The following is a 134,232-nucleotide window of genomic DNA, read 5'->3' on the forward strand; positions in this document are numbered from 1 at the left end:
CAACTTCCGAGAGGAGATAAAAGCCAAGCGACGCCTCATACGAAGATGGCTACTGTCAAGTCGCCCTAAAAACTGCGAGTTTGTAGAACGGAAGGTGGACGAAAAGGGCCATGTCACCAAATCCCCAAAGCACAGAGAGGTTTCACTCTGTATATACAACTTACGACGATGTACACATTTTTGAGAGTCGGTAACCACGCAAATTTTAGAAAGGGAACAACTGTCTGCGCCATCTGAAGAGCACGAAAGTTGAGTGCGTTTGGCACATTGTTTTTAATGGTGGTCATGCAGGCATCGATCGTGATAGTTTGTTGTTATTTTTGTGTTATTTAATGCATCTTTGCATTTCTTTATATCGTATTTGTGTTTTGTATGCAGCATTTTATATTTGTCTGAGTTTCAATCTTTGTTTTTGAAATTGACTTGATTTAACCTTAATGCAGACTCGCATATTTGATACCGTTATCCTATTGTTTGTGATCGTTTTATTTTTTTGGTGTAATGCTTGCTTAATTTATGTTTGTTGATGTTGATTACCTGGGCTTGTCCCTGAAGTAACATAAATATACCTACATTTTGATTTTTCTTTAAATATGTGGAGATTATCGATTCGTTTGATGTATGTACTGACTTAAACATTTTCTCCGTGAATGAAGCAGTCACGGGGTTGGTTGGAGCTGCGACACATAATTCGAAACTGTCTTCGACATTCAACTGTAGGCTCGCGATACCCTGAAACCAGGGGCGAGTTGTCTATCTTGGGGGCAAGATTATGCTAATCAAAACTCTTCGGTTTAGAATCTATGTGTGATATATGCGTTGCGATTCGGTAGTTTCCACATATTTTTGCCGATAGTTGAATTTGCCTACATGTAATTTTTCATCTTGCTTTTAACAAAATAACTTTATTGCAGAGAGAGACACCTTTTGGCTTTGCATACATTAATGTACGTCAACTAAACTTCCCGGCTTTCACAATCTTAATAATGACGATTATTAAACCCACTTTTCACAGTTTCAGTTGTTTTATTTTAAATTTAAGCGGGATCTTGTTTATTTTTGGAGGGAATAGTCGTTCGGGTGGCCAGTTTTAAACGTTGCCGGGTTAACTTTATTTCCGTGTTCTTGTAGTGTGAAGTTAGCGTAGAACTTGGAGGTTAAGTACATTACAGTGTTTTTGAACACATCGTTATATCTAGAAACGCTACGGCCCCCCCCCTCTCTTTCCCTCACTAGCCAGCACACGAAGCTCTAAAGAGCAGCCTCCGTAGTCTTAATTTATAAGTTCGTGCTCGGTAGCCATACCAACCTTGTAAACAGCCCCATCTTCTAAAAATCGCGCGGTTGCCAGTTCTCAAAAATGTTCGCATCGTCGTAGGTTGTATATACAGGGTATTCCACATTTAAAACTATTGAGGTACTCCAGAACGACCAAAAATATAATCAGAACTACCAAAAATCTATCGTATTATTATTATTATTTAACATCCTTTTAGACTCTTTAAGATGCTTCAAATGCCCTTTAAGAATCGCCAGTGTCCTTTATAAGCTTTTCAAAGTCTCTCAAAGAGTTAGAGCTGTTGAATACCTTCAAGTGTTCCAAAGACTTTCCTATCGTGAGGTACGCGTCTGCTTGAACCGTATGCTGTCAGAATCTGTGTCTCGAATTTTGTGTTTTGCATTCAGAGATTGTTAGCTATGAGTTTTTTTGTCTTAAGTGACCAGTCTTGAGCGCAAAGCCTAAATTTTGAGTTCTGCTGGAGTCTGAAGGTTTTTTTAAAATATTTTTTATGATGTGACGTTTAACGGGCTGACGGTCACAGAGAATGAACATGCACAATAAACCCATACCTGAGTTGTATTCTAATTGGAAATACGAAGCCTTGACGGAATTCTCACGTAAGTGATAACTGATAAACAATAGGATATAATTGCGGAAGAACAAGGAAGACACGTTTTTACGCAGACTAAAAATAGAAGATGTGCGGATAATTGTACTTACCTGAGGTGAGAGCAATATAATATAATTATATTAATTGCGCCTTTGTTCAAGAACACGATCAAGACCAAAATGGTTACCTGGTGCCCAACGTGAAGGTGACATAGTAATTTTCTCCTTGGTGGTAGTTGACTTAGTGTTTTGAGGGGCCAAACGCATAGGTATCTCTTTCGCAGAAATGCTGACGGCGATTCAGAAGTTTTACGCCAATTCAACCATTTTGGTCACCGGCGCAACGGGATATCTAGGCACCTACTTCGTCGAGAAGTTGCTCAGATCGTGCCCCGACGTTAAGAAGGTCTACCTGCTGGTTCGAAAAAAACGCGGCAGGCCGAACGAGGATCGACTCGTCGAGTTTTTCGAAAGTCCGGTAATTTTACAAAGTTTGGTTAGGTACCTACGCCCTAACCTCGAGCGTCTAGGTTTACAACGCTCTGAAGCGGAGCAATCCTCGAGCTTTCCAAACGGTGGAAGTTCTGTCCGGCGATCTGGAGTTGGAGGAGTTGGGTTTGGGCGATGGCGATCAGGAAAAGGTGGCAAACGAGGTGAACAGCGTGTTCCACGTCGGCGCCACCATAAACATGGCGGAAACTCTTCGAATGTCAACCTTGGTAAATATCAGAGGAACTAGAGACCTTTTAAGCATTTGTGCCAGAGCGCAGCACCTGAAGGTTGTGTCGCTGATGGCGATTCGTCACTGAATATGAACTGTTACAGTCGTTTGTCTATGTCTCCACTGCCTACTCCCAGTTACAACTGCATGAAATTGATGAAATCATCCCCCCAAGCGCCGAAGATGCCGATAACTTGATAGCGATAGCAAGCTCTAGGGACCAACGACAATTACACAATGCTACGCTCAGGTAAACTGTTCTAGTAGATATACTAGATACCGAACCTGGCTCAGGTCAAGGTCACTCGCCCCCAGGTTAAGGTGACTTTGGAAATTAGGTCAAGATAAAGCTTAAAGGGCAAGCGTAGTGATTGTATATTTCATTTTTGGGGTGTCAAATTACATTTAAATGTTATACGAGGTCGTTGACCTCATAAATTGCAAGGTCATCAGAGGTCATTGGCCCCTTTTTTGTAGTATATTACATTCAATGTCATCGGTGGTCATTGAGCTCATTTTTGTAGTATATTACATTCAATGTCATCGGTGGTCATAAAATTTCAAAGTCATCCGAGGATATTGACCCCCATTTTTTGGGGTGTCAAAAATATCAGCAGAGATCATTGACCCCATAAATTGCAAGGTCATCCGTGGTCATTGAGCCCATTTTGTAGTATATTACATTCAATGTCATCGGTGGTCATAAAATTTCAGTCATCCGAGGATATTGACCCCCATTTTTTGGGGTGTCAAAAATATCAGCAGAGATCATTGACCCCATAAATTGCAAGGTCATCCGAGGTCATTGAGCTCATTTTTGTAGTATATTACATTCAATGTCATCGGTGGTCATAAAATTTCAAAGTCATCCGAGGATATTGACCCCCATTTTTTGGGGTGTCAAAAATATCAGCAGAGATCATTGACCCCATAAATTGCAAGGTCATCCGTGGTCATTGAGCCCATTTTGTAGTATATTACATTCAATGTCATCGGTGGTCATAAAATTTCAGTCATCCGAGGATATTGACCCCCATTTTTTGGGGTGTCAAAAATATCAGCAGAGATCATTGACCCCATAAATTGCAAGGTCATCCGAGGTCATTGAGCCCATTTTGTAGTATATTACATTCAATGTCATCGGTGGTAATAAAATTTCAGTCATCCGAGGATATTGACCCCCATTTTTTGGGGTGTCAAAAATATCAGCAGAGATCATTGACCCCATAAATTTCAAGGTCATCCGAGGACATTGTCTAGATTTAAACATATTTTGCAGAATGCTAGAGAAGTGGCCCAATACCTACACCTACACCAAGCACCTAGCCGAAAACGTCGTGGGCCGAAGTCAGTTACCGACCGCAATAGTGCGCCCTTCTCTAAGTAAATCGCCCCCTTTCCGACTGTCAATAGCTACTATTGAAAAACTTTAGTTATGCCACCCTACTTGGAACCAGAGTCCGATTGGTCGAGTACATTGGACTGGACCACCAAGCTCTTGGCTTCACTCAACCTGGGAATTATACATAGCGTCCACTGTAATTCCAAGGACGTTGTCGACGTAGTGCCGGTCGACTTTGTGGTTAACTGTACGCTCGCAGCCGGCTGGATGGTCGGAACCGAGTACGCTAACAGTGATCGTAGGGAAGAGGTGGAAGTGTTTAACTGTGTCAGCGGCCATCAGAACCCTCTCACTTGGGGTGAGTATCAATAGCAAAATCGAGGAGTACTTTACACACGTGTACACTCTAAGCTCGTCAGGAGGAACTTATGCGAGGCTACGACCGCACCATGCCCTCGATCAAAAAGGTCCTACACAGGTCTACGTTCCACAGCACCAACGGCACTCTAAACAGCCTAGTTGATTTGGCGTTTTTACCAGCCCTTTACTTATTTAACACCAAATTGCAACTGGTTGGGAAATCTACCACGTGACTACAACTGCACATCTTAATCATCCTGCTAACTTTTGACGTTTTAGGAGCGTCCAGTTGCATCAAGCCGCAAGAATGTTTATGAAGACAGCCGCGTTTTGCACGGGTAGAGAGTGGAAGTTTAGGGATTTTAACACGCAAAGACTTTGGGATCGATTAGAAGAGGACGATAGGCGAATTTTCAATTTCGATATTAAATCAATCGATTGGGATCACTTTTACGAGAAGTTGACGTATGGTTTACGTCGGTACACGTTGCAAGACGATTTCGAGACAATGGGCAAAGCGAAATTAAAGATGGCAGCTTTGAACGTACTTCACTACGCTTATTTCGGATGTTATTTGTTGCTATTCTTATTTTTCATCAATGTACTGTACTCTAAGAGTACCGTACGTTATATGGACGTACATCTGTAGCGAACATTATGCACATACTTGCAAAGCACGAATTAAACAAATCAATACAAAGTGTCCCGTAAACACGTTAAATGCACACACAACGTACCATGTATGATTTTGGATGTTTCTAATCAAATCGACCCAGACGACAAAAGTACGTTGTACGGCCATAGAACGTACTTTTTGTACACAGTACGTAGATAATACGTACAGTTATGTACCGCCTACGTACATAGTACGTTACTTTAGCACTGCATTGTATCGAAAATGTAATACGTACAGTGTACGTACAAAATATATGTGCAGGGTAAATATGACATCTAAAAGTAGTCAGGTAAGGTCGAACCTGGTTCTAAAACAAGTGCAAGGAAGTTATCTAGCTCTTCTCCTGACGAGTAAAGCCGTAAGAACGGCACCGTAAAATCTTACGTTAACGAAAATAATACGATTTATAGTTACCGTAGTGGCAAGTGATGAGCTTGCGCATTAGCGCGTAACGAATTCTGTCATTGTATGTCATCTGTCAGTAAGAGTAACGCGCATTTCAAAATAATAATAACCAACAAAGTGTCAATAATTATTGTAAATAAACGAAACGAACGTCAGGATAAACTCAACTGTTTAAATTATCCGAGTACGGCCGAAGACAAACGCGTTAGCACGATTTACCGTAAGAAATAAGATTTGTGCATTTCCTACGTACCGTAACCGTTCTAACGCAACGTTAACGCGAATTATAAATGTTCACGCGCAACAAGTAGGGTTTAATTCCAAACGTTACGGTACGGCGTTGCGGGTACGGAACTATAAATTCAGCTTTAGTTCAAAGGTTGCCCATCGTTCAAAGTCCACAGGTAGGTCGCCGTTCAAGACACCATTTTTAAGGTGCTATATTTTATTTTCGCGGTCGATTACTCATTTCTTGCGATGTTATAGGGTAATATGGTGTGGTGATGTAGTGATTTTGGAAATTAAGTTCGTGTAAAGTTCGAAGGTTGGTCGCATTTCAAATTCCAAAGTTTTCTCGCCGTTTAAAGTTCAAAGGTTGGTCGACGTTCAAAGTCCAAAGGTTAGTGTAAAGTTCAAAGGTTGCTCGCAATTCAAATTCCAAACGTTGGTCATCGTTCAAAGTCCAAAGTTTTCTCTAGCCTACAATCGGTTAAGGTTGTGCGCGTTAAGAGAGCATGCGTACTAAAACTAGTACTGCACATTGCCTACGCCCGAGTGTCACTGCAAACATGTTTGTATAAGGTTCCTACACTGTACGTATATGGTAACTTCCTAATAAATGCGTTATTGTCCGAACATAGCACGTACAGGCTTTGTACATAGACAAAGTTACGTAAAATGTACGAAAACTGTACTTAAGGTCTTAAGGTCTCTAAGGTCTCTATGGTCTCTATGGTTTCTAAGGTCTTAAAGTCGCTAATGTCTCTGAAGTTTTTCAAGTCTCTGATGTTTCTGAAGTGTCTGAAGTCAAGTCTCTGAAGTCAAGTCTCTGGTGTCAAGTCTCTAAAGTCAAGTCTCTGAACTCTCTAACGTCTGAAGTCAAGTCTCTGAAGTCAAGTCTCTGAAGTCAAGTCTCTGAAGTCAAGTCTCTGAAGTCAAGTCTCTGAAGTCAAGTCTCTGAAGTCAAGTCTCTGAAGGCAAGTCTCTGAAGTCAAGTCTCTGAAGTCAAGTCTCTGAAGTCAAGTCTCTGAAGTCAAGTCTCTGAAGTCAAGTCTCTGAAGTCAAGTCTCTGAAGTCAAGTCTCTGAAGTCAAGTCTCTGAAGTCAAGTCTCTGAAGTCAAGTCTCTGGTGTCAAGTCTCTGGTGTCAAGTCTCTGGTGTCAAGTCTCTGGTGTCAAGTCTCTTGTGTCAAGTCTCTGAAGTCAAGTCTCTGAAGTCAAGTCTCTGAAGTCAAGTCTCTGAAGCCAAGTCTCTGAAGTCAAGTCTCTGAAGTCAAGTCTCTGGTGTCAAGTCTCTGGTGTCAAGTCTCTGGTGTCAAGTCTCTGAAGTCAAGTCTCTGGTGTCAAGTCTCCGAAGTCAAGTCTCCGAAGTCAAGTCTCTGAACTCTCTAACGTCTCTAAGGTCTATGTCTCTAAGGTCTCTATGGTTTCTAAGGTCTCTATAGTCTCGATAGTCTCGATGGTCACTATGGTCTCTATCATCTCTATGGTCTCTCGGGTCTTTTGGGTCTCTAAAGTCTCTATTCTCCAAAATCTCCAAAGTCTCCAAAATCTCCATAGTCTCCAATGCCTCCAAAGTTTCCAAAGTCTCTCCAAAATCTCCAAAGCCTCCGAAGTCTCTAAAGTCTCCGAAGTCTCCGAAGTGTCTAAAGTGTCTAAAGTGTCTAAAGTGTCTAAAGTGTCTAAAGTGTGTAAAGTGTGTAAAGTGTCTAAAGTGTCTAAAGTGTCTAAAGTGTCTAAAGTGTCTAAAGTGTCTAAAGTGTCTAAAGTGTCTAAAGTGTCTAAAGTGTCTAAAGTGTCTAAGTGTCTAAAGTGTCTAAAGTGTCTAAAGTGTCTAAAGTGTCTAAAGTGTCTAAAGTGTCTAAAGTGTCTAAAGTGTCTAAAGTGTCTAAAGTGTCTAAAGTGTCTAATGTGTCTAAAGTGTCTAAAGTGTCTAAAGTGTCTAAAGTGTCTAAAGTGTCTAAAGTGTCTAAAGTGTCTAAAGTGTCTAAAGTGTCTAAAGTGTCTAAAGTGACTAAAGTGTCTAAAGTGTCTAAAGTGTCTAAAGTGTCTAAAGTGTCTAAAGTGTCTAAAGTGTCTAAAGTGTCTAAAGTGTCTAAAGTGTCTAAAGTGTCTAAGTGTCTAAAGTGTCTAAAGTGTCTAAAGTGTCTAAAGTGTCTAAAGTGTCTAAAGTGTCTAAAGTGTCTAAAGTGTCTAAAGTGTCTAAAGTGTCTAAAGTGTCTAAAGTGTCTAAAGTGTCTAAAGTGTCTAAAGTGTCTAAAGTGTCTAAAGTGTCTAAAGTGTCTAAAGTGTCTAAAGTGTCTAAAGTGTCTAAAGTGTCTAAAGTGTCTAAAGTGTCTAAAGTGTCTAAAGTGTCTAAAGTGTCTAAAGTGTCTAAAGTGTCTAAAGTGTCTAAAGTGTCTAATGTGTCTAAAGTGTCTAAAGTGTCTAAAGTGTCTAAAGTGTCTAAAGTGTCTAAAGTGTCTAAAGTGTCTAAAGTGTCTAAAGTGTCTAAAGTGTCTAAAGTGACTAAAGTGTCTAAAGTGTCTAAAGTGTCTAAAGTGTCTAAAGTGTCTAAAGTGTCTAAAGTGTCTAAAGTGTCTAAAGTGTCTAAAGTGTCTAAAGTGTCTAAAATGTCTAAAATGTCTAAAATGTCTAAAATGTCTAAAGTGTCTAAAGTATCTTGTAACGGTCCTGGCGATTACAGGCTACCCTTCGCCTCTTCGTAATCCAAGGCCCTCTAAAATTTCCCTTTTATATCCACCTCCTTTTCGCCAAGACAACCTGTGTATGGTTGGTTGCCTACGTTCAGGATCAAAGAGAGTTGTTCTGGGTAGCTCTAAAGCCGGAGATATACACTATACAGGTCACCACTATTTTAATTAACTAAATCTTGGTAGAATACAAGAAATATAATGATTAGAAATATACAGGGTGATTCCTATAGTACCTGCCACCGTTTGGGAGCGTATAGGGGGTGCCTAGGGGAGTATTTTGATATAGGACACTTGGGGTCGGAAATCTAAAATAAGGGCGCCAGAACCAAATTTATCTTCTGGAATTTCACGCCTGTATGTAGGCAACCCAACCGACCGACGTTTCGCGCGGAGCGATGCAGAGCGAGTTAGCGCGAGGAAGCGACATGGGAGGGAAGGAGGGAAAACGACAGTCAAAAGCAATAACGTTTACAAGTGTTCAACGTGGCCACCGTTGTTCTCAATGCACTTCCTACATCTAGCCAACTATTATTATACTATTGCCATAGTGTTTATTCACTTGATACGCGTCGTTGCAGACGGGATTTCGTGGGTTTAAACAAAATTCTGATCAAGTGTCAGCCACACATCGCCGCCTGAGATCGCTCCGTGTGCACCGCCGGCCGGTTGGGTTGCCTACCTACAGGCGCGAAATTCCAGAAGGTAAATTTGGCTCTGGCACCCTTATTTTAGATTTCCGACCCCAAGTGTCCTATATCAAAATACTCCCCTACGCACCACCTACACGCTCCCAAACGGTGGCAGGTACTATAGGAATCACCCTGTATGTACACAAATTAACTAAATATTTACACTATACAGAAAACTAAACAAAAATGGTTGAATGCGACCCAACTGGAATCGTCATAACCGGTCAGAACGGGTCCTTGACATTCCTTGTCTGTAATTTGACCTGGTTAGCATCCAGTATCAAAATCGGCAGGTAGTTTCAGTGACAATTTCTTTTATAATTAATTTTGAACGTGATCAGGTAAATTAGGTAAGTTTTACGTTATAACCCAACTAAAACATGACCCAGGGTATCTTACAGGAGTGTTTACGGCGAGCGCGAATGTACAGGGTGGCCAACTAAGAATGCGAGGTACTGTATCTGAGAATCTATCCATCGTAGAGGCTTGCTTTATTACTAAAACGGCCACGAGCAAAACCTAGAAAATATTTTTAAGTTTCTGAAATGACCGCTAGGGGGCGTAACTGCAATCTGGAATCTAAAAAACTGATGTTTCTGTGAATTCCGCTATATTAACCTAACAAAAAAATGTCCGGTCTTTGAAGTTGACGATAATCTGAAGAATTTTTGTTGGACAATTTTTCCTGTATCTCTAAAAATGAAGTGGTGGGGAGTATTCAAAGGTTTCCGTAAAGAACACCCTGTATCTTCGAAACGGCTGAGCCAATTTAAATAAACTCGGTTTAGTTCAAAAGAGCTATTCTTCAGCTATTTAAAGTTTTGATAGTTTCACATATCACCGCTTGAGGGCATTTTTCGACATTCCGACAGAAATGGTTAATTTTCGCAAAAAAATTAAATGCATTGGTGATGGCCAGCACTTCGAGCATTTACGGCGGCATTAAAAGCTTCCTTTTTTAAATCGATCCACCTCAGGGCCACAAATTATATAATAAAAATAATTCCGGAAAAATTAGCTTAAAAAAATAAAATTTTGAAGGTATAAAATTTTCTTTGGCCTAAATTTTAGGTTAGGAACAAGATATCGAGATGCGGTTTTCGCGTGCTTGTTTAGGCACCATTTAGCTACTTTTTCATGAAAAAAAATCAAACTAACGCATTTAATTTTTTTGAGAAAATTAACCAATTCTGTCGGAATGTCGAAAATAGCCCTCAAGCGGCGATATGTGAAACTAACAAAACTTCAACTATTATAATATTTGTAGCCGAAGAATAACTCTTTTCAATTAACCCGAGTTTGTTAAAATCGGCTCAGTCATTTTTTTGTTAGGTTAATATAACGGAATTCAAAGAAAAATCACTTTTTTAGGATCTAGATTGCAGTTACGCCTCCTAGCGGCCATTTCAGAAACTTAAAAATATTTTCCAGGTTTTTCTCGTTGCCGTTTTAGTAATAACTTTTTTTACCGCCAGCCTCTACGATGGACAGGTTTCCAGATACAGTACCTCACATTCTTATTTTGCCCCCCTGTACATTCGCAGCGTCTACCGAACTTTTAAAACAGGTAAGCTTAATTAAAAGCGTGGCTATACAGCCGTGCACCTTTAATTAACCGGAATGTATCTGGAGAGAGCGCGGTATTACAACCGGCACGTCTGACTTCAGTTTTCTCAACAGGTCTGTGTCAGAGCGCGGTTTACAATCGCTAACGTCTGACCACGTAACAGGAAGGGAGTGCTTAGGATCAAGAAATCAATTCTAAGACGAGTCCCCCTTCTGGTCTGGTTTCTGTCCAGATTCCTACAGGAGTCGAAATAAGAATTAATCTTAATAAATTTCACACCATTACAGTCTAAAGTGTCTGAAGTGTTTATATCGTCTAAAGTGTCTAAAATTTTGTTACATGATATAAATTGTGAGTGATAAATTGTAATTACTGTTATAAATTAATCCATTTTAACACTGTATCTGATTAACTTTGGTGTTGCATTTTATGAGTAAACTTCTGCATTTTAAAATCTATAGTAGCACTAAAAAAAAGGCCCTAGTCAAGTTAAGTCAAATTTTTATGAAATAAGTTAGGACCTACACCGATACTACATTGATATTGACTATAGGAGACTTATGGAGATTCTGCAAGAAGAAGAACGTGCGTAGAGCCATTTCATTAGCTATTGCCGTTTAGGTACAAAGAGGAATCTCACTAACGGCGGCAATTAATGTAATGGTATAAACTTTACAGACACATGAAATCAAGGTCGACCAACCGTAGATTCTTTATTACCACACGTTGTTGTAATTAAACCATTCCAGAGCCGTCACAAATTTTTGGAGCATCTTTAAGCGACCATTTTACAAGTAACAAAGCGCTTCCGAAAATCCGTTACGAATACGCACCTATAATAACAGTTTACCCATAGAAAATTGCTACCTAGATTAAGATGGACAAATTTTCAAAACTAATCCCCGCCCTTATCGGTAAACTGAACGGTCCCAAATGCATAATAACTACCTACTCTGAATAGGTGACCTGCAAATTCTGATCGATTATGGACGTGGAAAAAAAAGCGTATAGCGCTTCAAAAATAAAGAGCCGAAGAAAAAAGCCATACCTTCAAAATACCAGACCGTGAAAACGTTGTAATAACGATTTGTCGAACATTTTTACTAATAACCGGCTGCAAGGTAATATAACATAATGCTACTAATTTCTCGCGTCTAAATTTAAATAATTTTTTTCTGTCATTAAATAAAGACTAATTAGGGCATAAAAACGCATAAAATAAACGAAGGTAGCATGAAGAGAAATTTAATAAATGATGGCCGTATCACTTCAGTCATTCACTTTCTTTAAGAAACATTTGCTACTGCGTTTTTTTTAATACTTAATTAGTTGGTATTTATTTGTTGCGGTCTTTTACATTACACGTTACAGTTCCGTGCGCACGTTTTTATCTACAAATATGATTAATTTTCCATAGCCGCGTTTCATTAATTTTTAATTAAGGATGCGAGTGTAGAAAATGCGTTAAATTAAACATATAGAACTTCAATGACGCTTGATGGGTTTAATGATAGGTCGGCTTTAACCATACAAGCAATTAGTGCCAAACTATCACTTATGGCTATGACAACAATTTTCTGTTTGTTGACTATTAAATTAACATCAATCTCGATCCGTAAATGAATGAGATCAAATTTCACCGCACTTTCATATCATTGAAATAGTTTATGTATGAACAACCCTTCTGTCATCAAAGGTACCAAGATAACTTTTCTAAAAGAAAAACATGAACGATAATCCCAAATGTTTTGAGTGGAATCCACAATGATAAAGGTTTGCTTCCAAACTATATATACTTTAAATTTGTGGTCAGTGGCGTACTTCGGCATGGTTCATGGGGCATTTTTTAATGGTAACAACGCTCCTTTGAATATAGATATAGTAGCCTAAAAATTACTATATCACATATTCAAATTTAAGAGAAGTTTAGGTCGATAACGCGGACCATTGCGAAATGATCAGTAAAAAGGGATGTATAACATAGTCAAGTAAATGAGTACAATTAACTGTAGTATTTGTAAAAGTTGATTTCATGTTTTTCTCCCTAGTTTTCTCCGGTCATAGATAAGAAGTTTTCTTATCGCTGCAAAGCTAATTAGTTTCAAGATAAGGACTGGTTATCTTCAAAGGTGAATTTTTTTTGTAAAGGAAGGAGGGAGGAAGTAAATGGACAAGAGAAAGGTTTTAAATAAGCGAACCGGACGTAAATTGTGACTCTTGTTTGGTGAAAGACGTGAATCGAGTTTTTTGGACGTTGAAACGTAGCCGTATTTATACGTATTTGTTTCTAAAACAGTCAGTCTTGTCGTTATCGACGCTTTTTGAAAAGACAGTCAGTCTTGTTGAATTGTGAAGTTTACTAAGAAGTCAGTTGTAGGGCGATAGATTTAGAGATATAACTTTTTAGTGATCTCTCTAATACGTTCCAAGTCGAGTTAAGCGGAAGCGCGTTTTACGTGTACGAAGAAATTTCCCAGTACTCGTTAAAGGGAATTGTGTCCACCATCAAAGGGTCAATTCACTCATTGTAGTTACAACGAAGTCAGTGTCGTCTAAATCGAGATTTGGGGTGACAATTAAAATCAAGAAGTGAAGCTTCGAAGCAATATCACTTGATGCTTTGTGTTTGTGCGCCATTTATTATAAATTGCAGTTACGATCGGAGGAGATGTTGAATTATAGGAACTTGAAGGTAATTAATGTTTCTTCGTCGATTATCACACAAACAAACCCACATACTAAACAGCATAAAATTTAGTTAGAGGATCTCCCAGTCCCTCTTCTGGTATTGCTAAGACGTAAGAGCTGTAGTCAGCACGAGATGAGAAAAAACATATACATTGAAGAATCAAAACTGTATGAGGTGCTTTCTACACTGCATAAACGAGTATACAATCATACAGGGCAATGCACACTAGATAATCTCTTAATAATACATAAACAAATAATGAAATAATATGAAGGCATAACCACCTGTAGATCATAACAAAAAAAAAACAACCAGACAAAAGCTTGGAGCACGCCATGCTTAAACAAATCAGCATTTATTGAAAAATATAAACAATAACAAAAATGTGACAAGGAATTCAGACTGATGGTTAGTGCGAGAAGGAATAAAATGATTACTACGTGTAAATACCCTCATGAAAACAAAAACAGAAAATATAAATATTCAGAAACCGTTACAGATGCTGCACAGAACGGTCAAAATCGAAGAATTATCACGATTATTGCGAATTTTTCGCATAGGGGTATTATTTCAACTGTAAGATGTGGTTTCTAACGGTAACCACAATCTAAAAAAAACTAGTGCAAAATATTCTTCCTTATTGATTCTACAGATTCCAGAACTTATTCAGAGATTTTTAGGAATGATAGCGTTATCTCTAGAAGCTTTGTTTAGAGATTTATGAGCGATTTAAACAGAGATATGTCATTGGAAGGGCGTAGCTTGGTTTGTCGACGAGTTCGGTTTTGTAGAATATGTAAGGAAAAGAAATTCTCGTATTATTTTAATTCAGATTTTTCAAATATATCTTTAATAATAGTCAGAATTTTGTCAATAGAGGGCAGAAGCAGTTCGTATAAACATATGACTGCGCAGATAGCCCTGCCACTATCCTTACCCCACTAAATTGATACGATATATGAACACGAACCGCAGTCAAATTGGGGAGTAGATTTATTTATTTTATTTTTTATTTTATTTTGCCTTTATTTTTAAGTGGGCGGGGTTTCAGCCGAGGCTGCTCTACCAACCCAACCCACTATACATTTACAAATATCCATGCCCGAACCCGGATTCGAACCAGGGACCCTGTACCGCAGTCCTTCAGCTGTAGCTTCTATAACCAAACCTGAAATTTACAGCCGTTTTTCCGTATTCTTTCCGCAACCTCCAACCCCGTTTCAAATCAAGGGATTCAGTGTATGGTAGAGTATTCACCTTTGCTGCATTCTTCATATTCTTTTTAAGGTTTAAATCAGAGCTTAAAACTCAAACAGTTATCTTTGATATTGACAATTCGTTGAAATCGTTAGAAATTTAAATTTAAATTTTAATTTTGAAATTTGAAACTGTTCTACTATCGAAAATAACAGAAAACACCATAAAGAACAACAAATTCCATACTACATTTTGAAATATGCTTTGGACGGGAGTAAAATCTTATCTCATGCGTGATGCCACTATATTCTGTAGTCGTCAGGCGTAACGTTCTATAGCCTAAGACCAGTTGACACATTTAAAGCTATTTAATAGTTCGGAGTAAATAAAATGACTGTAAAGTATACGTATTAATTTATCGCTGTATGTAATATTAATAGCACGTGCGTAGCGCAGCAGCAAGGTTGTCGCCTATAGATTATGAAGACGCGGGTTCGAACCCCCTGAGAACGCCCATTTTTTTCTATGATGATATCACGGCAAAAAAAGGGAGCAAAGGATTATAAGAGAGAAACAAGTATTCCCTTCTGTTGGCACTGGCCAAGTACCACTTTCAATTTTTTTTAATTCGCCAAACTGCGTCAACTAAGATATACCACATTCAATTATCTTGATCAGGAGTCATTATTATAACGATCTCAAGGAAATTATTAATTGATGGGTATACGAGATAGTGAATCGTATATCAAAGGAACATTAAAGCATGTAAAAGGTGCGAATTTAATAGCAATTTATATGCAAACTTGAAATTATGGGTAGCTACATGAACGTGATTAATTTGTTGAGATGTTATAATTCATACAACGCACGTACGTAGATAATTACACCGTTCAATAATCGTTTGAATTAAGTAAACACCTACGTCATAATCTATATACAATCGATAAAGACAAAAAATATAACGTGGGTCAACTTGGAAAAAATTACTATCGGGATTTAATATACCAAAAAGTCATTATATTTATATTTCCTCCGATTGTCTCTTTTCTTTTTCTCTTCCTGACGATACCTCGTGTCTTCTGCCCGTTGTCTATTTTACCTCACTTTTTCTCTTTTTTGACCCACTTCAACCCTTCATCTTCGAACTTAAATATTCCCTAAGCCGTCCCTGCCGCCACGAAAGAATTCAAGATTGCGCTTTGTTCCGTTTCCGTGGAACACGTGTTTTTCTTCCCTTCCCTACATCCAAATGCACCATAATCTACAAGAAAAATGTCAAACATATCCCTATACGAGGGATGTTAATGATGCATATCGATCCACGATAGTAACAATTTTCGTCTAGGATTTGCTTAAAGGAGAAATTTGGGTAGACGTATGCGTGCTTTAGTGAAATACAGTCGTAATTTGGTTTTTTGAATAGTTACTGTAGCCCTTTTGACTCCCATTACTTAGGTGACGTATTCCTTATTTTATTTTTACGTCTATTGCATCCATCTAGCAATTATATGATCGTCTTAGATTATTTGCCAAATTAACGGCATTCCCGTACAGCATGGGTATTGTCATTTATAACTCATTCTAAATACAAATGGCCCTTTTATAATTATACTGATCATACTTTGAATTAAATCCAAGATTCCATTAGGTTTTCTACGTAAATATGTTGTATTTCAATTTACAGTAGGTATCCCTTTGTTCCTAATGCTGGTTTTACCTGCCAACTCGCAATAGGAATTTCTGACCGATTTACGTGTTTTTATTTATATTTAGATACAGTATGTTCTCTTAGGGATGATATTCAATACGAGTATGCCGAATCAAACGATGTAATAAATATAGCGGATGGTGTATTTGGAAACATCGATCCTAACAGTTAGTTTGGGAGGGAAAGTTTTGAATTTAAATCTTGAGTTGCGCAGTCTCTCGAGGTACGTCACAACCTTGTTAGTAAACGATCGTGTCATAGACAACCTGTTACAAATAACTACCGAAACATCTTTTTAGTAATTCGTCAAGGGCAGTCGTTGATGTGATGGGTATCCCATCCACAATACAGCCCTCTGTGTATGGCTGCCTACATACGGATCTCTTGTATTGATTGCATGATGCTATGTAAACATACTTAGTGATGACGTCATACTACACCAATGACGTAGGCGCAAACTATGAAAAATCCTACGATATATTACAGACTGCCACAACTGACTATATCTTCCCGATCTCCAATAGACAGTTGGGTTCAATTGCTTTACCTAGGGCTAGCGAACTTTTGCAGTATTCTAGTTTTTATGCTAATCCAAAATGAGAAGTCATGGTCGCCAACTATTTCAAATAGAGCCCTCATCGTATCCTCGATACTTAAAATCGTCTACTTATGCTCCTAATTATAATAAAAAAATTGAAAATTGAAGAGGTGCAAGTCATGCGAATAGCCAAGATAGATTGTGTCAGTATACCTAGCAAAGCCTAATTATTATTTTGGCAACAGCAAGCAACCTTTCGACTTTATTGAGGTACACGTATCTGCGAGTAGGTATATTGTTTCTAATTTACTCAAACGTACCTAATTAAAATTCTTCGTCAGTAGGTAAATAAATACAATGATCAAGCAAAAATTCTGGACGACGCCGAATATTATTCGAAATTAACCTAAATTATCGTGTTGTTGATGGGTACACAACATCGCTTATTAAAAAAAATATCTACACATTCGTATGATATTATTAATTTTACTTTCTAAGTGGAAGTATGCCACATATAATTTGTAGATCACAATTTAAATTGCGCTCGCTGCATTTTTTCAATCGTAAAGGATCTGACACTGATCACTTTCCAACGTGAAGACAAGGTAAATGTGCACCACATGAAATTTCGGGCACGAAATTCCTCATAATTAACCAATTCGTATGAACCGATTTAACTGACGTAGAAAACGTCCCCAATAAAAGGAGCAGTTGCGACGGTGAAAAGCTATTACGCGTAGGTATAGTTATGGGGTGTATGAAGAAAATTTATCATCTGTTATTACTATAATTTACGTCATATAAATTTTTCTTACGTTGGCATGGGTGTTGTGATATACGTACGAATATTTCAACCCTGATGATTAAATGATTTACGCCGGGTCATTATGTGCTCAAACAATTGGAGCGTAAAGGAGAAAATCAAAATAGACCAGTCAAATTCGGAAATAAATCTAAATCCGCTGTATTCAAAAACAGTTGTGGGCTGCTGGACATTTAGAAGACCAGAATCTGACGAAATGGTAGACAGGACTTAGCTATCCGAGGTTGTCTTTGATAACAACGGGATCGGGCTCAGTATTCGGTCCTATTCTTCACCGATGGCGTAGGATCTCCCTCAATCGTGTTACAGCTGCTGTGGCTCTTTTAATAGCTGCCCAAAAACAGAATCGGCTCAATTATCACCACGTCCCGTAACACCTCGGTCAGAAAGAAGAAATCGCTAAACCGTCACAGTGATGACACTTACATTAGAGCCCCCACCGCTTACTAGAGTGGATTTACGGCTGGCTACACAGACGCCCATGTCGAAGTTCCTGTAATCCCGGCGCTCAACGGCGGAATCCGCCACTCCAAAGCGTAAAATTCATTCAAGAAATATACGTTTTGACCCTCTATAAAGTTAAGGGTCGAGAGAGCTCGTGTCGAAGCTCAAGAAAAATTTCATATGAACCAGCGAAGTTCAGTCGACCAGTCATAGAAATCATTGGGGCGTTTTTGTACAAAATAATGTACCTATAGAAGCATTCATACCAAATTTCATGGTGGTATCATGTTTTGAAAGATACTTATCACTAATAATAGTTAACACGTGCCGCCATCTTGGAAAACGGAGTCCATATTAAATTTTGTAAGTTTCAATTTAAATAAGTATCAGCGGAATAATAATTACCATTAAAGTATCTAACTAATCGGTGTAGTAGTGGCAGTCGGCGGAACGAACGAACGGATAAACTCGAGGTCGGCTATAGCAGATGCGTCGGTCTCGGAAGCCTCGGGTGTAAACTGCCGGCTTTATGGTTCAATGGTAGAGCGTTGGACTATAAATCCGGAGGTCGGGTGTTCGAACCTGGGTTGAGGTGAATTTTTCATCTGTGGCAGAGATGGGAATTACCTTAGACCAGTTTCGAGCATTCTGCCGGCTACTCCGAATTAGGTTTTCATGCAGTTTTCCTAATTCGTAAGGTAAATACCAGAGTAGTATAGAATAAATAAATAAACTCTTCGGAGTAAGCGACAACTCCAGGAATCGGCAGGATTCAAAAGATGGCGGCGGTCAGTTCGGAAAAATTAAAACAAAATGACGGCGGGAATGAAGGGAACAGAATACAAATCGGCAGAAGCGGCAGAAAAGCAACGACGGGGAAGCGAACAGTATCCCCTCCTTATAATAAGTGAAACGGAACTTAACGAAGCGGTAGCAAAAGTTCGTTAAAATTTACGGAAAATATCTAAATTTAATACGATTGAAGACAAAAAGCAAAAATGACATAAATACGGCACGGTTGCAAAGGATAATTTAACAGCAAAGCTCAAAATTCGGTACTTACAAAACGTATCTGCGGAAGATGCAAAAGTAAAAGATCTAAATACGGTAGGTTGCGAAAAAGAGTTTACGAAAATGATAAAGATTTATATGGTACTTAGAAATATCATTGGAAAAAATGCAGAAGCAACAAGTTACAAAAGTAACACGCGCAGACCGACGGCCGGACAGACAGACAGACAGCAATACAAAATTATAAACGATTTCGAGGATCGTTAATAAACAAACAAGGTGTAAAATTATGGTACATGAAAGAAATTGATTTTTTACCACAACTTTTTCCATAAGCGAGCGGACAGACGGACGGACAAAGTGGCCACAATAGCGCTTTTTTTAATTTGTCAGGAAATGCACTAAAAAGATCCAAACTCATAGTGAACAATCTGCAATTCCTGTTTCGTACGCTTATACCTTCGATACGTTTAAACAAGTTAAACTGTTTTTAATTAGTCACTACTTTCCCCGACATCGAAAAAATATGGGAACGATGTCAAACTTCACGCTTTTTAAGAGCGCTTCTTTTGAGGTAACGCCCAGCTCAATCTAACGGATTTTCTGTAACTCGTTTGAATGTCAATCTTTAATTATACGTATCCAATTAGTCGGAATGATTTCCAGATTTCCAGAATCGGTGGTCCAATTAACACCCATCGTTAAATGGAATTCGAAAGTATCAACCGGGTCGGCGCTATCTGGTAACGGTCGGTTTCAATCCTGGATTTTCGTATACCATTAGAGAACTAAAATCGATTAATCGACAATTAACGGAACTAAAATTTAATAAGAAAAGAGGTGACGATAGATACCTTCATCCAATAAGGAACACAGGCCTAGAGAAAATTTTATATCTAAGCAATGTTTTGCCGTTGTTCTAAGAACTGTGAGGCTGGCATATTTTGCACCATTGCCTGTGTCAAATGAGCTGTTTTAATTCGCCATCAATATTAGCAGAAGCAAAGAATATTTAATAATTACTCTTTGGCAGAAGATAAAAGAGGAAGGAGACGATTATCATGGAGAGGAAATGTACGTACCTATATTCTTGAAGAAAATTTACTACAAATATCCACTTGTACTTCCGTTAAAAGTGAACATGTAATGAGTTTGAGGAAAAGTGACCGAAATCGTGAGTTTTCTGAAAATTTCTCCTTCTCCTTCAAGAACCCGTAGTTGGAAAACGATGCGTTTCTTTGGAAAAAAAGTATAGAAACCATTGAGTAATTAATCAGTTAACGATATAGAAACAAAGTGGTAGAAAATGTTATGAGCTTTCGATTTTGATAAGAAAATTTTGACATTTTGCTAAAAACTTATTGCACTTTGCACAGTACGTTCGAAATTAGTGAGGGACCAGGAGGCGTGTAAGGGTACAAGCGATGAGTGAACAAGCATTTTTCACTCAATGGTAAAAGGACGAGATATAGCCGGGAATAACGTTATTATTTTATTAATAAATTACTACATATGTATAGATAAAACATTACGCAAATACATAATAATATATGGTACAGGTACAGGCATAAATTCAATGCTACAGGAGACAAATCAACGGAAGGGTAGGCAACCCAAATGACGTCCAGCAACAGAAGTTTTTTGGAGTCGACACAAATTGTTCTTTTTAGCTCATTTCAAACAAGTTTTAAAGCTTGCGCTACTGTATCAGCTCTTGTTCCGTCCGTCCACCCGTCTGCCGAACTGTCTGTTCCCCTTAATTTCGTCTTATGGCGCTTGTACACTTCTAACACTGATCGGGACCGCACCCGGAAATCTTTACCCTAAATGTATAAAAATCGACAACGTTTAAGAACTTTTAAATTAAATAAAATTCGCTAACGTACTGCCGTTACACTGTCAACTGTGCTTCTATCTTTATTATAGAGTCTGTTGTTCAACTGCCTCATTTGCTACATAGGTCATATCGGTATCAAACGAAAGATATTAAAATGTCAAAAGGTAAACCTTTCAACCTTCTACGACCTAGAGCAACCTTTCAGGCGAGCCACGAAATAGCTAAAGAAGAAACATTCAACTAGTATCGAAATTTTATCCCAGATCAACATCCTTATTTGTCACAGATTTATTTGAAAAAAGACTAAACGCATTGGTTTCGATGCTCAAGAAGGGAATTTAGCGCATTTTTAATGACCACGTGTATATTTACCAAGAGGTGTCAAAATCGTTATTTTTTAGTAGTCGAAAATAACTAAATAGCTGGTACAAAGTTCTATTCAAAAACAGGTTTACACGTCTCTGGATGCTAAATAAAATTTAACCCACATAAAAGAATGCACTTAAAATTCATCTTACCGATTAATGAGAAACAGTTCCACTAAGTTACTCCAATTTAGTTTATTTACTAGGATGGTTACCACCGTTCCGCAGTATGGAAATTACCCTTATAATTTAAGGTCTTGACAGCCAACAAAAATACGAATTAATTGTCTTTAACTTTTTTACCGGTTGCTGTCTTATTTATAATGTTATCCCATAAGAAATTAGGTGCACAACTGTTTCTTTAACGTAACTTGACACTACAAAAATAACGCAATAAAACATTTTGTACCTTGAACCTAAACGCTTTCGTGGTAACAAAAGTGAACTTTAAAAAAATAAAACAAAGTTGAACATAAATCGGCCGTCCATTGGTTTTCACTACACGACATAATGCCCTTGTATTGTAACAGGATAATGGCCACCCTGTATATAACTTTTAGGCGCTTATCATATTCAATAAATATCTATGTGCGTTTATCAATACGAATAAATGCGGACGATGACATTGACGCTCGAGCTATTAAAGCGTATAAATGTATGCAAGGCTAAATTCTTGAGTTTTATAATTTTCTAAGATTATTTGCCGTTTTGGGATTTGTTTAATTGGAAAATGTAAGTTTCAACTCATCAAATATAATAACTCTGCACTTATTTGTATTTCAGCAACGAGTTCGATACCCGTTGGTCATTTTATTTACCTAATACAATTAATAGAAGCCGTTATTACCAACTCATTTGAGTAATTTATAAGTGCATAATCTGCACAAAATTAAATATCAGGAAGTCCACATATGGACGTGAGTATGCTTACTCATTTAATAATCAATGCGCAATTACTGTAATTTTAGTTCTTGAGTCACGGAGTCGAACCATAAGAAATCCACCCCTTGCGGAGTAACGAACATAGTTCTAAAGGGAGCCCTCGTCAGAAAGATAAGTCTTTCACCTCGTCTTTCACCTACCATTCACTTATCACTTACACGCATCATCTCATATTGTTAATTGTCAAAATTGTTATCACTAACTACATTATTGTGTGCCGATCAGTGTTTAAAATTTGCAAGATTATACTCAATTCATTGAGGTGGCCAGTAGAAAGCGCTTTCCATTGTCCCTGCTCAATTTCTGACATCACAGAATTGTTTTATTATTGCTACTGTCCACTGTGAATACCTTGCCTCGAGATTGCCATCCTCTGGCCTCCATTCCAACAACGAACCCCAATCCTTCCAATTAGTTGTACCACGTTTGCATTTGTTACACGAGGCTACCAAAAAAAAAGTATTGCATCGCCGCGTGGTTACAGTATAAAAAACGCATCTTATTTTTTTGTGGAAAAAGGCAGCTCAGTACTTAATATAGTACCGGCGGCAACACCTTCGTCGAAAAAATGGTGGCACAATTTTGCGGTTGCGCGGCTAACGATTCTTATGATTCTTTTACATACTGCGGTTATGTGACCTTCTGTTCGAACTTTTAATTAACAACGATATTTCACGAGATGACGTACACAACTCACATGAATCGCCTTGAAAGCTTAGCGGAGAATTTATTGTTACGTGGTATATAAATCTTCGCGTTTACGTTTTTAGTTTTACTTCGAAGGTCTGGCTACTAATGCCGCTCTCTCACCAAATTCTTCTATTCGTCGATCTGAAAAACCGAAACGGATTTCCAGACAACCTGGCTTCGACTGCGTTTTTTCTACATGGCGGAGAGCATAAGAGGAGCATCTCATGGCCCACATTGACGGCTTCGTCAGTTTCTAGAACCGGCAACACTGTAACGTTTCGATTCTTATCTGCTTGAACACTCGTCCTTATCTTAAAGCGCTTTATTTTCTCGAATATTACTTCTGTTCTTTTTCTTTACGAAGCGGTACACGTATAACATTTTTTACATCGGCAAATTTGGAAATTTAGTTTAGTCTAAAGCGACCACCTGTGTCAATGGCAACTAACCATTAAATCTTTGAATTTCATGTCACAATTTGTTATTGTTGACATTAGACATAAAATTCTGATATTTGAAGTGTAGCGGACTTTACGCCTCCCAAATCGTCCGATACTCGCTCGCTCGATGCCTTCATGTCCATCGATTTAAAAAAGAACGAATGGACTGATTGTAATAAAATTTTCTGGTGGATTCTTTATCAAATTTGTGGATCGAAGTTCGTGAATTCATACCATAGGTCAAAAAAATAGAAGGCTCTTTTCTTTTGACATCTCCGTTAGTTATGAACCGAATTGTATGAAATTCAAACTGAGCCATACAATACGCAATGCCAAAAGTTGAGCCTAATCAATTCAACATTTGCAGTGCTTTTGTAGCGTATTTTCGCAAATTTATTTATAAATACTTTAAACGCGAATTGCGGGCGAACGGGGTGTCGGAAGTGGGTACCGACAAAGGGAATGTGGTAGCTTCCGAAAAGATCGCCGTCGAGGCGTCTGGCGTTGAACACATAATATGGACAGGATTGGCGTGTGTGCGGATGATGGCGCCTTGAGCCAAGCTCCCAGCCCAGAAGCTTTCAAATGGAAGAAGCTTTGCCCAAGTCAGCTGTCTTGGTGTTGGCTTCAGGACTGCTTATAAAGCCAACCCTTCGAGTGGCGATGTGCTTGGGGTGCGCAGTGCCTATTTGGGCGCCGCCGGTAACAAAACTGGGATTCTGTAGCCGGTCCGTGCAGAGTGCAGCTTGGTGGAGAACCATTTTTATTTTTATTGAAGGCGGGTAACAAGAACACATATGTTCCTGGTGCACAAACATTAAAGGCATTTATGAACAATTATTCTATTGCGTTAGAGTATTGCCGCTTTCCGTTGCGTTGCCATTTATTGTTGAGTAGCGTCGTAGTGTCTCCGATAGTGGAATTCGATTTCCATCGGCCATCTTGTGTGACACTTGAAGACCGCACCATTTGTCCGACCATCCGATTATCCAATTACTTCAAAACTATTAGGTACTCAAGGGGGCACAGTAAGTAAAAGAAAACACCTTTAGTATAAACTTTATTTTGTACACCTTGTAGGGACTTATATTGCTTGCTTTACTTTAATTGAACTAACTGAGGGTTTGTTGTAACAATGCAACAGCCATTACTTACAACTACAATATTGGAATGTTCAATATATTAAAAATATCATCTAAATAATTACAAAAAGTAATAAATATTGTCTTTATGTGGTACTGAGCGGTTTCCTAATTTTAATTAATCAGCGGAGGCTAATCCTGCTAAGTCGTATATAGTACGAAATTGAGTCAGTATAAGCTTTTATCAAATTGTACTCGTTTACGTTTTGTATAAAAAGGACTAGAAGTGGTAACTCTCTAAAGAACAGTTCTTTAAAAAGGATGTCGCTGATATGTGTTCACTATTAAGTAGTCTTACATACACAATGCTAACGGTGTAATAAACTACAATTGTGCGTGCAACATACCAAAACCCCATTTATTGGTGAGCCAAACTATTTTTGTACTATCCTACCTATTTATAGACAGCAGATTTGGAAGAAGATCATAAGGTATAAGGCTCGGTTTATTACGCCAAATTTTACGTACCTACTTGGAAATTATTGTTGGCGGTGCAACTGTGCCAATATGGAAGCCAAACTCTCTTTGGAACTACGACCATCCAAAGTTAATCCCGGTAATTTGATAAAATCGACTATTAAAAGGTCTGTAGAAGTCTCGTAACCTTTGGAGGACAGTGGGATTGATGAACGGATGGTTCCGACCTTTAGTCTTTCCGAGGCAATGCGGCGAACTGCGACCTTCGCTTTTAAACAGACACGGAAAGCCTTTGGTCGAATTGAAATAGAAGTGTTTCTCAGTGACAACGCGCTTCAAACCCAAAAAATCCTGCACGCGTTTCAGCTCGATCGCCGGGTCGACTATCAACCTTTCACCGCTGACAAACAAAAATTGCGAAAGAGGAAAGTACTTGAGCCAGCGTATTAAATATCGGGCGTAGATGCCGAGCTTGATAGGGCCCCAGCTCGTGTCGATTGTGTTCCTTGTCGAACCGTTCACGAACGCGAGCTGCTCGAACGGTTTCATTTCGGCCTTCTTCGACGCGGCCTGCGTGTAATCGGAAATCGAACGAGTTACCGGATCTCTAACTACTACTAAAAGCTTAGTGGAGGGATTCATGTGTTGCACTCTACGTGGAGCTTCCTTCGTTATGAAGTACGACGGCGACTTTTCGATCGTTATTTGACCTTCTAGAGTTAAAGGCATGTGGTGACGGTACCATTCGAAACCTTTCGAATAGTGCTTGTCGAAGAAATGGACCTCGCTTCCGGCTGCTCTCACATCGGGATGAATGCGGATAAACTCGAGCAGGGCGCGCGTGCCTCCCTTTTTCACTCCGATGATGAGGGCGCTTGGTAGCTGGCGTGCCGGTTGCAAACCTTGCTGTCGCAAGAAGCGGTACTTGGGGGAGGCGTCGGTTTCGTTAATTGTTAGAAGTGGAACTACACGCACTGCGGTTGTGTAGTGTAGAGGGCTGGTGTATTTTGGTACTAATGGGTGATGTCGCCACTGTAACAAACAATAAACGTCAACTAAAATTATCATACAGTACAAATTATTAGTATTTCAGACCGACAGATAGATCGACAGACAGACCGACGGACAGACCGACAAACAGACAGACCGACAACATCGAGAGTTTGTTTGATTTTAATTCCGGGTGTTTCAAAACATCTATTTCCGTTATGAAAAAGGGGGGGGGGGATTTTTTACCTCCATTACTAACGTGCGTGGTAAAAACAAACACTCAAGTTATGAATGACGCAGAGAACCTCGACAACTTCTACTTTATAGGGGGTAGGTTAGGCAACACTAATTACACGCGAGCGGTTGTAAGGTTGCATAACTATCTCTAGGTGTTTTTCTAGTCTAGATGAACCGACGAAGCGTAGTCGGGGAGGAGCCAGGGGATGAAAAGAAAGAATGCGAAAGAGAGAGTAGTTTGAGTTGTTCAGAAAGAGCAAGAAAGTAATAAAGTCTGCAGAATAAACGAAAGCAGAACGAAGTGAGCGGAACTCAATTAGAAGTGAAGTGAAGGCAGAGGAAACAAAAAACAGAAGAATTCATTGAAGAGCTGATGGAAGGAGTAAAGGGGATGAAGTGAAAGAGACGATGAGGGAGGAACTGACGGAAAGTATGGAAAAATTAGAGCGACAAAATGAAAGAATAGGAAATGAGTAAATATGGAAAAAGGAAAAGAGAGAGAAAGCACACACCAGTTGTTAAAAGAAAACCTAGAAGTAGAAGCGAACGTAAAAGAATTAAAGAGAGAATTTCGACAGGTAGCTAAAAGAGAAAGAAGAAAGTGCAAAAAGGCAAGATGTGGATATAGGAAACAAATGAGAGATCGCGAAAAGTACAGATAGAGTAAAGAAGAAAAATGGCTAGTAAGATAAGAAAGAAAGAAAATGCAGAGGAGAGAGAGAGAGGTTCGGGCGTACAAATTAATAATAAAAGATAACACAGAGGGAGAGGTAAAGAGAAGAGAGAGTTTGAAACCATAAAAGGAGAAAAAAAACAAAGCAGAACAAAAATTGATGTTCTGGAACGGGGCGGGATTAACAAGTAAGGATGCTCACTTCTGGGAGTTAATATAAGAGGATATGACAATGACGTCGTGAGTTTGATAGAATTGTGGATAGAAGTACAGAATTGAGAGAAAATAGAGAATAGGATACCGAGGGAATACATTTGGGAGAGCCAATTCGCGAAGAGGGATAGTCGAAAGGGAAGAGCAAAAGGAGGTATCTTAACAGGGTAAAAAAAAAGGATAAAGTAATGGGGAAAGAGGAAGAAGGAATACAGGAACGAAAAGTGGAAGTGGCAGGGAAGAGAACGAGAGTGATAACCATTTATAATAGAGAAGGAATGATAGATGAAATAGAAAATATGGTAGATGAAAGAGAAGAGAAGGGGCTAATATTTCGGGAAAGATAGAAAATACCGGAGCAGAGAAAAAAGGAGAATGGGTAGAGATCAGAATAGGAACACAAGAAAGAAAATCAAGAGATAAAGAGGGCAACCAAAAGGGAGAAGTGTTATTGAAATCAGCAGGAAGGAGAGGAAAATTCTATACCGAAATATGGAGGGAGATGGAGACGGGTAATTCACATACATGAGAGGAAGAGGAAGATCAGCAATTTAGTAAACGACCACATCCTGGAAGAAATGGAACAATTTAAGATAGGAACAAGGATAGAGTTTGGATCACCAACCGATGGAAATGAGCTTAAATATAAAAATAAGAAGGTCAAGAAAAAGAAAGCTGCAAACAAGGTACGAAGAATCGCATACGATTTTCAGTAGGGGAATTTGTTGCCACTCTGCTCGTGTTTGGAAACCAGACTTTTAGTCCGGCTCATATTAAATACAACTGATCCTTGAACTCGCAGAAATCGATTGGCGAATGTTTCACGTCGCTGTCTCTTTTCGGACAAACGGCCAGACGGACGGACGGCCAGACGAGCAGACGGGCAAAACCATAATATTTTTTTATTTCGAAAAACTCCCCTAAATAGATACAGTTATGGATAAGAGACTGTAGAGCTGTATAGAAGGAGACTAGAGGAACAAGTAGAAGAAGAACAGAAAAAAATGCAAAAAGAAAAGAAAAGAAGAAGAAACACAGCAAATCAGGGAAATAAAGACAAAGAAGGATCTTTTAAGGTGATAAACAGAGGAGCAAAGAAAAATAGCACAAGTGGGAGGGAAATGCATTTAGAGGAATGGAAAAAAAACATTTAATCAAGGTACTACAGAAGAAGCAGGTGAAAGAGAAGACTTTAAAAGAGGTAGGAAGATAAGAGGAGATAAGATAATAAGAGAAGTGAATGCGGCATAAAGAGACGAAATAGGAAATTAGGCTTGCATTTTTGCTACTGATATGGTCTAGGAATGGACGAGGAATCTACTAAATGAGATTTGAAAAAGAAGAAAAAGAAATGTTGGAGGAAACACAAATGGGCTTCAGAAAAGAGAGGAGAACGATCGACTGTATATATGTATTAGAGATTGGTAGAAAAGGAATTGAAAAAAAGGGCGGAAAGGTGTTTGCGTCTTTTATGGATGGATGCATGAAAGAGTGGAAAGGGGAAACGTAAAGAAGCTGATGGAAGATAAGAAAATAGACACGAAGCTAAAGGACAGAATCAAGGAAATATATAGATCGACAAGATTGAGAGTAAGAATAAAAAGAAATGAGTCTGAAGTTTTTTGGACATGTAAAGAACTAAAACAGGGATGGGACAGAGAGATAAAACAGATGAAGGAATTGATGAAAAGAATTGTAAGGTTTTCTTTGAGGGTAGCTTCTTAACGCCACACGTGGTGTACCTCGGTATATTTGGAAAAATATTTGTTTTGGTCCCCTATATCGCCCAATTTTTTTCTTCATAGTTATACCCTCTATTGAGTTAGGTATCGCAATAAACCTTTGCAACCTTCAAACATTATAACAAAATCTCCAGGGGGTTTACAGTATAATCGAATTCCGTATTTCTAATTGAATAAGCGTGTACCTGAAACCATAAAACATTTTTTTGGATAGTAAAAGTGTATTTAAAAATAGAGGCTGATTAGCAAAAAAATAATGAATATGTGCGGTTTTAAGGGTATTCAAAACGATATGATTGTGGCGGGCTCTGTAACGTAATAAGCCCGACCAATCAGCTCCTAGAACCATTCAGATTACATAACGAATTGGCAATATTGCAGGCGCACAAGGTTGCCGGTTTACTTCTACGTGATTGGTTGTAGGTTTGTGACGTATTTAAACTGAAGCGGACTAAAAACACAGCTTTTCAATAATTTATTTTGGTTTTATGTTACTCGCAAATAAAAATTGAGGACACGCGGGACTTTTTGTTTTTATTGGACAATGCAGATCAGAAATAAAAAATGAAGCCTCCTACATCAAAAACTTGTATTTGGAAATTTTCATAAATTCTAAAAAAATATATGGTCTTTTGTGGTGGAAATTTAAAATTATAGGGGTTGTGTGAAGACTGGAGAAATTAAGAAATAAAAAAAGAACACTATCATTAAAATAATTGGCATAAAATATAATCGTCTATGACTTTATTGCTCAATTAAAGTTAGGCAAATTTTAAATGACAAAAAAAAGTTACAAAACAAGGAAGCTATTGTTTTACGGTGTCTGAATCAGAAACGGCGCAACTTAGGTAATTAATTTTAATTAATGCAGCGAGTTCAAATACAATCAACCTGACTGCATTTAATTCAAGGATAAAAAACAACTAAGTATAAAATAACGTTTCTTAATTGTGACGTTGGGAAAAAAATACAAATGTGTCTTTTGAACTTGTTCGTCTGTAACTATTTTTAATATTTAAATTTAGCCCTCCTCTTTTACGCTGGAAGAGCCAGTCTGGCATAATTAAAAATACTATACTCACTTTTGGTAGCGACTTTGAAATGTTGGACACTAAACATGTATTAAACGTGTAAGATAAATAGAACGATAATATTCCCAAACACAGCAATGCGAGAATAATTTTTCGCGATACTGGTATTTCCATTCCATGAACACATAACAATTATAATAATTCACTAACAAATTAGCTTCCTTTTAAACTCTGTACTATACGATTGTGGCATTTTAAAAAGCGCGGTAAATTAAAACATGCCATGACGCGTTTTATAAACATACTGCAGCGATAACCTGCATGATTGATTTTATTGGCTGGTTGCATGTTGGTTTTTTTAGTTTTGTTATGAGCCGCTTTACGCCGATTGTCACCATTTTTTATTGTACCAGATACCTATTGATTTTCTAATAACCTGACTACTGATCAAAAGATGGCGCACACAGTCCAGATGAGATTATCTATACTGTGCCATTGAATAATTTTTTATTCAAATCTGATTTTTCTCTCCGAATGTTGGCTGGCCATCTTTCTACGATTGCCTTGAAAATGCAAAAAAATTACTTACATTACTTATATGGTTCCACATTACATTAAAATGGTAAATTGAAGGTTAAAATGATCAGTCTTGGCCCTAGTTAAATTTATACATTTTGATCATTCTTTTACACATGGAAATGTTTGAAGTTTGATCTGTGTAAACCTACGTACGAGTAAAGTGTAAACTAACACTTTCGCCGGGAATTAGGCGATAGCGGGGGTGGTAGTAATATCTGTAACCACTGTATAGTTACAACAGGAGTTACAAGGATGGAACTGATACCAAATCTAAACTATAGGCTGGAAATTCCCGCACAAGGGTCCATTGGTACCTGTCTCAAGGGTCAGAATCTGCTATAGTTCGTTTCACCAATAATTTAACATTTATCATTAGGTCGTTAAGTAGTGGGAATTCCCACTGCGACATTTAAAACAATAGCACAATTTATAGCCCCCATTTAACTACAAGTGAGCAGTTCTCAATAAAATTTTAATGTTTCAAACGCCAAATTGTAGTGCTCGTATAAATCGGCCCATTTTCTTAATAATCCATTTATTTAAAATGTAGTTCCTTAAGGAATGCGTCGATAGGACATTAACGACAGTAATCGTGTTGATACCATATTAATGTATTAATTAAATAGGTAGACACATATTCCAAGTAGTTTCCCCAATTACAATTTGGCGCAATTATAATAAAATTTGAATGCATCTGCTATATACACACACAATTTTGAGAGATGGCAATCTTGCGACTTTTTAGGAGAAGGAGAAATGTGTTTGTGCCAACGCTTCTGATAGCCATCTTGGTTTAAATTGTAGTCGAGACAAGATCGTATATAGTTTGTTGTTTGTTTGTGTTATTTATTAATGCATTTCTTTATGATACATATGTTTGGTATACAACTTTTTTCAACATTTTTAATAACTCTACGACTAGGAAACACTCCAAGAATAACAGAGGTATAAATTGTGCACTCTTTTATACAGACAAAGTGCATAATTTTAAACCGAAATATAGATTAGTAAATGGTTAATTAATTAATTAATTAATCAATTTATTAATTTATTTATTGTCCTTCTCTTGTTCTGGGTCCTTAACAGGCTTTCGCCCAATTACAGGGTGACACGCATACCTCGCTGCAGAAGGTCTTAAGTTGTAGTATATTACTCCGTTATTTACTTTACGAATTAGAAAACTGCAGGACAACCTAATTCGGAGTACCGGCAGAATGCTCGAAACTGATCTAAAGAAATTCCCATCTCTACCACAGATGCAAAATTCTTACTGCCTTCTAGTTTTCCAGGGCTTTCTAAAAAACTGTTCAAAAAATTGACGGGCGATAGGATAGACACTTCACCTTCACGCTTGGAACTCATACACTTTTCTTGTGCGATGAGATTGATTGGATCTTGCTCCATATCAACACCTTAAAAAAGCCTCAAGCCATGCCGTAATAAGGTAATAGAAAGCACTGTACAGGGTGAGTCAACGATTGCGCGGAGTAACTTAATGGCCCGTATGAATAAAAGTAAGCAAATGCTTATACTTGCTAAATTCAAAGTTTAGCATGGTTTAGCAGCGCTGCACTGCGTCCTGTCGTGCTTAGAAGCGCTGCTAAGTCGCCCAGGGCGAAGGGGCAGTTACGAGTATTTACTTTGAATTTTGCAAGTATAAGCATTTGCTTACTTTTATTCATACGGGCAAATGCCTTGAAGATAAGATTTTTCGATAGAGTGCTTTTGTATTATGATATGGTTGAATATTTTTCACATAAAAATATTTGAAATTATACAGTGTGTGCTCATAAAGTAGGGCGCGAAAATGGTACATTTTTTTAAATAGAACCCCCTGTATGTGAATGCATTTTTGAATTCTACGTGTAATTGTACGTCTTTTTTTATTATATGGTTAATATCCGAAAAAATAGTAGTTTTAAAGACAATTCGATTTGTAAGAAAACTTGGGCATTTGGAAGCGTCAGTATACTGTCAAAATTTCTACTTAAATTTTGATTCCAGGTGTTACACCTTTTATCCTGGGTTAAGTAAAAGTCAAATAAATACATCTACTATCAAACATTAAAAAAATAGCTTACAGGGTGTTTTTTTTGTAGGTCCAAAGTTGCAGAACTTCATATTAAAAAATCTCACTTTTTTTAAATGGAACACACTGTATATTTTTCTGTCATCTTTTAGCTCCTCCAAAAACCTTCAACTATTGATAATAATGTCCTATAAATATCTTTGATATTTTTCAAAATATCTTGGTTTTCCTGGTTTTTATATTCTAATCTTAAATAATTAATTTATATGTAATTTACATAATAGTGAGGTGGGCATGCAAAAAAGAAGCAATTTTTATCTATCTCGTCCAAAACGTAAATCATATCGATTAATTTATTTTTCAAACAATAAAATGATTTTAGCTTTGAACGACGCAGATAAAAATTGCCTTTTTTGCATGGCCACCCCACTATTATCAAAGAGTACACAACGTCAGATACTCTTTGCTATTATGTAAATTACATATAAATTAATTATTTAAGATTAGAATATAAAACCTAGGAAAACCAAGATATTTCGAAAACTATCAGAGATAGGTATAGAAAATTATTATCAAAAGTTGAAGGTTTTTGGAGGAGCTAAATGAGGACAGAAAAATATACAGGGTGTTCCATTTAATAAAAGTGAGATTTTTTAATATGAAGTTTTGCAACTGTGGACCTACCAACAAAAGCACGCTGTAAGCTATTTTTTTAATGTTTCATAGTAGATGTATTTATTTGACTTTTATTTAACCCAGGATAAAAGATATAAAACGCGGAATCAAAATTTAAGTAATAATTTTGACAATATACTGACGCTTGCAAATGCCCAATTTTTCTTACAAATCGAATTATCTTTCAAACTACTAGTTTTTCGGATATTAACCATATAATAAAAAAAACGTACAATTACACGTAGAATTCAAAAATGCATTCAAATACAGGGGGTTCTATTTAAAAAAATGTACCAGTTTGGCACCCTACTTTGTGGGTGCACCCTGTATAATTCCAAATATTTTTAAAATGTGGAGAATATTCAACCATATCATGATACAAAAGCACTCTATCGAAAAATCTTATCTTCAAGGCATTAAGTAACTCCGCGCAATGGTCGACTCACCCTGAACAATGCTCTAATTGTTCTGGGAGGTACTCAAAAAGTCTAGTTTTTAAAAACTATCAAAGGTCTGGTAAATGTTTCAGCGTTCTTTGGGGCCAGTAGAAGGCTTTGGAAAGGCGTTATAAAGCTATGGTAAAACCTTGGAAGACACTAGGGTTTTCAATTGCCCTTTAAATAAGCGATTAATTTACTTTTTTCTTTTAGAGAACATTTTGTGCACTTTCCAGAGATGTGCAAGTTTAGAAAGCTATGGGGGGGGGGGAGCATAGAGGGCTTTGATGCTGCACAACATGCTCTAAAAGGAACCCAGAAAGCCCTGACAAAATCCTGAAAAGGTCCTACAGAAACTACTGGAAAGGGCATACATAGAAACTCTGGCATGAGCCTTCTGGAAAGCTTCCGATGTTATTTCTAGAGCCTCTAAAAGTATTCAGAAAGTCTCCGGGATGCACTAAAATGATTTTGGTTGACTGACAGAATCAGCTCCCAGTAAAATGTGTATTGAGAACACCTGAGATTTTGGTGTTTTTATAATTTTAAACTTTTGGGTTTGTTCTTTCACATAGCGATAAATAATTTAAAAATTTATTTCAACAACATCTAATCAATTATGCAAACAATATATTCCGAGAATCTGTATGCTGTAACAAAAGCTTTGGCGACAGTGTAAGTCTGTATGACAAATGAATCTAGCTTGCTCTACATGAGCCCTTCCAGGCGCACTAATTCAAATCGGGAAGATTCACTCTACAATACTGAAAGCAAGAATAATTGCAATCGGAATATGATACAATGGTCTTCCCATCACTTAGGCAGACATCAGGTGGAACGGTTTTCGATTCACTGTAATGAGAAAAGATAGAATAAATAAATAATTTGTTTTTATTTACCTTATACACAATTTGAAATTTTCAGTCTTCTTGCTCGACTGCTCTGGGACAAACACTTTGTAGTCGAACTTGCTCTCCACTTCTGTCGGTTCGTAATTTCTAGGCCCACAATCTTGAAGTGCTCTCAAGACATCATCAGTACTTACGTTGGTACTCGACAGTGGTCGACATTTTTTATTGGGGGGCTCATCGCTATCACCAGACGAACGTATCAACCGGAACCCTCCCAGCGAAAATTTTCTGTAAACTAAGTATTGATGTAGATTGTCACCAATTATCCCCGCGTATGCTTGCTGTATACTCATAGGGACATCGTTCCAAAATATCTCCAGCCGATTCTGCACACATTTCATTAAAGCACAGTTGCACTCATTTACTTTCACTTACAGTTTCTAACAGAAACATTGCTTCTTCTGGATATAAATACTTTCCACTTTTGTTTGCAAAACCATAGTTATTTATTAAGCCGCACACCTTGGTCACCTCCACTAATCGTTCAACGGGCCGCCAACATCCTGCTGCTCTGGCACATCTGAAAACTTCAAATTCAGAATACGAAGACTTATGTGGGCAGATTACCGTCTCTCTACACGCAATCGACTACATACGTCTAGAACGTTAGTCAAATGCTTGTCGATTAAAGCTGATTCGGTTTCACTATTGGTAGGTATAACGGATTTGTTGGCGATAACTTCCAAGTGTTTCGAGGGATTTTTGTGTGTATCTATTAAAGATGTGGCCCTGCATAAATGAATTAGAATTGTTATGCAATTGTAGTCTTCGTTTACCAACTGTAAATGTCTAGATTGTCACTACTCATCCCATATATCGATTAAAAATGTTCAATATTCTAAAATGTGATAAATTTATGATTTGAGGTTAGAATTTGTGTTTACAAATGTCATATGGAGCGGGGATCGTGTTTGTGTCTAAATTAGAGTTGTGCACATATGGGATGTGTGGCCTTTATGTACAAGCGACAAGCTGCTTTTTCAGATTGCCACTTATGAAACCTAATTATCCAAAATATTACCGTGTGTAAAACCAAATTAGGTTCATTTCTGTAACTTTGGGAGAATTGGCGGTATGAATATAACATTTTTCAGAAGTAGCACTAACTTTCGAAATCACACTGGCTCATTTGAGTATTTTGAAGCGCCCTGTGCCCTGTATATATCTTTTAAATAACTTTTGTTTCGATTAACCCCGTACAAATCATCAAAAACAACGTACCTATGAGGTGTGGAATTCTCTATAGAATCCAAAAATGTAAAAATAAACAGGGTATGCCATTTGAAATATATAATCACCTTCATATTTCAACAGAAAGTGAAAAATTTGCTTCTGGAGTGTTGGTGTTAAATACTTTTCTTATTTTAACATTATTATATTTGCAATAAACTAAATGCATCTACAGAATTCTAGAGTCAGCATATCATATTTTCTGTAAGTACAAGTCATATCCGCTTACATTCCTTATCGTCCGTGACTGATCCTTTATCGACTTGATGGCCAAGATAAAATCTTACCTTCTGAATTACGTTCAGGTTTAGAGTTTTTGAATTTGCAAGAAATTTCAAAAGCCAAAAATCTTCATTCTCACGTTTATTCACGGCTGCACACTAATTTCCATCAACTTGAAAGGTTCCACCCTGTATATACAGCTTACGACGATACATACATTTTTGAGAGTTGGCAACCATGCAATTTCTAGGTGGGAAAAAAAGCTGCTTGCGCCACCTAAAAAGCACGAACGAGAGTTACGTTTGGCATCTTGTCTTGAATGGAGGTCGTGAACGTTTCGCTCCATAAATGTTTGTTGTTATTTTGTGTTATTTAATGCAGGTAGTAATTTTTGCATTTCTTTATATCGTATTTGTGTTTTGTTTGCCGCATTTTATATTTTTTTTGTGTGTTTCAATATTTGTTTTTGAAATTTACTTGGTTTAACCGCAATGCAATCATATGTGTGATACCGTTATGCTATTGTTTGTAATTGTTTACGTTTTTGGTGTAATGTTTGCTTAATTTATGTTTATTGATGTTGATTACTTGGTCTTGTCCTTGAAGTTACATTCATGTAAGTTTTCATTTTATTTTAATATGTGGAAATTGCTGATTCGTTTGATGTATGTACTGACTTGTTATATGTTACTAACAATTTTCTCCGTGAATGAAGCAGTCTCGGGAAGGTGAAAAAAGAAACTGTAGTCTATAATTATGTGTTTTAGCACCGAATTCCGTGCACTGTCTTCGACATCCAACTGTAGGTTCGAAACCCCGAAACCAGGGGCGGACTACCCATCTTGCAGGAGCGAGATTGCGCTATCAAAGCTCTTCAGTTTAGAATCTATGTGCGTTAAATGAGTGGCGATTCAATAATTTCCACATATTTTGTTTTTAGTCAAATTTGCCTACAAGGCCATGTAATTTTCCATCTTGCTTTCAACAAAGGACTTTATTGCACCAAAGATGAGTCACATCGTGTGTATTTCACCCTTTCTCAGAATCTTGGTACCTGCTTCTACCTGACCCATTGTCCCCAAAAAACTTGCTTTAACCTTGAGTGTAACTAACATTGTGTATATGCATTTACTATCTTTGTTAACTACTGCTAAAACTTTTACAAAATATTTTGTTAATTAACTTTTGGACTGTTTTAATAATCAAACTGCAAGGTTTTTCTTACGTCGTACTCTTTTTATCCTTGGCAGTGACTTTTGCGAGAGTACGACACCTTTTGGCTTTGTTTGTTTTGTTTATATTAATGTACATCAACTAAATTTCCGGGTTTTCACAATCATAATAATTACGATCATTATTAAACAAACTTTTCACAATTTCAGTGTTTTATTTAACGTTCCTTCCCTACTGTGCTTCAGGTCAAAGCGTTATCTATAACTAACGTAAGGAGGCCCTGCCTTAGATGTTTTATCACGTGCCACTTTTCAAATTTAAGCGGGATCTTGTTTAGTTTTAGAGGGAATAGTCATTCGGGTGGCCATTTTTAAACGTTGCCGGGTTTATTTTATTTCCGTGTTCTTGTAGTGTGAAGTTAGCGTAGAACCTAGGGGTTAAGTACACTACAAACTTAACCTTAATACTAAACAAATATAAAATATTTTAAAGTGACTACTACAGAAAATGAATCAAAAACTGTAAAAGATGGTTGAAGGAAAGCAATACTTGAAACTACTGCCTAAGAAGAGGAAAGTAGAAAAATACAAGCAGTTACCAGAGGTGAAACAAACGCGTAAGCTAAAAATAAGTTTCAATTAAACCTAAAAAAATATGCAAAATAATGTACTTTAATTTTTAATAATAATTTTAATTATTTATTATGGAACTCTTAAAAACCGAAAAAAAGCTGCAGCCGGAACCGAAAGTCACTGAAGCCCCGGGGCCGGAACCGGTACCGGAAAATTTAAAAAATAATTCTGTTTAAATAGTGCGGAACCAGAATCTATATTTCATATGGGTTCCTAGTTTCAACTCTTGATTCTGTATGAATTAAGTAGCATTTTTATTATGAATAACGATGTACGGCACAAAAAAACAGAATTTGCAAACTGTTGATTTCAACAGGATGGTGCACCCGCGCACAAAGCCCGAATCGTGAGAGAAAACGTGTGGGACAAATTTTTCGTTTTCCAGAAATTTGTCCGAACCCACATTTTCCAATCTCCATATATTTTGCGTCAATTTTATCGCTTTTATAATTTAATAATAACAGTCATTATGAGACATTTAAAATTAATGTCATTAATCATTACATCATGCCTTTTGTTAGGTTTCTGGAAATCACGTAAAAAAGTTTTATCGTACATAGATCCAACCGACTGAACGCGGCCAAGTTGATCTCCCAAGGCGGCATAAATAATCACAGTCACATTAATGTTGTTCTAACCTCAAATTTACACGCCTTCACTTCGATAACACTAACGTATAATGGCTAAAACCTCTTTGCAGCCTCGAATTGTCAAACCAAAATTAAACACAAACATTAAGAAGAAGAAGTTACTTCAAAGTGCTTCAAAAGCAGGAAAGAGTTTGAAGATTTTGGTCCCCAAGCAAACGAAGGAGCCAAAAACAGATCGGGAACCTCTAAAAAAAGTACCACCTCCCCTTATTGCCAAGGATGAAGAACCTCGCAATTATGTTAAGCTTTTCAAGTTTCCATTCGACAAAAAGCAAATTTTCCAAGGTGTTATCGCTTTATTTAAGGTACTAAAGAAGGTACAAACGAAACAGGAGCTATTTGACGAAGCACAAGAAATTTATTTGCAAGTGACCTGTGTGAAAATCCCACAAACACCAACGCGACTTCTTCGTTTTAATTTAAAACACGGCTTACTGACCGACACTGGTGACATTTGCCTAATAGTAGCGGACAAGGGAGTTAAAAAAGATCATGATAGTACCATAGAATATTACGAGACCATTCTAAGTAAACATGGTATTACGAACATTAAGACAATTCTACCATTTAACCAGTTTAAGTCGGAGTATGGAATGCAATACGAGTTGAAAAGGAAACTCTTGGGTTTGTACGATCATTTCCTGGTCGACTCGAAAGTCGGCGGTAAGGTTACGCACTTGTTGGGGTCGATATTTTACCAACATAGGAAAATGCCAACAACAGTTAAAATGGATCATCCGAATTTAAAACAGCATTTTGAGAACGCCACAAGGACAACAATTATGAAGATGCACTCGAAAGGCGATTCTTACAATCTTCAAGTGGGCCACACGGAAATGACTAAGAGGCATATCTATGAAAATATAATGGGGGTTTTGGAAGATTTTCGATTGCATTTTCCAGGTGGTTTGGAAAATGTGAGAGGTCTTGGTGTCAAAATGGCTAGAAGCATTACAATTCCGGTCTATTTAACGCTAAGTAGGTAGGTTTATGTTTTGGAAACCGTTTAAAAGGGGTTACTTTCAGAAAATAAAAGCGCCGTACCTGTGCCACACTGGGAACGACCACGGCCCAAAAATTATAAAACGGCCGAAGGAGAATTATCTACAGAATTGGACACCGTCGTGTACGTTACTCCTGAAGGAAAAGTTAGGGTGAAGAGAAATAAAATAAAGGAGCAAACAGATGAAGTCACCAAAGAGTTAGAAAATGCTGAACAGTATGAGGATGATATTGAAACAGATCGAAGCGACGTGAAAAAAGAGGAGCAGGAACAAAACTCTGATGAAGATAATGATGATTTGATGAAAGCAGAGGAAGAGTATTTGGTAAATTATGAACACGAACAAGAAGACGACACAAAAAAAAATCAAAAGAAAAAAGCAAAGAAGGAGAAGAAAGTTAAAAAGTAAATTTTTCATTTGTTTGTTTTATTTACATTTGTTTTAATTGAATAAAGTACATTTTCTATTTTAGCTCATTGATTTTGTTACGTGATGTAGCTTGTTTAATTTTTCTTGAATCAACAGAAACATTACACAACATGACTTTTAGTTTGTACTTTTATACAGGGTGTTTATTAAACATGCAGAAAAAATTTAAGGGACTATTCCTTGGACTAGTCTAAGGATATTTTGTCTTTCGATGATTTTTGATAGGACGCGTGGTTTCTAAGATACGGGGCGAAAAAAAATTTCCACAACAATTTATTACCAAAAAATTACATATGTAATGTTTCTTAATCTACACGAACTGTTCAAAATGACTACTCCCCGCTCGGATGCAAGAATCCAATCTTCTCCTCATTGACTCACGAACTCTTTCAAAAATACCTGGGATCGTTTCTGATTGCGTTACATCCAGCAATTATCCGATTTCAAAGCGCCCTATCAAAAATCATCTAAGGAGAAGATATTCTTAGAATAGCCCTTTACATTTTTGCCGCATGTTTAATAAACACCCTGTATAGAATTCATGGAGTAAAGTAAAAGTGTCGAAACTTTTATGGTGTTGCTTTACAGAAATCCAGATCGCGCACATAATTAAAGGTGACAGGGAAGAGGTAAGTAACGAAGAAATTTATAGAAGATAAATGGTAAAATTAAGAGTAAAGTGCGCTTCATGTTTTATATATTATAGTTTGATGTTGTTCGTGCACCTTTTAAATTGTTTATAAATCGATCGAGATCTCGAGATATCGTAGTTTTTGGGGTTTTCGGTATTATATTCGCTACCGTGTGTATTCCTGCATCGCTTAGTCTAATATAGCGCCTTTTATCTAGATAATGGAATACAGCAAAGTCTTGGGATTTTCAGCATTATAGTTCGTACTCATCAAGTTATTCCTGCATATCTATATATATATAGCGATGTATAATGTGTTGATTTTCCATTTGTATGACGATTGTAAGCTGTTTCTGCACTGCCTGCACATGAATTAAATATTATTATTATCGCTTAGTTCAAAAATTATAGTCATTGCTATTGATAATTTGAATTTCATTAAAATGTCGCTTTTTATATATCCTTATTACCTCGGCAACGGAATATTGTAGGAACTTATTAGGGCGTTTGCACACTTTATGCGACAGCGACGCAATTTACCGCATGCGATATGTAGTTCCGATATCGGATGAAGTAAAATTACATTTAACAGACGCAAAGCTTGCATCCCAATACGATGCGATAAAATATCGCTGCGACTCGGGATACAGTCGCCAATCATTGGTATATGCGGTCACAAATATAAATTAGTGCTTGAACACGTGTCGTACTTGGAACTGCGATAGTCGTTACGTTGTTTCCAAAAGAGACTCGGTTCTGAATTGAGATTAGTGTTATATGTAAACATGTAAACAACGCCTGCATCTGGAGGATTTGATCACAAATAAAGCTGGATTCACATGCATACGAAATCCGACGATACTGTAATCCGAAAGGCGTATGATTGGTCAACAATTTCAAATTTGCTTAACATTTGAAATCGTGAATCCAGCTTTAGCACGGAATTGATTTATATTGAAGGGTTCCATCCGGTATATACTAACTTACGGCGATACATACATTTTTGAGAGTTGGCAACCATGCAATTTCTAGGTGGGGTAAAGCTGCCTGCGCCACCTAGAATGCACGAACGGGGGTTACGTTTGGCATGTCTTGAATGGCGGTCGTGAACGCGTCGCTCCATAAATGTTTGTTGTTATTTTGTGTTATTTAATGCAGGTAGTAATTTTTGCATTTCTTGATATCGTATGTATGTTTTGTATGCCGCATTTTATATTTTTTTGTGTGCTTCAATCTTTGTTTTTGAAATTTACTTGGTTTAACCGTAATGCAGAATCACATATGTGATAGCGTTATACTATTATTTGTAATTGTTTACGTTTTTGGTGTAATGCTTGCTTAATTTATATTTATTGATGTTGATTACTTGGTCTTATCTCTAAGTGTCATTATTATAATTTATAAGATTTGATCATTTTATTTTAATATGTGGAAATTACCGATTCGTTTGATGTATGTACTGACTTGTTGTTTGTTACTAACAATTTTCTCCGTGAATGAAGCAGTCACGGGGGTGAAAAAACACTGTATAGTCAAAATTGAAGTACGACACCTAGTTCCGTGATTGTCTTCGATATCCAGCTGTCGGTTCGAAACCCCGAAACCAGGGGCGGACTACCCATCTTGCCGGAGCGGGATTACGCTAATCAATGCTCTTCAGTTTAGAATCTATGTGCGATAAATGAGTGGCGATTCAATAATTTCCACATATCTTGTTTTAGTTAAATTTGCCTACAAGGCCATGTAATTTTCCATCTTGCTTTTAACAAAAGGACTGTATTGCGCCAAAGACGAGTCACATCCTGTACTCTTAACCCTTTCTGAGAATGTATGGTACCTGCTACTACCTGACCCATTGTTCCCAAAACTTGCTTTTAACCTTGAGTGTAACCAACATTGTATAAATGCATTTACTATCTTTGTTAACTACTGCTTAAACTTTTACAAAATATTTTGTTAATTAACTTTTGGACTGTATTAATCAAACTGCGAGGTTTTTCTTACGTCGTATTCTTTTTACCCTTAGCAGTTACTTTTGCGAGAGTACGACACCTTTTGGCTTTGCTTGCTTTGTTTATATTAATGTACATCAACTAAATTTCCGGGCTTTTACAATCATAATAATTGTTACAATCATTATTAAACAAACTTTTCACAATTTCAGTGTTTTATTTAACTTTCCTTCCCTACTGTGCTTGAGGTCATAGCGTTGTTTATAACTAACGTAAGGGAGCCCTGCCTTAGATGTTTGATCACGGGCCACTTTTCAAATTTAAGCGGGATCTTGTTTAGTTTTGGAGGGAATAGTCATATAAGAATATATTATTATATGATAGTCATTCGGGTGGCCATTTTTAAACGTTGCCAGGTTGACTTTATTTCCGTGTTCTTGTAGTGTGAAGTTTACGTAGAACCTGGGGGTTAAATACACTACAATTTCATGGAAATTTGTAAGCACGGAATTGATTCATTTCATGGACATTTGTAGTTAGTGTCTATTTATCCATTTTGGCTTTGTTTTTAATTACTTAATTTCTTCTGTACCTAAATTTTAATTTTAATTTTGTTTATATTATAAGATGTTAATATTGCGTTATTTAATAAGAATATGCAGTTATATCAGAGTATGGTGGTGATTGAATGTCATCATTTACTAGAGCAAGTATCATCTAGCAACTCCCTGTCTCATATGTCACATATACCAATGCTATTAAATAAATTATCTCTCATTGTTACCAACCTTAGAGATATTTTTTGTTTTGCGTCCTCATTTTTGGAACGCCCGATATACAGAATTCACGGTATGTGGTTTGCTAAAGGGCGTATCGGCAATACCGCCTTTTACCAACCAATGAAATATTTGTTGGCCTTGGCAACACTGTCTCGTTTCAATCAAATCAAATGTGCTTGTCAAAGAGATGGAAAACATTTTAGAAGAAAAACTACGAGAAGCGGCATGTACAGGTGATACAGAAGCTCTACAAAGCCTTATCGCTCAAAACATAGACATAAATTCACAAAATGTCGTGAACGGGTGGTAAGTGCGCCGAAATTATCCGCTTAACCTTTAATGTATTCAATTCCTTAAGGACTGCCCTTCATTGGGCTTGCAAACGGGGAAACGAGGAAATTGCTAGAATTTTAATTAACAGCGGAGCGGATCCAACGGTAGAAAACTTTAAGGGCGAAACGCCGGACGCGGTGTGCTCGAGTTCCTCGATTTTCAATTTGTTAAACATTGATAAGCCTGTACAAAACAATTTCGCCCCGAACGAAGATAACAATTTAAAATTTGTACCTAATTACGTGAAAAATCCACCACTTAATGGTAATATAGATTTAGGTCCACGTCTGCGAACACGTCATCCCGACTTATCAAGTATGCCAACCACGATTCTTCCTGCTCAAAATGACGGTAATATACAGTATGGTTGTGACATGCGGTTATCAATATGAATTACCTTGCAGATTTGGTCTTAAAAGTGCGAGTAGCCGGATCAAACGATCCCGATTTTATAGAAATTGAAATACCTAGATGGAAGCTGACTTATTCGTCATTACTGCACATATGCTGTCAAGAGCTGGAGATTAAGGAAACCCAGGTGGAACGGATACGAAAATTGCCTAATACGAGGCTGAGAAAAGACAGCGACGTAAAACGTTTAAATGATTTGCAATGCCTAGAAGTAGTGATAAAAGCACCACGTGACAAATATAATAATGGCTATCAGAGCATTTCTGTTTGTAAAGACCAGACTATTCTTTACTGATATACAATTTTTAAGTTTCCTTGCCTAATTTAGCAATTCCTTTTTTAGTACAAATTGACACCAGTTTTTAAACTATTTTGTAGTTAGACTATTAGCTTAGCAATCTCTATACATTTAAGCAATGTAATTAAAGTTTTACATTTTGTCTTTGTTTTATTGGTTTGTGTGTGGTCAAATCAAAGTAGTTTTTAAAATGTAGGTAAAAATTCAACAGCATTTTTAAGCTATTTCCAAAGCTTTTTCTTTGTGCTTTCTCCAACTTCCTAGACCATTTTTAGTCTTGGCTTGTCTAATCCGAAAGTTCCAGAAAAATCTAAGGGGTCTGTGGAGGACAGTACTCACCAATGTTTTTAAAGACAGACCAATCAAACACTTATGAGGGTATTAGTCTCCAAAACACCTTGTACTACCCTAACAAAGGTTTTTGGGACTTTTTAAACCGTATTATCGGGGCTTGCTAGACCGATAGGGATTTCTGATATTAATGCCATAGGCTTTTTTCTTGTTTGGTTCTTTTCTTTCCTGGTTCTTTTTGGTCCCGAATCAGGGAAAATTAGCCCACTGCAAATTCAGAACCAGTCTTTGGAAGTCTAAAGATATTTAACAGAAACGAATAATATCATAGTGTATTCTATTCTTACACTATGATAACATGCACATTCTTCGGGACCCAAGTCGCATTTAAAATGCGATTTTCTTAATCCCAGAGGCAGCAAAATGCTTGTTTAGTGTTGCGTGTTGCTGCTGTTGCTTAATGTTGCGTGATTATTGTTGCCTGCTATCTGTTGCATGTTACTTGTTGCCTGCTGCTGGTTACTTGTTGGCTGTGGCCCTCGTTGCTTGTTAGCTTGTTGCCAATTATTGTTGGTTGCCGGTTGCTTGTTACTTGTTGCCGGTTGCCAGGTGCTTGTTAGCTTGTTGTTTATTGCCTCTGTTGCTTGTTGCCGGTTGCCTATGGTCGATTGCTTGTTGCGTGTTACTGGTTAGGTACCCATTACTTGTTACCTCTTGCTTGCGGCCTGTTGCGTGTTGCTTATTTTAACTTGTTGCTTGATGCAGATACTAATATATAGTGATAGTTCAGAGAGTACTCTTCGAAAAGGTTTGAGAAGGGTTTCAAACTACAAAATATACCAAAAAAACCTTGAAAACCACACAGAGCAGCGTGGAAAGGTCTTCTTTTTTACAGAAAATGTTAGCTCTTTTCTAGAACATTCTATCGTTCATTCGAAGCTGTTGGGAATCATTTTCAAATCCCTGAGGACTTTCCATCATTTATTAAACATTTTACAAGATTACGAGTGATCCTTGTCCAAAGCATTCTATATAATAATTTTTCAAAATTTTGCATCTTCTGGTGCGTCTCGAAATGTAGCATACGAGGCGCTAGCGAGTTTTAGAAAGCTCTGGAAAACACCATCCATAGGGTTCGGTTACTTATCCTAAGAGCCAATCTCTGCAAGGCCTAAGGTTATGAAGTTCTCAAACTTCTTGGTGAGTAATTACCATTTAAATTAAAAAATAATTTCGAAATAATATGTTTCATATATTTAGGTACAAACTCGCATTACTCTGTTTGTGATTGGTAACGTGGCTCCTGTTCTCAACTTTTAAGTAGTAGAGTAAAGAATGTATATTGTTGTGAATGAACTCCTACGTTGCGTAATCGGTTCTTATATGTGTTGGGACGTGAGACATAATCGGGAAGGGAATTAAATAAAAGACAACACTTTTGTGCGTAAGAAATGACAAGAACAAATAAATATATTACGCACACAACAAGAGACCATGCCAGGGAAACCTTCTACGGGACAAAAACCCCGGTATAGACCACACAAATACAAGAAATAAATCACCTATACTACAGCAATAAAATGCAAGAGAAAATACACTTAAATAAAACATCTCAGATTGTATGATAAAAATCAGATAATCAAATCAAATGCAATTAAACAAGTGCATAAAAACAAAATACACAATCACACGATAAATGCGATAATCAATTCAGTACAAAACACATCAAAATACCTGTACGATCAATTGAGCTAACACAACTCGTAAAATAATAAATTGCATGTACATAGGAAACATGTAAATGGTGGGGCTCTACTCTCCAGCCTTCATTCAATATAATTTTATTTAACACGAAACGTACATGTGAGAATGCCAATAACAAGTATTAATGTGGAAATCGATTATCGCTCAAGCAGAGCATATTTTAAATAGTGGAAATGTTAATGAGAGGGCCCCTACTTGCATTGCTAAGATGCTAAGAACTGCAATCCGCACGAGACGAGTAGGCAACAGATACAGCGAAAGATTGAACTGTAGGTATTAGGCACCTACTCCACGGAGACAGAATGTACCACTCGCACACACAAACATCGAAACATCAAATAAGAGAGCCTCCTTCGTGTATAGCTAACGCACAAGAACTGCAGCGCGCCACGAATCAGAACAGATACAGCGAACAATCAAACTGTATTAGGTACTTCCCTCACAGAATAGCTACGAATCAATCGGACAGAGCAACATCGCACTGATGATCAACTCCTCGTGAATACAGAAATAAATACTTAATTAAACAAAATAATGGCATAATCACCCGTCCAGTATAACAAACACGATCCATCGAACGGTACTCAAAACAAAGGCATGGAGTACGCCATGATTCAGATATCGTAGTTTATGCAAAATCAGCAAAATGTAAATAATATCTAATTGTGGTAAGAAATTCAATTATTAATAGCTAGTACAAGAAAGAATAAATTGGTTACTACCTGTAAATACACCTTCAAAACACCACAACCAAAATAATCAAGAATTAAAACCGGGAACGCGTGATGCCTTCCGTCGACCTCGTCGCCATCTTCATTCTCCCCTAGCTTCCTTACGAAAATCCCCTAGTATTCGGCATCTGCGCAAAACGGTCGTTTGGTAGGTATATACAGAGCATATCATATTTTTGTTTCACATGTAAAAGTGTGTGGCCTAACCATAAGGGTCGATTATCACACTGTACTGAGTTTACTCTAAGCAGGTATATTGGAAACCATGTATTATATTTATTACAGTGTGGAGATTTTCCTGGGAAGGTGCATTCTTTACCATCGGGGTAATTTTTGGTCTAAAGGTGTTTTCATGCTTTGGAACAGCGCAAAGTCTACTGGTTGTGTCGTGGCAATTTCAATAAAATTAAGTTCTAAGGCATTTTGCAAAGGCCACATCCGTTGTTATCAAGCGTGGGTGTGTGCCGATTTTTAAGTGTGTCAAGAAATCTGATTGGTTAAAAAAATGGAGACGCGGTTGCGTCACGGGATGGGTGCGTCAGTCAATCAAAAAAGTAAAGCAGTGGGAAATGGGTTGTTCGGAGAGAGCTGTCAGGCAATGCGCGTTGAACCGCAAGAGCGTTCGCGTTGAGTACCTACAAAATTAAGTCGACCAACTGTAAGTTAGCGCAGGGTGGTTTTTAGTTTGCGTTAGGCAATTCCGTTAAGCCTCGGGACAATTTGAGTCTGGACGTGTTAGAACAGTACAAGTAAAAGCTGTGCGCGATCAGCTTTCGTAGGTTATATATACAGGGTGGAGCCTCTCAGGTTTCTGGCGAGTCATCATGATGAATCTTGTTTAGAGTTCATGGGTTTTGACGGAAGCCTGCATTGTTTATAAGACACGAGAGCAATTGGCTTCGACCTTAAGTGATAATTCGGTTTTAGCGCCTCCTTCTAGTCCTCCTTGAGAAACTCCTGGTTCCACAGAGTAGATCTGGGGCCCACTCTACAATATTATATACTCTCCCTACACACAAGTTTTTGTGGTTTAATTTTTCAATCGAATCGAAACTGAGGTCGCGTTTCCAGGCGAGTATTTACAAATCCATCGATCAAACGTGCGTGTCGCCCGCTATGATTTACGCACGTTTGTCGTCCTTTCAAAATGGCAATTCCGATACTTCAACCGCGCCTGGTTTACGGCTTGAGAACCGATATAGCGGGGAACGCGCATTTCTTAAGCGACGACGAAGTTTTGTATCCCGTGGGAGGACTTTTGGCTGTCAACAATTTCGCGCAGAAACGTCAACGATTCGGGAAACTGCCGGAGAAAGGCAGGAACGTTACGCAAATATGCGTAAGTCCGAGCCGGTACATATACCTATTTCCGTTTCCGGGGAAAACTAAAATGAAACCTTGCAGGAAGTTGATTGCAATCTCAGAACGTGGCGAGAAACCATCGATTTACTTGTACGATGCGGCAACATTGAAGAAGAAGAAGCAGTTGCACCTACCCGCCGAGAAGGATTCCGCTACTCAGTTTGCGACGATGGAGTTCTCCTACGATTCCTCAAAGTTGTTCGCGGCTTCTGCGGAACCGGAATGGACCATGTATGTCTATCGAACTGACAAGGGGAAGGTGGAAAATACTGCGAAGGGAAACAATTTAAATGGCACCGGGACTGTTAACCAGGTTAGTTGAAGATGCGCCAATCACTTTCTGACTGTGCTTTAGATCGCGTGTAACCCAAACGATTTTAACGTCGTCGCATTAGTCGGAAGCGTCGTTTTCAAGATATTGGCTTGTTCGGATAACGTATGGAGGCAGTTTGGGTACAGTAAAGCCGACAGCTTAAATTTAACTGCGGTTACTTGGTTGGCGCAAGAGCGACTTATGGCGGCGACTGCCGATGGAAAGTTTATGATCTTCGAAAGTGGCGAATTGAAAATGATTGCTTGGGCGGGCGATCTTCCGGTTTTAAGTTTGAAGGCAGCCGAAAAAGAGGAGTAAGTTTCGCGCAAACAGTTTCGCCTTATCAATTTAGATTGCACGAATCTTCACAGACGAATTTGAGTGAGCCCAGTGCTGGAAGCATCCAAATGGGCGAAGATTACCGCATTCACTGCCTCATATCCTTTCCAAGAGGGTTCGCCTTTGCATACCTAAACGGAACCGTGCATTTCTACGAAAAAGAAGCACCGCATAGATATAAGAAGAGGAACATTTACAAAGTGCCTGATCGTAATATAATCAGAAAAGAATCAGACGCCGAATTTGTAATGAATGAGATCACATCCTTGGGCATCAACACCTCTCAGGAGAGGCTGGTGCTTACGTGCAAGCAGAATCAGCTCTACACCGTAAAACTGTGGGGAGTCGACCTGTTCACCAACCCCGAGGTGACGTTCACGGAATACGGGCAGGCGCTGCATCACGGAACCATCGGCGGCTTGGATGTCTGCGCATGGAAACCCATCTTCATAACGTCAGGCGAATGGGATAGGACCTTAAGGGTTTGGAATTACGAGACCGATTCAATCGAATTGATCAAACAATTCCAAGAAGACATACGCGGTGTCGCCCTTCATCCCACCGGCTTATACGCGGTCGTGGGATTCTCTGACAAGCTTCGCTTTCTGACCATAATGATCGACGATTTTGTTACGACCAGAGAGTTTCCCATTAGAAATTGTAGATCGTGCACGTTTAGCAACATGGGCCATTACTTTGCGGCGACCAATGGCAATTTGATACAGGTTTATTCGACAACCACTTTTGAGAACGTATTCAATCTCAAGGGACATAATGGAAAGGTTTGTTTCAATTTCTAATGTTAGAGATGGGTTAATGATAATATGTTTCATCACTTTAATTTTCCAACTCGCACCCAATTCTCTAGTGGATGAATCATCATTTTCCGATCATGAAATATGGCAATATTTAGTGCTCTATTTGTCTGCTATTCAATACCGGAATTCATGCAGCATATCAAAAATCTATTGGAGATTCTAACCTTACTTCGGTCGGTCGGTCTGTCTGTCGGCCTGTACTCTCATTTCCGGCTAAGCGGCTGAATCAATTGCAACCAAATTTGGTGCACATATTCTTAAACGCAAAAGGAAGTACTGAAAAGGTTGGGGGAAAAAGGCGCATTCGCAGGTGTGCGAGTGGTATCACTGTGCTAGCCACAACAATTTTTTTTTGGTGTACGACCTGCTTCATTATGGTCCGGGATCTTTTCAATTTCGTAACGGATGATAAAAAATGAGTTGCTGTCTAGTCGCCTTTGGAAGTTTAAGTTAAAGTACGATTTCCCATGTAAACAAAACTTCCAAAGGTCCCTCGACACCAACTCATTTTTGATCGCATGGTATATGTTTACCCATGTAGGAGCGGGAAAAAATAACCTTATCGCAGGGGCGACTAAACCCCAGGAGGTCAGCCCAAACCCATGGACTGACGTTTGAGGGCAGTTGCACATATGACAGGACTTTGACTTTTAATTCTTATTATGGTCCTAAATTTTTAAATATCTGGACTTGGGTTGTTCAACAGTTCCACAGTTATCTTGCAGTCTTCATAATGTTGGTCCTTTTCTTTTTCCATATTCATTTCTAATGGGGCACAGGAGTTGAATAGGAACGTATTTAATATTAATGAAACAAAACAAGTATATATTAACTCTTGTGTAGATAAAGCGCATTTTTTTAAACCGAAATACCTTTTGTTTTGACTACACCAATGGATATATTTCTTCCAAACGTCCCAATCGCCCTTTGTAGGTACTTTTCTTTGACAATTCACTCTTAAACTAGTTACACTCCCCCCCCCCCCCTTCACCCCTCACTCCGTACTTTGATAAGAGGACATAAAGAAGGGCAGTAGTTTGTAGAAAACTGTTCCTTTCGTTGAGACCTTTAACTAGAATACAATGAGAGATAAAATTAATGTTTAACCCCCCCCCCCCTCCCCCAGTTATAGTTTGTTCAAACTAATTTATTTCGATGGGCCATCAATTTTCGCTGTCTAAAAGCCCCCCCCCCTCCCTCCAATTATTTCCTGAGATGCTGTTTTTGTGAAACGTGCATAACTTTTCCATGCGACAACCAACTGGTTGGATTTTGAATACGCATGCCCTACTGGTGCCAAGTTAAATCTTAGAAAATGGGGAGAGGGGGTAAACACATGTTCTACTCTTCATGGTATTCTAATGAAAGGTCTCATCGAAATAAATTGGTTTGTATAAACTATAACTTTCCCGTGCGACTCTTTTTCGAGATCAGTGAGCGACGGGGGGGGGGGGGGAGTTAAAAATTAATTTTATCTCTGATTGTATTCTAATTAAAGGTCTCAACGAAAGGAACAGTTATAAAACCGTTTTTTCCCTTTTTCCTGTCCTCTTATCAAAGTACAGGGGGGAGGGGGGGAGTGTAACTAGTTTTATCCTTCATGGTACTCTAATGAAAGGTCTCAACGAAAGGAATTAATTTATACTAACCATAGCTTCCTCCTTGACCACTTGGCGTGATCGGTTATAATTCCTTATATCTTAAGAGTGAATTGTCAAAGGAAAGTACCTACAAAGGGTGATTGGGACGTTTGGAAGAAATATAACCATTGGGCATTTAAATAGAATTTGATACATAACCACTTGGGATAAAACCAAATTTAATGGCAGTTTGCCAACTTTCTTATTTATGGAAGAAATTTCGTAAGGGTGTTTAAAAAAATGCGCTTTACCTGCACCAGCGGTTGTGCACAATTTATACTTGTTCGATTTTGTATGTGGGTGAGCGGTTCTGAATTCGGTCCTGACTTTTTAAATGCGTGTAAAAGCTTGATGCGCTAGAAAGTCGTGCGGCGAACTTGGTCGGAAAGTCCGCGCAAGTCGGTGGCTTTAAACTGAAACGCGATTGAAAATCAAATTTAATTTTATACAACGAAAATAAATGTACATTCATAATTAAATATAACTACGAATCGGGCGCCACTGGGGAATGGGGCCTTGGCCCTAGACAAGAATTCGGAACGGTTGCGAAACGGTTGCCACATGTCAGAAAAACGTCTAGTGATTTTGCGGTCAGCTGTGACCAGCTTCTCGCGAAGGATCTAAAAACAGTACTACGGCACACGGTAACGGCAAGCTGAACTGAAGTACAAATTAAATCTAGAGATCTAGAGATCACCGAAGCTTTTTTAGTACCTTCTAGAGCATCTAACACCTTTTCAAAACATCCTTATGTCCAAACTGTCTTTTGTATAGATTTGTTCAGACATTTTCTTTGCATTCTAGGCGAGGTACCTATACAAAGATCTGGAAAATCCATAGAAATCACTTCAGGCTCCGTTAAAAATTTAAAAATAACGCCTAGAAGGTCGTGTGCTTGCCAAAGTATTTTAACACTGAAAAGGGAGCGCTATGATGGAGTTTTCCAGGGTTGTTCAGGTATTCACTGAGAGTGGGTAAGGCTAATTTGAAGCAGTTTAAGTGACCAAAACTGCTCAGTCAGAATGATCCTAGTTCGAGTCTATGGGAAACGACGAATCTGCAATATTAAACGGTCCTGAATTTGATGTATGGCACTAAAACGAGCGTAATTCGTTGATTTAAACTAATCAAATGATTACAAATGGCCGATTTCATTAATAAGGCGCCATTTTTGGGGCGTGAAACAATTAGAAGGTAGGGACGCGTGAGGGGGGAAAGAATGTAAAGGGGTATGCCATCGAGTGAGAAGCTGCGTGTTTCTAGTTCGTGAGATAATTTTTATGCGGGTAGTTTTAAAACAAGTCAAATTCGAAAATGCGAATCGCTGTTATGCGGGTGTCATTAGAAAATTTTCCACGAAATGCCAAGAAAGCTAGGATACGTATTTTGGGATTACGTGAATTCTTGTGCTTACGCAAGAAGAAAGGGTGATGATAAAGCGACACCCGCGAAACTGAAATAAAGTAGCTGCCACTTTCAGCGCTCTCCTCAAACTAGCCGAGATTTTTTAAAAGAACGGCGGCCTCACTTGCACTTTCCACGCATCAAACTTGTCGTGCCTTGCGTGGTGGCGTTTCTGAATCGTACCGTGTAAAGGAGTCGCCGCTACCTGCCGCGTGGTTATGTAGCGAAAGTCCGCTACAAGTCTCTGTAGCGCTTCAAAAACGGCTCTTATAAAGTTTTGTGAAAATGATTGTTTTGCACCGCATGGGGGAAATCGCCGTGTTGATTTTGCTGATTCTACTGCTCACTGTGGTGTGATGCATATCAGCTACCACATGTTCCACCACAACTGTATTCGATTCTCGTGGCGACGTAAGTCTTAAGTCTCCACTTATCTAAATTTTTTATACATAATACACGCCTGGCATTTTTTACACAAAATACTTACATACGCCTTATAGCTAAACAAAATTTGAATTTAACACCAAAGCAATGTTATGAAATATAACTTCCCAACTCCTTAAGAAAAGAAGTCTCTCTCCAAGAAAAATTGAATACTGGATCGTTTATAGTACCACTTCTTGGAAATTAGGTTACCGAATTAACGGTTAAATTCACCTTTCTAGTTTAACTCTATATAGTCGCAATTCAAAAATATTCCTTTACGTAATTAATTGTATTAGTAAATAGTTGGGTAGGCCAAGGCGCTCCTCTCAAACTGATTGTTTTTCTCGGAACGTTATTAACACGAGCACCGCGGTACGCACTTTTTCTTCCGACGTTTTATTCGGACAAGTTTATATATTTAAAATAGGTATAGCCTTACTCCAATTCAAACCCACGAACGATTTTCGTTTTTTTCGTGATTCACAAAACTTTGCATTTGAAAGATTCTATAACCTCTAGTTTCTCGTCTGGTACAATGTATTGCCACGTTTGGTATATAAATTTAGTAACTACTAAACTTAGCGGTAAAAGCGACACTTACTTGCGACCAAACTGAATATCTCTTACAATCGTGCGTTTGAAAATTGGGCGGTCGAAAAAATTGAACAATATTGAGCTATAGAACTCTCCAATTTTCTATATATGTATAGATGCCAACGAAACGGACCCAACGAAACTGCCACGATGGTCCTACCCTGTCATCCAATAATTTGCTCCTATATCATTCTTTTACCCCCGTTTCCAGACAATTCTAGGCAAGTTCGCCCCTAGGTCAGTAGCCGCCGAAATCGCGGCAACAGCGCACGTTCGTCTTATCGTTTGCTTATCGCTATGCCCACTCACGTTCACCTTTCGTATGAAGCGGTACATATGTAAATGAAATACAAATTCAAAACAATTTTAAAACTGAGAAGAAAGCTCTCATGTTACAATACCCATGATCATACTGCATATACCGCCAAAAATGTGGGTTTGTCTGGAATATTTTCAGACGGATAACTTCTGTTTGCACATAAGATTAGATATACTTCCTGCGAAGCAAGAGGGGGGTTGTATTATTTGAGCAAGGGAGTGCTAAGTTAGTTTATATAAAAAGTGGCCACTTAACGCTAGATTTTGAAATAAAATTAATATTGGTTTTTGCTATTATTATGAAGGGCCGTAGTTGAAGAAGGTGGATTTTGACTTTTTTTAAAATATACTAACAGACCCTCGAGTCGTACCGCCTTTGGGAAATCTCGTTTTCTTTATATGGGACTGTACCACCTCACCTCGCCCGCATCAGTCAATGTATGCAAGCTTTTCTTTAAAAAACATTGTTTTGGAGATATATTCAGTGTTCCAGACACAATATGGTAAATGCCTGTAGAGTTTTCAATTATTGAAGAAAACATTTATAAGGTTAGTCTCTTAGCGATTTTTAGAAAATATATTGCACATTTCAGGGACCTTAAGGGTATTCCTTAGAACCACATTAACATCAAAAACCTTTCGACGCGTAATCCCTTAGATCCTTCTCCGTGAATTTGCGTAGAAAATTTTAGATTTATAACTCAAAAATTTTCTTCGCATAACGCCCGAAAAAGATTTACTACTTATTTTGAACACAGTTGGTTCTATCAGAGCCCAAAACCGAATGCCCTCATTCTATCTCATTAATCCCTACTTATCTTTTAAATTTACAAAACCACCCAAAAATGGCGCGGAGTAATTAAATTAATCATCTTCTCTATCAACTATGTCTGCCTTTAACCAATCCTACGGCTTTTTAATTTTTGCGTTTCTCGTCGACTTCGACTCGAAATGGCATCATTTTGACTGAGCAGTTCTGGTCAAATAAATGCAATTAAGATAGTATTATCGCAGAACGATTTCTAAGTAAATATCAAGAAATTGAGTGCTAAATATTGTCAACACTATGAGTCTAGCGTTTCCTCACTCATCGCGGTATCATCACTCCAACTGCATGGTCAAACAGCCCCGAAAGTGGTTTTTCAGTCTCCTTAACGGTTTAGGGGACAACTACGAAAAATCATTTCCTCAATTTTAAGGGATGACGCTAATCGATTTCAATCACCTGAGACCGAGTACTTTCAGCTACTATCAATGTCGTGGGTCCATAACGACTACAAGATGACATCGTGCGGCAACGAAGGCGCTGTTTACGACTGGGACATCATCACGCAGAAACGTGTCGCCGAGACGATCGTAAAATCGTGCGCATTTTCCGGCGTCGCGGTAACGTCGGACGGCAAATTCTCCTACTCGATCGGATCCGACGGACACATCCGCCAGATCACGAACGCGAACATCTATCGCGAGGTGCTCGTCACGAAAGACGGATTAGACTCGATCGTCCTCTCGAACTCTAACCAGATGCTATTCGTTAGCGGAAACGAGGGCACCATCTATTCGGTTCAGTTACCCATCCTAGATACGGCCGAGTACGTGGAATTCGGAGGTCATTGCGCGACAGTGCAAAGGGTGAGATTTTTCCGCGTTGTCCCTAACCTTGCAAGTTGTTGTTTCAGATGAGAATTTCGTACGATGATCGATTTTTAATCTCGGCGTCGTCCGATGGCGTCATCGCGGTGTGGAAGCTGATGCACACGGAAGGAAAAACGTTAAAAGTCGACAAGGATTTTATTCCCTCTACCGACATACTCATCACGCGCGTTGACTTGGAGGAAAAAATCGAACTGATCAGGACTTTACAGTTGAGAATGCACGAGCTGATGACCGAACATTCCTATCAAATGAGGAACGTGGAAGCGCTAAATAATACCAAAATGAGGGAAGTGCACGAAAAGTACTGTATGGCGCTTGAAGATTTAAAAGATAAGAATGAAGTAAGTAAGTCAAATTATAATTCTTTTCTTCTCCTTTCGAATTCTTCAGATCCATATCGTCTTTTAGATTTGTATGATTTTTCAAATTTTTAAGTTTGAGGGAATTTTTTGAATTTTTCGGTTTCTTCATATTTTTCCGCACCGTCAGATTCATCTATCTGTCGCTAGTCGAAGGCGGAGGAGAAGTGGGCGGCCGGCTTCGGCTGGGACGGGTGTTGGCGCGTGTCCTGGATAAGCCAACACTACTCTCGCGGCACGGATGGTATTGTATAGCGTGTGTACTCCCGGGGGCACTCGCGATCGTAATGTTCACTATGGGTCACAGACTCGGCAGCGAGGGTGTGGTTGTGTCGTCAGTTAGAAAGAAGTTTGTGCGATACCGGTGTTTTCTCGGCAGTTTGGAAATTGGTTGCGTATCACTCCGGGTTTTCCGCATCCAAAGCATGCGAGGGTGGAGGCGGGTGGTGTTATGACTGGAGTTGCCGAAGGAGCTTTTGTGGGTGGTGCGCTTTCTTTGGCTCGCTTCTTCTTTCGGCATTCAAGCCGTGTATGTCCTACATGGTTGCAGTAAGAACATCGCGCAATCTTCGTTGCACCTTGGGGTTGAGTCTTCGCTTTTGTGGGTGGGCATTGTGAGTTTTCTTCGAGCCCTAACGTTGGGCGCCAAGTTGTTAACGGTAATGGTTCTTGAAGAATTTATTAAGGGTGGGGTAGTGTTGTTAACACGACAGATGGGGAGTTATTAGATGGTTGGCGAGATTAATGCCGTTAGGGTTGCAGGTAAAATCGTCAAATGGGGTGTTACGGGAGTTAAAATCCCCCAACACGGCGTGGCGGAGGGTGGAAGTATAGTGAAATGGGTCATCCGGGGGAGTGTTATCTGGTGAATTGTAAAAAAAATTGGGAAGTGAATGGTGGCGGCTACACATTCTAGCTGTTGGAGGTGGGCCGGAAGAATTAATGAAGTGAAGGGAAAGCGGTCCTTAACAAGTAGGGCTGTTCCACGTGCTTCCCTGAGGGAACTGTTTTTCTGAAAGGTTTTACAACCTCTAAAAGAGAGGATGGCTTTGGCAATTAGTTTGGTTTCAGTTATTGAAAGGATCTGTACTTGGTGGAGTGACGGAGGTTTATCAGGGGACGTTTGCGGTGTATGCCTCAGGAGTTAACGGTACCGACGACGAAATCCATGATTGTGGAGAAAGACTTAAAGGTTCTGCTGTTGAGGAAAGCTTGGTTAATTGCCTGGGTGAACTCCAAACGAAGGCCGGGAAAGAGATGGGTAAACGTGAGGGTTACGGTACGTAGGGGTAAAAAACATTATTGAGTAAATCGGTTATGAAGAATCGCTGGAAAATATTTTCAAGTTCTAAAAATGACTACCGGAGGGCGTAACTGCTATCTTAAATTTTAAAATTGCATTTTCTTTCAATTCCGCATAATAAACTAAACATTCTTTTTTCACATTTTTAAAGAGAACCAGTTTATCTATCATTTTCATAAAAACAAAAACTCAATTATTGCAAAAACTAAGATGGTGTGGGGCGTTCAATTGTTTTGCAATAACCTGCTTTAACTTTTTAACCGTTTGACCGATTGTAACAAATTTGGTATCGTTGAAAAGAGCATTCCTTGGGCAATAAGAATTTAGTTGAATCATATTCCGCCAAGGGGCTACTTTTGACACTATGATCCAAAATCCAAAAAAAATCAAAAAAATCAAATGGAATGATATGACTTTTTCTTTATGAAAAAGTAGCCCAATAACATCCAAAGAGGCCAGTAAAAACCGTTTTTCAAAATCTCGTTCCTAACCTCAAATATTGGGGAAATGAGATTAATTAATTAATTAATAAAAGTGCTTAAATTGTATCTTATTTGACGTATTTCCGGTATTTGTCGATGGCGCCTACACTTTTAGGTAGGCCTTGGAAAATTAAACAAATGAAACACGATGCATTATAAAATAATAACAGCCGTAATTTATAAATTATTCTGCTATGTTTACATTCAGAAAGTGCGGTTTTTTGAATTTGTAATCTTTTCTAAACTGCCGATTTTTAACCAAAGAACATTTAATATGCTGGGGGCGCTGGTTCGTGGTTGATTCGGATAACGCAAATAGAAGACGCGGGAAGCGATGGTCGCATTTTGAAAATATATTGCCAACATTTTAAATGCTTCTTTTGAAATTGGCATTTTAGAAAAGATTACAAATTAAAAAAACGGCACTTTCTGAATGTAAACACAGCAAAATAATTTACAAATTACGGCTGTCATTATTTTATAATGCATCGTGTTTCATTTGTTTAATTTTCCAGGCCTACCTAAAAGTGTAGGGAACTTGATTGATTCTTATTGCCCAAGGAATGCTCTTTTCAACGATACCAACTTTGTTACAATCGGTCAAACGGTTAAGAAGTTAAAGCAGGTTATTGCAAAACAATTGAACGCCCCACACCATCTTAGTTTTTGCAATAATTGAGTTTTTGTTTTTATGAAAATGATAGATAAACTGGTTCTCTTTAAAAATGTGAAAAAAGAATGTTTTAGTTTATTATGGGAAATTGAAAGAAAATGCAATTTTAAAATTTAAGATGGCAGTTACGCCCTCTGGTGGTTAGTTTTAGAACTTGAAAATATTTTCCAGCGATCCTTCATAACCGATTTACTCAATATTTTTTTACCTCTAAGTCATTATGACGAACGGTTCCCGAGATATGGCCGAGGAGCATTCTTATTGGGTCACCCGGTACAATTGTTTTTGTGAAGTGATGGCGTGTGGGATGTTACGGATGCAGGTAGCGGTATGTTGTGGGTGAGTTTATCGAGTGGTGGGGCTTGACGGAGTCGGAAAGAACGTGATAGAGTGCGTGTTCGATTTGTAGGTTGCGCAGTTGGCGGTGTTGCAGGAAATTTGGTAGTAGAGAGCGTTTGGTGACCTGTGTTATGCAGTGGTGGTTTTCCGTAGGGTAGTGGAATACGATGGGGCGGCGGTAGACTGTTGCGTTGGTATAGGAGATTGGGGAAGGGATTGTTGTGAGGGTTTGCGATGATGGAGGATTGGCGGACGCGGGGTAGGTGGTAGTGACGTGTCCGTGGTGAACCATCACAGGCTTCTATTAAATTGAAACTGGTCGGGGAGTAGGAGCACCCCAGGGGGTGAAACGGGTAGTAGGAAAAAACTTGTTAAGCGGTTATGTTATTTATTTATTTATTTATTTATTTATTTATTTATTTATTTATTTATTTATTTATTTATTTATTTATTTATTTATTTATTTATTTATTTATTTATTTGTTTATTTATTTATTTATTTATTTATTTATTTATTTATTTATTTATTTATTTATTTATTTATTTATTTATTTATTTATTTATTTATTTATTTATTCATTTATTCATTCATTCATTTATTTATCATTTTGGGCCCTCAACAGGCTTGCACCTAATTACAGAGTGACCCCCATAATGATTTTTTAGAGCTGCTCCTGCTACTATACTACTCCGGTATTTACCTTACGAATTAGGAAAACTGCAGGGAAACCTAATTCGGAGTAGCGGGCAGAATGCTCGAAATTGATCTAAAGAAATTCCCATCTCTGTCACAGATGAAAAATTCTTATTTAACTTCACTTTTCACGCAGCGGCTGTAGATCGGTTGGTGGATTCTTCAAACACGCTTCGTATTTTTCTGAACCGTTACTTTTTCTGGTTCTACTTTATCCTTCTATTTATTTGAACTACTCAACCTTTCTTGGTTTTTTTGGGACCGTCCGATTTTTTTCTTCTGGTTCGCAAAATCTTAAATTTTCCAGTACCAGATTTTTTTAACTGTTTGCAATTCTTTGGTTTCCTCAGGTTTTTTGGATGTTTCAATTGTTGTTATTTTTGATCTTTTAATTTTTCATGATTTTACAGGGACTTCTTCAGATCCATTGGGTTCTTTAGATTTTTAAGTTTCCAGAATTTTTTCGATTTTGCTGACATATTTTTAAATTTTTTATAACTTTTGGGTTTTTTGAGTTGAAGTTTTTATTACATTCTTGATTTCTAGATTTTTTGAAAATTTTATGTATACTTACCTAATTTGAGACTTTACCAAGACTTTAGTTCAATTCAAAATTTTGAATTTCTTTTTTGGTAATTTAAATTTGTGTGTAAAAGTTTTGAATTGCTTTTCTCTCGGCAACGGTGCTAATTTTTTAAAATATATTTTTGAATTTTTCCGATTTTTCATTTTTCATAGGGAGGTTTAAAACAAATAGTTAAACAAGTATAAATTGTGCACAACTCTTGTGCAGATAAAACGCATTTTTTTAAACCGAAATAGCTTTTGTTTTGACATCACCAATGGATACCTATATTTTTTGCAGACGTCTCAATCGCCCTTTGTGAGTACGCTCTGCCGACCCGTTCTTGAGGTATAAGGGAATATATCCGATCACGATAAAGAGGTCGAGGAGGAGGGCTATGGTTGGTAGAAATTAATTCCTTTCGTTGAGACCTTTCATTAGAGTACCATGAAGGATAAAACTAGTTCAACCCCCCCCCCCCCCCCCAGAAAGAAGAGCAATAGTTTGTAGAAAACGGTTCCTTTCGTTGAGACCTTTAATTAGAATACAATGAGAGATAAAATTATTTTTTAAAATTCCAGGACCCTAGGGCCATTCCCCTAGAAGTATATAGTTCAAAACGGTAGAAGTGGGTCCGGACGGACAAAACGCAAACGATAGCACATTTTTTTAATTCTTAAAAAATGCTCTAAAAATTAGGTACTAAATCATAGCTCAGCTTTCACTAAATTGACCTAAAAAGACCTGTGCACAATTTATACTTGTTCGTCATGTTTACACGTTGACACCAAAGCTTCTCCACAATGTATTTTAATTCCATTTGTAGCAATTAGAATCGGAGCACGCGCAAGAAATTAGTAACATGACTGTTGAAACAAGCAACCTAAAATTGGCGCATGAGCAGTTTATCCAAAAACTCGACGTTAGCTACAATGACAAACTCATCGTTGAATACCACAAATATATGAGCTTGGAAGAGAAGATGGGTGCCATGAGGACCAAATACGAGAAGGAGTTAGATGTCCTGCGCGATGCGAAAAAGACATCAGAAGAGTCGATAAAGAACGATTTTCTACAAAAGTTGCACGAGAAAGAAGTGCATGTGGAAGAGGTACTCACTGGTAACCAAAACAAACCAGTTGTTATAACGTTTCTTGTAGTTGATAGAAGAAACCAACGCGAAAACGCGAGAGCACGAGTTAATAAAGCAACAAATCGAAGATGACGCCGACAGAGAAATTTACGAACTGAAAACATCGCACGAAAAGCTGCTCAAAGAAGAGCAGGACAATAACGTCAAGCTGAAGGGTGAAACGGGAATACTACGCAAGAAGTTGCTAGCCGGCCAGAAAGAAATTGACGAGTTGAAGTACTCGGTTTACAGTCTTCAATGCGAACAAGCCAAGTTTAAGACCGCCATAGTTGGCTTGGAAAAAGACATCGCCGATTTGAAAAAGGAAATTTCGGAACGCGACACAACCATCCAAGATAAGGAAAAGCGAATCTACGAACTGAAGCGTAAAAACCAAGAGCTGGAGAAGTTCAAGTTTATTCTCGACTTTAAAATTAAGGAGTTAAAGTCGCAGATCGAGCCCCGAGATAAGCAAATACGTGAGCAAACCGAGCAAATCAACGACATGGTTAACGAGCTGGAGAACCTTCAAAAGATCATCGTTAACCTGGACATACAGCTTGGAGAACTGAGAGAGAAGCTGAGCGCGGCCGATCACGAACTCAAGAGAGAAATTGTTAAAAATCGAGCGTCTAAGGCAGCCCTGAAAACCATCAGAACAGATTTGCATCACGTCAGCGGAATCATACAGGAGCCGGCGAAGTTGGCAAAGGCGCTAAAGGTTTGCTCCTTCTCCTTGAACTTTTTTAATGTAGCTTTTCAGGAGATGTACCACAAATACAACGCCGACAAAGATTTCGACGTAATTCGCGTCGAGGAAGGGGAAGCCAGAAATGAGTTCCACCGCCAAAGAGATTTTCTGGAACGCACCGTAAAAACCCTACAGCAGCAGGTAACCACCTGCAGAAACGCTGCGATTCCTCATTCTACCGTTGCAGGTTATAACGTTCTCGAAAGCCGGAGGTGGCGATAAAATCAGACTGGTGGAGGAGAACGCGACCTTAATAGCGGAGACGAACAAGTTGAGGAGAAATTTGAAAACGGAATCCACCGAGAAGAAGAAGATGCAGTCTTTGCTCGGCTTGACCGCGAAGTACATGCCGGCGAGGCAGGCCCAGAAACGTTTGAACGAGGCCGTGATGACGAGCAAAGATATACAAGAAAGTTTCAAGCAGAAACTAGACGTGAGTTGTTCCTAGGTTTTAGTTATGTGACTTTTGGCCTTTTTAGGATGATCAAAATACGATTGGTGCATTGAAAAATGAAAACGCCCGTCTTCTCGATAAAATAATGGAGGAGAGAGAACAAAAATAGCTTTGATTTTAATGTTTATATTTTAGATTAAACATTCCACTTTTGTTTTATATACCTATTTGCTCCACGTTGAACTCCATGAATTGTTTATAGGTTCCATGTTCTTATTTTTTTACTTTGTGTGAAGAAGCCAGATCTTTATTTGTTTCAAGAAGTTATTTTGGTTGCATAAAATTAGGCGTCTTTCAGGAGACTTTTATCATGTAAAAGTAGACATAGGAAATCCCTATGTCTATTTCTACATGAATATCACTGTATATTCATAAGAATGAGTTGAATCATGCCATATATAACTAAGCCAGAAGGAAAACGATTTATGATTTTACATGGCGGTTTGCCCTAACTAACATCACAGACAACATATACTTGTTGTCTGTGCTAACATGAAACTCAAATCTTACTGGGTTTGTAAACACGCACATGAACTACCGCTAAAATACTGCTAAAACACAAATACCCGATCACAAATTTGACTCCAAGAAGCAATTGTGAATTAAATGTAAACGATTTATCAAATTCAATAAATGGTTTTTTAAATAGGTGCGATATTTATTGAATTCGCCCTGTATATTTTTTTATAGCGCCTGGCGTGATTTGAGCTGAAAAATATACCATATAACACAAAAAACTAAAACCACTAAATGTTTTGAAAACTGTAGTAGTTAAGGCCTTGGATGAGGCTTCGGACGGAAGGACGGATAAAATTTTGTTTATCAACATTACAAATTACAATCGGTCGTGGTTCTTTTTAAAGAAAACCCTGCAGGTAATTTCTATCGAAAATTAAGAAAGTCGGTGTCGATTTTTATATAGCTCTTTAGTTCAAATGAAAATTTTAAGTAACCGACCATTCCCACGAATCACCCTGTATTGCAGTCTGTTTCAGTCACGTTGAGAAGGATCGATTAATCGTCAAGCTTCTTTTTTATAATGAGTGCGACAATTACTCATAAAATAAACAGATTGCATGAGTAAACTAGACATGCATATGTATAGGTGATACAAGTTAAAAACATAAAAAAAATGGACATTAAACTAGTTAATCCGCTTAATTATAAAATACCGGTCTATGCACCTTAAATTCTGTTTATTGCCTGCTATTTATTTTTAATTTTATGTAGTGTACCTGTACATGTGTGTTAAACTAACGCATTACGTTAATTAATGCACGTTATAATATAAAATGATTTATGTCCACATGTCCGCAGGAAAACACAGTAATTTATGCTAATCACTCCACACTAATCCATTTGCGGAGATCATGCGGTTCAATTGCCATACTCTGATTTTTTCCCTTCTAGTAGATACTTTTATCGCTTTCCTTATGGATCATAAATCTGCGAGGTGCACAGAAATTTGTAATTGCAGTTGAATAAAATTGTCGCCGAGAAGCAACATTTAATAGACGTAAGTGGGTAAGGGGAAATTTGACCTGACAGGGAAAAGTGAGATTGTTGAGTAGAAGGTGCAGGGAGGGTTTCTGATATTGGAAACGTAAAAGATTGAAAACTTTATTAAGGGATTTTCTTTGATGTGTTTTCGCCCTATACCTTTTCTTTATGATTTGTTATCTTAATAGCATTGTCGTCAGCAGGACGGGGTGCGTGCCTAAAAGTACATGCATTTTTATTATAGGGCTCCGGATAGGTTCGATGATTTAATAGTGCAAATCGACGGAGTTTGAATTAAGAAGTTAACCAGTCTCTGTATTTGGACTATGAAGTTGAAATTTTGGATAGGCTAGGTAATTTCAAAATTTTAGTAAATGTAGAACTGTGTGGAAGTCGTTATTTCTATGTTAAAGTTAGTGATCATATTTTGGTATTTCAATACTGTAGCGTGTTGACCTTTTAATGGCTTTCGGAAATCGTAGACTCTAACTTGTTGGCAATAACCGTAATAATTCAGAATTCTGAATTTCATCACGAGATTAGTAGGATGTGCAACGTTTATAAACGGGAATTTATGACTCTAACTCGCGTGTAAACCGGGAGGTATAACCAATCAAATTTTCTCTTGAAAACAAAATGATTCAGAATAGGTAGGGATTAATCTGAAGGGATTTTTGAAGGCGTTACGCTAGAGGTCGTTGGCTAAGAGCTCAGATCGAGATTCGATCTTGAGCCACAGAAGTGTCAAACCGTGTAGCAGAAAGTCATAGAGTGCTAACTTTGCATAAAAATATTAATTTACTGTCCAATTTTCACATAATTTGTTGTCCCTATGATATCATTTTAGGGATTTAATGGGTCGGTTTCTGATGACAAAAAGGCCACTGCTAAATAAAATAAATAAAATAAATTAAATAAATAAAATAAATAAAATAAATAAAATAAATAAAATAAATAAAATAAATAAAATAAATTAAATAAATTAAATAAATAAAATAAATAAAATAAATAAAATAAATAAAATAAATAAAATAAATAAAATAAATAAAATAAATAAAATAAATAAAATAAATAAAATAAATAATGTAGCGAGTCACGCAGATTCCATTACCCAGTCAAGGATGTTCTATAATTCTTGCTCTATTGCCCATAGCAGGTCCACGGTAACTTGTTGGGGAACAAACCGAGTTTTCGTACACTGTGGGGAAGTCTTTCATGCCCTCCAGGCCCCCCGATACTACATTCTCTCACAAAAACGTCAAGCGTTCAAGACTCGTGTGTGCTTGTGAGAAAAGACTGGAATTTTCCCTTCTTGCGTAGTATTCCATACGCCACAGGCCTGCTGTTTTCACTATACGAAGGTTCGAGTACCCAGTAAAGGATGTTCTATAATTTGCTCTATTGCTCCTAGCAGTTCCATGGTAACCCTTTTATGGTTTTAGGTTTATCTATTGCGTTCGAGGTTATTATTTATTCCGCACCAAAATAGGTACCTACCAAAAAGGATGTTAACGTTTAAATCACGAGACGGCACCGAGTTGGGTAATCCTAAGGAGCGGCGAGTGGTAAACAATAGTAATAAAAATAGCGGTTAGCCCAATCTGTTAATGGACAAAGTAGAAAGAAAACCACTTTCATCCTGTGGTTAGCATAAAATACAAAAAGTCACTTAGGTATTACGCCCCCAGAAAAAGTTTATTAAACTCCAATGCACATAAAAATTAATCACCGCGTTTCTTATGGGTGGCGACTTTAAATTTTAAAAATTTCATTAAATTAATGGCATTCACCTCACCTTCAGGTTTATTTATTATCGAATTTACATTTCCTTAATCCCGTTGTAGTTGCATAACATAGTAAAATCGTTAAAATCCACAATGCGAATATAAAAGCCAATAATTTCCTATTGTTAAATTATTTAAATTTATTTTCAAAAAACGTGCATCGTTCACGATGTTGGTTTCAAGTTAAGCATTTGTCAATTTTACGGTCTTCATTCTCGAATGCTTGCATTTTTGGTTATTGACATTAAACTAATACCTTAGTTATGTGTCATGGACTTGAAGTATTATGTTTCATTTTTATGTATATACTTTTTGTTTGTTTTATTTTATGCGGGGGAACTGATCGGTATCTACGGTGATCGATTAATGTACCGTGTGTCCTATTTTGGTTGAGACTGCAACTCCGCTGTTTTCAAAGATCGAAATTTGCGGTTTTCGCGACCCTGAGCCAGTTTTTTTGTGGAATTTTTAATACCACAAACAGAATCAATATAGCTATATACGTTCGTTTCTGAGATACAGGGTGAAAACGAAAAGTTCTACCTTTTTGGATACTATCATATGGATGGACGATAGAAAAAATGTAAAAACCGTCTATTTCAGATATTTATACGTAGAATTTAGTGACGTAGTCAAAAAGAATTTTTGGACCGCGGTTTCTGAGGTTGGAAATTAGGTCAAGGTGAAAGTCACGTGGCACGTCGAGGTGACCTTGGAAATTAGGTTAAGGTAGAAGTCGCGTGCCACGGGGACGGTGACCTTCAAAAGTAGGTAACGATGAAACGCAAAAGGCAAGCTGTAGTTATCATATTACCTTTTTTGGGGGTGTTAAATTACATTTACAAGGTCGATGACCTCAATGGATGTGGTGTTAAATTACATTTTTAGGGGCATAGGGTTAATAACCCCATTTTTAGTGTTAAATAACATTTTCAATGTCATCTTAGGTTAATGACCTCAATTGTGGTGTCAGTATTCATTTTCAATGTCATCCAAGGTCAATGGCTCCTATTTTTGTGTTGTCAAATTACATTTTTAAAGTTATCCGAGGTTATTGCCCCAATAATTTCAAGGTCATTCGAGGGCGGTGACCCCCATTATTTTTGGTGTCAAATTACATTTTTAAGGTTATCGGAGGTCATTGGCCCTATAAGTTTCTAAGGCTATACGAGGGCATTGACCCCATACATTTTAAAGGTCATCCGAAAGCATTGGTCTATTTTTTGTAGTGTCAAATTACTTTTTAAGGTCTTCAGAGGTCATTGGCCCTATAGAATTTCAAGGTCATCCGAGGTTATTGTCGTACATTCTCAAGGACATCCTAGGTCATTTACCTCATTTATGATATCTTCCAAAAAGCTATATAACTACAGGCGAATAACATAACTATGCGAGTACGTTAGGATTGCGATTATAACTGGCAATAAACTGCTCTGCAGCTTCTTATATACAACACTGAAGGCCATAAAGGTCAAACATTGGGTCAATAACCTCGGATGACCTCAAAAATGTTATGGAGTCAATAACCTCGAATGACCAAAAAATGTTACCAACGCCCTCAGATAAATTTATTGGTTCAATGACCTAGGGCGACCTTGAAAATTTATGGGGCCAACGACCTCGGATGACAGAAAATGTAATTTGACACCACAAAAAATGCCTATCGCAAACAGACCCACATACTACAGAAGAAAAGTTAATTAAAGGACTCCCTTCCAGCATTGTTAATGCACAAGGGCTACAGGCTGCGCGAGATGAGGAAGCAACACATACAGCGAAGAATCGGATTTGTATCGGGTATTTTCTCCTCGGGATAAATGGTTAGTTGTCGATTCATACGCATCCCTGGCCGCAAATGTTTAAAACCAGAGCTCCGAACGTAAAGGTAATTCCAGCTGTCCGCCTGCAGAACCAGTTCGCCTTGCCAGCTCGACCTCGCGCCACGATCCACCAGCCAGAAGACCTGCATCCGCGCTCACTCTGACGACAGCGTTCGTTTCGTGTATTTCCGCCACCATTTTGTATATATTGTAAATATACTATATATTCCATAAAACACAAAAGCTTTTTATTTACCGTCGCCCGTTAAACACCTGTACAGTATAACAAACAAACATGATTCAGTAACCGTATACATACAGGGTGTTTCGAAATTCGCGCACACGGACTGTGAGATGGTGTTATACAACGAAAACTGAATAAAAAGTTCCTCTCAGTTTTTGATCAGACCGGAACTTTTTTTTTTCGACGTGCTGAAGCTTGTTTACTAGCAGACGGCGGACATTTTGAACAACTGTTGTAATTATGTACTCGTCATAATTATAGTTTATTTTCAACCTTCTTTTGTTTTTAAAAATGTGTTATTATTAAGTTTAACCAGTGGCGCAGCGTAGGAGGGCGGAGTTTTTTAAACCGCGGTAGCTCGAAAAATAGCGGTCTGATGGAAAACTGGTAGAGGAACTTTTTGTTCAGGTTTTGTCGTATAACACCATCCCATAGTCCGTGTGCTCGAATTTCGAAACACCCTGTATATAAAACAAACACTTTTTGCCAAGCTTCGTCGCCAAATTTCCTCTTCTTCGGCATCTGCGCAGAACGGTCGAGGACTCAAGATTGTTGTATATAGACCGTTTCTTATTTTATGCCATATAGTGCTATCGTTTCTGAAGTAAGAGGTGCTGCGTAACCGTAGGGGGTATGTCAAAAATTTGAAGCCGTTATAGAGATGATTAAGGCGATGCCGGAAAAGAGTTGAGGAGACGGCAGGGCACGCAAACATGTTAAGGAGGCGTATAAAGACATACACAGACGTGATGGAGGAGTTGTAGTAAGGGGGAAAGAAGCGTAAAAAAGGTTTTAAAGCATGAAGGAGGTCTGGAGGCGTGAAAAAATAGGTCTATCCAAACACAGTAGGTAACTATATTCGATATTGCTATGTGCAATGGCAAACGGCATACGAAATGTGTGCAATATTTCCAGGGCACGTCTAACATCCGCTACTACGAAAAATCTCGATTAAACTTATTAACTTGAGAAAACTCAGCTGTCTTCATGAATCCTATAATCCCAAAGGAGTTATTTTAAAATGAATATTTAAACACCTGGAATAACCCTGGGTACCAACATGGAATTTGACATCTAAGTCGTAATTTGGGCTCGAATAAACACAAAGATAATCATTTACAGATGAAATGCATATAATCTCTTTAAATAGTCTCTTTCTTTTAAAACAAGTTTTCACCAAGACTTTATAATTAGCAGGACCGACTGTCTTGCAACAAAACGCTCAATTGCATGTCAATCACCAAACTCTTCTATGTGACGACTTTTCCCTTCTACACGTTCCCTCTCTAATTTTTTATCAAAATACATGCGGTGTCATCACATGTGTTTTCTTATCGGTGAAACCGACTTATCTTCCAACTTACTTAGCTTTACGTAGCGATAAAAAACTCTTATCGCCATGACCGGAGATAACACATTTTGCGGATTCTTTTGGAATACATATGCCTAGTAAAGAAAACTAGGCTTTCCAGCGTCTGTGAACGTATTATGAACACTTTCAGGACCGAGACCGAGAGGAGGAGGATCTGCTGGGAAGGTGAAACGCTTTTGGGCGTTTGCAGTATGGTTGAAAAATCTATCAACCCTCATGAAATATACGACCTCATAGCGGCGAGCATCTTGAATGTGATGACAGTTTTAATTACCTTTTTGTCTTTGTCAATACGATCGTGAATAATTCAAACACGATACAAATACTTTATTTGAAGTTTCAAAAACTGGCATTTTATATTAAGTACAAGATAAATAAGCTTCACTTAATAATTAATTCTATGTACAGTATTAAAATTCACTAAAAAGCTACAATACCACCTCGCGCATACCTCCTCAGTCAAATTATATTGCACAAGTCTTTATATAACGAGGTAAAATCACTACGTATCTCACGGCAGTAATCTATGATAGTGTGCCTTTTTACTCTTTTCGATGACGTAGAACGACTGCGGTTTTCCATTTCCGGCGAAGTACTTCATCAGCGACGCCTTCTTCGGCATGGCCGGTACGTAGTAGGACGACTTGTGCGAGTTCTTCCTTATCTTCATCGGCTTGTCCAGCACCTCGTTCCACATGTTATCCGACTGCTGATCCATGAAGTCGATGTTGTTCGTTCGCGGTTTGCCTCTGGTCCCCGTCAGCTTCTTCAGCACCGGCATGTTGTAGTGGTAGATCTTGCCCGGTTTGCCGTTGTTTTTGAAGCCGACCGGTAGCTTTCGGCTCGTCTCGACGACCGAGTTCGGCGCGTTGTGGGTGTAGTAGTAGGGATTCGGCGGCAGTTTTACGATGAACATGTGCGAGTCGTCGGATCGACTGTGATGGCGCGATTCGACCGCCAGACGCTTCCGATGGTGACTGTTCGGGCCGCGAACGCGCGACAGTCCGAGTTTCGTTAGCATCTCGTGATTTTTTACGGTGTGGGGCGAGACGCTCGGTTCTGATCGGGTTGAGCAAATGCAAAACACGAGAATGATCGTACTGGACGCGATGATTAATCTGAAACAATAAATCGTAATTAGTATCAACATTCACATAAAGATTTCTTTAAATTTGCCGCATTTTGTCGCATCAAACATGGCGGACTTTGCGGTGATTTGTATATCAAGGGCCTTAAGGTACATGAATCGTTTCAGCTTATCTTAGTTTCGCATTGTCTTTAATTCTCTCGAACAGTTTCCCTTCCCTGTTCATCCTTCGTAGGGCATAACGGTTACATAATCACCTTTCATTTCATTAAAAAAAATTGTTGTGGTAGATCAATTGCGGTTGTTTCCCAAAATGTTTTTAAATTATCGTTACCTAATGCAGGTCTCTCAAATAAGGAAGGTCACGTCTTCACGCACTCCAGGCAAAGATAGTGGCCAAATATTTGTATTGTGGGTCATAATAGCAACAGATGGTTATGGAGTAGCTTCTTTGAACCACATTGTTGACCCGTGATCGACGTAACCTCCATATACACTTAAAAAACAACGCAAAGGAGTTTTCCTAAACGTTATTTAGAAATCGGCAGAAAAAATTAATTAAAGAATAATATAAAAGAGAAAAGACGTCCGTACTGTTAGACCTGTTTTTAAAGAGCTCGAGGATAAAAAAGCATAAGTCAATTTGTTGTTCTGCTCGTTCCCTTTACTGTTATAAACTCTCTGTTCTCGTCGTATTGCTAGTTGGCCAATTTCATGCGAAATATGAGTTTAATCGGTTTATCGTGCAATTTATACAAACATCGTGATCGAGCCTCCATCTAAATTGCGAGGAATTTATGGAGAAGGTGTAGTACTATTTTAAGTCAAACGAGTCATGTTGTTTGAATATGGTATGACTATAATTAGTTGGGTGTGATACGATTAATGACTGACTGAAAATGTAGGAAGAGACGGCGAGTTTGTCAAGGAATTTACTTCGATAGTGAACCTTCCTTATTACGAGTCGAGTACTAATGAAAATGCATGTAGGTAATTCTTCACATTTTTACCATTCACACGCAATCAGTCAGATAGATTGGTTCTATGACCAAGAGATTCCTAGATTTTATTTTCAAAACACGTTCGAAGAGCTCTTTTGTTGTATGATTTGTAAACATAAAACCCTACGTCCAGTTGGATGGTCCTGGGCTAATAATGTACCATCGTACAACATCTTCCAATTTTAGCCATAGCCATTCTCCAAATTTACAAAACTGCCCGCTCTATCGTGAAATAAATATTATCGGTGTTGTCATCACAGTCCTGAAGGTTTTAATCAAAGTTTAGTGACAGAATTTTATCCTAAAAAATGTCCATCTCGAACAGGAATTGATAGCTCTGTTTCACTTTTTTCGAATTTTTCAATCATGATTTTATTACACAGGGTGATACAAAATTTGCGCCCACGGACAATTCTGAGACAAAACTGAATAGTTTTAAAACCCTGTTACACGGGTCACTCTGTAATTGGGGGCTCAGAACAAGAGGGGAATATTAAATAAAAATAAATAAATAAATAATAAAAGCAATAGTTATTTACATAAAAGTCAGAAAAATGACACATTACTGGCGAGAAAATATTGAAGTACGAGGCTCTTTTGGGACCGAGTACTTTAATTTCCGAGTCAGGTAATGTTATTTTACTAACGAGTTTTGTATTCGATTTTACCCGAAATCGTATTTTAATATAAGTCCAGTCAAATTACGGTTTGGGCTGGATGTTGTCACTTCACTCAACGACACCAAGCGCATCCTATGTAAAAAAATCCGCTGAATCGGAAAATCATAGTCCCCCCGGCCGGAAACGCCGGGAACATATTGTTATAAACAAAAAACGAAGAAAAAAGGGGAAAATGTCTTATTTTTTCACGAAAATTAACACTTTGTTATTACTAAGTAAAATTCATCCGATCTTTTTGAAAATCCGTATTTAGTAACTTCTTTTCATAACAAAACAATATGACAAACCAGATCACCGTAGGTTTCATACTCATTGATTAATTAAATAAACAAGTAGAAAAAGGGATGCTATGTCTTTCAAACTGGGGGACTAAATTTTGGCGAAATAGAAGCATGAAAACAGTTCACGCTGTAAAGAATCGATCGGTGCGACCCGATTTGCAAAATCATTTTTGGTTGTTTCGAAAACTGGCTTCAAAGTCAAAAGCTGATTTCTCGTGAACGATTAATCGGATTTGGACGTATTTTTTTTAATGTACCGCTTTCCGAGAGCTTTACATTCGCCTATTATAGAGTTATATTTTTTTGGGAGTTATTCCATTTGTTAACTAAGAACATTCTTCGGATTTTGAAACAAAAATTACACAGTCCGTCAATTTGCAGCAATCATCGGGGTAATTATTGGAAAAGATTGTTTTAGGGTTATAATATGTATAACAAAATTGAGAACACTCTTTGTACTCCCCCAGTTTGAAAGACAAAGCATCTCTTTTTCTACTGGTTTATTTAATTAATCAATGAGTATGAAACATACGGTGATCTAGTTTGTTATATTGTTTTGTTATCAAAAGTAGTTACTAAATACAGATTTTCAAAAAGATCGAATGAATTTTACTTAGTAATAACAAAGTGTTAATTTTAGAGATTCCCTAAAAAACAATAACAGTTGAAAATGAGCGTTCCGGACCAACTGTATCTTATAGAAAATTTTATTCTAAACAAGTTCATGTCTATTCATTTTTCCCTCAGAGCAATAGTTAACGAGATATTCGCAGTCAAATGTGAAAAAACACGACATTTTCCCATTTTTTCTTCGTTTTTTGTTTATAACAATATGTTCCGGGCGTTTCCGACCGGGGGGACTATGATTTTCCGATTCAGCGGATTTTTTTACATAGAATGCGCTTGGTTTCGTTCAGTGAAATGACAACATCCAGTTTATACTACTTTTATAGAGCTAATTTGACTGGATAATAAATATAAATTATATAGAACTTTTGATTAATGTCAATCTGTCAGTGATGACAGGAGTCATTATAGACATTTAGAAATGTCACAGATGCGGCCGGTAAAGTGACAGTGCGGTCAGTAAAGTGACAAGCGGCAGGAAACGTAGTCTGCTCTGCTCTGCCTCTGTCATGGAAACTCAAATTTCTTGACAGAAAGTAGGCATGATGATGAAGGTTTCATGACGATTTTGGGTAAACAAAATTAACGTACCAGAAGTCGTACCGTGCATGCGCAATAGGCAACTTCCATATTTGTGAAGCAATTTGATTGAAATTTTTATGGCGGATTCCTTTAATAAGAGCAAACAAAATGTACGTACGAAAACTTGTATTGCGCATATAGACAACTTCAGTATTTGTGGAGCAATTTTTTTTTATTGTCCCATTTATCTAAAGGTGCCTTGGTACCTGACTCAGGACCTACTACAGTGCTACATTCTGAAGTTCCTTCCGAGCCAGAGGCCTTTTTGTTCCTTCTTTTCAAACTTCTTTCCGATTGTTGTCTGTAAATATTAATTTTAATCCAAGAACCTATCCTGTTTAAATAGTAGAAGGAGTTCGTTGTACTCTTCATCTGAAAGTTTGGCCGCTTACTCCACTATTTTTTGTACCTTCATCTGTTATTAAGGGTATCCCGTCATTACAGCCCGGTCAAAATAGCCCCGACAAATTATAGGTATTCTCGCAAGACTAGTCGTCGTGCGCTGGTGCACCATCCTGTTGAAACCAACAGTTTCCAACTTTTTTTATCGTTGTATCCTTTTTTTGCAGGCTACAAAAAATAAGCTTGATGATGATTTCTCCGAAACGAAACGTTGTAATAAAATCTCTCAACGCTACCGTGTACAGCTCAAATAGTGGCAATGAGAAAGTGTTTATTACCTTTTTTGTGTGTGTCAAATAGTACCAAAAAAAAACGAAATCGGCAAATTTTAGTTCTTCTGGCATATCTTTGGAAGTAACCGGAATAGTCCGGTTTTACTTACAGAATGATATATAATAACTCCTTAATTGCGCAACTTTTCCCTAGTTTGGCCATCATCGTATCATCTATGCTCTATGGTATCCCCATGATAGATATTCTTATCTTGGACACAGTGTACAGGGTGAGTCAACGATTGCGCGGAGTAAGTTAATGCCTTGAAGATAAGATTTTTCGATAGAGTGCTTTTGTATTATATGGTTGAATATTCTCCATATTTTAAAAATATTTGGAATTATACAGGGTGCGCCCATACAGTAGGGCGCCCAAATGATACATTTTTTAAATAGAACCTCTTCTATTTGAATGCATTTTTGAATTCTACGTGTAATTGTACGTCTTTTTTATTATATGGTTAATATCCGAAAAGTTAGTAGTTTTAAAGATAATTCGATTTTTAGGAAACATTGGGCTTTGCAAGCGTCAGTATATTGTCAAAAATTTTACTTAAATTTTGATTCCAGGTTTTATATCTTTTATCCTGGGTTAACTAAAAGTCAAATAAATACATCTACTATGAAACATTAAAAATATAGCTTACAGGGTGTTTTTTTTTGGTAGCTCTAAAGTTGCAAAACTTCATCTTAAAAATCTCACGTATATTTTTCTGTCATCATTTAGCTCCTCCAAAAACCTTCAACTTTTGATAATAACGTCCTTTACCTATCTCTGATAGTTTTCGAAATATCTTGGTTTTCCTGGTTTTTATATACTCTTCTTAAATAAATTACATGAAATTTACATAATAGTGAGGTGGACATGCAGAAAAATGAATTAATAAATATGATTTTAGCCTTGAACGAGGCAGATAAAAATTGCATTTTTTGCATGGCCATCTCACTATGTAAATTACATATAACTGATTTAAGATTAGAATATAAAAACCAGGAAAACCAAGATGTTTCGAAAACTATCAGAGATAGGTATAGGACATTATTATCAAAAGTTGAAGGTATTTGGAGCTAAATGATGACAGAGAAATATACAGGGTGTTCCATTTAAAAAAAGTGAGATTTTTTAATATGAAGTTTTGTAACTTTGGATCTAGGAAAAAACACCCTGTAAACTATTTTTTTAATGTTTTAAGGTAAATGTATTTATTTGACTTTTGTTTAACCCATGATAAAAGATATAAAACCTGGAATCAAAATTTAAGTAGGTAATAATTTTGACAATATGCTGACTCTTGCAAATACTCAATTTTTCTTAAAAATCGAATTATCTTTAAACTACTAGCTTTTCGGATATTAACCATATAATAAAAAAGACGTACAATTACACGTAGAATTCAAAAATGCATTCAAATACAGGGGGTTCTATTTAAAAAATGTACCATTTTGGCGCTCTACTTTGTGGGCGCACCCTGTATAATTCCAAATATTTTAAAAATGTGGAGAATATTCAACCATATATTAATACAAAAGCACTCTATCGAAATATCTTATCTTCAAGGCATTAAGTTACTCAGCGCAATCGTTGACTCACCCTGTACATAGGTACAGTAATTGACGAAAGTAATGATCGCCGAATAGGCAAATCATGTAGTATAAGCAACCAACATTTGATTAACCCTAGGAATAACCTGTGCAACTTGGAAATGCGAACCAACAAATTAAGGTCTCCTTCTTGAAGCAACAGACGGAGACCGATGTGATAGGTATGTTGCAGCATTTACCTATTAGGCGATCAATTAATCATTGCTAATTAAATGAGTTGCAGTAAACAGCATCCGACCTAGGCATGAGTGACCTCAACAGAAGCGCGCTTAATTAATTTGAATTTTAAGATCAATTACACATTTTAGGATTATCCCAAGCCGAGTAATTAATTAGGCACTTTGTTGCCATTGCGCTGGGCCGCGACATAGACCAAACAATGTGATGGATTTTGTGTATTGGGGAGGTTGTGGGGGGCTATAACTGGGTGTTATCCGACCCGAATGGGTACGGCCACAGCTTCCTCAGTGGAATATCTGCATTAGAGGCAGGCATCTGCTTCCTGGTGATGGCGTCGCCCCCGAGCGTTCTACATGTTTCCGCTGCCTCCATCCTTCTTGTTTCTCCCTTTCTTATTGTTGTCCTCTCCCTGTCTCCTCCTCCTCCTCTAGGCTGCTTGTGCTTATATCTGTTTCTTCCTCCACCTCCAGTACTCGTCTGCTTTCTTTCTTCATTTGGTGTTTGTCTCTGCTCCACTCTTCCCATCTTTCTATGGGAATCCCCGAGGCCGCCACCATTTGGTCTATAGTGGTGTTCCATGTGAAGCAAGGTCGGCCTACTTTCCATTCCGAAGCCCGCACATTCTTGACCATCTGCAATGTATGATCTTTATTCCTCCTGTTTATATGCCCCCAGTATCTGAGCCCCCCCCCCTCCCCCGTGGCCTGCGTCTCTCTATTCTATCTCTAGTTTAATTTAAGTTATAACCCTAATCCTAGTACTAAGCTTTTCGCCCCGTTGCTCTGTTGATTTGGTTTATACACTGTTTTGCCCGTTTTATTGCTTCATTCATTCGTTTATGTTTTGATAAAGACAAATTCCACTTGGGCTTCGAGTGTAAGCCCGAATACTCCTCGCGTTCAAGATTTACCGAATTCTTTACTAAAGTAGGTAAAGTAAACACAGAACTCGCCAGGGACAACCGCCCTCTTTGCCGGCCAAGACTAAACTCTTTCTACTTTCTCCCAAATACCGCATTACCCCCACTCAAAAAACATGATACATAGTGCGAACCGATTATTTGCCAATATAATGGCACTTCTGTTCACTTCCGGTTTGGACATAAATAACCCAATCTTTTTTTAAATAAAACGTCATTAAATAATTAATGAAAGATGTTGCTAGAACTTTTGACAAGTACTTCAGAGAGTAACTGATTTCTCGTGGGCACGCGTCTTTTAGGTGCCCTTCCATTAAAAATTATCATTCAACGTGTTTCATGATGGTAGTGATTAGGACACCCGGCTTGCACCCGGGTAGCTTGGGTTCGATTCTTTGGCACGAAAAATTTTTTTTCACAAAAATGCATCCCAATTCAGTGGAGTTGAACATAAGGTTATTTGCAGATTTCAAACACAAAAAGCGCATGCCCACGAGGAAGTTGTTACTCTCTGTAAGCGCTCGTGTACTTTTGAATGTGGTTTTTTATAATGTAGATATTCAAAAACATATTCCGGCACAACCGAAAAAGAAAAACTTTTCATTGTGAGTAATGAATTCATGTCCTTTTTTACCCTAGAGTTTTACGCACTCTGTGTTATGGTTTAAATGAAAATAGTGCAGGTAAGTCATAAATACAAATCCATTAGGAAAAACAACACGCAGTCCATTTCGCAACACGACATAAACACGCGCTTCTTTTTCCTCGTTGTCCATAGAAGAAACGTACTGAAAAAGCAATTCAATTTATCAATTTTGCTTGCCAATTTAACGCTTTCAAGTTTCAAGTAACGAGCTAATTTTTTGCAAAGTACTTTTACCAAGTTAATTATCGCACAATTTGAAAGAGGTAAGCATATCTTCCCCTTGTCTATGGAAGATCATCGGCGTAATTTATTTTGTTAGAGAAATATGTGAGTAGGGTACGACCATGCACTCGCCGCGAACGTAAATTCAATACGTACAGAACTGGATGGTTTTTTACAAATTCGTATAGAGAGATATGTTTGACAAATATGGGTTTCTCATGTGCACATGGTGTAGTTACATCGGAATCAAGTATGACCCGAAGTGACCTTATGTTAATGCGAAATGCCTCGGGTCTATCCCACCTTTTACATATTATATCGCCATAGAATTGGACACACGAAGTAGGCACATAAGTACCGCGTTTTACTATTCCCGTAAAATCTCCACCTAATTGAATCGTTTAGAGTCAAAACTAAATGGCTTTTGTTGCTAATTGAGTTAACAAAATAACAGGGCGCAGCCCATCATTTTGGCATGAACTGTTTGGACACGAACGCGTTCTTCATCTTTCTTCTTAGTGTAGCCGCCATCAGATCAGATAAAATATTTGATAATCACTACTGACCGTTAGTAGGTTACCTCCCACGTGCATTTTTTTTATTCTTCTTTTACTTAGTGAACAGACTCATTGTCGTCTCCTTTCTTGGCGTATCTAAACAAGATTAGTTAGAATGAACGTATAACAATGCTGTTAAGTAACAGTTTCTTATCCTCCTGCGGGCATTAGACATTTTAAACTTAAAGGTTAATATGATGATAAATAGTGCCCTTACTCAAACTTAACGCTCGACATAGCAGCCGTTTTATCTTAAACGGAATTTTTATAACCATAATCTCGCTACGCGTACCATAAGTGGTTATTTATGTCGCGAGTAAGGTAGGAAGTCGGAATAATATTTACATCTTTTATAATGTGCACCCTTATCTCATCTCCCGTTCTTTCCGCTTTGGACCATGATCGTTCTCACGTCCACACCGCATATGGTATAATCTCAGTCTACATTCACATCTGCAATTGCTGTCGCATGGAAGTTGCTATACTAAGAAGGTTTTTTGGTCAAATTTGGCCGAAAAGTTTAAATAAATAAATAGTTGACGGAAAGTGTAGTAGCAAACAACAGCTGAGTCTTCCGTTTGGATGGAATTAGGAGTTGAGAGGTTTCACCCTGTATATACAACTTACGACGATACATACATTTTTGAAAGTTAGCAACCATGCAATTTCTAGGTGGGCCTGCACCATCTAAAAAGCACGAAGGGGGGTTACGTTGATCATCTTGTCTTGAATGGCGGTGGTGAACGCGTCGCTAAATGTTTGTTGTTATTTTGTGTTTTTTTAATGCAGGTAGTAGGTAATCTTGGCATTTCTTTATATCGTATTTGTGTTTTGTATGCCACATTTTATATTGTTTGTGTGTTTGAATCTTTGTTTTTGAAATTTAGTTGGTTTAACCGCAATGCATAATCACATAGGTGATACCGTTATGCTATTGTTTGTAATTGTTTACGTTTTTGGTGTAATGTTTGCTTAATTTATGTTTATTGATGTTGATTACTTTATCTTGTCCCTGAAGTAACATTCATATAAGTTTTGATCATTTTATTTTAATACCTATGTGGAAATTACCGATTCGTTTGATGTTCGTACTGACTTGTTGTTTGTTACTAACAATGTTCTCCGTGAATGAATCAGTCATGGGGGTGGTAAAAAAAACTGTAGTTAAAATTGAGTTACGACACCTAACTCCGTGATTGTCTTCGACATTCAACTGTAGGCTCGAAACCCCGAAACCAGGGGCGAGTTACCCATCTTGCCGAAAATTGGAAAAAGAGTGGAGATACATACCGAACCACCTGTTTCTTCGATACAATTGACAAGCTGGTTTAGATGAGTGTAGGCCGGAGATTATTCTCAGAAACTCGGTACTATGTACACACTTTGCCAATTGAGAACTGATAATATTCATTGTAAGCACTACATGCTATTTATATCACAAAATTGCTTCCTTAATAACCTAGTTTATGTTTAATATATTGCTAGTTAGGAACTGTTGGCGCCTCGTCCTTGTCAAGAATGTCTTGTTGTTTTGAATCGTTTTGGCGGTCGTCGTGCTACATGAACATCTTGGGCCTCCAGCAGTCAGCAGGTCGTTGTGGGAGTCGTACGGTCCTCGATGTGACTTCTAGTTCTAGTTTTTTAGTTGTGGCGAGCGGGTGTTAGAGGGTTGTGCCATGAATGGTTTTCTAGTTACCTCTCTCAAAGAAAGCAGTGCGTTAAAATTGGAGGAAGGTTTATTGGAGCATCGGGGTTCCTCAGGACTCAGTTCTGGGACCGATTTTATTCTTGATTTATATTAATGACTTTTGTGACGGGAATTTTTAGGCAATATCACTGCGTTCGCTGATCATTTGGCCAATACCAAATTTTTTCTCTTAAATAAATCATAGAAATCATTAATACTAAATTATCTGATCGAGCATATCAGTAAATTAAAGCAAGAAATGTTTGGGTGTTCTTCGTAAGTTTTATTTCCTAAGGACCGTTTGTCCAGTAAATGTTTTAACAGATATTTATCATGCTCTTGTGAGTTCTAAGTTAGGTTATGGGCTGTGCTGCTTTGGCGGTACGTATGCTTCCACTCTTTACCCTATAATGGTTTTCAGAGAGCCGTAATAAGGGTAATTACTAGAAATAGTAAAATGACACACTTTTTAGCGTATTTTCCTCGAAGTGAAAATTTGCTATTGGCTGCACTTTGACCTCCGTCCGTCACACGTACTCCTGAAATCACTGATTTTGGCGATATGGGACTCGTTTGAAAGGGCTTGGTCCAAGGATTCCGTGCATACCCATACTTTTTGGTTTTGCGCATGCGCAGTGTTAATAGTTATTTATATAACAAGAGCGCGAAGTTCAATTTCGCGCATTGAGACTGAAGGTATTTTGACGAGGCGAAGCCGAGTCAAGATATCTGTCAAATGCGCGAAATAACTTCGCGCTAGCGTTATATACAATATTTTTTCTACAACTGAACCGATTGTTAATTAAATTTGCTGTTTAAGTTCAACTTTGTCACGTGCGCGAAATACTTTTTTTCACTGTTGACGATTTCGCGCACGTTGTCAAGAGCAATCTTACTTATTAATTAACCGTTTAAAAATCTAGTACTTCGCGTTTCGAAATTTGTCAGAAAATGACAGGTTTTTTTGACAGTTGTAGAAAATTGAAATTTTATACATAAGCATTTGGAATAAAGACAAATCTAACACCAGTTGAAAAATTTGGTTTTGGGCATGCGCAATGGCAGCTTTCTTATATATGAAAGCAGTTAAACGAAATATCATATGTAGGCACCTCGAATGAAACTAAAAGTAATACCTGTTTCAAAATTACTGTTAACGCACGCTGTGTGTTTTATTTATGAAAGCATTCAATGAAATTTCTAATGCAGACAATTTTTTCCTGGTCCTAGCATTAATATTATTAGGAGGAAAATACGCTCTCGTCATTTATGTTTGCATAATGACTTTTTAAACTTGTTTAGTTTTGCGGCTTAGATTTTATGTGGCTTCGTAAATAGTTTTCATGATTTTTTATGTTTTATATATGCTTTTCTTTTTGGATTCTCTGACATTATTTTTAAGTTGTTTTATGATCATAGCTTACAAGTTATTTTATTCTCAGCTCAACTCAAATTTTAAAGACTGCTAGTAAATGTAATCCGAATTCTTTTCAGCTTCATTCATTAGTATTATATTGTTTGTTTTTCGTATTATAAATGTCTGGCTCTAATTCTCTTTTCGCGGGTATATAATATGCAATACAGGAGGGAGGAAAACTGTTAGGGTGGCCGCATCCACCTTCTCGCATACGATGTGCATCACCATGGGTCCCCACGATTCGGTTTGTACACCCATGTTGTTAATGGCCCGTAGGATGTCTGCAATAGTGTCGTGGATGGTTTTAAGTCCTTCTGGAGAGTTTGGATTCATTTTGGGATGTTGAAGATGTTGCCGTTCGTAGCCCCCTTCTTCTCGTGATTGTTTTTCGCAGTGCCAATAGCGAATAGCTGCTGTACTGTTGTACTGCCCGTGTGTCCTGGATGAGTCTCGTAAGCCGATCTGCTGCTTACGCAATCGCGGGCTTGTGTGATCCTCACTGGATAGGTGAGGTATGTCTTGGCAACCTCGCCCTCCAGGTGATGTAACCGTTACTGACGGTATGCTGACGATTGGGCTTGCGAAGGTTCCCAACGCGGTCTCCTTGAATTTTAACTCGGTTACCACTGGGCTCGCCTGTTGTCTCGTTTTGACTCATCGAAGCTGCTGTTGACAGAGTATTGAGGTATATGAACAATTAACGGGTTTGTTTGTAGAAGTTGTTGGTTCCTTGTTTGGCGGGATTTCCTTATTTTTACTTCTAAACAAATTAACTTCAACTTATTTTCTTCCTGGTTATTTTTACGTGTATGGTTCCTTTTTGCGGACATGGAAATCTTTTCTACATGTCACATCGTTACTTTGGCAGTGTATTATGGACAAATACAGAATTAGAACAAATTCAGAGAAACTCCAGTACACTATTAACAAAACACCAGATTCATCATCTTAACTAGGATTGTGTTGATTCTATGGAACTTCACGCTTGGTTATCTTAATGTGATATCTTCCCAGAGGAAGGTGTCATGTTAGTCATACAAGACATACGCAACTATAATTACATAAAGACAAAAAAACACTGATACATGATTCTTGTCGACACTGTTTATAAACGTCAGACACAATCCAACATATAATATGTGTACGCGATTGCACAAACAAAATACAAACTTCGGCACGATCAGGTAGCTAAAATCATACATCAAAAATTAGTTCTTAAGCCTACTCTCATAACAGGTCACACGCCATACTACAAATACACTCCACAGATAATACTTGAAAACCACACACATAAATTATATTGGGATAGGGCGCTACTCAGAGACAAAACTATTCACTATAATAGACCAGGCATTACACACATAGATAAAATACAAAAATCTATTTTTTGTACTCATTGAATGGAAAGATAATGTTTCCAAGCATCCTCGATGCACGGGAAAACGACTTTCCCGCATCGCGGTGTTTTTTAGTTTCCGCTGGAGAGAAGGGGTTTGCGCGTTCTTCGGTTGGTAGTACTTATTGAAGTCAACGAACGTCATGTCATGGTTAACTGTCATCTGCTGTAAAATCAATTAAACCGTTGGTTGAGGGTATTTTTAGTGCGATTAATCGGAAACAGACGTACACTAAGTTTTACGTAAATATATAAACAAGAACTTATAACGCAATCAAATTATTTTTCAGAATTGGAACTATCAAGAAAAAGTAAAATTTATTGTTAAAACGTCTTAAAATGTGACCAGTGATATTCTGCAACTATTCGCATATGCAGTTTAAGAAAGCACATATTAACACACAAAGCTTCCAAGGATTTTAAATGTAACGAGTGTATTTACGCAACTCAAGATAAATCAAATTTGAGAACACATTTGTTCACACATGTCTTCTGGGAATATTAAATACGATCAGTACACTTACACGACCAATAAGAGCACTATTTTCAAAGCATATTTGTTAACATTGAAGACTTCCAAGGATATTCAGTGCAAACGATGCAATGCCGTGACCAGTAGTAGCACTCATTGCAAAGGCAAAATATGTTTTAACCAAAGATGTGGAAGTTTTAAATGTGACCAGTGCAATTAAAAGTGGGTAGTTACAAAATTATGTTACCAACCAAACATATGATTGTGTTACCAACTCATGATTAAAAAAAACATTTACAAAACTATTAATTTTGACCTTTTTTTACGCAATTCGTAACAAAAAATATTGTACCTAACTCTTTCGGAAAGAATTTTCCCGCATTCGCACTAAATGCAGCACTCCCTACTGCTACAAACAAAGTGCTCATGCGGGAAAATTAACTTACCGAACTTGTTAGGTAAATTTATACCAGGCTAGACCTGAGTTGTAAAAAGCACCCATGACCCTAATAATAATATTTAATTTGCAAAATATGTTTACAATCATATAAACAAACTGAGAATCAAGATGTCGTAGCAGACCATAACAATGTGTAGCGGACGAAATTTCAGGAATTAACTTCTAGTAATTACGTTGCACAAATGTGCATAACACGCTGGACCGACAAGTAGTTTAAATATTAAGGGTCTATTCTTTAACCGACAAGGGTGTTATTTACGAGTTAAGGAATAGAAGCTTTCATATAATTCATGACTTCTTGGGAGTCATCCGAAATGTACTTTGTTGCACATGTGTTACACAATCGGTAGTTTCGGACAGTAGGTACACAACACTTGTTAAGATAAATCGAGTTCGGTTCAGCGATTCTTAAGATTCATTTTTGATTCTAAAATAAATTATATTTTAGTTGTATTTATTTTACTTTCACCCGTATCCACAACACCTACCACAAATGAAACACTGAAATTGACTAAGACGGAGATTTAGCATCGCAAGGGTCACTTGAACGTGAGAGATCTCCAAGAAAGCAATTGGAAGAAAACAGTCCTAGAAATCAAACGTCTCTAAGGCAAAACGCGTTCCAAAAGTGTATGGTGTTTATGCAGGAAAGTAGAGGAGCGAAAGAGTCAAATTCTCTGACAATGGAAACGAGTACAAAAGTATGCAATGAATTCTGTGAAATGCAGTGGAATTTCAAGAAGAACAAAATGGAGAGGTAAAGAGGAAGAATAGTGCGTTGGTGCAAATGACACGATGTCTACTCGTTAAGGCTGAATTTTCAATCAGGTTCTGAATGGAGGTCTTGGAAATAAGTAAATAAGTAACCCTCGAGAAGTCTTGGCAGGAATCGGCGGGAGACGTAAGCAACTTCCATGAATTGGAGTATGAGGTTTACATCCTCAAGACCCGACGGAAGATATATTCGATCCTTGATCTAAGAAAGGGACCTTCGTGATATATTCAGAGGAATCAAAGCATTGAATACAAGAAGATGGTAAAATCAACGACTACCGCGTAATTAATAGTGCATGGGAAATAATTTCAATCTGCGTTGTATAAAAATACCAATATGATTGTGACAAGTTAAAAAAAATAAATTGTTCTGAGCAGAGTGCTAAAGTAAGTGCTTCAATAATTAAGAACTGGATTTCGCAATAAAACAGAAAACTCCATTTACTAGTGCTCACCCAAAGCGTCAGCGTTTTGTTTTCATAGCAGCGTTTTGTCCTTTTCGTTTGCGATTTGTTTTGAGCGTGCGCGTTTGTTGATAAAAAAGGATTTGTATGAAAATCTGGATATTTAGTATGGTCGTCGCCCTAAGAATTGTATATCCAAACCAAACTGTCAATTATCAGTAAAAGTTATATTTTAATACGTTGTAATGAAACTTTTATTTAAATATATAGATTTTACTTGCTTAGAATTGCGTGTTACATTATTTGCTAGGATAAAATTAATTATCTGACAAGTAAGGATCGTTTATTGAGGTTAGTTAGCGATTAAATTTTTGCCTTTTAACCACAATAAATGTATTTAACTTGATATAATTTCTTGGAATTTGTCATATTTATAATCCTATACTCTAAGGAGAGTAAACAAGATTTATTTGAAAGTAGTTCATAGATAAACAAGATATTCCACCTTTCCGGGGTTTTTGGCGCACTCTGTACCGGGTGACCCTATAAGACTGTTCCTCGGTCATATCTCGGGAACCGTTCGTCGTATGACTAGGTAAATCGGTCATGAAGAATCGCTGGAAAATATTTTCAAATTCTACAAATGGTCAAATGAGGACGTAACTGCCATCTTAAATTTTAAAATTGCATTTTCTTTAAATTTCACATAATAAACTAAACATTTTTTTTTCACATTTTTAAAGAGAACCAGTGTATCTATCATTTTCGTAAAAAAAACTTAGTTATTTCAAAAACAAAGATGGCGTGGGGCGTTCAATTTGTTTAATTTTCCAAGGTCTACCTAAAAGTCAAAACTGGTGGAGAAGGATTCAACTAAATTAACTGTATTTTAGTTAATTCTTATTGCCCAAGGAACGATACCAAATTTGTTAAAATCGGTCAAGCCGTTAAGAAGTTAAAGCATGTTATTGCAAAAACAATTGAGCCCCCACCGTCTTTGTTTTTTTTACGAAAATGATAGATAAAGTGGTTCCCTTTAAAAATGTGAAAAATTTTTTTTTAGTTTATTATGAGAAATTTAAATGAAATGCAATTTTAGAATTTAAGATGGCAGTTACGCCCTCTAGTGGTCATTTTTAGAACCCGGTACAATGTTTTTAATTTTTTTTTAAAATTATGTCTGGGCGTTAATTTTGATTACCGCTTGGGGGAAGCGTGAATCTGTACCTACTTACTTTGTTATCTCTACAAAAGCGAATGTTTATCTGTTTGCTTGTGCTTTATCTATTGCTGCATTATTCACATCCGATTGCCAGGGTTGGGGAGAGTTTGAGTACACTCCTTGAAGGGTTTTTGATCAGGTACGCGCGTAAATAGAATTAAAACCACATTTTTAAATGTTTTCCCAATGAAAATGGAAAAGGATATCAAAGGATATGATACGAAACATTATAGCAACGAACACAATTAAATACCGTAGGCCATGCCTATATTTAAATATACCAGTCCTTCAAGTCGTGTTAACAATGCACGGGTTAATTTCATGGCTCTTCAGCCCGGCAGGTACTAATTTCTTCTATAAACTGTAGCGAAAGCTCCATTCGGTGCTTTGACCGGCCTTCTCGGCGATTTTTATAAATTTTATAACAGTGAGTCAGCTATAACTGGAAGTAATTTACTCTTAAATGTATTTTTATTCAACGAAAATGTAAATTCCTAAACATACGTTCTGTCGTATACGAGCGACGTTTATGGGGAAGTTGGTGACACCTTAATCTACTATTAATAATAAGTTTCTTGAGCTAGCCAGCCATCCGGCCATAATCGAATTATGTATCGTCGTACTTCGTCGTAAAAAATGATGAATATCGCGAACGGGATCGCTGGAACGATGGAGAACCACTGGATGGGTTCGAATTGGAAAGCGTGGTTAATGAGAGGGCAGTAGACGACGAAGAACGCGAGGAAGATTTCGAATATGATTCCGAAGTTGAGGACCCAGTTGGTCATCCCTTGCTGGTAGATGGATAGCCGCCTAGTTTTGACTATGATCGCGTCGGCTATCTGGGTTATGACTATGGCGAAGAAGTAGGCGGCGTAGCCCTTCCGTTGCAAACTCATCCTTTGGCTGTAGGTCCACTTAGCTCCGTAGGAGTCAATGAGATCGTTCACGTCCTCGCGGTCCCATTCGTATCTCAACCCAAGTAGGCGATCGTAGAAGAATCCGTACGCCGCCATGGTGATAAAGTAGCATGTGTACGCCGCGCAAGTTTGGATAACTCCAATCTGTAGGTATGTGAAGGCGATGAGTCTTGAGGTTACCAGTTTATCAATCGAAGGGTCCCTAGGCGTTCGGCTCATTATGTCCGCTTCGGCGCTTTCGTATGCCAAACTGATGGCGGGCCACAAGTCCGTTCCGACATCGATTATCAATATGGATATTACGCTTAGAGTTTGGGGTAAACCCAGCACTATGAAGAGGATGAAGGGTACGATTTCGGGCACGTTTGAAGTGAGCACGTACGCGATGCTCTTCTTCAGGTTGTCAAACACCAATCGACCTGCCTCGATTCCGGTAACTATCGTTGCGAAATTATCGTCGAGGAGGATCATATCGGCCGCTTCCTTCGAGACGTCAGTTCCCACTATGCCCATGGCAATTCCAATATCGGCCTTCCTTAAAGCTGGAGAATCGTTGATGCCGTCTCCTGTAACCGCAACAACTGCGCCAAGTGCCTGTAACGCTTCAACAATGTTCAGCTTCTGCTGAGGGCTAGTTCTCGCAAACACAATTTCGGAATACGTAGTGAGTACGTTCTCCAACTCCGATTGTGTCATCTCCTTCAGTTCAGCGCCGGTTATAACAGAAGCATTACACGCACGACGCTCGTCTTCAGTAAGCATCGAGGTCGACAACTCCCTCCTCCAGGCAAGATCGTACACGGTCTCGTTGTACTGACTAATAATTCCAACCTTTTTTGCTATTGACACCGCCGTAACCGGATGATCTCCCGTAACCATGATCACGCGAATGCCAGCGTTTCTGCATTTCTCCACGGCGTCAAGCACGCCAGCGCGCGGGGGATCCACCATGGATATAAAACCCAAAAATCTCAGTTTAGCAAGCGGAAAATTCAACGACTCTATACTAAAGGGATAACCAATAGGATACTCATCCTTCGACAGCTCCAAGTCGGCGAAACCCACAACGCGTTCGCCCATATATCCCAAGTTCAGCAACACCTGCTTTATCTCAGCTACCCGCTGGGCAGTCAATTGCACGGTGGCTTCATCGTAAAAGTACGTGGAGCACCGTTCGAGAATATTCTCCGGCGCCCCCTTCATGACAACCAAATTCACTTTTTCGGCGAGAATCTCGTGAATGGAAAGCTGATATTTGTTTGTCGAGTTGAAGGGTATCTCCAATATCTTAGGCCGTTCGAGACGATAATTCTTAGTGTGACCTATGTGAACCTCCATGATCCGCAAGATGGCAACGTCGATCGGATCGCCGACAATCTCCCGCTTGTGCACGGGTATTTTCTCTTGCTGCGGCTGAAACTCCGCATTATTGCATAGAATCGCCACCCTACACAGGCGCTTGAATGCGATCGTCCTCTGAATCGCCTCGGAATTTCCCAGAACGTCGACGGTAAATCCCTCGTAGAAGAAATGCGACACGGTCATCTTGTTCTCCGTTAGCGTGCCGGTTTTGTCGGAGCAAATCACGTTGGTCGAGCCCAGGGTTTCGATACCTTCCAGATTTTTGACGAGGCAATTCTTTCTGGCCATCGCTTTGGCGGTTAGCGTGAGACAGGCGGTCATCGTGACCAGCATGCCCTCGGGAATATTCGCGACGATTAGGGCGATGAAAAATCCGAACGCGACGAAGAAGTTGTAGCCCATCGCCAGAGACGACACGAAGAATACGAAACCGACGGTTACCGCAATTACAGAAATGATCGTGTTGAATTGACGGACTTCTCTTTTAATTGGCATCTCTAGTGGCTCAATGGACGCGGTGAGTCCGGCAATGCGGCCCATTAGGGTGTCATCACCGCAGGCGATTACTATACCAGTACCGATCCCTTCGGCGACTACCGTTCCGTAAAAGACCAAGTTTTGAGTTTCCATAGGATTATTGTCGGTGCATTCCGTCGATCTGGGCTGCACCTCCGATTCACCGGTGATCGGACTATTGTTAACCTTCAGCCCTCTGCACATAATAATTCGGATGTCCGCGGGTACGATGTCGCCCCCTTTAATTTCCACCAGATCCCCCACGACCACTTCTTCGGTTGGGATTTCCGCTACCCTACCCTCGCGAATGACCTTCGCGAGTTTTGGGACCAGCTTCTTAAAACTGTCCATTATTGCCAGATTGGCCGACTCGTGACAATATCCAAAGATGCCGGTGACTATTACAACCGTAACCAGCACCAGGCCTGGAATGGGTTTTTAAATTGGAATTTGGTGAGGTGTCCGTCAAGTTACTTGCCATACTAACCGATACTGTTGAATGGACCACACATTTTGTATAATTCATGACCCGTCACGTCAAAAACTATCGTTGGTAATCATTTTTACTGAAAACTATTCTAAAGAACTTTAAAAAAAAATTACAAAAATGTTTTGGGAATCGCGCAGTTTTTTGAAATTGGTTAATGTAAGGTTTGAAGAATAGTTTTGGAGAGTTTCATATAAAAAATTTGGGTTGATTTACGGCTTTGGAATTGTTCTTTCCTAAATGTGGCCACAGCTAGCTCAGCTTTGCTACCATTTTACTCCGACAAATGAACCTATTTCCGTTTAAAAAAAGCTGTTAATCTGGCGTTTCTTCTATGGGCATCATCTGGTTGCAAACATATACGGACCTCCTGAATATTTTCATATATTAAGTTGCTCAATCAAAAAATTTTCACCTTTGCTTCTCGGCACGATCTTTCCCTTATTTTAGGGTGCCCTGGATTGAAGTGTCTGTATTTATGGAATTTCGGTCTCGTAATAGGATCGCTGATTTTTTTATGGAAAAATGTGATAATAAGTTTCAGCTGAGTTTTCCAGGCGATCGATCGATTAACCGGAAACCATTGACCCGTGAAATGTAGAACGCCCATTTTATTAAGAAACGTGAAAAATTAAAAAAAAATAAAAAAAAGGCACAAAACATAATAAAGCACAACCGAAGTACTATGCAATACCGTCTTTTCGGTACAAAAATGTTTAATTTAGGGGGGGGGGGGGGTGAGGCGTTCACTTTGTCCCCGTTTGATTTTTCGAAATAGGCATAAACCGTGAGTACAATTGAGGCACCATAGATATAAAAACTGGTTCTTGACTGGGAGGGGGGCTATATGAACGGATCCCCTAATGCGCCCCTGCTAATTTTTGTTCAACGCATGTAAAACTCAATAGCGCCTTCACAGTCGATGTAATGAAATGTGTAAAGAAATCGAAACCACCCTACATTTCTTCTTTACTGCATACAGGGTGTCCAAATTTCTTTCTAAATGTAACTTGCGGTTTTCACATTTCTCTCCTACTTAATATTGAAGAATAACCAAACATAATTTTTTTGATAGTTGGAACGATTTTAAAGGTGGTTTCCTCAAAGTGTGGGTCTGAAATTGAATTTATTTAGGGTTGTGCGTTTAGTGGGAGTTACGTGATTATAGGGCAGGTTTCTTTAAAATGTTGCGCTATTGTTTTTTGGGTGAATCTGTCAGTGGTTTCCGGATACGGCACTGTACGATTAACTGCGGGAGAAAAGTTTTTTTAGCCCCAGTCTGGCGGGAGATCAGCCGGAATTAATGGATTATACGTGTCAGTTTCTGATCCGTCTCGTGAAGCGGCCTAAGAACTGGTTATAATTTAGGGTTTTTAACAACAGAGGTTTCTCGATAGTGACTTTTATAAACGTACGATTGGTATTAGTAGAACGAACGTCGCTGATACGGATTAGCCCCCATTTTTAACGCGTATCTGTAAAATGGAGAAAAGTGGAGATTAAGCCTATAGGAGCATTCAACGTTAAGTCACGAATACGCGATAAGAAAAGATTAAGTATGCGTTAAGGCGCGGTTACACGGCGCGTGGTTCGGCGATCCACGAAACTGGTGCGTGGTTCACATTGGCTTGCGTCTTTCCGAACCAGGGTCCATGTGTGTGAAAACGGTATTTGGTTCGTTCATATTTGTGACGTAATCGGTTCGTCTTCATAATACGGAACCAAAATCAGTACTACAACAACGACCATGGATGTTAGACAGAGAATTATTGCTTGTGCCAGCTTGTGCGTTATTTACGCGGGAACAATTTTGCAAAATACAATGAAAAAACTCAAAAATTAAAAGAATAAAAGAACAAATTGTAATGTTTTTTCAGTACTCCACGGCACTTTAGTGAACTTATAACCTATTTCAATTGACTGGACATAACTGAATAAGAAAACTAACTGGCCGGCAGCAGCAGGTTCGCAGTATAGCAAACCTACACGAACCTTGCACGAACCAATGAACCAAACTCCTTCGATGTGTGCACATTTACCGACCGCCAACGGATCGTACGAACCACGCACCGGGAGCGCACCACGAGCCAATAGCGAACCGCCTATGTCAGACGACTCGTGGTTCGTGGTTCGTCAAGTCAGGTTCGCCGAACCACGCGCCGTGTAACTGCGCCTTTAGATCGAGTGAGTATCGAGAGCGCGGTGAAAGAATTTAATTCAGTCTCGCGTCAGTGGGTTTCGAGAAAATAAGCATACGCAGCGGGTTATGGGTGTTATGACAAAATTAATGTCGAAACCCAGAGGTGGTTTTAGTGGGCGTTACGTGCATCCGTGTCGAATCAGCCATGTTAAGTCGACCAGCAGTAGAAACCATTGGGAGAAATTGCGCGGGTAACCAATAGTGAATCTCACTTAATGACCAATTTTCCTGTTATAAAAATGAAGAAAAGTATAATTTTTTAATGATGCATGTAACGAGAGCCCACAAGCGCCTTTTTTTAAACTTTTATATAGAGCAATTAGGACACGTGGCCGGTTTTAAATACATTTTTTACATAGTGATGAAATTATCGGACTTTTTTTAACGACAATTCAACTCATGTATAAAAAATCGCATAAGCCGCAGTGAAATTGTCACTTTGACAGCGGCAAAAGTTACCTGCAACTTTTCCAGCGACAAATGCACTAGTGGTTTTTTCACTATTCATTTTCGAACCAATTATCGCATTATCCTTTCCCATATGACTAGTTTGACGTCTGTCAGTAATTGATTAGTTATGTGAATTTCTTGTTCGTTAAATTGTCCTGCCGAATTACACTCGAAGTTTGTATTTAAACCGAGTAAATTTGTGTTGTTGCAATTCAAATCTGTTGCCTTTTAGCAATTGAACTCGAAAAACTGTCAACCTAAAAATGCTCCACCTGCGGGGTCGCATTTTTATTAGTTGACAGTTTTTCTCGTCTAATTGCTAGGCAACAAATTTTCATTACCTAAACAACCCAAATTTACTCGGTAAAATACAAACCTCTTGTGCAATTATAAGTGAAAAATCGTACGAAGTGGTACTTTTTTTCACGATTTTTACTATGCGTTTCCATGGAGTTTAGTCCTGTCTATGAACAATATCCATTTTTGAGTGACCGTAAATCGCGAATGTCAATAAAATTATTCAATTGTGGGTTATTATGGATCACTATGCAAAAAAATGTCGTGTACAACACGTGTTGAAAGTGTCTTTTTCCACGAATTTGCTTGATTAACTCGGGCTTCGCCCTCATTAATCAAACTGCAAATTCATGAAAAAAAGTATCACTTTCAAAACTAGTTGTACAAATAATTATTGATACTTAGAACGATTATAAGAGTAGTTTCCTCAAAGTTGGGGTCCGAAAATTGAAAATCTTTAAGGTTGCGATTTTCGGTACCTATACAATGTAGTTTCATTATAGGGCAGGTTTCTCCACAATGTTATTGCTCTATTGTTTTTATTTGGGGAGGAGGAGGGGGCAGGGGGCAATGGTTTCTCAATCCCTTTTTTGCTCTATTGTTTTTTAAGTCTATGGTTTCCGAATACGGTAATAGACGACTAACTGCGTGAGAAAAGTTGGTAGCGCTAGTCCGGCGGGAGATAAGATGGAATTAGGGCCGGTATTATAAAGCCCGCTTGAACGGAGATTGGCGTTCAATCATGGTTTGAGTGCGATTGCGCGTATTATAAACGCCGCTTGAGTTGTAACCAAAGCTCAATCTCCGATTGTAGCCAACCCGCCAATTTTCTCGGGTTTTGGCGCCCAAACGGAGATTAGGCACGCGAACGCGTATATAATTAAGGTTATCGTTACCAATTTATTTTGTTTTGTGTCATTGTTTATATTTATAACGAAATGGAAATAATTGGTATTGGAGGTGCAAGAGGTCGGTTACTGTGGGCAGTAAGCGACGATGACTCTTCATCAGAGGATGAGTTCATTAGAAGAAGGGTAGAAATTTTCGAGAGCGTGTTGATCACTTCGGCAAGTGGGATGAAGAGGAATTTCGGTAGAGATTTCGGTTATTCAAGGATACTGTTAGATCCCTATAAAACAGGATTGGAGCACTAATTGCCCCCCAAACAAACAGATATGATGCTTTTCTATGGAAATTCTATTTTTTTGCGAATTTACAACTGGGTGTGTTAATTAATTAATAATTGCTCATCAATGGTGAGGCTGTCGTCACCAGCTCCAGCTTCATTACCAGTGAGGATTTTCACTGTGCTAGATCATATTTTGTCTTCAGTTGCTCAAGTATGCGTGGCTCAGTTGATGCAGCGTTATACTTGTCTGCAATTTTCTTCCATGCGAGGGTGTAACAGAATGATTAGGGATATTAGATGCAAACAAAAAAAATTACAACCATTGAATAAATTCAATGCTTACAAATGATGATGATGATGATGATATCCTCATGCTTTACCTTAAGCGATTCGCTTTTTTTCCCTTGTCTGTCATTGGAACAGTGGGAGGTAAAACAGCGCTATGTAAAACGATTTAGCAAGAGGATGAATAGGTCAGCACAGTGACACTGGCAGGGGCAAATGGCACAGAAGCGAAAAGAAACTGCGGCGGAGGCGCGATGAGTGCGAAGAACGTAAACGTCATCAGCCGTCAGCTGACGCATCGGCCACTGAAAATTCTGCACTCTGATTGGTCCTCGGTTCGCCCGCAGTGTTACCATCCTAGAGATCGTAAACTCAAACGGAGATTAACCAAACGCTCTTCCCAAGGTGTTTATAATACGCAACCGCTCTCAATCTTGGTTTGACGTTCAATCGCCGTTTGATTAATCTCCGCTTGAACTGTACTTTTATAATACCGGCCCTTAATGGGCTAAGTGTGTCTGTTTCCGATGTGTTGGTGAACTGAGTACTAAGGGGTTTTAACCACATAGTTTTCTGGCTATTGGCTCTTCTAAACGTGGGATTGGTAATGGGGGCTGAATTTTATTAGTAGAACGAATAAAGATGGCCGCTGAAAACGATTAGCAGCCATTTTGAAGGAGAATTACAGCTGAATTTGTGAAATGGGGTTAATTCGAGAGAGCCATTCAACGAAGGCGCTAAGTTGGAAGCGCGATAGGAAAAGATTAGATCCAGATTAGATTAGAGCAAATGCAACATTAGGTTTGCAAGGCGTAATATTACGCCTAGGCAAACAAGGCTCCCCCAAACCAATGTGAATTATTCGCAGCTGCAGCGGTAGCGAACAATCCACGACGACAGCGGCAGCGAACATTCCACGACGACAGCGGCGGTAAAATTCGCCTAGTGCCTCACACCCTACCGAATAAATCGTACAAAATGAACATTTATTTATTCATTAATTTTCACGTTTCTTATTAAACCTTGAAGGCAAAACGAAATTGGCAGTAAAATTGTTTTCATCGCAATGAATGCCTAAACTGCAAGGCAGTGGCGTAACAACTTTCATATAGAAAAATGTTGTAGACAGTCGATATTTACCGAGATATATACTATATTCCAAACATAAGGGGCACCCTGTATATATTTAAAATATAATATATAAAAATAGATATTTAAAAGGAGTTTGTACTTTAAACGCGAAGTGAAGGTATGGGGTACCTGTACATATCTGCCTTGATGAAAGCGAAAAGAGCCATGCTATTGAATATGAGCCGGATGAAAAGTCTGGTTTCCGAATACGAGCCGAGTGGCAAAAAATTTCCCTACTAAAAATCGTATGCGATTCTCCGTATCTTGTTCGTGAGCTAACGCGTCACGTTCGTGCTTTTATACACCGATTTGTACGACAATCCGTGGTCGAGTCAAAATTTTGCTTTTGCTAGTAAGTATCGTAGGTTGATGCGGTTTTCGCGAGCGCATTTAGCTACTTTTTCATGAAAAAAAATCAAACTAATGCATTTAATTTTGTTGAGAAAATGAACCATTTCTGTCGGAATGTCGAAAAAAGGCCTCAAGCAGCGATATGTGAAACTAACAAAACTTTATTATTATAATATTTGCAGCTGAAGAATAGCTCTTTTGAACTAACCCGAGTTTGTTTAAATCGGGTTAGCCGTTTGGAAAATACAGGGTGTTTTTTACGGAAACTTTTGAATAACCCTCACCACTTCATTTTTAGAGATACAGCAAAAATTGTCAAACAAAAAAGGTTCAGATTATCGTCGACTTCAGAGACCGGGCATTTTTTTGTTAGGTTAATATAGCGGAATTCAGACGAAACATCACTTTTTTAGATTCCCGATTGCAGTTATGCCCCCTAGCGGCCATTTCAGGAACTTAAAAATATTTTCCAGGTTTTTCTCGGGGCCGTTTTAGTAATAACTTTTTTTACCGCAAGCCTCTACGATGGACAGGTTCCCAGATACAGTACCTGGCATTCTTATTTGGCCACCCTGTACAGTTTTATAGATAAAATGAGGTTATACAAAAGACTTACTCATGAGTAAAAATTAAGAAGAAAGAAAAATATCAAATAAGAATGTCCCAACTAAATAGAAACAATTACCGATTGTACAAGTTTGTATCGGAGAAATGGAAAACACCTGTAACTTTAAAATGAACGTTAAATGAATTTATTTATTTATCTAAACAATAGTTAACAAAATACTTTCATGATAATTAACAGGACTTTTGCATTTATATAATCTGCGTATAAGTATAATTTTCTGATTAGGGGAGCGAAGGGTAATCACGAACAGCGGCTAATGGCGAACATCCATTTGTATCTTGCAGTGCCAACTATTGGCATTTACATACAGTTAAATATAAAAGAAAATGCTATGACAAGTTGGTCGGTACAGCGCAAAGGAACCTCTAGCTTCCCGTTTATGAGAGTTATGGCGATTTGTGAATTTGTATGTGCTTTGTTATTAAAACGTTTTATGCAAAATTAAGGTAAGTTAGCTTTGTATTTTGGAATTTTAAAATTCTTTATGGATAGTTATAATCTCTAAGCTGATGGTTATCAGCAGGGACGATAGCTTTATCATATCATAGGTTTGTGTTTTTTATTTTTGTAACCTGAAATAATTTTGAAGGTCGTTTCGGGGAATCACGGACACTGTGTTCGGCATTACCAGACATGCGACTAAGCGCCGGAAACAAAAGTCTGAGATTCTTACATCTACACCTTTTAAGGCTACGTTAGAAGAGAAACAAAGAAAAAGAGAAGCGAAAGAAGCAACCTTGGAAAGAAGAGCCACAAAAAAACAGAAACCGAAAAAAAAATCGCACGTTAGAAAAGTTTTCGATTCGTCTAGTGAAGATGAAATAGATGAGAGTAAATTGTGCGACGACGATGAACTCGACGATATGGATCCCCAAAATATGATGGACTTTGAAGGAAACGGAGGAGAATCCTGCTTAGTATGTGGGGAATATGGAAAAGACGAAATTTGGTATCGTTGTGTTTCCTGTGGAGGTTGGGTAGTACACAAAATGTGCAGTGGAAAAGATAGCGCTGTAAACTATATCTGCGATGTTACTTGCAGTTAATAAAAAAACTTAGTTGTCCAATTTTGTGTCTTTTTTGTTTTGTTCGGTATTACCCACCTGTTGTACATCATTACCCGAAACCTTCGGGCAATGCCGAACATGCGCACTTTTTTTAAAAAAAATATTGTGTCATTTTACAATTTAATTTTCGCATTTTTTGGTATTACAATTGATTTGTTAGGGTTTCCAGTATCTGTTCTCCTAATTGGTAGTTAGGTAATGGCTACACTTATAGAGTTACTGATTTTTTTTCTTAAGTGTTCGCAATTACCCTTCGCTCCCCTACTAAACTTTAAACCGGAATAGTTTACTGTAAGTTTTTCGGTAGTTAACTAACATCCATTTCCGATTTTAGGCGCCACGATGGCACAATTTTGTTGCATACAGAACACATTTTCTAAAATGCGCGTTAATAATTACCTCCTCGACAACCGATCCAAAAATGCTAAGCAACCGCCCTTAAGACGTCTTACAATAGTTCAGTTCTTAAAAAGCTTAAGATCATACAATGGATCATCATCAAGGTCAAAATACAAAAGTTTCTTTAATGTCCACTAGGCCGTAGTAATTTTAATTATACAAGATAGATCATAAACGCGTGGCACACCAATATTGCATTTTTTAATGGAACACCCTGTATATTATTGGATATTTCAATTCTTCGTACCAAATGTACCTACCCAAATGCAATCGTTCCCGAGTTAAAATAAATAAAAGTTGTTTAAAATTTTATTTCCCTTAATAAGGCAGCATTCAGATGTTTTTCATTTTTTAACAATTTCTATTAAAGCTTCCGTTTTTGACATTTGCACAATCGCAGTTGCAACGGCAAACTGACGCGTATGTCTGAGCGTTTCCATAAGCTGCAATATAATTACTATGGAACGAATTTTTTGCTGCGAAAAATTCGCTGCAACTGCGAATAATTCGTGTTGGTTTGAGGTAGCCTTTACACGAAGTAATGTTGGTCGGGGATTATGTCTATCTTAACCACGCGGTAGTTACCGACAGTTCGAGTTGGTAGGTACTGATAATGTTTGTAAGCGTTTCCATGCTATTTATATCACAGATATTACTTTACGTTTTAATAAAATTAACTATTACATTTGGATTGCGTAACCTTTCCATCTCGAGCCCGAATTCAGCGTCAATCATTTTCGGTTCGACTCCATAAGGCCTAATCGGAGATAATCCAGTATTCCAAGGTTAGACACACAAAGGGTAGTTTTAGTCGCTATATAACTAAGGTAAAGTTACGTCATTTTTAATTGTAAATAAAAATGTAAATGTTCATTGTAAATGAGGGATTACTAGATTAATAAATAGAAAGGCAGCAACTTCTCATAATTGATTTTTCGGAGGGCCTAGAGGAAGGTCGAATTTGTAAAATTTCAGTATGTCAATAGGAACCATTTCTTTGAGTAATACTGCGCGTTCTATTTTCAATTTTTTTGTTAACGCTAGATTCAACATTTTCCAAAGATGATCTGAAATCCAAAAAATCCAAAATAACGGCTTCCTGGGTACATAATAAAGATTTGAGGGAATGCTAGGGCGAGTAATAATAGATGTGCAGTGACATTTAGACATTAAGCAGCTATTGGGAAGTTATTGACCAGAGAAAGGAAAATAGTGCCCTGACAATGTTAATAATAGACCTACAAATAATTACTAATCACATACTGTTTACCATTCTTTGGACCATTTATAATGATCATGAATAACATAAAATGAGTGGTTATCTTCTTCCATTCAACAATATTGGTTACCACCCTAACCGCTAACTTCAGGGTCACATAATGTAAAGTAAGGGTTACTGAGACATACCCAGGTACAGTTTGTCCTTCGATGGATTGGGGTTGCTATAAAATTCGATTCCGTATCCCACAATGGTCAGTATGGCCCCTATCCAGAGTAATCCGGCAAAACCGTGAAACAAATTTCCTGCCAGAATGTGCCACTGCGATTTCGGCGGGGGGGGTATTAAGCAGTTTGGGCCGTTTTGCTGCAGCAAGGTCAACGCGCGGTGCCTGGTCAAGCCGCGTTTAAGGTTGGTCTCGTATTTTTCGGTCAGTTCCGTTAGGCTCAGCCTGTGATCTTCGAGCGATAATTCCTCCCTTAAAGTGTCCAATTCCTTTTCCGTCCTCAGCCTCGACATCCGCTTCGCGTACGTTACGGAACCTCCATCCGACTCGTCGCGCGTTACGGTTATGGATTCCGTGCTAGGCATCTTAAATTATTGTAGGTACCGCACGAAACTATTACACGGTGACGTTTAATAAGACTCTACGTTGCTAGGTGCCCATAAACGTTGAAAATTTAAAGGTCGTAAATCTTTTAGCGTCTGCATAGGAAATTCTTTGCGGTGTAAGAGGCAAGAAAAATCTCGACAAGAAGTACTAAAGGAAGCATTAAAACTATTTACGATCGTGGCTTACCAACAAAATCAAGAAACATAACACGCACCTACAATGGCGATTCTAAGAATAATTGAAAGGCTTTGCATATTCTGAATATCTCGCCTTTATTCCTTGATCACATTCGCCTGTGTTACGGAGAATTTATTTAGCGTCCATATAAATTTTTCCGTATGAATACATTAAGGTGGTTTTACACATTCTTTTTTATTTGCCCCAGGTCTTCTACAGCTACTGCTACTGTATAATATTTGAAAGTGGAAATGTGCAGAATATTAATTGGAGAGTCTAAAGATGCTAAATGAGCGATGAATGATGTTGTGATGAGGCATTCCATGTACCTACAGGGTGAGGCAACGATTGCGCGGAGTCACTTAATAATGCCTTTAAGATAAGATTTTTTGATAGAGTGCTTTTGTATTATGACATGGTTGAATATTCTATTATATTATACAGAGTGCGCCCACAAAGTAGGGCGCTAAAATGGTACATTTTTTTTTAATAGAACTCCCTGTATTTGAATGCATTTTTGAATTCTACGTGTAATTGTACGTCTTTTTTATTATATGGTTAATATCCGAAAAACCAGTAGTTTTAAAGATAATTCGATTTGTAAGAAAAATTGGGCATTTGCAAGCGTCAGTATATTCTCAAAATTATTACTTAAATTTTGATTCCAGATTTGATATCTTTTATACTGGGTTAAGTAAAAGTCAAATAAATACATCTACTATGACACATTAAAAAAATAGCTTACAGGGTGTTTTTCTTGTAGATCCAAAGTTACAAAACTTCATATTAAAAATCTCACTTTTTTTAAATGGAACACCTTGTATATTTTTCTGTCATCTTCCAAAAACCTTTAACTTTTGACCAATAATGTATTATACTTATCTCTGATATTTTTCAAAATATCTTGGTTTTCCTGGTTTTTATATTCTAATCTTAAATAAGTTATATCTAATTTACATAATAGCGAGGTGGCCATGCAAAAAATGGGAATTTTTATCTATCTCGTCCAAAACGAAAATCATATCGATTAATTTATTTTTCAAACAATTTATTTTAAGTCCAAAAACTGGAGAATAAGTAAAAACATTTGACTACAAAGCAAATTTAATTTAACTCCTAATGTCATCCAGTCAGTGATATTAGTTTCATTTTTTTCATATTCACCTCGTAATTATGTAAATTAGAAGTTATTTCAGATTAAAATATAAAAACTAGGAAAACCAAGATACATATTTGTTTATGTTTATACTATCAAATTTATTCTCCAAATTATTCGAAAAATTAATAAATATGATTTTAGCTTTGGACAAGGCAGATAAAAATTGCCTTTTTTTGCATGGCCACCTCGTTTTCATGTAAATTACATAATATATAACTTATTTAAGATTAGAATATAAAAACCAGGAAAACCAAGATATTTTGAAAAATATCTGAGATAGGTATAGGACATTATTATCAAAAGTTGAAGGTTTTTGGAAGAGCTAATAGTGGATAAAGATTCTTCATAGACCTTTGATAGACGTTTCGAGAGCTTTCTGAACACTTCCAATAGATCTCTTATCTCTAAAAGGCGCTAGAAAGACATCGTCCAAAAAGTTCAAAAAGTACCTAAAATATACAGGGTGTTCTAGATAAGATGTAAATAGGCTTATTTTAGTTCATATAAACATAGGTCTGCAAACGCTTCGTTACTGACCTACAGGGTGTTAAAATTTCACACCGTATACTTTAGATTTATAAACATATTCAAATACAAAATACAATTTTTGAAATTAATAAAAACAAGATATTATCCAAATAAAGCCAGGTCCTACTGGACCATTTTAGAAATTAAACTTTCATTTAGCTAAGTACCGAAAATTCATTTTTTTCTCGATAACGGTCGCAGGTAAGAAAAAATTACAAAAAACTTAAAAGTTTCTAAACAAATCAGAAAATCAAATTCTTGTTTCACAATCTGTCAGTGCCGCATGAAAAAAAAGTCCAGGGGTTGAAAATGAACCACTGAAAAACCAAACCCTGTAGATTCTCACTACAATTGACATGACCAGTGATGTAAGCCCTTCACTTATATTTCAAATTTTAGCGAAATATCTCAAAAACTGCAGGAGATATAAGAAAAACATAAAAAATATTGGAATATTGAACCTTGCATCCTTTCTAAAGCTTTCTACCTTTCCCGGGCTAGGCCGAAAATGCTCTGGAATGCCTCTATAAACATACTCAAAAGTGTTACAAATCGCCCAGAAGGCTTTGTAAAGGGTCTAGAATACTCAAACCCTTTTACTTTTTTACCCGAATTTACTAAGCTCGTGATTTAGATTAACACTAAATAGGCGCTGGTATAATTTGCAAATGGCGAGTGTATGTGGCAGTTACCACACAGTCTGCAGCTTGCTTTAAAGTATGCCGCTTATCGTGAGTAATAGGGTAATTACACCGATCACAAATTCAATTTTTGAGAAAGTTGGTGTTAACAGGTGACAGCGTAATTACACTGACAGCATCTGAAGTTATTCAAAGCGGAGTGTGTGAAAGAATGATGTATATATCTCATATTTGTTGTTGTGCAATTAAAGACTTTGGAAATATGAGCCAGACAATGATTATCTGTATCATTGGATGCATAATTGCACTGGTCACATTTAAAATCTATGAAAGAACCGTGATAAAATGTGACGTTTTAAACTAACCTTGCTGTTTATGATGTAATTACTTCTTCATCTTCTTCCTACTTTAGTTTAGGCGATATGCCTGTTAAGTTCTCATCATTCTGCCTATTGTGCGGTCGCTCGGAGAGGGCGGTGTAATTACACTTATTGGAAATGTATTTACTTTTACGGCCGTAAACACTAATTACTTTTGACACCTGTATTAATTACCATGTGCTACCACCTACTCGCTTCGTAGGGTTCCTCCAATTCCAATTTGTTTCTTCAAATTCTTATACCAACACTTGACATTTTGCATATGTACAGTGTCTCTCCAATCCCTTCCATTACTTCCGATGCTTCGGATCCTTCAGGATAATTATTTGGATTTGTTTATCTTTCGCAATCTTCATTTTCTGTGGTTTCTTGTGTTTCTTCTGTTACTGTTGTAATTTTAAATCCATTACCAACACAACACACGTTACAAGAGTAAATTTGGGAGATTAGTTATTAATAAGCATGAAGTTGTTTCACTGTTGAAAGTTGATCGCTTTGGTAATTTTTTTTATTTAGATCTGTAAATTTAATTGTGAAGCGTGAAATTGCGTTTTACTTTGTAGGGACATCTGGTCTTTCGCGATAAGAAGTTCTGCTATCGGACGAAAATTAATTAACGCACGTGTTTATATCGCTGTTAGAAGAGATAAAGTGCGCGTTATTTCGGCGTAAGTGAGGACGGGTTCCTTCGAAGCTGGCGTTATCAAGTCTAATTATGATTGGCGGTTGATTTGAATGATTCTGAGGAAGGAGATTATTTTATCGCGAAAGAGGTGCTCTTTTAAATACTGGAATCAACGAAAAATGAGCCAGCTGCTTTCGCGACGGTAAAAACAGCGTGTAAATTTGTTTACGCTAAATCTCGGGTTATTTATGTTGTTGAAGACACGGTTCGTCGGTTTCGAAATAAAGTGTGTAGAGGCAATTTTAATAAAAGGTTTAAGTTATCGTCACGTAACGTAGTCAAAGTTTGTAGAAAGTTTTTAAAACGGTTTGTCTGTATTCTGAAAATTTTCGAGAAGAAGAAAGTTCGATTTTTTATTTTTTATTATTGACCGCCTGCGTGCGGGGTATTATATCCGAACAAACTTTGTAAGCATTTCTTTCTTTCAGAGAGTTTGCTCTTATTGTTTTATGTATTTCGGAATAAAAATTTGTCATTGTCAATCAATTAATTGTGTTGATTCGAATCCAAGGTGCGACCCAGATACAGATTTTTCTATTTCAATTTTAAATCGTTTTGGGTTATCTGGACCAGTGTTTTATCGGTGGCATAGTGACCGCACACTATTGCACACAGCAATTTATATCATACTAAAAAAAACGAGCATAAGAAAAAATTTAATTTCCAATTCTTCGAATTAAACAAAGCAATAGAAAAGTTTAGAAAATCTCCCGGGGCAAATTTGATTCCCTCAACAACATAGTTCGGTATATACGTGTATTTTCCCCACGCATATTATAAAAAAATATTAAAATATTTCCCCCCAAATCTCAAATTATTAGTTTGCATTATTGCAGAATTGGTAGACTGTGAACTAAAAGTTTTTCCCATAAAGGAGACCCGATACCGCTTCCAAAAGAGCAGCCATGGATAAGTAAATGGAGAATGGTGACAAATGGAACTATAAAAAGATCAGATAGTTCATATACCAACCCAATAGTTTTAGTTTCAAAACCTGGAAGTGCTAGACACCGGTAAGCTGAACAAAATATAACGTAACGTAAATTTAATTACTACAACTAATTATTAATGAATTTATAATAGTCCTTAAATATATTGATTGTACTCAATACAACATATACAATGTCAGTAATTATCACTTCGGCGTCGATGTCGGAACTAAAATTAAACACGATTCAATTTGCTTATAGAGCAGACAAAAACATTCTTAAACACATTATATTTCACGGAAAGAATGCGTCACATCCACCTTCGTTCCTTATCGCCGGTGAATAGTCCTTTATCGACTTGATGGCGACCTCATGGCGTCCCGATGTCGCTTTGGATTTCTGAAATATTCACTACAATATTAGAAGAAGACCGAAATGCTCCGCCAAAGAAAGAGTTATCCGAAAATTCCGAAATACTTAACATCACGACCTCATTGCAGGATACTGGCAAGTTCCACTAATGCATCGCACCTTTAATTAATGGGAAAAGGTATCAGTGCAAAGTATAACCTTTTGAGCTGAATGTAACTGTAGCAGTCCTTAATCGATCTTTAGATCTAATACTGGGACCAAATTTATGGCGACGCTCAATAGTCTTCGAACTTAGTGGATAAGAAGAGCAGATAATGTTATAGCAGTTTTTTATCACGACTAATACTGCAATACCATCACTTACTAATTATGGGAAAACGATTTCGTTGGATTTCGTTAGTTAGGTATCGGGCATAGTGGTTCTATGAGACAGTAGCGGTTTCATAATTTGTTAATTGTTTAAGAATTAAAAAAAAGTGCTATTTGCGTTTTTTCCGTCCGTCCGTCCGTCCGGAACCACTTCTACCGTTTTGAACTACTTCTAGGCCCTAGGGGAATGGTCCTCGAGCCCTCGAATTTTTTTGCAGTAGGTAGGTGTGCCAGACGGCCATTAAATTTCGCGGTCTAAAAGGGGGACTCCCTCACGAATTATTTCCTGAGATGCTGTTTTTGAAAGTAAAACGTGCATAACTTTTACATACGGTAACCAATTGGTCTCAGATTTTGCATACGCATGCCTTTAATGGTGCCAAGTTAAACTTTAGAAAATGGAGGGGGGAGGGGGGTAAACACATGTTCTATCCTTCATGGTATTCTAATGAAAGGTCTCATCGAAATAAATTGGTTTGTACAAACTTCAACTTTCCCGTGCGAATCTTTTTCGAGATCACGGGGCCTGAGGGGGGAGGGGGGGAGAGTGGAACTAGTTTTATCCTTCATGGTACTTTAATGAAAGGTCTCAACGAAAAGAATTAATTTCTACCAACCATAGCCCTCTTATAGTGATCGGGTGAACGGATTGTCGGAAGAGGGTACTCACAAAGAGCGATTGAAACGTCTGCAAGAAATATATCCATTGGTGATATCAAAACAAAAGCTATTTCGGTTAAAAAATGCGCTTTATCTGCACAAGACCTGTTCACAATTTATACTTGTTATTCTAAACTTCCTTTTAAGTCCATAATTTTTCAAAAAAAAAGGCGAAGGCCGGATGATTCGTCTTTTATTTTGCAATGGCGTCATCAAATTGAGATTCTAGTTGGCGCGAGATTATCTCAAGTTCCCTGGATTATGTGAGCTGCAAGTTTGGCGTTTGTTGGAGCCAACGGGAATTTGAGATGTACATTTTAGTTTGGGTATGGTGGCTGAGAGTTTATTGGTGGATTTAGGTCATATGGAAAGTAGGAGTGGTTTTGGAATTAATCAGGGAGTGGGACAAGAGCTAATAGTGGTACAAAAGAACAAATGCAAGTGAGCAAATGATTACGCTTCGAAAGAAGAAATTAACTCGATTATTGAACTATGCCACTGCCACGTCGTACATTTCAGTAGGATATTGTAACCAGAGACGACCACCTTCTGGTACAAGCCACGGTAATAAGCAGGAGTGATGTGGTGACCAGACCAGTGTGATTGTAGAATGTTTTGCATAGTAATGTCTTTTAGTGGATTAACACACTAACAATAAGAATCGACATACAACGGGATGCATGTAAATTCACACTGATAGCAATGCCGCATTATTGAACTTAAAGTTGCGTCGTAATTATATAGTTTTCCATTTTATAACACAAGACGATTAATTACTGTCAAAAATTAACGATTTGCAATAACTCTGCCATGAGAGTAAATAAAATGCGAGGCCTAATAATACCATTCAGTAAAATTGAGTAACGACATGACTAGGGTTTTGATTTGAATTATTCTAATTGTAGAACAGAACAACAAATAATGGCTTACAATTAGCGAAAGGTCAAATTGCGACCTCACGACAATGTGTTCATTTATAATGGTGAAGGTAGCGCCGGTGTTATAAAGAGCAATCGCGGTACCTACGATAGATTGAATCGCGTCCAAATAAGGCGGATGACGTATCAACATCGGCCCATTCTTCTATTCAATATTTTTAATCATTACCCTGGGATGTAATTCAAATAAATTGCTTCGATAGATCGGCTCCGTTTCAAAGAGCGCCATTTGACGGACAAGCATTTTAAATATGATTATATGTCTGAAAACGAATACGTGCCAGAGTTCTTCTTCGCTACTTCCAGTGTGGTCCAACTTGAAATTCTTCTTCCATCGCGCTACTAGACATTTTTCTACGGTAACCGCAACTACGATACGTTTAATTTATTGCACCTCGGCCGATACGCGTTATTGTTTATTGCGTGCGGAAGATTTCTTTCCAGCTCGAAAACGGCGATTAATGGTCCAGAAGTTTCCGCGCTCCACGTACCACGCAGCTGCACGTCAAAGTGAACAACCTGCAATCATATTTCCGCAATGCCATTTTTTCCACATACAGCTGTAATTTACCGTGACTTATTATTGACTGATGAACTTCCGTACGTAAATATTTCATTAACTCAACCTTAATTAGCTTGCGTGCTAACTCAAAACGTGCAAGAAGTCCCCCACTAGCCTCCATACCTTTTATTGCAATGCTTTGTGCACGCTTAAGAAAAAAGCTCTATAATGAGTTTATAAAATGAAATTGGATAACAAACCGAATGAAAACCTACGAGTATTAGATGATAGATAATCGCTTCATTAAAGAATCGAATACGAGTTGCTTTTTTTTTATTGAATTGCCTTCTCCAACACCTTTCCCCTGTATCATGCAGTAGCGTTTATTGATTCGGACGGCAGGAGTTCAATTCCATTTTTGGTGCTCTACCTTTAGCCAATATGTCTTTAGGTCACTATGGTATGTATAAGTAAATTTAGTTTTTGCACATCCATTGTTGCGAATGGTAATGTTAATTTCGCACGTATGTACAAGAATAGAAATAAAACCTAATTCTACTTACAAATATTAAAACAAACCAAATTCTGCTTTCATCTACAATGTCTCTCTACTGCTAAAGTTGTACGAGAATAAATTTAAGGGGCCACTTCTTTATGCTATACTCAACGCTCCCTTGACCGAATAATACAAAGGGCTACTATTCCTTTTCTCTAGCAATAATTCACAATATTAACAATAAATTGCACTCAGCTGGAAGATTCTCGGTATTTCATATTAAATTCAAATGAAAAACTTTACTATCCTCTCGATGAATCCACAAAATTATATACAGTTTGATTTAGTTTTAATTGAAACCGGTTAAAAAGTATGACCGAATCTTTAAGAGTTCTCCTTGAGGGTTTAGGTAACTGATTAAAGAACAATTCGACGCCATATTTTACCAAAAAAATCTGGTTACTTTACAAGAAACTCATTGAAGTGTTCCATGGCCATCCAATCTTAAAGTACTGATTGATCTTCTACTGATGTGTTGTGGCTGCTGCATTAAATAAGCTTAGCGGATTTATATTCGCAAGTAGTGAGGTATGTACAAATTATGACTCGGCACACGTAATTTTTTATTTGTGCATCGTAGAGTACTTTCATGCACCGATTTGTACGGACGATCCGTGGTCGAGCCAAAATTTTGCTTTGATTTAATTAACGCAAATTGGATTATTGATTCTTATTGAGTGTTAATTACGGTTTTAGTATCCGAGTGTCAAACGTTAGGCATTGCTATCGCAATATTTATGTGTCGCGCTATTCACTATCCCTCTTGTTTGCTTGTGTTGTTATCTGTTACAGATAAGTCAGAAAAGCATTCTTCTGAGCTCGGAAAGGCCGTTACATTATACAGGTAGTATTTTTATTTTCGACGACTCTTCATATACAATCGTGTAATTAATGTGTTAATGTGTTCCACTCACCAATCATGTAAAAAAAGATTCATATTATATTTACCAGTGCTATTTAGCACAATGTTGTTTAAAGCAGGTTCACCAACCAATAGTCTGTTCATCAGAGTTTAACCTTCACTAATTGTTACTATTTCGCAGTAATATTCCCCATCTCGCCAAATAAACTGTATCGCCCCGTTTTTTATCTTTGTGGGTTAACATTTCCACCACTGTCCGCATTTACCGTAATAGTTTTTCATTCAAAATTTTACGTGTTTGAAGTTTGTTACCATAAGAGCACACCATTTTTAGGCAAGCAAATACAGCAAATTATTAGAGTATCACGCCAATATACAGGGTGTTCCTAAATATGATGTAAATATGGAAGGGAATAATTCTTTGTCTTATTTTATGCCTAAAAGTTCATATAAAAATAGGTCCGCAAACATCCGATAGCAACCTACAGGTTGTAAAAGTTCTACAGTACACTTTGCAATTTAAACCTTTAATTTATAAACATATTATGTAAACACAAGATACAATTTCAAATGTCAACAGTCAAAACTAATAAAAACAAGATCCAAATAAAGTCAAGGCTTACTGGGCCATTGTAAATTTAAAACTTACACTTTTATTTAGCTAACTACAGAAAATTGATTTTTGTTTTGTTCCTCGATAACAGTCACAGCTACGAAATAAGTATAAATTGTGCACCCCTCACACCCCCTCCTCCCCTTTGATAAGAGGACAGAAAGAAGGGCAGTAGTTGGTAGAAAACGGTTCCTTTCGTTGAGACCTTTAATTAGAATACGATGAGAGATAGCATTAATTTTTAACACCCCCTCCCCCAGGCCCCGTCGCTCACTGATCTCCAAAAAGATTTGCACGGGAAAGTTATAGTTTGTACAAACCAATTTATTTCATTAGAATACCATGAAGGGTAGAACATGTATTTACTCCCCACCCCCACCCCCATTTTCTAAAGTTTAACTTGGCGCCACTAAAGGCATGCGTATGCAAAATCTGAGATCAATTGGTTGTCGTATGTAAAAGTTCTGCACGTTTTACTTTAAAAAACAGCATCTCAGGAAATAATTCGTGGAGGACCCCCCTTTTAGACAACGAAATTTGGTATAGGCTACCTACTGCAAAAAATTCCAGGAGTCTAGGACCATTCCGCTAGAAGTAGTTCGCAACGGCATAAGTGGGTCCGGACGGACGGGCAAGACGCAAACAATAGCACATTTTCTTTAATTCTTAAAAAATGCGCTAAAAATTACGAGACCAACAAATTTCACAATCTTCCAGTGGCGCGCCGAAAAAATGTTCAGGGGTAGAAAATGGAATATGAACCTTGAAAAAACAACACTTTGTAGATTCCCACTACTATTCACAGGACCAATGATGTAAGCCCTTAAGTGTAACTTATATTTCAAATTTTATGGAAATATCTCAAACACTGCAAGAGATATACTTATGAAAAAAAATAAAAAAAATCTGGGCACCTTGTGGCTCGGTAACGAAGCGTTTGCGCACCTATGCTTATATGAACTTTTGTCATAAAATAAGCCAAAGAATTAACCCCTTCCGTAGTTACATCATGTATAAAAAACCCTGCGATAAATTACAGATGGTCGACTTAACTTCGCTGACCCAACACGAATTCAAACAACACAAAATAAATCCACCCTGTGATAAATTGCCGGTGGTTCGTTCTCGGCTCCCCGCGAGTTTTTCTAATACATATAAAACACATCCTTCGCCAAATGTAGGTGGTTGATTTCACATAGCCCGCGGCTCAACGCGAAAACTTCCACACAAAAAACCACCCCACAGTAATTTTCAAGTAACCAACTTAACTGCGCTCCCGGTTCATCGCGCATTGTTTTTTTGCGATTCGACGCGAACACCAAAGTTCCGCTACTTTTTATTTTAGAGTGACAGCAATTCCGGGACGCAACCTTTTTCCACCCATAAAACACCCATAAATTCCTTTTAATTGTGCAGGACACAATACACAGACGTTGGTTGTGCAACAAACACTAACAGACATAACAAGTACAAATTGTGTACAACTCTTGTGCAGGTAAAGCGCATTTTTTTAAACACCCCTACGAAATTTCTTCCATAATAAGAAAGTTGGCACTGCACATCCTACACAAAACCTAATTTGGAAAATGGCGCTACATTTGCTTTTATTCCAAGTGGCTAATGTATCAAATTTCATTCGAATGCCTCCACAAATCAGAAAGTTGGCACTGCGCATGCGCAAAACCAAATTTGGCAAATGGCGTTAAACCACTTGGAATAAAAGCAAATTTAGCACCAGTTTCAAAATTTGGGTTTGCGCAAGCGCAGTGCCAACTTTCTTATTTATGAAGAGATTTAAATGAAATTTGATACATAGCCACTTGGAATAAAAGCACATGTAGCGCCATTTTCCAAATTTGGTTTTGTGTAGGATGTGCAGTGCCAACTTTCTTATTTATGGAAGAAATTTCGTAGGGATGTTTAAAAAAAATGCGCTTTACCTGCACAAGGGTTGTGCACAATTTGTACTTGTTTAAAATATATGTGAATATTTTGAAATTTAGGTCATTGTCTTTATTTATGACTGAAACAGAGATGCGACGATTTTGATCTTTGCAAGCAAGTTTGCAAAAACTAATTTCAGTTGAAAATAAAATCAGAATTATTATACTATGAGCAGTTTTGGTTTTCTAATTACCTGTTGCAAAACCAAGCTCAATCTTTGACTAGAAAACGTTTTGCTCACTGTCCTTTATATTTTTGAACTTGATGCTACATGAATTAGGGCAGTACTATTAAATAGTACTTATACAAATTAGGACAATTGATTAAAAAAATATAATTTATGATAAAGCTAGATTAGTGACATTAACATTGGCTAATCGCCAAAAGATAAGAAAAATTACGAACATTGTTTATTTAAAAACCATCAACGCACACGCTTTTAACCGTTACTTGTAGTCTCTACTTGTTTCGCTCTGTGATTCTAGGGATAGAGAAACTTCAGATTACCAAGAGTATAGGTCTCCATGACGCCCTTTGTGATAACAATATGTGTGTTAGGCCTCTCAAGTGTAGCATGGGCAGTGTTCAAGATTTGTACCATTTACAACTACTGGAAGAACAGAAAAGTGCACACTCTGAAACCGCAGTTTCCGTTTGGAAATTCCAAAAACGCCTTTTTGCAAAGGATGCCACTTGGTTTTGACGTCTACGAACTTTATACAGAGATCAAGTCCAGATCGGAGAGATATGGTGGATATTACAATTTCACGATACCCGTATTCATTCCTGCAGATTTACAGTTAATTAAGGCGATTCTTATAACTAATTCCGACTGCTTTATAAATCGCGTGTCGCATTTTGACGTTGAGAACGACCCCCTCACTGCCAATTTGCTGCACTCGCGTGGTGCGCACTGGAAAAGAATGCGCTCCAAAACCTCACCTTTTTTTGGCAATGTGCAACTAAAACCTTTTTTTCCATTTGTGATTCGGAAGACCGACGAGTTGGTGAAATCAATCGCCGAGACTCCAAATGCACTGGACGTCAGAGAAGTATTAGATCGATATGCCATTGATCTAATGGGGCTTTATATCAGCGGAATTGACTTTAAGATAATGAAGAATAAAGACTCCGACTTGCAACGTCAATTGGAGAAATTCTTGAACACCTCAATCGTGGATACGTTAATTCGATTTTTCATCACAATTCCAAAGTTGCTCAAGTACTTCAAAATTATGACATTTAAAAAGGGGATGACCGAATTTTTTATGATGTTCATTGATGATATGGTTCAAACTCGGCAGCTAAGTAGATCGGATAGAAAGGTTGTTCTGGATGCTTTAACCCAAAGGACTTCGGACAAATTTGCACGGGCTGAAATAGCTGGTAACGTCACAATGTTGTTTCTAGCGGGATATGAAACCACCAGCACTACATTGACATTTTGTTTATACGAGTTGGCATACAACATGGAACTGCAAGAAAAGCTTCGGGCAGAAATTAACATGCTCGATAACCTCAGCTTTAATTCCGTCGTATCACTTACCCTATTAGACAAATGCATTAAGGGTAAGTTGATAGCTGATAGTCACCCTCGTGGGCATATTGCTTTTAGAAACTTTAAGAAAATATCCCTCGGCAACGATAATAACTCGCGAGTGTACGAAAACGTTTCACGTACCTGACTCAAACATAGTCTTGGAAGAAGGTAGTGAGGTTTACATACCGATACGAGGCATTCACTGGGATCCCGAATATTACCCCAATCCCCAAAACTTCGATCCAGAACGATTTTCAGAAGAAAATTTTAGAGGGCGACACCCGTGCTCTTGGTTGCCCTTTGGTGCCGGCCCGAGGCATTGCATTGGTGAGTTCAAACGCTAATCTCAGTAACGTATGATTTTTTTAAAGGTAGCAAGCTGGCGATAATGAGCATGAAAGTTACCATGGTGGCCCTATTAAAACATTACCGGTTTCGTTTGCATCCAAAAACACATTCGCCATTACAGTATAACGTGAAAACTTTCATTTTACAACCAGAAAATGGGGTATTCCTATACGCGGAGAAAATTAGCTGACAACTGCACATAAACCAAACCTAAAAATAATGATAAAAAGCCTAAAGCTGTATTATTATGGTTATTTTAAATTATTGAAATCAAGAAAATCGCTTTTTTTTTCAAAATCTACACCGGCCAAAAATTCAACCAAGTGGGTCATCGAGTTTTGGAACTAAATGCTATTATTTTAAACTTCATTAAATGAAGAACAATTGATGACCTGAGTTTCATTTGAAAACATTCTGTGGCTCTGAAAAGAGCCGATTGTTATGTTTGTTATAAATGTTTGGAATCATTAATTATTGTTCTTCATTCGATCATTCAATAAAGAGTCTTTTTTCACAAATATTCTAGAGAGGTCAGTCAATGAATCTCGATAATAGAGTAAAGTTCGTAAAATGTTTACTGCAGCTGTCAGTGAGGTCAGAATTGAGCCTTAAAGCCAGAATTTCCGCAGCCAGCCGTAATAATTTCTCAACATTATTTAACAGGCAGGGCCGTATTCAAAACTACTACTTGCCAACGTACCATAACAAAAATTTTAAAATTCTGCCAAATAATGACCACGCACAAAGAAAATTTTTTTTACAATTTTGAAGAACTGGTTCATTGGAACTGTTTACACCAGGAGACTTTTCCATTTGCTCGCCACTACGTCGCCGAACAAGTACTTCAGTGCGACAGAGAAGTTTAAAATGCCCAAAGTCTGCGAAGTGTATTTGACATACATTCTGACGGCAAACTGTATGTCGCATACAGTATCCCAGTGTAAAAGTGGTCTTAACAAAATTTTAAGATTCTTAAGAGCAAAAAAAAACTACGACATTTTTAAGATTTTCGACCGTCTGCGTCCGGGGTATCATTTATTTCAAGAATTTTGTTTTTATTTTCATTTAATGTGTCGCGGAATATATTTTTATCATACCAATCAATTATTGGGTTCTGTATACGTAGTAGGCGCGGTTATTAACGATAAACATACGCATCTAGAACGCGTGGTTTGTTACCATAGCTCACTGAAGTAACGGTTCTCTGAAAATTGCATTAAAAACAAAAGATGCTACTTTGCTATTCGTTTCAAATAGACGGCAAACTACAAAGTTGAGTTGGTTCACCTTTCAGTTTGATATAAATAGCTGAGCGCACGCGAACCGAGGGAGATGCGTAAAAACGTGGAAGTTTTTCTTTTTCGATTTTCTAAGTAACAATACGCGATGCGGAATTTAATTAATTAAAAAATGGCGAGTTAATTCAATTGAGCAGTTTACTTATGTCACAAGTGGTAAATAAAACGCAACGAAGAATTAATCATTTAGTAAATAGAGCGTTCATTTATAAAAACGGAACAATCGTATGGGGTTGTAACAAAGCATCATTTTTCGCATTTGCAATCACCAGCTTTAATGAACGCACGGTATATGCATGAAATCGATCTGGCGTCCATTATTAAGCGGCAGTGCAAAGCGATGGGAGTCGATGGTGTCCGTCTGTCCGTCCGTGAACTGCCAAACGCTTGGACCGACTCGGTTCAAACTTTTGCACAGTTGACGTATATGTCACATGTAGCAAGTCTATTGAAAATGCGTCAAATCCAATGACCTAGTAGGTCAAACCAAGGTGCTGTTCCGCTTTTTTAGATCGGCTTTCGGGGTTTAGTTTCCCAATACTACTTTAAAACCAGGATTACAACTAGCAAGGTCACCGTAGATAGATAAAAGATATCTCGTTTGACTCGAGAATTACAATCAACAATGGATGTTAATTGGACTACGGAATTTTGGAATTTCAACCCGGTTAATTAAGTATGCATAGTTACATGAATTGTAAGTCATTTGCTAGATGTTTGGGATGACAGTGAACCTAGAAATTAATTAAAGAAAAATTCTAATTCCCGTGAATTAATTTGAATTAACTTGAATTAATTTGAACTAGAGTGAATTAATTCGGATTGAAGTGAATTAACTTGAATTAACGTGAATTAACTGGAATTAAAGTGAATTAATGTGAGTTAAAGTGAATAAATTTGAATTAGCGTGAATTAATTTGAATTTACGTGCATTAACTTGAATCAACGTTAATTTATTTTAATTACCCCGAATTAATGTAAATTAACGTGAATTAAATTGAATTAACGTGCATTATTTGGAATTAACGTGAATTAATTTGATTTAAAGTGAATTAATCTAAATTAGCGTGAAGGAGTTTGAATTTATAAACTTGAATTAACGTGAATTAATTTGATTTTGAATTTTTGGTGTACAGCAAAAATGGTACTTGTTTACCCCTAGCTTTTAGGCATTTATATTCAAAAGCTATAGCGAATCACTTATAAAAAAATGACCAGAAATTAATGTAGTGTGACGGAACGAGATAGTAGAAACAGCTGGAGCCGAGCTGGGAGGAGAATCGTGCATTGTAACGTTACACATTCCGTCCAACGATTCTTATAAAGCGGGATTTCACTATCAGCTTCCAGATCTTTATGGTCATCAAAGTAGTCATGTTCGTAATCATTCTATTCAGACATCTATTAAATTTTCATTTTCTCAGTAAGTACATAGCTTCTATCTTCGTGGCATGATCAACACAATCCTATTTTTGTTGCACGGTGAATTTGCAGAGTTCTAATAGGTTTTTGATTTTGAATGTTGTATTTAGTTTTGCAACTTTATTTTTCACATACGCCCCTTCAACCTACTACACCATCACAACTACTACACCATTGTTTTCTTTGGAAGTATAATTTAACTTCAAAACGATCTTCATAATCGTCATGGAGATACAACGAGTCATTTTGCCCTTTACTATACTCTTAGATGTAGGTAATATAATTATGAACTTGGTGTATATAGTTTTAATTTGGGTAGTATTGGGGAAAGATAGGTTTATTTTTAGATTTAAAGCGGTTAGTTATTATTGTTTCGAAATTTTGTCACGTGTTTTTAAAAACCCCGTAAATTTAGAGTCTCTTGTATTTTGGGTAAACCAAATGTGCTATTTAGAAAAAATGCTTTTTTTGTATATCGAGTTTTTGTGTCCCTCTCAACTAGGGTCTACATCAGCAAAAAGTTTCGGCGAATTGTAATATAAAACCAAGGAATTATCGGAAGGACCAACAAAAAAACCGCAATGCCTTAAGATTTCTGAGCAATTCCAGTGGAATTCATTTCGCACTAATTCCTGAAAGCTACGTCATATCCATACGTAGTTAAGTGGCGACATTTCTGATTTAACTCGATATCAGCGGTTACCGGTACCGAGAGCTTGGCCAAAAATTCTTCGAAAGAAGCCAGTGCATAGTTTCGACCGGTTTTTCCCTACTGCGCATCGTCCACGCACAAAACCAATATTAATAATACGTTTCGACCCGGTTAAATCGTTCCTAGTCTCATTTATGGACATTAATCACGTTTAAATTTGTGGCAAGCGTGACACACCCGTAATTAACTTTTTTCCCATCCTTAATATGTCACATAATGGTACTCCGTTAGAAAAAAATTGGCAATTTTAAATCGAGATCATAGCCAAAGGGCATCTAGCGCGACTTGCAAAAACTCGAAGCATCAGATTGTTTGGTATAATCATTTTTTTATTGCTAATAAATTCGTTAGGACATAAAATTTTAATACGCCGATTATTTTCCCATCGCTTGTAACTCTAATACCACGTCGCTTGTTACTTTAATGGCGAAATTATGCAAATATTTGCAGGTCGCCTATAAAATTTGCCAACGGAAACGTTTAGTTTTCTTAAATCTCACACACGCCCGCTTCTCGAGAGAAATCTCCCCATTTACACCATACTCGAGGGTTGCAGTCCGCCAAATGATTTCTTTGATAAAGAGCGCGGGATTAATTTCGCAAGCGAAATGATTTATTTGCTCTTCCATAATTATTTTTTAGTTCATATTTCTTGGCCATGTAAGAATGTACCTATAAGCCGTCCCTGACGTTGATAAAGCGTTTTGATAGAGCGAGAAAGCTCATTCACATTGAGTTATGGTCGCAATATTGTAAAAACTTGTATAAGGACGATTTAATAGCGAGTCGAAAGAATAAATTTCGAACGAAGTAAGAATGCAATCGAATTTTTGGGAAAGGGTCTATATATAAAGCGACTTGCTGTAGCGATTCGAGGAATGTCACGTTTTACAATTACGGCCTAAAATTAAGTGCAAATTGATTTTTTGTTTACTCTTTTCTTTCAGAGCCACGATTTCAGTTTTTATGTAATCTTATGCGATACACGTGTGGTATTGACACGCAATTTCGTGCAACAACTGTATATTGAATTGTGGAAGGAGGAAATGGGCCCATTCAGTAAACATTGTTTATAACATTTCGCTGAAGTTTGCGTGATTTTAAAGCAAAATAATTAAAATATTAGAAAAAATTCACAGATTTCGCAATCCTTGCAAGAGACATTGGAAATGATTACCGTATAACGCCATATGTAAAATACAAATAACCCTTATTCACCCGGGGTCACAACGTACACTTTCTAAATAATAAGCCTCCTAACATGCTCGTAATCAGTTTAGCCGTAGTTTCTTCTACGATACAATCAACACTTGATGCGACACCACTGGCTTCTTTTCCTCTTGACGAAACTGGTAACTTCATATCCATACACAAAACATAAGCATCTCCAATGCTAAAAAAGTTTGGGATAAGGTATTCGTGTCTTCGTTTAGTTTACGTAATACAATGCGATCAAAAATGAGTTGCTGTCGAGTCACCTTTGGAATTTTTGTTTACATGGTCCAAAGGCGACTCGACAGCAACTCATTTTTGATCGCCCGTTATAAAGTGAGTGTTCAAGCTCCTATTTCAACCCTGTGTGGGAACGGGAAAAGAACTATGCAGCACTTTGTATTGATCTTGAGATACTGAAATCCTTGATAGTCAGTAGCAAACGTATAAGATTGCAAGAGCGCGTGGGTAATGGCCCTTAGCATCAATAAAATGTATGGGGTTACAAATTGCCATCAACCTAAATGGATGGGGTTACAAAGAGCTAGCTAATGGGGCTGCGCATGTGTAGTAGATATAACATTGATTCTTATATGTGGGGATACAGAAGGAACAGCTCCATGGATGGATTAAGAATGGGGTAAGTTTAGGAATTCCTAGTGGATCAAAGCGCACAGGCGTATCGCATCTTGGAGAAGAAGGTGTACAAGACCCCACCCCATCTCGCTACCTCAAACTACTTTCTACGAAAAGTTTGTCGAAGGTTTTTGATTCACCTGGTCTCTGGTAACTACCAAACAAAATAGCCAAGGTTCACCCCACGACCTTCCTAAAATTTCAGGGCTTTATTTCAGGAATCTCCTGCGCTTTTAAGCATATAGGAAATAGGGCGAATGCGTCGATTAGTCATCTACGTGATTTGACCTTGCGCGTTGCATTGGTGCATCATCATTCCCCCCCCCCCCTGCAACCGCTATTTCTACTTGACGAAGAACCGTCAACCGCCGCTGCCGTAGCTTTATAGCGGCCGGCTGCATAACATGTCTCAACAGTGTGCCTGCCTAACGATTAAATGCGTTAGTGTGCATCTAGTTTGGGGAATCTCTTCTTCAGGGGGCGATAAGTGTAGCGAGACAGAAAGGTTTGACATCGCTTACGTCTTACTTCATCTGCCCATGAGTCTCTCGTCACACTTTGCCTTAAATGCTGCTCTAAATGCTATTGTTTTTACTTCAAATACTGTTTTACGGCGCTTTTAACATAGTTATGAAGGTCGTTTATGAAAATTAAAAATAAAGTGGGACCAAGTATAGAACCTTGGGGTACCCCACTAATAACTTCTATAATAACGTATGTAAGATATAAATAATGAACTGCTGGACAATTCAAACGGATCGAGCGAGGTCAATTTTAGAGCCAAATATTTCGAAAATGGAAAATAGATACCACGAACTTTCCAGGATTTTGTAGATAATTTATTTTCGAACTCGTCGGTCGGGATCAATGTTTCAAATTTTTAGACACTTTTTATCTACAGAGGTCAAAGAAAAGAAAAGCGTGTTTTTTAAACAACTTTTTCGAAATACCTTACCTAGAAATTTACTCGTTCCGTTTGAATTGTCCAGCAGTTTAAAATAAGATGTTAAATGATATAAATGATAAAAATATAAAATAAAAAACGGCAGTCTCAATGTTAAATATAATTGACCCATATTTAGATTGTCAAATTGAAAATTTTTTTTAATTATATTAGCATAGTAATTTAATTTTTAGTAGTTAAGTGATTATCTATATTTTATACCAAAATATTTCTTTCTATGTAAAGCAGGCATGTCAAACTCGAGGCCCGCGGGCCACATGCGGCCCCCCGTTCTGAAACCTGCGGCCCATCACGATATTTGTAAATTATAAAATTTAATTGTACCGTGTGTCGTATTTTGGTTGAGACTGCAGTGTATCTCAGCTGTTCTTAAAGATAGACTTGCGGTTTTGTGAAACGTATAATACCACAAAAAGATCTACAATCTAGCTGCGTTTGTTTCTGAGATACAGGGTGAAAACGAAAAATTTCTGAGGTTTGACCCAAAGTTGGTATTTAGTAAATGCAACACTCTGTATATCTTAACGTTAATTTCTTATCATTCCTTTTCCTGATTACATTGAAGTACCACAACTTATTTTTTTTTAATTTTAGCGATGAAACAATCAACAATAAGAACTGTTTTTACTTCTTTAAATAGTAGGCCATGGATGCAATAATGCTAAGCGCAAGGTCAAATCGCGTAGACGACTGATTCAAATTCGAGGGCCACCATATGGGGCTCTCGGAAACTGTACGAGATAGGTAGGTAGTTTAAATTTAGCAAAGTTGCGTATTTTGATGCTTAACAAACGCCGTTTTGAAACTGAAAAAATTCTGACTACTTTCGGGGATATCCTAAAAAACGAAATTTTGCAAAATCGTTTTTATTTTTTACCAAAGTTATTTAAAAAGATATTTCAAAATAAATGACACATTATTATAGTCACTTTTGTCCCTCTATAAGATGCTAGTTTTAAATTTTAAATCTGACGTTTCGTCTCCAGTTAACCACCATCACCAGTGTCAAGTTAGCCCCCCACTTTTGAAATATTCAGGATATTTCAATCGTTTGTTGTTCGTCTGTTGGTGTTTATTAGTTACATTTTCACGTTTTATCAATGCCGAAATGTCGACAATTTTTCACAAAATTTTAAAATTAAAGACATTTGAAGTTTATTTGAGTCATTGGAGGGACCGCGCCGAAACTAAATTTAAACGCTCGTAAATCTCGCTACAACGGAATTTTGTGTGTTTAGATTTTTTGAATTTCAAATGAAAAGGTTGGATGTGATTTGAAAGTTAATAATAATAATAATAATAATAATAACGGTCTTTATTGATTTTGTTTTGGTTAGCCACGAAAAATACATTGCCTAGGGCGAGATTCAGGAGTAGAAAGTCTACCCCTGCTTTTCCATCTAACCCATAATGATTCCACTTAATCGACAATAAATCACAGAAAAGAAATAAAAATATTAAAAATAAGATAAGTAAAATAGAAACAAAATTCAAAAGTGCTCTAATTATTATTGCCGTAGCAACTTCGAAATAATGCGAGTTCTAAATGCTTTGAAAGTGTACTCTTACTGAAGATAAAACATTAACATTACATCGCCATGGATACCACATTTTTGAATTTTTGAATAATTAAACAACGATCAAACAACAATAACGTGAATGTTGGGAGCTAACAAAATTTATTCTGAATATGCTATCAACCAACAAACGGTAAAGAATACCCAACAAACACAAACAAACGACCAACAAACGATTGCAACTAACAAAAATGAAATATTGATAAAAATATTTTGAAAATTCAAAAAGTGGGGGGCTAACTATACGCCCAAATTTTGAAAGTTGAATAATTAAATAACGGTCAACCAACAAACGTCAAAATGTAACTAACAAACACCAACGAACAAACAACAAACGATTGCAATAAGAATATCCTGAATTTTCCAAAAGTGGGGGGGGGGGGGGCTAACGGTATAGAGAATTTTTTTCTGATTCAAAAAAATGTAAATATTTTATTGTCTTGTATTTTACGAATTAATTGCGCCATTTTTTTAGATAGTGATATTTACGTTTTTGAAATCAGAAAAAAATGCTTATCAAATGACACAAGAAATAAAAATGACTTCCATAAGAAAAAACAAAGTTGATGATGGTTAACCGAAGACAAAATTTAAATCTAGCATCTTGTAGAGGAGAAAAAGTGGCCATAATAATGTGTCATTTATTTTGAAAAATCTTTTTAAATAACTTCGGTAAAAACTAAAAACAATTGTGCAAAATTTAGTTTCTCCGAAAGTGGTCAGAATTTTTTCAGTTTCAAAACGGCATTTTGTTAAGCATCAAAATACGCAACTTTGCCAAATTTAAACTACCTACCTATCTCTTAATTTCCGAGATCCTCATGGTGGCCCTCGAATTAGAATCGGCCAATATATGCTTAAAAACACCATTTCAAAAGATTTCTGAAGTAAAACCCTACAATTTCAGGAAACCCGTAGGATAAAACCTTGAGTATTTTGTTTGGTAGTTACCAGAAACCAGGTGAACCAAAAACCATCGCGAAACCTTTCGTAGAAATTAGTTTGAGCAAAATTTCGCACTTTAGAATTAAGTTCACAAAAAAGTTCAAATTTAATGTTGAAAAAACTCAAAAATCCAAACTAATTGAAGCATTCCTAAAATTCCCAAAAATTCAAACCAGAAAGATCAAAATCATTCAAATCCAGTATAAATAAGAACATTTAAAAAAAAGGAATTAAGTGTATTCAAATTCATAATATTATTCTTTAAAAAAATTAAACAAAATTCGCACGCAAAAATGTACGCAATTCAGAAAAATTCGAATTAATTATAAAAATTCGGAATAACTCAGTCCAACATATGTTCAGGTACAGTTTTTCTGTACGTGTCAGCCCACTTTTTAGCAATAGCGAAAAAGTTCATTTCCCATATTGAATAGGTGGATAACTATTGGAATGACTTTGAAGATAATAAACACGTGAAAGGAAATCGTACTGACCATTGTCTGACAGCGTTCATGTTGCTGTGAACTATATTATCGATTTCCCAATTAAATTCAAAATCAGGGGATGAATTTCTATTTAGTATCAAATTGTCTGGAAGCAAGGCATGCACCTGCACTTGTTGGATAGCGTTTTAATCCACTTCAATTTTCAATTAAGCTTCAAACTCGCTAATTATGTTAGCCAAAAAAGCTCCTTAATTACAACATTCCCAATAAAAACGTCAATTAACCTCAATTAATTTCCTATAGAATAACTAAGCGGACGCGTCAAGCATGACTGATTGTAACGATTGTTCGCATGTGGCGCGTTTGCTGAATAATTTATTCCGGAATTAATGCGTCGAATATGTGTGCAAAAATCATTCATTTCGTAACGAGACTGGTCTCCTACCGCCTTTTTTAATGGAATCGGTGACCCGAAGGTGTTAAAAGATTAATAAGTTTGCTCGACATGTCCGCGGAATCAGTATAGTAGGACGACTGTAAATATTTGATAGATTTCGAGGGTGAAATATCGAGTGGGGCTGATATTAATATAAAGGGCAGATGTACCCTTAAGCAAGCGCCGGACTTAATACATCAAGAAGAGGAACGCTGTCCTCTCTCTTTCGTATTTGTATTATCCCGAAACGTGATCGGCAATGGTAAAAGTTTTGCTTTAATTTCCTCTGCGACGTGCTTCTCTAAGCGCCCACTTTTTGGGGCGCGCTCATGGCAAATACCAGATGAGTAATGATGTTTTCATTTTCGACAATACCTGACTGATGTTATCTTAAGACAATGAGGGGAACTAAGAAAAATGGTTCACTATGGTACACAATCCCCTGCGGAAATATCGCGATCGGCGAGGGAAGAATTCAATGTAGTGTATTGTCATGAACAAAATGCTGATGTAGATAGATTTAAACAAATTTCGCGAGCACAACGGAATTGCCTCGAGCGACGGGAGATTAAATCTTTCCCACAAAAGTGCGCTTGATTTTTGGTGCGAGTGCATTCATTTTTTGGGTAAACAATTAACATAGTTTGTCAAAAAAAGGTGTGTTGGTCAGAAGGTAGGTTAATGTGTTTTGGATGCCATTAAATTTGCCATACTCCGAGACACGAAAACTAATATACAATACCGCTATTGTATGATAGCATTGAAATAAATTTGAAATATCGGATTATAAAAACTGGGGTTCATTCCACAAACCTGTTCAAAATGTAATTCACACCAAAAAATTGCGAAAACAATGTACCATATCCATATGAATAAGTGTAGAAATCTGTAGAAAAATCAAGCGGTTGTGATTAACGATTTATTTTAAAATTCATTATGAAAAATTTTATTTTATAGTAGAAATGGTGTTTCCTTAAATACTGGAACGAGGCTGCTGCGGCTGGTTTCATGACGTTTCAGAACGTGTAAATTTGTTTGCGCTAAATTCTCGGGCAGTCAGCCCTATTTGTTTTGTTGAATACGCAGTTCGTCCTTTTTATAATAAAATTGTGCAGAAGCAAGTTAACTGAAATAGTGGGTTCGAATATGGAAAAAGTCATGTCGAGGGAAAAAAGTAAGCAGTTGTAGTGCGCAGCGAGACCTTTATTGCCAAGGTTCTCTTATTAAAAGTTTCTACCGTCCGAACAGCTACTGAAAATTTTTCATTTTGCTCAGCAAGCCAGTTTTGATTATCATCAAGTTCAGTGTTATCAAGAACACGTGCAGTCGGCGTTCATGTGTGTCTTAAGTGCGCCTGGATATCGCAAACCTTGTACGACTACATTATTTGGATAATTAAAAAAACGATAAATAATTTGAGATTTATTATTTTATTTGTCGACCGCCTGTGTACGGGGTAATATGTTCAAACAAGCTTTGTAAGCTTTTCTTTCTTTCAAGGATTTTGTGTTTTTATGTTCCGTAATACATTTTTGTCATTATCAATCAATTAATTGTGTGTTTACTCGAATCCACTGTGCGACCCGGATAGAGTTTTCATGTCAGAATTTTTTTCTGGGTATCCAAGAAATGGCAGGTGTTAATACTTTCTTTGGAATTTTCGGAAGTTGGTCGAGGTTTTTTCATTAAGACAGGAGCCGGGCGTCTACGAGGGAAATAATTAATAACCGCATGCCATCGCGCATGCAATATATACAGGTATGGGAAAAATTATTTCTGGTCTATAATTAAACGGGAACGAAACCCAATAAGCATTATATGAGTGTGAGAAAGACATAACTTTACCAATGTTGAAGTAGCAACTTCTGGAGGTCAGGCCTGCTTGATTGTGACATAATGTTAGATTCGAAAAATCAGGAATGCCTTTGAAATTAAAAAAAACATGTTTTGCATATGAGTGACGTGGTCTTTCGGAACACGCCCAACTATTATTAAGAAAATGAGGATGAAAAACTAATCGTGCGAAATTTCCTAGGACTACTTTGATTTTTTACTGGATTGTTTGAGGAAATGCGAAAAAATGTTACTTAAAAACCGTTCAAAATAGAATTTAATTAATTACTTTTATAAGAGACGACCAAACATTCGGGGGCATACTGTAGATAACTTGATACCCATAATGAAAAACTTGTTTACCTTCTTCTAACCGAGTTCATACACGAATACAAGTCACGATAGAAAATTTCATATGCAAGTATAAAAATAATTAAACCGAATCTTTATGGATATTTGCAATTTCAGCCTCAACGTCAAAATTCTAACCGGTCAAAATGCTTTAAGTAAAATAGCCCGCACCGAATTGAAACACTAAAAAATACAATTTACCTTAAACATACGGCGTTTAAATCTACCCTCTAGTCGTCCAACTTTGGAAAAACTAGATCACTTTCGAATTAGGATTCGAGGAAATAGAAATTCGTTTATTGAAGTACCATTGTTCTGTTTAAAAAACCTCACCGATGATTATTAGAACCAATGATAGTTTCTCGCCGCAACCCAAACAGTTCTTTGAATAAGGAAGCGTTTCCATGTACTATTTGACCCATGAGTATATTTTCTTCAGACGGATTGATTTAAATGATTTTGGTTGGATTTATAATCACGTGTCCTTCGATTTTTCTCAATTTGAACACCCCGTATACTCCGTAATACTCAATACTTAAAACTGCACAATCCTAACAAAATTTAAAAAAAATTCGACACCATTAAAGGGCTCCCGTTACAGTCTTGAAATACTCCGAAAAGTACATACTGAACAGAGTGCCTTAAAAATGTCTAATTAGGCTAGATTAATACACTCAATTCATATACGACCAATCAGCTTGGTGATTGTTTCAAATTCTAACTAATCAGATGATTTCTTAAGTGATTAAGAGCTAGGTAAGTTTTTATCAACGATTAAACACCCGATAGCTTTTTATCAGCCATGAAAATGCGTGTAGGAAGCGTAAAATATATAGTCGTTGTGAAATATTTTAGTAATCTCCCTATTTTTAATTCACTCAAATTTTGTTGCCTCCTGGAAAAACTCTCCTACAAAGGCATAGAATAAAATCCCTCCAGCTAAACCTGTCGCGATTTTATGACACTTTTGATCTCTAGTTTTTTCCGTTGCAACAAAACTTTCGTATAAACATATGTAATATTATCCGATTAAAAATCTAGCTCTTGTGTATTTACCCCCGATTGAACCACTCTACAAACCCTTCTAAGCGAGTACCACGTAATCCAAAGCTTTTCAGAAACATACGAAACATTCTATTGCCTTCTCCCCCATAGCTTTGGGGCCTTTCCAGATTTTTGTATGCCCGTCTAGCTCCGAGAAACGAAGAAAGTGTCTGCAAACGTCTGGAAAAGACCTAAAATTCTGTGCAAAAGTAGAGAAGGTTTTGACCTAAAGGTGTTTTGGAAAGGCGCTCGAAGCTCTGGAAAGTACTATGAAAAAAGACTTTCCATTCTTAAGTACCGTCTCCAAAGCATCAAGACAATTACTCGCACTTCACTTTTCTACGCCTTCCTACGCTCTGAAAGAGATACGAATAAATAAAATAAATAAAATAAATAAAATAAATAAAATAAATAAAATAAATAAAATAAATAAAATAAATAAAATAAATAAAATAAATAAAATAAATAAAATAAACAAAATAAATAAAATAAATAAAATAAATAAAATAAATAAAATAAATAAAATAAATAAAATAAATAAAATAAATAAAATAAATAAAATAAATAAAATAAATAAAACAACTACATCACGGCATCTCAAATCGTTTAGACAACATAGCTTGAGTTCCATCTTTATTACCTTTATGAACAAATAGTTCCGCGTGGAATGACGCTTTTAAAATAATATGAGAAAACTTCAAACGGTACAACAAATTGTAGTTTGTAAATATGATAATGAATTGCATTTACATAAAATGCGTAGTGTTTGTTGGGCATGGGCTGTGCCCGTTACACTGACCCCTTCCTAAAGTTCTTCGTTTGCCAAGGAATAGGATATCTCAAGCACCCTTAGTTGTATCTTCCGGTCGGCAAACAGTTCTTCGTAACTCGAAAAAGTGTTAGTATCTATTATTTGGATCGTAATTTCGGAATGATTGTTCACAAGTCCGTGGAACGGCATATCAATGCACCGAATGGTACGGGCGAATCCATCCAATTCATTATTTTATGTTGGTCGTCTTCAATGTCAATGTATTGATTAGCAATACAGCAGTTGAATTTGTAGCACATACGGTACGTTATAAATTGGCTTCTAATTAAAACGGGATTGTCATATCCAATTTAAATCTGATTGACAAATGCCTGAAACAAACACCAATTAAAAGGATTTCCGCAAGAGTTACAACACGAATGGCTAAGTAGTTAGTCTACGATAATTGACATAATTACATACAGGCAGATATCTCGGAGACATAAAGTAAATTGGTCGCGAATGATAGACAAAATTATCTGGCGATGATGTCAATATCCGTACAACATCGATTGAAAAAGTCAACTTCCCAGACCAGGCGTGTTACACGAAGGGGTCCGTTGTCGGTAATTTTGGCATTGTCATGTTTAAATATCACAATGGCGATGTCTATAATTTAGGCATCGTGCAGTTGCGAAGTTGTACAACAGGACTCAACATTTGCAGACGAGTTTTGGCGAGGGAAAAAAGAGAAAACGACAGCCGGTCTCATATTTATTGTAGGCAGTCTAAATATTTGGGATTGTATAAAAATAATGCACGAAACCACGGGGAAATTCCTTTAGTTGTTGTAATGTGCCGCATATTATTCACAGAATAACAATCTCCGCAAAACATAAAAACACAATAAACAAAGTACCATATACCTATACCTAAATGTAAGATCAAAAGAACTTGGTTGCTTTACTGTGGCCTTACCGAAAAAAATGTACGGTTGAACCCCACCACAAATGTTAACTTCAATCATACGGTTTCACAAACGATTCTAATTTGTTATTTATTATTGTATCGTTTTCCACCAGAAGACGGTTTTTACTATAATCTACAGTGTTCTAGTACGGTATCGGGAGATCCAAAAAAATTAAAATACAAAGTTGTTTGCTGTCCTAATGTAGATAACGTAAAAATATTTTTGTATGCACAAGGTGCAGTATAAATGCCGCATGAGACACAACTCTGTCTGTTCGTGTGCCTGATAACTTTCTTTAGAAACGTTTTACAAATTGGTACACATATTCTTAAGGAAGTCGATACGAAAAAGGCGGCCCATGGAAGATGTTCGTCTCTCGGGTGTACAAGGCGGTCGATATGGAAAAGGCGGTTGATGCGAAAAAGACGGCCCATAGAAATTGCGAGAGGTGCCCCTTCCCCTCTCGGGTGTACAAGGCGGTCGATACGGGAAAGGCGGTTTAGACTATGTGGTTTTAATAAAGTGTATGCTTATTTTTTGCAATATCGTTTTTATTTTTTACCGAAATTATTAAACGAAATATTTAAAATTGTGTAACAAAGAAGAAAACAATAATTAACTATAACAAAAAAATTTCTAAATGTACAAATATTCGCGCAATATATACAGAATACAGAATAGAATATATCTCAATATGATACCCGAATTGAAGGAGTAGTTTGAATAATGAAGCAAAAGCACAACTTTCTTTTACGAAAATCCGCTGAAATTGGAAGGTAAACAGAAATTACAACTTCGAGGTTATTTTTTTAAACAAATCAAGGAGCCAGAATGGCTGATTCTTGAAGTACGTCCTCAGAAGTCTTAAAATTTTCGTTTCTGCAGAGTTGTCACGTATTTTAATGAAATCGGTGAATGGAAGTTGAATCCAATCTATTGAGGGCATTTGAATTTTAAATATTTTTGCCTCGGTTTTGGCCATTCAGGAGGCGAAGAAAGTGATTCGAACATTCCGGTTTGAAACTTTTACAAAGTGGAAATTAAACTGTAAGCATATTTCATGTGTGACCGCAGCTAGAAGAAAGTTGGTTATATTTCCCTTTGAATGTAATATTAAAAAATTTGCTGTGATTAGTCCAGGAACCATCCGCACACCTGCGCATGCTCTTCCTATACCAAATTTGGTTCCAATCGGGTCTGCCGATTAGTCGGAAATGAGAGTACAAACAGACAGACCGACATTATCGAGATTTTGATTGAATCGGAATACTGGTGCTTTAAAAGTGCATTTTCATAAAAAAAGTGGGGGGGGGGGGGTTTCAATAAATCGGGTCAGCCGTTTAGCTGGAAATTAGAATACAAATAGACAAACAGACCGAAATAATCGAGATTTTGCTTGAATTGGATTCCTGGTGCCTCAAAATGTATATTTCGAACAAAAGTTGGGGGGAGGGGCATTTTACTCCGATGCAATATCTCCGTTACTAACGTGCGAGTGGTAAAAATCCTCGAGATCTTCACGTATCGATCATTTATACAGTAACGTTTTGACGCGACAGTAGCTGAAAAACAATAGCGACCTTTCTTATATCATTAAAAACATGTGCAACAATTTTCAAAACGATCGTAACAAAACTATCGCGCACACGGGCAGACAAACGGATGGGCAGACTTAAAATTTGAAACGAAGTTAAAACGCGCCTACGTTATCATATTACTGCTTTCGTCGTTCTACTTTTTAGCGCATTTCCACAAAAATAAAAAAAAATGCGCTATTGTGGCCACTTTGTATTTTGTGGAATTTTTTCTGTACCGCTTACAAAAAAAGTTATTGTAAAAAAAACAAAAAACCGTTTTTTACATGTTCCATAATTTTACACTTTTGCCGTTTATTAACGATCCTAGAGATCGTTTATAATTTTGCATTGCTATCTGTCGTCTGCCTGTTGGTCTGTCCGTCTGTTCCTTTGTCTGTCTGTCCATCTATCTGTCCGTGTGAACGATAACTTTGTTTAGAAATGTTCGATCACTTTTACATCTCCGTTAGTTATGAACTGAATTGCATGAAATTCAATATGGGCATAGCTTTAGCCATATAATACGCAACGCCAAAAATTGAATCGAATCGATTCAAAATTCACAGTGCCCTTTTCGCATCTCGACCATTTATAAACCGAATTGCAAAATTTTTTACTTATAAAAGCATTTGAATGAAATTTGATACATAGGCACTTGGAATAAAGGAAAATCAAACGCCAATTTCAAAATTTGGTTTTGCGCATGCGCAGTGCCAACTTTTTTATTTATGGAAGAATTTAAATGAAATGTGATACATAGGCACTTGGAATAAAGGAAAATCTAGCGCCAGTTTCAAAATTTTATTTTGCGCATGCGCAGTGCCAACTTTTTTATCTATGGAAGCATTTAAGTGAAATTTGATATTTAGGCGCTTGGAACAAAGGAAAATCTAACATTAGTTTCAAAATTTAGGTTTGCGCATGCGCAGTTCCAACTTTCTTACATAGAAAAGCATTGAAATGAAATTCTTCTCATAAGCTGACATTGAAGTAGCACGACAAAAATGGATTGCCCATGTGCAACGCTATCTTTCATATTTGTGGCCGGATTTTTACGATTTTATAGAAGTTGCATCTTACAAATGGGAAATGAATGCAAGTGGAAATGCGCTTTATGTAAATCGTTTACGATTACTTTTTAACTTGTTCTACTTTAAACTAAATTGCGTTTGCATTTCTTTGAACAATTGTTTATATGGTTTTCGCGTAAGACTTTGGGGTCCATTATATAAATTTTTCAGTTAGGAAAACTGTATTGAATTGTTTATTTGGTTAAACTCTAATGTTTACATCATAAATAAAGCAGACGATGTATTACTTGCATTTAACAATACTTATTGATTTAAGGTATAATTCAGGTAACGTATCGATTTTGATGTAGAAGAAAATTGGCGCTTTATTTCAGCTCAACGTTTCCAATTTTTCTTGTCATAAATCTACCCAAATTAGTTTTGGATACATAACAGGTAGACAACGCAAAAAAAGGCCAGTTTTATACGAGTTATAACCTGGGGAGCAACTACAAGTCAACGAGTCAGTAAGTAAAACTCACCACCATTGGCGTACCAGCGTGGAGCATAACGAGAACACAGTACTGATAAATTGAACATTGGTTTTCTGTTATAAATATGGAGGTATGCGGAGGAAGGCATATTTTATTTGATTATTTTGTCTTTCAACTGAAATAGTATGTGCTCCTAAATAGTTCGTAATTTCACTAAAAAATTTAAATTAGAGGAAAATGTTTTAAAATCCGTGAAAGGGTGAATCCACGTAGATTCGGCCACCCTATAAACAATTTTGGATTCGTGGCGATTTAAACGAGCTCTAAAATTTTATTCCCGCAATATCAAAGACTCATAACTCATAAAATGGGCAAAATGGGGGGAGGGGGGGGGGGGGTAAAATTTAAAAAATCATAGAGCTCGTCAATGCAGGAACTCCAGAAAAATGTTATTTATTAATATATTATCTAAGGTTGATGGCCTGGGTATTATTTTATTTATTACATTTGTTAGGGAAACGTTAAAACGCACTTGCCCGTAGTAAATAAATGTTGTGGTCTCCGGTACACTTAATCTTTTTGCATGAGTAGCTGCCTCGGTAGCTGCATAAACTTCCTTGGAAAGAACTAATTTTTTCGCGTATACTAAATCGTTTGTAAACGATTACCTTTCGATCTCATTTCTCCTTCCGGTATTTTACCTAATTTATTAAGTTGAAAGATTGAATAGAAACGAATTATTGCAGGGAAGACGTGTTCTGCTCATTGAAATGCGTGACTACACTGTTAAGCAAACTAATTTAATTGATTTAAACTTTGGTAATTAACAGCGCACCCCGACAACGCTCGTCCTTTAAAACAAACATGGTAACGACTCTCGAGATTTGCACGAATTAGCAGAATTTCGAATTAATTGGCCGCATCCGATGAATTAAAAAAAACAGGAACCATGAGAAAAACGCGGTCGAAAACCGGTGAAACCAAAAATTTACATTAGATAATGGAAATAGTTAACGAAATCGGCAACTAACGGCACCGGCAAATATGCATAAATTTTAACCTTGCATTTTTTTGAAGGAAATAAAACTTTGTTGCATAAGGTGAAGGACGTTCAAAAAGGCAGGCGGGCACCACCGGTTTTGAATGGTGGCCAAAGTTTAAATTATGATATTAACCCGACACGCTTGGCGCATTTAAATCATTTCCAAAATTTAATTAATGATAATTACAGGTAGGCATAATGTTATTCAAATACCGCTAACATGGACTATTAATTTCACTACTATAATTTGGGCGCAAATTTGCTTAATTGTCTGGCACTAAAAGGGTCTCGAGTACCGACGCATCAATGGCTTTTGTATTTTCGAGTGCCTAAAATCAAAATCCACCCCCGTTGTTGGTGCCTTTTAAAAGCCAGTCCTAAATAAACAGTTATTGCCCAGATTAGGCCAGGTATGTTTTGCCTACGGAAGCATTATTTTGCTAATTTAGATTTCGTTAGAAGAGCTGACAGTGAAATAAGGGGCGCAAGTGTGATGACATGGGATTTAGTAAAATTAATTAATTTCCTGTGCTTAGAGCGGTTTTTCTGTGGTTCGTAATGAATAACACACTTTGTGCTAAGATTGAGGGGAAGAAAAATTTTAAAATTCCCCTCGGGTTCCTGGCGCATGTAAAAATAATCGAAATTACTTACGTTTGCATTTTCGAAGATTGAAAACGGCGCGATCTTCAGGTGAACGATGTTTAATATTACGTTACGTACAACAAATTAAAAAGCACTTCACGCACGTACTAACGATTTCATTGCCGGCAACAGAATGCCAAGTTAAGAGTTCCGTTCCGGTGTCTCCCTCCGGATTCGAAGTGCTTTTGGGACATACGCATGTCAAGTGTTTTTGGAAACCTTTCCTTGCGGCGCAATGTTTTTTTACGGAAAACAATTTTACGGGTGTAAATTTTTATTTGGTGCAAATACTTATGGCATAAAAATGAGGGAGGTAATTTGCTGTAGTCCTTTGCTTACGCGGTCGTAATAAGTTTTAATTGTCTTCACATGTTTCGTGCCGTCAATTTTATGAAATCTTGCCAACAGTTGACATCTCGTTCTGCTTTAAAAGAGGATATTATGGGAAAATGTCAGCCGGAAAATGCTGGGAAAAATTGTAAATTCCTGAAAACTAGTTTATTGCGTGCGTATTTAAAAATCTTAACTTCCGTAAGACTGGTAGCCAATTATAGGTGTTTATGTAAATATTGTAAATGTATATAATATAACAGAAGTATTAGGTCGCCATCTTCAGAACAAGCTAAAAAACATTGGCACAGTTAGGCACACTTGATTCTGTTCATTTGCAAGCTTTTAAGATAACTATATGGGAAAGTAGGTACAAAAAATATGAATTTCACGAGAGATTGTTCTTTCAGGGTTTTTCCTTTATTTTTTTCCTGAAAACCACCATGTCAATTGCTTTTGAGAATGTGTAATCATATTTCTCGATTTCCTGGGGGTATTCCAATACCCCCAGACCCCCCGGTACTACGTTATCACCAAAATGTTTTAAAAAATCAGCTTTATTATGATTATTTTCTGCAAAAAAATATACAAACATTTTGCTTTCCACTATCGTCATACCGGAGGGTCTTGGGGGCATGGAATATCCCCCTCCACAAGAAAAAATCATGATATTTTCCTGAAAAGCACCATGTTCGTCACTTTATGGAATATGTAATCAAACCTCACGATTTCCTGGGGGCTTTTCCATACCCCCCACACCCCCCGGTGCTACGTTAACTCTAAAATGTTTTTAAAAATCACTTTTATTATGATTATTTTCTGCAAAAAATATACAAACATTTTGCTTTCCACTATCGTCATATCGGGGGGTCTTGGGGGCATGGAATATCCCCCTCCACAAGAAAAAATCATGATATTTTCCTGAAAAGCACCATGTTCGTCACTTTATGGAATATGTAATCAAACCTCACGATTTCCTGGGGGCTTTTCCATACCCCCCACACCCCCCGGTGCTACGTTAACTCTAAAATGTTTTTAAAAATCACTTTTATTATGATTATTTTCTGCAAAAAATATACAAACATTTTGCTTTCCACTATCGTCATATCGGGGGGTCTTGGGGGCATGGAATATCGCCCTCCACAAGAAAAAATCATGATCTTTTCCTGAAAACTACCATGTCCGTCACTTTCTGGAATGTGTAATCAAATCTCACGATTTCCTGGGGGGTTTTCTATACCCCCCCAGACCCCCCGATGCTACGTTAACTCTAAAATGTTTTTAAAAATCACTTTTATTACGATTATTTTCTGCAAAAAATATACAAACATTTTGGTTTCCACTATCGTCATATCGGGGTATCTTGGGGGCATGGAATATCCCCCTCCACAAGAAAAAATCATGATCTTTTCCTGAAAACCACCAGGTTCGTCACTTTCGGGGATGTGTAATCAAATCTCACGATTTCCTGGGGAGTATTCCATACTCCTCGGTCCCCCCGGTGCTACGTTATCTCCAAAATGTTTTAAAAAATCAGTTGAATATTTTCTGCAGAAATATACAAAAATTTTGCTTTCCACTATCGCCATACCGCAGGGTCTTAGGGGTATGGAACTACCATGTCAGTTACTTTCGGGATGCACTCCTCCCAACCCCGTACACTCGATGCTACAAAATTTATAAAAAAATCGGGAGGGGGGGGGTGGAGATTCGGGGGCATGGAATATCCTCAGAACAAGAGAAATTAATTATTTTTTCCGAAAACTATCACATCAGTTGCTTTCGGGAAAGTGTAATCAAATGTCACGTTTTCCTGGGGGGGGGGGGGGGAGTTTTCCATATTAATACATTAACACTTATTATTTTACCAATGAAATATAGTCTTTTCTTTAAAATTTTGACGTTGAATTTGCTGTAACTCATTACAGGAGTACAAAAAAACCACAGCACCAAAGTTGATCCTAATCCCTCGTGTGCTTGTTGCTCTCAACTACGTTGCGGGTGACAACCCGCATCCTCGGGATTTATTCCGTTGGTATATAATGTAAGATGTACTCCAGCCGCCTCACCAGAGATCAAAACCCGGAATTAAGGCTGTTTAATTTATTAAAACTTGTGTTGCGTCTTCTGGTGGGACGAAATCCGTCGACGCCGACGGTTTTCTGTCAAAGTTGGGAAACGATGTCGGTGGAAA

At 37.6% G+C, this 134,232-nt stretch overlaps 8 protein-coding genes, 1 long non-coding RNA gene and 1 pseudogene across 11 annotated transcripts; 7 read left to right on the top strand and 3 right to left on the bottom strand.

The window, feature by feature from the left end:
* The first annotated feature begins 2,177 nt into the window (after window positions 1-2,177).
* Window positions 2,178-4,963, top strand: LOC116178350 (annotated as a pseudogene).
* Window positions 4,964-21,711: 16,748 nt separating this feature from the next.
* On the top strand, window positions 21,712-26,821 carry LOC116178315. The gene is made up of 4 exons (XR_004146835.1): window positions 21,712-21,908; window positions 21,960-22,093; window positions 22,145-24,276; window positions 24,329-26,821. It is a non-coding gene; the product is annotated as an uncharacterized LOC116178315 (long non-coding RNA).
* A 7,172-nt stretch (window positions 26,822-33,993) lies between these two features.
* On the bottom strand, window positions 33,994-35,213 carry LOC116179341 (tRNA-splicing endonuclease subunit Sen54). Of its 2 annotated transcripts, XM_031499119.1 has the most exons (6): window positions 35,101-35,213; window positions 34,892-35,053; window positions 34,700-34,844; window positions 34,459-34,650; window positions 34,313-34,411; window positions 34,133-34,265 (listed from the first exon to the last, which is right to left on the bottom strand). In XM_031499119.1, the coding sequence occupies exons 1-5, from the start codon at window positions 35,130-35,132 to the stop codon at window positions 34,334-34,336; spliced, it is 609 nt and encodes a 202-aa protein (XP_031354979.1). In that variant the 5' UTR covers window positions 35,133-35,213; the 3' UTR covers window positions 34,133-34,265; window positions 34,313-34,333. The 2 variants fall into 2 exon arrangements, with proteins under 2 accessions (XP_031354977.1, XP_031354979.1); XM_031499117.1 differs by having other exon boundaries at window positions 33,994-34,265; window positions 34,313-34,650.
* Window positions 35,214-38,134: 2,921 nt separating this feature from the next.
* Window positions 38,135-39,706, top strand: LOC116179166 (ribosomal L1 domain-containing protein CG13096). The gene is made up of 2 exons (XM_031498881.1): window positions 38,135-39,209; window positions 39,258-39,706. The coding sequence occupies exons 1-2, from the start codon at window positions 38,261-38,263 to the stop codon at window positions 39,641-39,643; spliced, it is 1,335 nt and encodes a 444-aa protein (XP_031354741.1). The 5' UTR covers window positions 38,135-38,260; the 3' UTR covers window positions 39,644-39,706.
* Window positions 39,707-43,160: 3,454 nt separating this feature from the next.
* LOC116178539 (ankyrin repeat domain-containing protein 40-like) lies at window positions 43,161-44,209 on the top strand. The gene is made up of 3 exons (XM_031498057.1): window positions 43,161-43,332; window positions 43,385-43,710; window positions 43,764-44,209. Exons 1-3 carry the CDS (start codon window positions 43,214-43,216, stop codon window positions 44,063-44,065), a joined length of 747 nt encoding a protein of 248 aa, XP_031353917.1. The 5' UTR covers window positions 43,161-43,213; the 3' UTR covers window positions 44,066-44,209.
* A 3,796-nt stretch (window positions 44,210-48,005) lies between these two features.
* Window positions 48,006-62,677, top strand: LOC116178806 (cilia- and flagella-associated protein 57). The gene is made up of 11 exons (XM_031498426.1): window positions 48,006-48,207; window positions 48,259-48,529; window positions 48,572-48,843; window positions 48,882-49,650; window positions 55,314-55,700; window positions 55,748-56,065; window positions 60,966-61,250; window positions 61,300-61,992; window positions 62,035-62,163; window positions 62,210-62,455; window positions 62,502-62,677. Exons 2-11 carry the CDS (start codon window positions 48,386-48,388, stop codon window positions 62,583-62,585), a joined length of 3,327 nt encoding a protein of 1,108 aa, XP_031354286.1. The 5' UTR covers window positions 48,006-48,207; window positions 48,259-48,385; the 3' UTR covers window positions 62,586-62,677.
* Window positions 62,678-69,707: 7,030 nt separating this feature from the next.
* LOC116178352 lies at window positions 69,708-70,377 on the bottom strand. Its single transcript, XM_031497820.1, has 2 exons — window positions 70,373-70,377; window positions 69,708-70,314 (listed from the first exon to the last, which is right to left on the bottom strand). Exons 1-2 carry the CDS (start codon window positions 70,375-70,377, stop codon window positions 69,708-69,710), a joined length of 612 nt encoding a protein of 203 aa, XP_031353680.1.
* Window positions 70,378-86,612: 16,235 nt separating this feature from the next.
* On the bottom strand, window positions 86,613-99,141 carry LOC116178353 (sodium/potassium-transporting ATPase subunit alpha-like). Its single transcript, XM_031497821.1, has 2 exons — window positions 98,716-99,141; window positions 86,613-89,309 (listed from the first exon to the last, which is right to left on the bottom strand). Exons 1-2 carry the CDS (start codon window positions 99,116-99,118, stop codon window positions 86,647-86,649), a joined length of 3,066 nt encoding a protein of 1,021 aa, XP_031353681.1. The 5' UTR covers window positions 99,119-99,141; the 3' UTR covers window positions 86,613-86,646.
* Window positions 96,102-97,169, top strand: LOC116179596. The gene is made up of 2 exons (XM_031499394.1): window positions 96,102-96,288; window positions 96,432-97,169. The coding sequence occupies exons 1-2, from the start codon at window positions 96,251-96,253 to the stop codon at window positions 96,886-96,888; spliced, it is 495 nt and encodes a 164-aa protein (XP_031355254.1). The 5' UTR covers window positions 96,102-96,250; the 3' UTR covers window positions 96,889-97,169.
* Window positions 99,142-110,941: 11,800 nt separating the features above from the next.
* Window positions 110,942-112,731, top strand: LOC116179595 (probable cytochrome P450 6a13). Of its 2 annotated transcripts, none has more exons than XM_031499392.1 (3): window positions 110,942-112,024; window positions 112,071-112,322; window positions 112,367-112,731. In XM_031499392.1, the coding sequence occupies exons 1-3, from the start codon at window positions 110,980-110,982 to the stop codon at window positions 112,531-112,533; spliced, it is 1,464 nt and encodes a 487-aa protein (XP_031355252.1). In that variant the 5' UTR covers window positions 110,942-110,979; the 3' UTR covers window positions 112,534-112,731. The 2 variants fall into 2 exon arrangements, with proteins under 2 accessions (XP_031355252.1, XP_031355253.1); XM_031499393.1 differs by having other exon boundaries at window positions 112,371-112,528.
* The last annotated feature ends 21,501 nt before the right edge of the window (window positions 112,732-134,232 follow it).

This window comes from Photinus pyralis, unplaced genomic scaffold (assembly GCF_008802855.1).
Source record: "Photinus pyralis isolate 1611_PpyrPB1 unplaced genomic scaffold, Ppyr1.3 Ppyr1.4_LG8, whole genome shotgun sequence".
Classification (NCBI taxonomy): domain Eukaryota; kingdom Metazoa; phylum Arthropoda; class Insecta; order Coleoptera; family Lampyridae; genus Photinus; species Photinus pyralis.

Bases quoted from the DNA above. Each gene is read 5' to 3' on its own strand.
- LOC116179341 (XM_031499117.1), bottom strand. From the start codon at position 35,132: ATGAGTAGTGACAATCTAGACATTTACAGTTG. The intron at 34,651-34,699 runs GTAAGTGAAAGT...AAATGTGTGCAG, and splicing joins CAATGTTTCTGTTAGAAACT to AATCGGCTGGAGATATTTTG. The intron at 34,266-34,312 runs GTAAATAAAAAC...TTCTCATTACAG, and splicing joins AATTTCAAATTGTGTATAAG to TGAATCGAAAACCGTTCCAC.
- LOC116179166 (XM_031498881.1), top strand. From the start codon at position 38,261: ATGGCTAAAACCTCTTTGCAGCCTCGAATTGTCAAACCAAAATTAAAC. The intron at 39,210-39,257 runs GTAGGTAGGTTT...GGTTACTTTCAG, and splicing joins TCCGGTCTATTTAACGCTAA to AAAATAAAAGCGCCGTACCT.
- LOC116178539 (XM_031498057.1), top strand. From the start codon at position 43,214: ATGGAAAACATTTTAGAAGAAAAACTACGAGAAGCGGCATGTACAGGT. The intron at 43,333-43,384 runs GTAAGTGCGCCG...CAATTCCTTAAG, and splicing joins CAAAATGTCGTGAACGGGTG to GACTGCCCTTCATTGGGCTT. The intron at 43,711-43,763 runs GTAATATACAGT...ATTACCTTGCAG, and splicing joins TCTTCCTGCTCAAAATGACG to ATTTGGTCTTAAAAGTGCGA.
- LOC116178806 (XM_031498426.1), top strand. From the start codon at position 48,386: ATGGAGTTCTCCTACGATTCCTCAAAGTTGTTCGCGGCTTCTGCGGAA. The intron at 49,651-55,313 runs GTTTGTTTCAAT...GAGTACTTTCAG, and splicing joins TCAAGGGACATAATGGAAAG to CTACTATCAATGTCGTGGGT. The intron at 62,164-62,209 runs GTAACCACCTGC...CTACCGTTGCAG, and splicing joins TAAAAACCCTACAGCAGCAG to GTTATAACGTTCTCGAAAGC.
- LOC116179596 (XM_031499394.1), top strand. From the start codon at position 96,251: ATGTGCTTTGTTATTAAAACGTTTTATGCAAAATTAAG. The intron at 96,289-96,431 runs GTAAGTTAGCTT...ATAATTTTGAAG, and splicing joins ACGTTTTATGCAAAATTAAG to GTCGTTTCGGGGAATCACGG.
- LOC116178353 (XM_031497821.1), bottom strand. From the start codon at position 99,118: ATGCCTAGCACGGAATCCATAACCGTAACGCGCGACGAGTCGGATGGA. The intron at 89,310-98,715 runs GTATGTCTCAGT...AACCCATTCCAG, and splicing joins GAAGGACAAACTGTACCTGG to GCCTGGTGCTGGTTACGGTT.
- LOC116179595 (XM_031499392.1), top strand. From the start codon at position 110,980: ATGACGCCCTTTGTGATAACAATATGTGTGTTAGGCCTCTCAAGTGTA. The intron at 112,025-112,070 runs GTAAGTTGATAG...TATTGCTTTTAG, and splicing joins ATTAGACAAATGCATTAAGG to AAACTTTAAGAAAATATCCC. The intron at 112,323-112,366 runs GTGAGTTCAAAC...ATTTTTTTAAAG, and splicing joins CGGCCCGAGGCATTGCATTG to GTAGCAAGCTGGCGATAATG.